The sequence below is a fragment of the Juglans regia genome, chromosome 14 (genome assembly GCF_001411555.2).
Source record: "Juglans regia cultivar Chandler chromosome 14, Walnut 2.0, whole genome shotgun sequence".
Lineage (NCBI taxonomy): Eukaryota > Viridiplantae > Streptophyta > Magnoliopsida > Fagales > Juglandaceae > Juglans > Juglans regia.
Window position 1 is genome coordinate 21,227,897 of NC_049914.1, and position 144,179 is coordinate 21,372,075.

The following is a 144,179-nucleotide window of genomic DNA, read 5'->3' on the forward strand; positions in this document are numbered from 1 at the left end:
TGAGCAAGTCGATGAGCAACACCATTCAAGTTCCTCTTAACATTCTGAATTTTTCATTGAGCAATACACAAAAGCTTAAGGATATCTGTGGTAATGCACTGCAGACTTCCAACAGAAGAATCAAACCTCTGAACTGATGAAAAACTTGAAAAGAATCTCCTCCAAAGATGATAGAATCAAGTCCTAACTCTTGACAAAATAACACAGCAAAGAGTAAGGCAATCGATAAAAGGCATTTCCAAACTAGTGGTAAGAAAAAAAAATTAAAAGTTGCTTATTGAACATTTGAGAATGGGCAAAAATATTTAGATGTTTTTTCTCTCTAAAGTTTTTTCTCTTTCCGAATCTAGCTTGAGGGGGGAGGAGCTTTGCCCTCACCCCCTTCCTACCATTATTTCAGCTTGTGTTTTTGTTTGTTTGTAGCTTCTGTGATTTTCAGGTCTAATAAAGAAGGATTTGGTTGCTCTAGTCTAAAAGATTTTTCCTCTCTGTTTTTTCCTTCTAATCTCTGATCTCCAGCTTTTCCCTCATGGTTATGGATCGCATTGAGCCACAGGTTGGTGGAGAAAGCTGTAGGTGGCCAGTGCTTGTGCGAGGAGGGGAATTTTGAAACCCAAAGGTGGCCGATGGTGGGGAACGGGCGAGAGGGACGGCGATGGGAAGCTGCGCGAGAGGGAAGCTGGACGATGCTCCTCTAGGCGAAACTCATGCGAGAGGGACGGTGGTGGTAGATGGAGGGAGAAGCTGTGAGAGATGGTGGGTTCTGCTGCTCGTGGTAGGTGGCGATTGAGGCCATTGTTTCCTGCGGGTGCACGGGTGAATGAGGTGAAGGAGGAAGGAAAAAAAAAAAGAAAAAAGGAAAACAAGAAAAAGGGTGACAACCTGAAAAGCAAAGAGATGAAACCCTAGCTATCATCCAACTATTTGCAAACATGCTGGATTTTTTTGTTTGGGATGGGCTATGTGATTTCTTCAGCCCATGTGTTCAGGGCTCTGTCAATCCGTTTCTTTAGTGTAAATTTTTTTTTTTTTTTGTTCATTTTGACCCGAGTGTGGTATTTGAGCTGGTAGATTGGACGTAATCTGGGGCAAGAGCTAGTCGAGAATGGCGGGCAATGTCACGGCCGGAGGTCGTATGACCGGACTATGTGATCCGTGCTAGAGCTAGGTGCTCGTACCGTCTGGGCTCGTGAAACCGATGCTTGCGGTGGGTGTGCCATCTGGATTCATGTCGATGCTTGTGGTTCTGTTGGTTTAGTTGTGTTCTGTCTTGTAGTTTTTTTTTTTTTTTTTAGTTATTAAAAAAGATGAAATAGGCTATTGAACTTAGTGTTCGTAACAGCAGTGTCCTATACTCCTCCTCCTTGGGAGGATTGAGGGGACTTTTCAGCTATGTTTTTACAGAGCACTTTCTCTTTTAAGAAAGAGTTATTGAAAAGTTAAGATAATGTCCGTCATAATATGTGCCGGGATGCCCCAGAACAGATGCGTAGTTTGGCTTATAATCTGGATTTTCTTGTATTGATAAGTCACAGTTATAACTTCAGTTTATTGAATGAAATAAAATCTGTTTCCATAAAAATAATTAAAAAAAAAAAAAGAGAGAGAATAGGCAATATTATGGTATGTTTGACTCACATGACTACTTGTACATCATGCTAGGAATGACCCTATTTGATAAATATCAACAAAATTTTATATTTTTATAATTAGTTTTAAAACTTTTGAATTTTTAAAAAGAAAATGACATTTCATTAAAAAAATATCCAATTTATAAAAATTAGAGGAAAGCTTATAGCATATGCACGGTAAGCCTAATTAGACGACTACGCCTAATGCACATTATTATCATATGTAAAATTCTTTTCTATTCTTGAAAAACTGAAATTGAAAAAAAAAATATAAAATTATATTAATTTTTTTATTTAAGAAAAAAAAAATAGAAAAAGACGTTAGAAAATAAGTCTCAGGGCCGTACTGTGGGTTACCAGATCTAGCTACCATGGTGGCCAAACCTACGATCATCGATTGGATAACTGAATCTAGTCACCTTGTGGATGTCAGAGTTGGCGACGCACTAGATCGTGATTGTAATATAAAGATATTTATAATCGTGAATTATATAATTATAATATAATTATTTAAAAAAATAAAAAAAATTATATAAAATAAATTAATTTTTTAATAATGAACTATATTTTTTTTCATAACGATTACATAATATTTATTTACTTCACAGTTATATATAAAATTATTTTTTATTAAATATGATAGATATAATTTGTAAAAAATAGCTTGTGATGCTATATTATTCTTAAAAATAAAATTTCTCAATGGTGAGTCTCAATTTAGCCAAAGCACATGGATTTATTGACAAACATTTCCTACTATATATTATCATCAAAATTGTAGAATATACTACGTACGATACTTTGCCATGCTGTACCAAGTACAACTACACTAGAAATATTGGAACTACGTGAAATATAGTTTATTTCGTACTTGTTTTAATTATAGGAAAATATACTTAACCCATTAACTTAAAGTATATAATAACTAATGGGATATAGTTTAAATGAACAAAAAAAAAACATACCTTTTGGAAAATGTCCATGTAAATATTAAAATCCGAACATAAATCATGGATTGTGTTGAGACCCTTCTGGGTATGATCTTGCTGGAATATTTAGATTGCGTTTGGATGTTAAACTGAGTTTAGTTGAGATAATAAAATATTGTTAGAATATTATTTTTTAATATTATTATTATTTTAAAATTTTAAAAAATTGAATTGTTTATTACACTTTTCAAAAAACTTTTAGTGCGGAACTCTCTATTGGTATGTCTCTTGTCATAATATTATTGGTGGGTCAATCTCTTCTTAACACCACGTCCAGTTTGAAGTTTTTTTTCCTTTTATGAATTTTAAATATTGACATTTTATGTTGTTTGAATGTTGAGGAGTTATTTACGAAAAATGAGTATTTTAGATTTAGTTGAAGAAAACCATTTTTGTAGCTGTGAATTATCCCATAAAGAAATATGATTCCGTGTTTGCGGAAAAATTATTGTAAGTTGAAATATTAATTAATAAGATGATTTTACGCCATCTATTCATACCCAAATTAATTACTAGAAGGAAATTATTTCATATATCATTAATGAAAGTTGAGACAAACAAACGTTATATATGAAAAACAGAGAGAGTAGACCTTAGAAGCTTAATTATTCAAGAAAGAACAAAAAATAAAGAACAATGAAATATCATAAGCCTTGGAAAACAAATGATTAGATGTCATAAAATAGTAGCTTCTACGGGTAATGAATTCCATCCATCCTCAAGGTTTAGGAGCAAGGCCAGCCTTAAGAGCTTGAATGGTGGCAACATTGGTCTTGAAGGATTTAGCCAAGACATTATCGTCAATGCCAGTGATGAACAAGGTGCTGGGAATTGAAACAGTTCCAGCATTTGCACTCCCAAAAGATGAAATTCCTACGGCAGGTGTTTGCGCAGCATTGTACTGGAAGTGCACAAGTCCCTTGGGAAACACAAACATATCACCCGCTTGAAGTGTTTGTGTAAAGAGCTTGTTGGTTGTATCAACAAACCCCACTTGAAGGGAACCCTGAACCAAGAAAAGGAGCTCGGCTGAGCGAGGATGGGTGTGTGGTGGATTGGTTGTGCCATTTGCAAACTCCAACACAGCATAGGAAACACTCTGTCCATTGAGTGCTGGGAATTCAACCATACTTACTTTCAGCACCTTAAAGGTCGTGGGAGGGCCTGACTCGACAAAGGAACGCAAGCCAGAAAATGTGAAGAAATTTCCATCAATCGTGGTGGCATTTTGGGGGACTATAAAGTCGGTGAGGATGTTTGGATCTCCGGCTATTGCCATTCCGATTATAGCAAATAAAGAAACTAGTAGCGAGAAGAATTTCAGGGAGAAAGTTTTAGAGGCCATGGAAGAGATAACTTGAGCTGATCAGATTGAAGTGATGGATTGAGTTGCTTAGACTAGAAAAGATCGAAGGCTGTATTTATAAGGGTTTTGCCCCTATAGATCAATTACTATGGAAGGCGGTACGGTTTGCAATCAATCTGCAGGCCTTTCAGATTACATGGCACGGAAACTACAAAGTAGTGGTTCTTGATCTTGTAGCTGGAATTGTATAGCTTTGTCATTTGGGTTGTACAAGACAACAAGAAAGTATAAATTTTCCTTATGGATTGGGTGTAAGCTACTAGGCTGCTATATATCATGAGTAAACTCAAGGGTAGAATGGTTATTGCTCTTTCGTTTTAACCGTTTAACTTGTTTTAAATTAGAGAATTCTCGTGCAGTACTATACAGCATAATCTTTAAGACTGCATTGGAACTTCCATGAGGTTGTTTGTTTACTTTTGTCAATTACTTCATTAAGGAATAGATTTTTATTTTAAGTTTGTTATTAAGAAGGCATTTGAAACATTGGACGGCACCAGCCTAGCCTTCTCGTTTCTATGGACAAAGCTTTATGAACATATGCTCGTTGCTGCTGGTATTTGTTCATGAATTGGATCCATGAGAACAATGTTGCTGATCAACCAACCAGAGAACCCATACTTATCAAAAGCCTTTTCTTGTACTCAGACTCTCCTCTTTTTCATCAAGAAGTGGCGTAAGCATTGCTAGTATATTGATCTGCTTTTACCCTTCTAGCTGTCTAGCTGTCTTTGCTACTTTTTGGGTAGCAAAAGCAAGTGATCCAAATATCTTATCCGGCTTCATAGCCCCAACGAATTCTACAAATTAACGTCTATGGAAACTATTTTACATGCATCTAGTGGGTTGCGTGGAATATTTTCCCAAAATATCCCACCAAATTTCAAGGTTACACAAGCTAGCTAGCTGCATGCATGGTAGAATTTCCGGCTCTAAATGGCCAAAGTGTTTCCATTAACGTTCTCCACTACCCCTGTAGGTGGTGTTAACCAGCCTCATACCCACCCACTCTCTAATTCAGAGCTTCTGTTTCTAGTGCCAGGCTGTCTTGAGGTTGGTTTCGTAGAAACCAGTACTAACAAGCCTTACAATCAGACTCTCCAAGTTGGGGACATGTTCATATTTCTTGAAGGACTTGTACGTACATGATTTCCAGTACAATGTGGATGCCAACAGAACTCAGAACTAACAGCTATATCATGTGCTTTAGATCGGTGCATGGTGCATATGCCATGGAACCATTTCAATCCCTGGCTAATGTTTTCACTACTGGCATTGATGATGTAATCCTTGCCAAGGCTTTCAAATCCGATACTGCTACCATTTAAAAGATTAAGGCCTAATACTTCATAACTTTAAATGATTTTATAATTTTTTATAACAAATAACAAAAAATAAGTAGTTGGAGTACTATTAATAATACTTTATGTTGTAACAAGTCGATTTAATATAGTACACTAACGAAATGCATTTTCGAGCATTTAGAATTATGTTGTAATTCAATTCCATTTTATTATACTGAGTTGTCAGAAGTTTGATGTAATTGGCGATTTACTCTTCCGTTTTAAATTTTTCATTGTATAATTAAATTACAGCCTAGGGACTTCCTCTGATCATAAGAAATGATTAGTGGAAAGGATACAAATGATCGAGAAATTATATTGATTCATGATCTTAACAAAGTTGTGAAGAACTACTGGTGGGGTCAACAGGTTAATGAGAACAAAATCCATTGGGTGAAGTGGGATCAGATGAGAAAAGCCAAGACACTAGGTGGGCTTGGGTTCAAAGATTTTGAAGATTTTAAGACAATGCTGGAGGATTTTTCAAAATCCTAATTCACTGGCAGCACAGATCCTTAGAGCTAAATATTTTCCAAATGCTTCTTTCTCACAAGCAAAACTTGGCAACAATCCTTCTTATGTTTGGCAAAGTTTGCTGGTTGCTAGACCTCTTTTGGAAGGACTATTTTGGAGAATTGGGAATGGGAAAAAATAGGCATTTGGAATGACAAGTGGATCCCCCAACCAAATTCCTTCAAGCCTCAAAGTACCATTAGATTCCTCCTAGCAGAAAAAGGTTTCAAACCTCATTGATAAAGATACCAATCAGTGGAATCCATCCTTTGTAAATGCTATTTTCTCCAAAGAAGAAGCTGATTTGATTAAAATCATCCCCATCAGCCCTGCAGTAGACCTGACAAGTTGACAATGACCTCTTTTCTGTACAGAGTGCTTATCAGTTGCGAGGAGCTCTGCAAGAGCGCAAAAGAGGTCAACAATCTAGCCTATAGACTATGAATGATAACTGGACAAAACTTTGGCATCTGAATATCCCAAATGCTTGCAAAGATTTTCTATGGAGAGCTTGTTTAGATGCACTGCCCACCAAGTTCAACCTTCTCAGGAAAAAGGTGATAGACAATTCAAACTGCCCTATTTGTGGGTAGGAATCTCAGACAGTAGAGCATGCATTATGGGAGTGTATTTCAACCAGAGATGTTCGGGGACAATGCTCAATCAAACTCCAAAAATTCATGACTCGAAGGCAAGTTGCCTTCAAGGATATTGTGGAGGAAATGTTTGATCTGCTAGATAAAAATGAAGTGGAAGAATTCTCAATGATATCCTGGAAAATATGGGCAAGGAGAAATGACTTTGTGTTAAAAAATGCATTCACTCATCCGAACAAGCTAGTGCAACAATCTGTCCAATTTTTGCAAGAGTTACAACAGGTTGATCGAAGTGCTGGCAACCCAATAGGCAATCATGAGAAAGTAGAGAAAAGCTAGCAAGCTCCTCATCATGGTGTTTATAAGCTTAATTGGTATGCAGTAGTTGGCAGAGCTAATTGTAAGGTTGGTATTGAAGCTCTTATTCGAGACTGGGTAGGATTTGTACTTTCCACTTTGAGGATGAATAGAGACCTATATCTTGATCCACTTCTAGCAGAGTCTTTTGTAGAACTTCAAGCTATCATGTTTTACAAGGATTTGAGGCTAAAGAAGATCATTGTTGAAGGTTATGCTCAAGTTGCTCAAAGGATTCCGAAGAAAGATGAAAATGGAACTTTTATTGGAATGTTCATATCAGAAATCATAGAAATTTTGGCTTCTTTTGATCAATGGTCAGTGAACCATATAGGGTGGGCTTATAATAAGGCTGCTCATGCTGTAAGAAAAGATGCTTTAGGAGTTACTAATGTTCTCATTGATGTTCTTAGTAGAGTTCCTCTAGTTAGTCAGGAGCACATAATGATAAAACTAAGTGACATCTTTTGAGTTGTTGCCAGGTGACAACAAGCTCAGGCAAGACAAAAACACTCTCAGGTCGATGTTGTTGCCTCTCTACAAGCGAAGGTAAAGGACGCTGGGCCACGAATACGCCGGGCGTGGAACTGAACAACACTTCTTACAAAGTCACGCGCACGGTCATTATTTGTTATGTGACGAAGGGAGCCAAAGTATGTAGATGCTCCATAGAGAAGACCATGGTACATACCTTAACAAAATGGACTTTTTCAAAACAAAAACACAATTTTTGGGTTTGTAATGTAGTGTATGAAAGATTTGGTGCATACTTGAGTTTGGTTAATTGTTAAATGTCAAATATTGTATTTCTCTATATTTTTCTTGTATGCATAATTTCTCTTTACCACCTGCATGTATTTTGAGTGTTAGACTTAGTTCCACTTCTCACTATGGTGGTTCCATCTACAATTATTCTCGTCAAAACAGTAGATTTTGATGCAGAGGATGGGTATGAATATGGAGGTCTGGCAACATCTGAAGAGTGAAGATCAGGGTTATCCCCCCTTTGTAATTAAGTGTTGTTTTTGGCGCTTTGTAATTATTGGAGGATTGCAATGCTCTATTGTTATGCATTGAGGCAAGTCACTTGCGTATAGATAAATGATGTAAATTAAATATTTTTTGGTACTGTTAATTAAGTTTTAATAACAATTTTTTTTTTCGCTGCGAATTAACTGTACACATTTATTGAACATGGGAGCACATGTTTTTACCTTATGCGAGGGGTGTATGACCTGAGTAGCCAACATCCCAGCGTCGCAGCTGCTGCCAAACCACAAGCGGGGGTCGGGGGCACCACTTGAAGCAAGTTCTCAATTTCTACTATAAAACTATATGTGCATATAAGAAGGACAATAAGTATGGCCCCTTTTTTGCAAATCAATAAAGGACCTCTAGGACGCATACATTATGGCCCCTTTTTTCCTCTTAACAAGCATGTACTTTATGTTAATTTGGTGTATAGAATGTGACGCCCCCAAATTATGCTTAGGATTTGACGGGACTTGAAACATCGAGACATGTAATACAAGGTTACTTACTCACATTCATGATAATTAAGGATACAATGCACCTAGCATGCATCTAGCAATATGTAATATTTACAGCGAATAATTTTCTTTTTTTAGCAATACTATGTACCAGAAGTAATATATCTCAAAATATAAACATGCTTCATAAAATTCACATGATCACTAATATCTAAAAGGTTACAGTATTTGTCCAACAGGTCTGTAACATAAGGAGTATTAAAGACAGTGCTTCATGACTACAGTCTAAAAATAAAAACTATTGTACTAATTCACTGAGCCGTTCACGTAGCTCAACTATGATATCTAAATTGGCATCCAGAAAATGGTGGTTAGGCTCCATCAACTCTTTAACTGTTCCACATTATATTCGACCTCATCCAATCTCCCATGCGTGAGTTCTCCAGATCCTGACACATCATCTACCATTCCGGGAGAAATGATAGTTAGGACTACCAAGTGAGAATTGATTACAAATTTCAACAAGTTAACAGATAACTTAACATACAGGTTAAATATGCATGCATAGCAGTAAAAGTACGAATGCATACATGATCATAAATAAGCTTGACGTGACTTGACATTTAACAAGACGTGTATTGACATGACTTGAGTAGACATGAGAAGAACTGAGTTGACGTGAACTAAAACATAACATAAAATTGGACGTCAAACTGAACATGATTTGAACTTGGACTAAACCTGAACTAAATTGAGACTGAACATGAACTAAAATGAACCATGGATTGAACTGAATTGGAAATGCTAGCTCGTGTAACTAAAATTATACATTCTGATTTAGAAAATGGGAGTACTCAGGTAGCTCCTACACTTTCACCATGAGTATCCTTTTGTATTACAACATATTAAACTCCTTCACCGTAGTACCAGGCCCCTCGTATATTCCTTGAACGTAGTATAAATTAACTGACAACATGAACTTAAATTGAACCTGAAATTACATTGAATGAAACTGAAACTTGAAATTGACTTGACTGACGTGAAAATATTGTTTTCGAGACATATTTTGTATTCGAGACATAACGTGATATGAAGTGAAATGATAAATGACCTGACGTAACGTAACATGACATGTATATAGATGAATGACATGATACAACATAAAACAAACAAACATTTCCTGACATGACATGACATAACATGTAATAGATAAACATTTTGTGACATGGCATAACATGAAATAGATAAATATTTCGTGACATAGCATAACATATAGCAGACAAATATTTCGTGACATGGCATAACATGTAACAAACAAACATTTCTTGATATGGCATAATATGAAACTAATAAATATATCGTGACATGGCATAACGTTAAATAGATAAACATTTTGTGACATGACATAACATGAAATAGATAAACATTTTGTGACGTGGCATAACGTGTAACAAATAAATATTACATAACAGAATATATTGTGTAACAGATAAACATGTAGTGACATAACATTACATGGCATATATGATAACATAGGTATATAAATCATAGTTCCCTTACCAACATACATACACAGTAATCAAACAGCAAGTTAGAAGCTTTTTTTTTCTTTTTTTCTTTTTTTTTTTTTTAAAGAGCAAAGGCCACATATCCAACAGTGACCCCCTTCAGATTTTATTAAGAAATCATCACTTGTGGCGAAGGAATACCGTGAAAAACAATCAACCACACGTAAAGCATATCAACCTCAGGTGCCAAAACAATTCCAAAGAGCCAAAAAACAATACATCAAAGAAATTATAAACGTAAATAAGGAAGTTCTCAACCATCAGTGCGCAACAATCCTCTAAGCATCCCGCTTCCTATCTCTGTAGTGAACAGCCCACCATTATTATTGGCCCCTTGTTTGGCAAGACGATCCGCAACTATATTTGTTTCCCTTAAAATATGACAAATACTACAATTCAAGGCACTAAACAGCACTTTAATTTCTTCCCAAAAATCTCACAAATACCAAAGCGTACAACTTCCAGACTGGATCCATCCAACTATGACCTCCGAATCCGACTCCACCATAAAATCCCTGAGTCCCATTTGTTGAGCCATTTGTTACCCATCAAGAAGCGCACGACCCTCAACTACTGTATTCGAAACCACACCATAATGCATTGCAAAACCAGCCACGGTTTGGCCCTTATCATCCCAAAAAATGCCTTCCCCTTCAGCCATCCCAAGATTGCCAAAAGAACTACCATCAATATTAAGTTTAACTTCACCCCCTCTCGGTTTCTTCCACGCTACAACCTTTAGCATTTTCTTCTCAACCGGAATAAGAAGGATATTTAATGCCTTAACAACTTTCAAATCTTTAACACTCAACTGTTTGAAGTTCCGATCTGTAGAGAAAATAGCTATCAGGATTGTCTTAACCCACCACAATACCCCTCTCCAATCAGTATCTCTTTCTTCCATCCGTGCATCGCACCTTGCTCTCCGTAGCGCCCAAGTGATTAGGATAGGAATAATTCCACGGCACACACTTGTTTGTGAAGACGTCGATGCAAGTAGCCACCACACATCGAGAATCCCCTACCAAGACCAAGTCTACTGTAAATTAACGCCCACTATGCTAGCAAAATATTTCCAAACTTTAGTTGCTAACTCCCCACCACATAAGACATGATCAGTAGTTTCATATTTAGGAGACACACAACAATTACACTTTGAGACCAATGGAATCCCAAGTTTAGCAATTGTATCATCCACCAGTAAAGCGTCTTTTCTTGCTTGCCAACAAACAAAGGGCATTTTTTTTTTTTTGGAATATACTTATGCCATAGCCATTACAGCGACTGTCGTGTTTTACAAAAAAAAAAAACACAAAACACAAGAAATTGTAAGTAGGGATTCTAAAAGTTAAAAAATTTATCACTAATAACTTAGTTACATGAAAAATGCTAAATTAGAGTAAAATTTTCATTTTTACTCCCAATTACCATTTTACCCCTATGTGTGACAAAATGACCATTTTATCCATAATTTAAGGATTTCACATTCTATCTCCAAAAATACCAAAATTTACATTCCGTATGTAAATTTTATCGTAAACTCAAATATCAATTTGGAAAAAATTAAACCAAACACAACTATTAAAAACATCAAAGGGTCAAAACTTCCAAAGGCCATATCTCTTGATTTTTGTTAAAATTTCTTTTAACTTCAAAACTCATTATCAAACCGAAATATAGCAACAAATATCCTCCTTGAATCTCAAGATTTTGACATTTTTCAAAACTTCTCCAAGAACTTCCAAAAACTCAAAACTTTCTCCTAACATGCTCATAACACATTCCTAATAACTAACATGCTTTGAATTAAAATATAAAAGTCACCAAAATTCACAAAATATCACTTGAAGTGCTCAGCTCCAACACTTGAGAGGTTTAGACTCAGAGATGAGTTGAGATGGGTTGAGATGGTTTGTGAATAGTAGAATAAAAGTTGAATTATTTATTATATTTTGTGTGGGAATTTGGGAAAGTTGTTTTGGGATTTGAAAAAATTGAATTGTTTATTATATTTTGTGTGGAAATTTAAAAAAATTGTAATGATGAGATGAGATGAGTTGAGGTGGGTTGAGGAGGGTTTTGAATCCAAACCTCTCCTTATTCAAAAACAAAAAACAAATTCTCAACATTGATTTGATCAAACACTTGATCCAAGACATACCATGATGAAATCTTCAAACCAACAATATCTTATGGTTTAAAAATATCTCCTAAAGTAGATCCAAGCATTAAACTTAAAATCACATGGCTAAAAATAAACTAAAACATGGACCTAGCCGAAATCATCAAACTTTGGCCTAACCGAGTATTCTCTTGCAAACAAATCATAACTTCACAAATAAACTCCTAAAATCTTCAACCCAACATTCTAACATGTATATACAAGGCTTATTATCATCAAATGAAAATATCAAAGTCATTGGAGTAAGATTATACCACAAAAGATCCAAAATTTCTTAAAACATAAACTATTTTTTATTTTCCAGTTTCTAGATCTGAGAAAATATTTCATCAAAAGTTTTAATCATGCAATGAATCTTAAACAAACATTCATATAAACATGTTGACAACACTTCATAAAAATTTCAGACCAAGATCTATCCATTAGCTTGGTCAAAAGCTCCAAAATACAACAAACTATCCAGTTTATCGCCTAAATTGATCTCTCCATGGTTAAAATATCTTTAACCAATCAAATGACAATGAAATCAAACATAAAAGTTACCCATGAAAACTAGACGCAAATAAGAACAACTTTTATGAAATAATCATCATGCAAAAATACCTACAAGAGTTTCAAAAATGGCAAGCAAAAAGATCCAAAAACTGCCCAAGAGAACTTTTAAGTGTTCTCTCCAAGAACAGAAATGAGGGTGAAATGAGTGAAATGATGACTTGTATACCTAATACATTTCTAAAAAGTGAAGTATGGGCTCGATTGACATCTTGATGGGTGGTGATTAGGTCACAAAAAGGTGCAAATAGTTAGTGATTTTCAGCCAAGGAAACTTCCAAGAGAAGGGTGGTGGTGAGGTGGCATTTTCCTCTCACATCAAGTGACTATTTGAGACTGTCATGGGCAGAGGTTGGTCTGACATGGGTGGGCGGAAACTTTCTCAAGAATTTTTGCAAAGGTGTCCAGAATTCATTGGCCTTAAATAAGTGGGCTTCAATTTGGGATTAAAAGAGGGTTTGGTTAGGGTTTGAGATGTTATGAATTCCAAATTCAATTTTTATTGGCCCAATCAAATTTTCAAGATTTAAAAGGTTGAATAATGACATGATAACATCAATAGCATATGAAGTGATTTAATCAAGTGATTAAACACAATACTAGAAATCAGATCAAATAAGGTTTGGAGGTCAACTTTTGGGTTTGGGGAAACCGCTTAGGGTTTCTCAATTTCAACCAAGATTTTGGTGTTTCAATTGGATTTCAACCAATCAAGATTTTCCTAGGGTTGAAACCCTCTTTAGTTTGGCATAAAATGGATGATTGGATGGAATAGTGTTTTGCTTAGGTTGCATGATCTTAGACCTTGATTTTCTTTACATTTTCATCTCATGGTTCATCTTGATACCAAGTGTCCTATTATTTATCAAGTGTGCCTAAGATCTCTCCATGTGTCCAAATAAAAATTTCCTAATCTAATTTGGGTATTTCACACTATGATTTGAAAACACTGCACTAGGTACTCTATCGAGGTTACTATTCACTACATGAAAAGTGAAAATAAACTTTACACTATAAAATTCTAAATATACACACTAACCTAACTATACTATTCGTTTGTCGAAATTTAATTCCGAAGGACCTTGAAATAAACAAAATGCATTTTCGAACACGCATTTTGTCTGAAAACTGAAAATGGGTTTATTAGGCTAGAAAATCCTAAATATTCCTCTCAGTCTAATGGTGTAGACCATATCGCATTCTGACTCTTCTAACTATCTCAAATAAATAAAATCGCGCTTCTGACACCACAGTGAGTGGTAACACTGACTATGCTGACAGACTAAAATGTATGCAATTGGTCGATTCTTTAAAACTTACAAAGTTTTCACGAGATTCCTAAAGCCTATAGAAATTCTACCATTAATTTTCTAGTGGGCTGTTACATCCTCCCCTCCTAAAAAAAAGATTTTGTCCTCGAAATCAACGAAAGTACTAAAATAACCATACTAGACAAATGAGAAAATGTTGCTCACCAAGCCTAGTGTCCATCACTGGACATATCTTTGCTGGTCAGTTCTGGTGGTGGTGTGTCGATACCCATTGGCATGACATGCTGGGTAAGTAGTAGAACACATAGTCACCCGAATCATACACCAAGTTATGACTTGGGCCGGGGTATTGTTCGACCTCTTCTTCGTCGCTATCTAGTACTTGACCCTCTACTAGAAAACTTCCACGGTCAGTCAATGACATAGGTGGTCCTGACATTGCGTGCTCAGCATTGGAGGCAATGGCTCACTCCTCTACCGCTCGGCTGAACTCAGCTTCATCCCGTGCCATCCTTGCTTTGAAACCATCTCGTTCCATCCATGTGATCAGGTGAGGAGGTGAATAACGTTCTTCGTGAGGTAAAGCCTTCATTGTACTACTAAAGGGCATTATGTTTCTACACCAGTATGAACAATAATAGTCCTAATGCAAATTGTTACTCTTACCACCTGAGTAACTATTCGGCTTGCAAACCGAACTCTCACGCGATGCTAAAGTCACTAAAAATAGTGACTCACTTCAAACCAATAGCATACAAGCTACAAACCATGATGGTTTGGCATTGCCTAATCGTCAGTTATGAAGCAGTACCACTACTAATATAATCAAAATAACCTTAGCTAAGGTTAAAGATAAAAAGGTCTAGAGAGATACCAAGGATGACGGCAGCTCCTTCTATTTCTAGGATGTCAGTAGTTGCTTCTCCCAAAGTGACAACGTACACCCTAACAGGTACATGATTCCTCAGGTTTGGCTTGCTGTCAATGTTGGGGGCAATTCCACTTTTCTGAGCCTAATTGGGACAGTATCTCTTCATATGGCCTAGCTGACCACAAATGAAACAAGCGCCTAAAACAAGTTTGCATTCGCCTCCATGCTTCCTGCCACACTTTCAACAGGTGGGTAGTGGAATGGGCATTTGTCCTCCAATCATGATGCCCTTTACTTTGTCTACTCCAGTCATCACCCTCTTATTATCTGAGCTTCCACTGACAGCAAATGAGTAAGCTCTCTTCTTCTTCGAATTAATGTGGGCAGTTAAGCCCCTATACTCTGCTTCAGTAATAATTGCCACATTAACCAACTTTTGGTATTTCTCGATCTGGAGACAAGCCATTTGGATGCGGATCGACAGTAAAACTGATACTCACAAATCTTTTGAGAGAAAAATCTATTATATTTGGTGATAATCTCTTATGATTCACTTTAGTCTCAATACAACGGTAGAAATGGAGATAAAGAGTGGTTGAAGATGACCCTTTGATTACTTATAACAGAATTTAGAAGAGCGGAGGAAAAATTCTTGTCTTAGTTCTTGATGACCTTGCCTTTTTCCCTATCTCCTTCGTTCCTTTTCAAGTCAAGCGTCACATCTCCCCTTTCCGAATACAGCCCACCTTCTAATTTACGTCACTTTCAGACTTTTATTTGTCAAACCATCAGCCTCTTGCGTTATTCCTCGGCAGGTTTTATGATCCCTTCCTTATTTTATTTGGCAATGAGCCTTTCAATTACTGATGGGTTGGGGCTATATATTACATTTTATCTCCAACATTTACTATTTCTAATTATGATCTTTTTGTATCGAAGCATTTGGCTCGACTTAAATTTTATATTGAAAATTCATTCTTGACTTCTCAAAAGAAGGAAGAAAAAGATAAAAAATAATAAAAATCAAAAGCTTTTAATTTTAGCATGTTATAGGTAGTACGTAGTAGAAAATAGCCACCAACCAAATATTTTAATTCTCACTATGTAAGTACTCTGCTTTTTTTAATTCTCACTATGTACTTTTTACTTACATCCATACATTTTTAGATGTGACTTGGAAAATCTGTACCATGTAATTATTTATAACCATCACAAATATAACAATAAATTGTTGGTGGGCTCATATACGTAGTCCAATGCCCGGCAAAATAAGAATTATTTTGACGATTAATTAATCAACAAAAACTAGAGATTAAGATTGAGAAAAGATACAAAACAAAAAAAAAAAAAAACTTTAAAAAATATTGATTAATGATAAAATTTGAAAATATTTCATGAAGCCCACAAGCTTAGCTCAATTAGCTTCAAAATTCAAAATTATGATAATTTTTTCATAAAGAAAAAATCCAAATTATTGCATGGAAATTAAATACGCAAGTAAACAAGAATCCTGCTAAGAATTTGTCCAAAATCGAAATCAGAATCACTTCCAAAACTTAAAACAAAATATTTCCTAAGAAGACAAAAATAAACATAAATAAAATGTTTTGGAAAAAAAAAAATAATTGATATTGCCTCAATCCAAGGAAGACTGTTTTTCTTGTTATATTTTTGTAGATTCACATTCTTAAGGTAGTTCAGCGCATTCAACATAGAATCTGGAATCGTATTCCCGCTGTAACGCCCCGTTCCCGGAGGTCCGGAGAGTTAGCTTCTATCACTTAAGAACATCTCCAATAATCAATAATAAATAAATAGAAACTCCACAAAATACTTAACTTACTTGTTCGATCCAAAAATATGTGTCCCTCCACAGAAATACTAAACAAAAACCTTGATAAAATAAAATAACATCTCCACAAAGACTCAAATTATTCATAACTTAACATACCAAAATAACCGCTATAGATAAAACTACTACATATGATCCTCCAAAATACTTGTACCCTTAGCACTCATTCATCTACGATCATCACACCTTGCTAAAATTTCCTACCCTTGTTCTTCAACTGAACCATCAAAATTATCTGAAAAATGTTTGGAAATAAGGGGTGAGTTATCAACAACTCAGTAAGCAGATGACATATACTAGTGTATAAACATGAGCATTTACATAGTTCAAAATGCAGAACAAAACACTTTCTTTTAGAATGCAGAATCAGAATATTTGTTTTCAAAATGCAGAGTCAGAACATGTTATCAAAAAGATCAAAGCGAAAATTCGAAAATATTCATAAACAAAATCTCTTTGGCATAACATAAACTAAAACATCATATCTTATCTTATCATATCAGAACAGATGCAACGTTTAATCCACGTGGTAAGGTTGTGCAAACCCCGGCGGCCAACTGAGCAGAAACAAAATGTAAATTTTTCCCTTATTATTCTTGAAGCCCCGAGTGTCATCACAGGAAAGACCACGCAGAAAACCACTTTGTTTCCAAAGTGGGAGTGGGTGCACCAGAAACAGAAAAGTTGGTTCCAACCCGAACAGAGACCTCAGTTTTACACTTGTGGTAAGGTCAGAATGGAACAGAAGCATAAACATCATGTTATGCCAGATGTTTTTAGAAAATACATCATATCATATCAGAGTACTAAACATCTTCAGAACATGATAGAATCAGATCACAAAACATAAATTTATGCACAAAATTTCATATTCGCTCTATTTTGCACAGTTCAAAAACAAAATGCAAAATAGCTCATGTCTACACCAGTCATGCTAGAAAATACTTTATTCTTAAACAGAATCTCATGAGTGATGTAGAATAAATAACTGAGGTAATTCAAATCTCTTTTCATAACAAAACATGCATATTTTCAAAAATCAACCTCAGTCCATTTTATTTTTATACAAAGTCTAGCATAAGAACCCCGCTTACCTGGACATTTTAATTTTTTTGAATTTTCTCACAACAGTGCCAACGGAAAAGAAAATCGATCGTCACCTATAAGATAGTCACGCGTAACTTTTGTAAATTTTCAATTGAACACATATTTCGGAATCAACACTTGAGTTCTACAAAATCTAAATTTTCCTATTGTCTAAAAATCCTCCAAACCATAAAATATCATCACTCTCCAAACTACTTTAAAAACACCTAAAATACCTGCAACTTGCAACTTCCAACATCTAACTTCTAGTCTTATTAAAAAAAATCATTATAAATTACAAATACTGGGTCACTTACTAAGAGGGGCATACATGTAATTTACTTATAAGGGGCTTAACGTCTCCACAAGTGAAGTGGAGGAGAGTGACTTACACACGGGCAGTGTATGTATGCTATGTGCATTGTGGGTTCGGCCATGAATCTCCGATATGGTTGAGTGATAGTGGTTGTCCCGGTCGGCAGAGCGTAAGAGGGGAACTTGGAGGGGTGGAGAACCGGGCATGGTGGTTGGCCCCACGTGCGATGGCTTCTACGTGAAACCTCGTGGCCTGGGTTGTGTCCAGTACAGTGCAGCATGGAGGAGCAAGAAAAATCACTCTGCTTATCTTCCTATAAACAGGGCCATGGTGGCTTCCAGTGGTGGTCACAGGGGAGGTTCTAGGTGGTGAGAGCAACTTGTATCCAATGGTGTCGCTTGGTGGTGCATGGTGACAGAGGGAAGAGGTGTTCGGGATACTCTATTTTTGGTATAGAAAACAGAGTATTCCAAAGGGTTGGGAATGATACATGGCTGGGCTATGGTAGCTTACAGTTTCACAAGGGGCTAGGCAATGGCCAAAGGCTTTCGTCTTGCAGGGGAAACTCGCACAGGGGTGGTTTCCCTTTGGGTCTTGTAGGGGAAACTCGCACAGGGGTGGTTTCCCTTTGGCTGAGTGCACACGAGTGTGGGTTTTTGTGATGGCGAGGTCGTGCAACTAGGCTGCAAGTAAGGTCTAACGCCGTGGGTGTGGAGGTGCAGAGACAGCGACGGTGACTGCATGGAGGTTGTGGAAGGTGGCAGCTTGTGGTGGACGATGGTTTGTGGATAGAGCTACTTCTGTGCGTGCATGGGTGGAGACTACCGTGGGAGTTTTGTGGCAACTATAGGCTTGGTAAACTAACATGCAGGTACGTATGTATATATATATTTATTGGCGATAGAAAAACCCTAGAGAAATGAGGGAGATGTGTGTGGGAGTGGAATCATGTGTGGCAGTGAAAATGATCATAAAACGGATATTTGGTTTTCATGGTTTAAAAACAAACGGGTGTGAGCTTGGGTCTTGGGTTTTTTCTTGAGTCATGGGTCTAGACTCAATTTCTAAAAATAATTCAACTTGTTCTAGAAATTTATCGTCTCAATTCTCACTTTGGCCCTTTAGAAAAACAACCTAATTGTCAAGCTGAATAAAATCATAATCTGCCAAAACAAAGATTTTAGGCCCGTAATCAATTAAAAAAATACTTTAAAAAAAGTAACTAAGCTCTTCATGCGTATAAGTTCAAAAACAAAATTTTTATAGAACGGCTTGTTGCTGGACCCGGGTGTTACACCCGCATCAGTTTGGATTCACATCATCTAGCCAAGGACTATCTTTTATAACTTAATATCCCAATATTAGTTTGTAATTTCACCAAACTTCAAGAACCTATAGTCTAAGTTGAACGGTGGAATTATAATCATACTCGACCTCATCTATTCATACCCCAAAGTTCTGAAAAGGGACTGATTTCTTATTTCATTAATCAAAGATAAGAATTTGAATGGTGGCAACGTACAATTGATGGAAAAAAATAAAATAAAATGATATATCATAAGGAGAGGAAAATAAAATGAGAGGCCATAAAATTGCATCTACCGGTAATGCTCGTCATCCTTAGGGCTTGCCCATGGGAACAAGGCCAGCCTTAAGAGCTTGAATGGTGGAAACATCAGTCTTGAAGGATTTAGCCAACACATTATCGTCAATGCCAGTGATGAACAAGGTATTGGGAATTGAAACAGTTCCAGCATTTGCACTCCCAAAAGCTGAAATTGCTAAAGCAGATGTTTGCGCAACATTGTACTGAAAGTGCACTAGTCCTTTAGGAAACACAAACATATCACCTGCTTGAAGTGTTTGTGTAAAGAGCTTGTTGGTTGTATCAACAAACCCAACCTGAAGAGAACCTTGAAGAAGGAAAAGGAGCTCAGCTGAGCGAGGATGGGTGTGTGGTGGATTGGTTGTGCCATTTGCAAACTGCAATACAGCATAAGAAACACTCTGTCCGTTGAGTGCTGGGAATTCAACCATGCTTGCTTTCAACACTTTAAAGGTCGTGAGAGGGCCTGACTCGATAAAGGAACGCAAGCCAGTAAATGTGAAAAAGCTTCCATCAACGGTAGTGGCATTTGGAGGGGTTATAAAGTCAGTGAGGATGTTTGGATCTCCGGCTACTGCCATTCCAATGATGGCAAATGAAGAAACTAGCAGTGAGAAGAATTTCATGGAGAAAGTTTTAAAGGCCATCGAAAGAGAAGTTGATCAGCTAAGAGCTATTGTCTTTCAATGAAGGTTAATGTCATGGAATGAGCAGCTTTGACTCAGAGAAGGCTATATTTATAGGGGATAATTGGTTACCCGTATAGAATCTCCATGGAAGTCGGCACGGTTTGTAATCATTGACCAATGATCGATCTGCAGGCCTCTTGGGTGAGTATTAGACGGAAACTACAAAGCAATTCTTCTCGTAGTCATGGCAGTAATATTATGATTGTTATGCGATATATAGCTAAATGACATACTAAATTAATTACTACGTATTGCCTTGGGTCTTAGCCTCTTAGGCCGGTCCTATTTTCAGTACTTGGGGTTTTAATGAATGTACGTACTGCATGCATGCAACCTAAAGCGGTTCTCCTACACAACTAATATAAAATAATTACCTTTTTATAAGACTGCATTGGAACTTCCATCTGTCTTTGAAGGAGAACAAGAAAAGAAAACAGCTTTGTTAACATCTACGTACTCCCAGCTGGGATTCGTCTATGATCAACCAATTTATATATATATATACACATAACCAGAGAACCCATACTCACCAAATAAAAGCCGAGTCTTTTTCTTGTATACACAGACTCTCCTTTTTAAGTGTGATCATCAAGAAATGGCCTCGGCATTGCTAAAGTATTCAGTTTTTACCCTTCTAGCTGTCTTTGCTACTTTTTGGGTAGCAAAAGCAAGTGATCCAAATATCTTATCCGACTTTATAGCCCCGGCAAATTCTACAAGCGTGGATGGAAACTACTTCACGTTCAATGGACTGCGTGGGATATTTTCCCAAACCCCACCAAATTTCAAGGTTACAAAAGCTAGCATGGTCGAATTCCCAGCTCTAAATGGCCAAAGTGTCTCCATTGCCGTTCTCCAGTTCCCTACAGGTGGCGTTAACCCGCCTCACACACATCCACGCTCTGCAGAGCTTCTGTTTCTGGTGCAAGGCAGTCTTGAGGTTGGTTTCATAGATACCACCAACAAACTTTACAATCAGACACTCCAAGTTGGGGACATGTTCATATTTCCTAAGGGACTCGTACACTTCCAATACAATGCGGACGCGGCCAACAGAACTGCCACAGCTATATCTGCTTTCGGTAGTGCAAATGCTGGAACCAGTTCAATCCCTGCTACTGTTTTCACTACTGGCATTGATGATGCAATCCTTGCCAAGGCTTTCAAAACTGATACCGCTACAATTCAAAACATCAAGGTCGGCCTTGCTCCCAAGGCCTAATACCTGATCAAAAGTACTCCATATGCTTTTCATTATTTTTTATATAACAGAATAAAATAAGACTTAAATATTGGAATATTATTTGTGATTTCTATTGTAACAAGTTGATTTGATTATATATTACATTGACTAAATGTATGCTCCAGCATATATGCAATTAATTAGCAGTATTTTGAAATTTAATTACATGAATTAATTAAGATGATTTTCAAAGTTACATGGAGCATTTAAAACTATATATATATATATCACTATAGTACGTACAGCTTTGATTCCATTTCAACAAAATATATAAAGATTATAAAACAACTTTGGTCCTCAAACTCAAAATGGTCGTTATAACCATAAGATGATCAGTTCAACCCAATTAATTTAAAAATGACTTAATTTATTCATGTACTTTAATTTCTTAGGGGACAAAAGCATGCAAGTCATGTAGTACTTATATATGTGTACTATAAGCTAATGTCTATTATTTACAAATTTTTCTTATCAAATATCTCAAATATATATAACCCCATTATACCTTTCATTTGGGTTCCCTCCCCAAGATGAAGGCCAAGGATGCACTATTAAATATCTATATAAAAAGCTACAAAACAAACTCCATGCCATACATGCATATAATTTCATCGAAATTATAAATTATCGACCACCAAGCTAGTACAGCGCGCGACAATACTTTATATATTACACATGTCAACTGTCTCTCTCTCCTCTCTCTCTCTCTCTCTCTCTAAAAAATTCCCCCCTACTCTCTAAAACAAAAGCATCACACTACAAGAAATCTGACATTTTTCAGCGATTTTAAAATCGTCGCAAAAAAAAAAAAAAAAAAAAAATCGCTTCAAATTGAAGTTATTTCTGGCAATTTTCAAGTCGCCGCTTAATTTTCGGTGCGAAGTTGGGAAATCATGGAGGAAAAATGTACAAATTACTTTTTGTGGCGACATTTGTACCTTTTGCGGCGATTTATGTCGTCGCAACAATGTTGTATTAACTGTAGCCTCATTAAATTTCCGTCAATTAAATAAAATCGCCACAATATATACTATTTGCGGCGAACATTGTCGCTGTAAAAACAAATACGTCCATTTAAACTTATTAGCGGCGAGTCAAAAGCGCCGGAAAAGCTCATTAAATTTAAAACCCCAGCATTAGGTTTTCGCCTCATTTCATTCCCTCCAGTCGTCTCTCCCCCTTCACCCTTTCTCTACCCAGTCCCTCTTCTCTCTCAAGCCTCCGCCGTGCACAGCCCTTCGCCAACGGCCCCAGCACGCCACCGCGACCTCACCTCGACAGCCACCCCCTCCTTCTCCCCCAGCCCCCATGCCAATCTCTTTCTGGCCTCACCTCTCTCTCTCTCTCTCTCTGATTTCTCTATATCGCCGTCACTGGGGGTGCCGTTCGCAACCACCCACACCTCGACACCGTCGCCAGTTCTCCGTCGAAGCCCCTTCTCCTCTACCCCTAACCCAGCAGCCTGAGGCCCTCCCTTGCTCTGTTTGCAACCCACTGCCACCAAATGAGGAGGAGGCATGGGGAGTAGGGCAGATGAGGCAACTGAGGCTTGCCAATTTTATTGGGTATTGCTGTGATGGAGATGAGAGGCTGCTGGTTGCTGAGCCTAATGATACTCTTGCGGAGCATTTGTTTCACTATATGTACCGTTTCTAGCATGGGTTCTTTTTTTTTTAATTCTTGATTTATTGTTTTAGCTATGGCCTGTGTATCCAAGAAGAAATTCTTATTAGTTCTTAGGTTGCTCTGATTCAGATCGTCTCTTAAGCTTGTCCTTTGTGTTAAGATTTTCTTTGAATCTTAAAACTCATTTGTGAGCTTTCCATATTTGATTGGCTTCAATATTTTTTTCTGTTCGGTTAATGGGATTGTTTGCTGTGGAACTTGGATAGTTTTTATGACATTGATAAGTCTAGTATACCAGTTTCATGTTTTATGAGTTCCACAAGTAGTAAACTCAGATGGCCATCGGTACAGAGGAAATTGTTGTCCACAGAATTCTGAGAGATGATTAACAGGTGAACCTTTTTCAAATTCACCATTTTTAGTGCAACTTTTTGCTATTCTCTATTAATCCTTTATCATTGAGTTGAATGAGCTTTATCATTGGGTTCCTTTGGTAGATTCAAACCTTGTTTATGCTTTACAAATGTGTGTGCATTATTTGTCATGCATTTATTCATGACCTTAGACATTTATATCCATTGTTTCAAGAAGTATATTTCAAGTCTTAAATCTGCTAGAGCTGGCAAAATAGGGCCCCTCATTGATGAATTATTTGTTATTTGGCTTGGTTTCTTACATATCAGTTTTTACATCTCAGATATTTTACTTGCTTGGTGACACTTGTTATTAGTTTTTACATCATTTGTAAGTTTGGTTTTTTGCTTCCCACTTGTGCAATTGCTTTTTTGAGCAAGAACATACAATTTTTGCTTAGAGCTGGTTTTGGTTGAAATTTGAGTTCACTTGATACTTCTCATGTCACCTCTTGAGGTTGAGATGGAGGGATGGAATAAAGGAAGAGAAAATGAAAAATAAGAAGTTGAAATGTTAAGAGAACAGAGAATACTAAAAATTGATTTATTGCTGAATTATTTCCTCTGCTGCAGGCGACATTTATTTTCTACTTTGCTTCAGTTTGGGCTCAGTTATCTAGCTATTGACCAACTTTAATCATGAGCATATGAGGGGATTCAATGGTGGAGTCTTATGTAGGAAGAAATGAAGAAATTCTGAGGAGACCATAAGCAAACAGTAAGAGAATTCACCATAGATTCTGACACTGAGTTGTGTAGATCTTTCTGTTTTCTTACTATTAGGAATACCTAATGACCTTAAAATCTCAATATGTGACATTAGAAAAACCTTCATAGAAACCACGAAAACTATAGTGAAGTCTATAGAAAAAGGAGGAAGCTTGAAGGTTAGAGAAACAACTTAAACTAGTTCAAGTTTGAGGTGAAAAAAACAACTGTCATCTATAGCGACGCTGTTTCTGGTTTGATTTAGTTGCTGTAAATCAGTCCCATTAATGGCTTGGTGCTTTTATGGAGTTGTAGAATCATTTGGAATTACTTGTCTTAATTACTTGTCTCATCATTCCCGTGAATTTCCCAACCACTATATTATTTAGCAAGGTTAGCCATGCCTTAGCCGCCGGCTGCACTATGGTCGTCAAGCCCACTGAGCAAACACCGCTTTCAGCTCTTTACTATGCTCATCTTGCTAAGCTGGTATGTTCCCATTTAGAAGAATCAATCGATGCATGCATGGTTGTAACTAATATGCCATATATTCCTTATTTTTTCTTCATTTTTTCTCCTTATACATTTTGTAATAACTTTCTTAATGGTTAAGGCTGGTATCCCAAATGGAGTTCTAAATGTTGTCACGGGATTTGGACCGACTGTTGGTACTGCCATTAGCTCTCATATGGACATTGATGGGGTAGTTTTTTAGTATTTAATTACTTTGATATATATTTTTTAATTATTAAATATTTTGGAAAAGTCTAGGGCCACTTCTATATTACTTCAGTTGCATCTTCAATATATATTAATCTAGTACTTGTTCTCATTTTTTAGGTCAATTTAACTGGTTGCACGAAAATAGGATGTGAAATAATGCAGGTTGCAGAATCCTTTAATCTTTTTATTTTATCTTCATTTTAGATTTATTGCATTTTAATTGGAAAACTAATAAAGAAATTTCATAAAGAAACTAATTAGAAAACCAAGTTCTGTTCTCACAATCTCATAAAGAAATTTCTCCTTTATTTGGATTGAATGAACATATTTGATTGTATTTGGCTTATTTTGTTATATGTTTCTTATCAAACTTTTTAAATCTTAGGTGAAAAGGCTTCTTTATGATGAAACATTGGTCCTGAATGAGCATCATAAAAGAAAGTTGCAGGATGAATTTGGTAAGGACAAGTAGCATTTGATTTTTTTCTCTTCCTCTGTTCAACTCAAATATACTTAAGCATATGAACTTATATGTTTGTTATTTCAGATTTTGTAATCCCATTGTGTGTTTCTTATAGAACTTTTTTGTTTATTTTTTAAGTAAGAAGATTTTATTAATAAGTGCAATAGTGAACCCCCACACACAAGTTGAGTTTGGTGTGGTAGAGTTTGATGTGCCAACCTATTTGCTTATACAGAATGTGGTACTGTACTGGTCATATTGCCAAAAAATATTCTGAAAAGAAAAATATGTGGAGCATTAAAAAAAAAGGTGTTGCAGCTAAAAGGATTTCTGGAGTGGATCCCATCAAACAAATAACCAAGAGATGCATCCAAATTGTCAAAAACATAGAAGCTGACCTTAGTGGATGTGTATTATGCATGTAAATGATTACTCTCTGTCTTGTTCAGAAATCAATTAGAGCTAATGGGTCATGTCATTCTCTTCATTGTGCTATTTGTGTGTGTGTGTGTGTGTGTGTGTGTGTGTGTATCTTGTAAATCAAGGAGTTAAAACCTTAAGTAAGGCATGTAAGCTTGTTGGGTTTTTGTGCTCCCTTCAGACAAGCATATAGTCCATTATGACTAGTTCTTAGAGATATTCAGATTGAAGAACAACTCAAGTAACCCCAGTAGATAAGCAAATAAAATCAGATGTTAAATACAAAGTAACCATGCCAAAAAGTTTAATATATAAACTGGACTAATAGCTTTGTAATGTCATATTTTCAATGACATTACCATTTACATGTAAACTTGTTGCAAGCTAAATTTGAGACTTCATTTGTCAATGTGTATGTGATAGTTGATGTTATTCAATGCATAAAGTCATATATGCAGTATATTCGTAAGTGATAATTGAACATCACTTATTAAATTCCAATGCAATTCACATTTTCACCCTCACTACCTCCACTTCTTTATGGTTTCTTCCCATATAATTTTTTTTTTTATGTTATTGTCTTGTGTAAATGTTCTTATTTTATTTTTCATGCTTGAATCTTTAACTTAAATCTTCATTTGAGTATTTATTTTCGTTGATAATCCAACTTGGGTATAGTTCATCTCTATTTTTGTGCTTTTTTTTTCTTTTTTGAAAAACCATTTCAAGCGAGTAAATATTGCCGGAAATACTTTTTTTTCGTCAATTTAACTTTTTTCTAGCGAATTTTAATCGCCGGAAATAATATATTTTGGCGACGGGACTACAATATAGCAACGATAATTTTTAATCACTGGGAAAAATAATTAGTCTTTTGCGGCGATTTTATCACCTTTTGCGACGATATATATATCGCTGCAATTATTTTTTCTCAACGATTTAATAAGTGAATGGAATGGCTATTTTCGTCGATTTTTTGGACAAATGCAATGCAGAAAAATCGCTAGAAATAGTAGCTTTGTGACGATTTTTTCCTATAGCTGAAATTAATCAAAAAACTCACTTTAATTTCATCGAATATGCAGCGAATTAAATATCGCCGAAAATGCTCAAATGCAGCGATTAATAGAGGTATTTGCTACAATTTTGAGCGTTGGAAAAAACCTAATTTCTTGTAGTGTCATCTTTCACCACCGGTGGAGTAGCTTAGGCTCCTCCCTGCAGCTTGCCCTCCCCGGCCCCTTCCCCTCTTCTCCTCCCCTTATCCCTTTCTTGTCCATAAATTATCTATGGCTTTTTCTCTTATTTTCTCTTTCATCTAGGTCGAAAATGATCATAAGTCTATGGCATTAGGTACCATGCATCAAATTAACGACAATATGCTCCCATTAATCCCTAAGCTCCCATGCCGTCTATCCTCAAGATCAAGATGTTAATTAGATACATCCCTCTAGTGCCCCTTGATCATCTCGTACCTCTATTTTAGTTGAGTTAGTTTATTATTGAGCCGGTGTATCCAACACACCACTCATATTACTTAAAATTTTAAATTTTATTTTTTAAATTAAATTATATGATATAAACACGTTATTAAATATGCTATACATACCAGTATAATAATAGGATTTTTTATTTTAGTTCAGTTAAAGTTTTTTGTTTAAAAAGAAAACTCGGGAAGCCCATCTTTATAAACCCATATCTTCATGCAATATCATTAAGGAGGTCACCGTCAGCCCATAGCTTATTAATTACATGATCATGAGCTGCTAAAGCTTATTGTGCCAAAAAATAGAGGCTATTGTTTTTTTATCAATCTTCTTTGATCATAAAGAAAAGTAATCAAATAGTACAAGTCAATACTGATTAAAATAAATGCAAAATATGTATTTATAGCGGCAAAAGAAATAGAAAAAATCAACAAAGACCAGAAAAAATGAAACAGATCAACAGAAATGAAAGCCAAAACCAGCTCGTTAACATGATTAACTCATGATATCATCGATCGCATCACGAGAAGGATAGGGATTGTTAATTAATAACACTGCATGATTTTCTTATTTCTCCTTCTGTGCCAGTAAGGACTTGGATTGCTCCCATCTTGATCATGGCTTCCCCGAATTTACTGCCGAAGTCAGAAGCACGACCACTGGCTATCGTTGTCACTATGTCCCTGGTTCTTGGGTCCAACGCTAGCCGTTGATCGATTTGGAGAACCCCCCTTTTCCTTAAGATTTCCTGGTAGAATGAGTTATCAACGATGAAGGAGCTCAAAAAGTTCTGGTCGAGACTGACAATGTTGTTGCCTGTCGACTTCTGGGGACACCTGGACCTTAGGGATCTCACTAACTCCAGATCCATGGTTGGGTCAGGTCTTCCAGTATTCTGGAAATTATAAAGTCGATCTTGGAAAAAGAAACAATGTGCAACACCAACGGTATGGCCACCTGTGCATAGATGTCAATGAAACATGCATGAAATATTATATATTAATGCATATTGCTAAGACTGAATAAAAATATATACAATGCTCTACTAATTTTTATCTTAAATTTATCGTCTTCCGTCACGTCAATTGAGTAGCATATATAGTTTAAAATGACTTTTCAATTAAGCATTTGTATGATTGAAGATAACAAAAATTATAATATCAAAGCGAAAATCATTTTCTTAAATAAAAATTTTATGTGCAGTCACTTTTACGTATTTATTTACACACTCTATTAATGTGATTGGTTGCGTTAAATATAAATTAATTGTTTTGATCAATCACATCAGTAGAATATACAAAAAATACATAAAAATAACTGTATAAATCAGAATTCTTCCTAAAGCGATAGAGCGGAGAATTGCAAATATTTAGTACCCAGAAGATAAACCATATCAGTAACATTAAGTCCTTTTCTTGCAAAAGCAGCAATGGATTCTGATACAGGTATTTGAGGACCAGGAAGATCAACATTTTCAGCAAGGGATTCAAAGCCATCCCTTCTCCCTGTTTCTACTCGGTATCGCCCTCCTCCGCTCTGCATCCATCATCAAATCTCACAGATCATGAACTTGTCATTATCATTTCCATTATTTTATCTCAGGTCGATCTTTTTAACTTCATTCTATTTGTCTATTTTTTAAACCTACAAATAATATTAAAATTATTCTATTTTCAACTCGGTACGTGCAACACACTAATATTTACCTTATTTAAAAATTAAGTTTTGATTTATAAAATTTAAATTTTAAAATTTATCTTTTAAATTTAGTTATGTCATATAGATATTTTATTAAGTGTCTTCTAATAAAGACACACCGACTTGAAAATAAGATTTTTTATAATATTAAAAATAGGAAATCACAGTACGTAGTACGTAGAATTAATACCAGGGAAATGGCGTCCCTCGTAGCGATGGCGATGATATCAGCACAAGAGACCAGTCCAGGGCAGAAGCTCTCCACGGCATCTTTCACCTCGTCAATAAATTCATAGCCCCTTACACTCAGATTTGGAGAAGCAAATCTCTCGCTGGAGCCCCCATTTAGAAGAAGCGATGCATCACATCCCTTAAATTTTCATGGTAGTAGTACTGTCAGTCGTTGGACAGAAAAAAAATAAAATTAATCATAGCTAATAACTAATGATATATTATATATCTCCAAGAAAATATAAGAAAATGAACAAATGTTGTATTACGTGCGTGCTAAGAAAAAAAAATCTTGTATTCATCGATCTAATTAAACATTAAGAATATAATATATCTACATAATTAAATTAAATCTGTCTCTTTTAGTCAGATTAAGTTTTTGAGATACTTGGTATGAGAGATAGATAGATTAAGTGAATTCTACAAAACATATTGAACAATATCTAAGAGCACTGCATGGCATTGTCTTAACCAAAGCCAGTTCATCTTCAAAAATTGAAGAAATAGATATAGAATCATCTATATTGGAGTAGTCAAATAGTGGCTTCAATTATGAGCTACAGTATTTTAAAGTATTTTTTCGTATTTAAAGATGTATTATTTATTTTCAAAAGTAATATTTTATTCTATAGTATCAGACTCAACTATTTTAATATTTTTCACATTTTATTCTAAAATATGTTTGTTGAATTATTAGATTGAGGAAAAAAAATTAATTGAAAAATAATAATTTAAGTAAAACTGAAATTAGTAATTAACATATGGTTAGTGTAGGAAAAAATTTTAAAATAATATTATTAAAAAATTAATATTATATTATTATTTTGACTAATCAAATGTGAGGTTATGATTTGAATGATTTTAAATTTATAAAAATATTTATTTTTAGTTAAATTTTAAAAATAATTTTGATAAAATTAATACTAATGCTCTAGAATTATCTTAAAAAATGCACTCCGACAATTATAATTATAGTAAAACTCACTTTATTTCTTTCTTTAAAAGATGGAAACCGAAAATGTAAAACAACAATATATATAGTAATCTAAGGTGAAATTCAAGAGGTCAGTACTTACGCTGACAAAGCAATCGTGGAATTGCATGCGAATGAGCGCTGGCGCAATTGTAGGGTCCTTGAAAAACTTAGCCTTGACAAGACCAGCTACAATGCTCTCAACATCGAAGATCCCACATTTTCCCTTGTAAAATCCTACCTCAAGTGCTGCACTGCTGCCGGCGTAAGATTGGCGGCCTGCCAAGCTCACAAAGATGAGGCCAAGGGCTAGTGCCATTGCAGTACCTGTGCTTGTCATTTTTGTCTTCACCACTTTATTTGGAAATATTAGACCTGAAAACAAACGACATGTTTCTTTCCTATTTATATTCACGAGGATCGATGCCTGATCTACTATTATGCTTTGCACGACTGCCTTTAACGTCGTGTACAATATTCTATTTAAGCTGTAAACCCGGTGCATAAGCACTCATACCATGCCAGCAAATATTATTTCTTTCCATTTGCAAGCCAAGACACATCTTCCATGCCACTTGTTAAGAAGTTAGATTTTTAAACTTCTAGATCTCTTTAATCAAATGTAAATAGAATTATATATATATATATATATATTAATTGAGAAATACCTTTATAACTATAAAGAGATTATATAAAACTAATCTTACAAATTAACGTGACTTGATCATGTAGTTTATCAGATTATAAAATTACTTTTATTATAAAATAGCCACCAGATCACATGAAGACATATTGTCAGTTTGTAAGTTTACTTTTATGGAATCTCTTTATATCTCATGTAGCATTATAATTGATTCGAAGGTTTTGTATTTGTTAAATCAGAATAACTTAGAACTAGTCCGTCTGTCTTATTATAAAAAACAGTCCACCAATAAGAGATCGCCGCGTAGGCAGTCCATTGAAAAACATATGGGACTGCATGGTAGGAGTTTCATTCGCTCAAACCCCTCATCTCCTTCGCTCAAACCCGTCGAAGCCTCCAGCGTCGTAGCCTATCAAAGCTTCCAGCGTCACAGCCCCTCGAAGCCTCCAGCTCGTCAAAGCCCCTCGAAGCCTCCAACCCTGTCAAAGCCCCTCGACGCCTCCAACCCTTCGCAGCCCCCTTATTGAAGCCTCCAGCCCGTTGCAACCCCTCGAAGCCTCCAGTCGATTGTTTGTGGTGTCGTATGTCGCCTCCCATTCCAAGACGTCGACGTCTTGATAACCATCAAAAGCAATTCTATCCTCTAATTCAATTTTCCTTGAGACATATATTTCTATGTCCATTGATTCCCTTTCAATTCAATTCAATCCCTATCCTCTATCCTTTAAGACTCAAGTTCGTGTGAATCTCATATGCTCTACTCATTCAAGAGTCATGTTCTCCTAATCGTGCCACTTTTATTCTTTGTATAATGTATGTGATTATTGTTTCAACTTCTTTTCTATGGCTGCGATCAAACCTTGCTCTTCGAGTTGCTAGTTGTTCATGATTTAATTATCTATTGTGTAATTTTTTATTATCTAGGTGAAACTTAATACTTGGGTTCTCTGCCATTGGAGGGGAGGGGAATCTATGAAATTTTATATTATCATACATTGGGAAACCACTTAATAGAGTAGTGGTGGGCGAAAGAGATGGTGGGCGGATGGTGGGCGATGGAGATGTTGGATGCGACGGAGATGGTGGGGCAAAACTGTTGGATCGTTTGATGGCACTGGGGTGTTTGACAATGACTGGCTGACGACACTGGACTAGGGCGTTCGACAAATCTAAAGTTTGTGAAGGGGGCGTTCCTTGTACTGGGTTGAGTTTCAAGAGATGTTTTGGCAGGGGCGTTCGACTGGGACATTCGGAAATGTGATAATCCTCATGTTAATTGTGTTTAATAAATGACGTGGTGGCTTACAATTGGTGGCTAGTATTCCCTTAAAAACAGTCAGACCGCTCCAAAGCAATTCTGTTGTTAAATATACAGGAGCTACCCACATGATATGGTTCTTTTAGTGCATTACTATCGCCAAAATGATGATCCCTAAAGTCAAAGAAAAACATGATGGAGGAGAAAAATTTTGCATCATCAGATCGAGTTTGCATGTTTGAAAAATATAAGGAAATTATAGGAAGGGCAAAAAAAAAACCCAAAACTTTAAAACAATAACAACTTGGCAACGAGGATGGGGGTTCTCATGCATGCGTTGTCTTTCGTGCCCACACGTCATGTTTTCGTGGACATCTAGAAAATAGGTGTGACATTGACTCGATCGTTAATTTGGTAGATTTTTAATTTGTTGTATACAAAATGGCCTCGAAGGGATGCATATAATGCCCGGGCAAATCATAATGTAGTGAGGTTTAAATTAAAATAAATTTAATGAGATTTGATGCAGCTTGGACTCAAGATAATACTGTCTGTCAATTTATTATTTTAAAAGAAAAGATCCAGTATTTGCAGTCGATCCCATATATGCATGCATTTATTAGAGCATTGGCACTAGATTAGTCATTTTAATCTTTAAAATTTGATTAATATGAAACTTTTTTACTTTTAGCTAATCACTCAAAACTTGAAATCTATATTGGATTAACCATCACACTCTCTATAATAATAAAATATTATTAATTTTTCTCTAATTAAATTATATAGATGAACATTACTTATATTATAATTTGTTATAAGATATGATTATTGCATTATTTTATACTTTATAAATAATTAATAAAAATTTTATTCATATTTTCTTATATTATTATAATTTTTGCATGATTATTATAGATAGATGCAAAAAATAATTTCTTAATTCTTTTTATATTTTAAAAAATATTAAAAGAAAGATGATTAAAATTATTTTATAAAAATATAATTAATAATAGAAAAATCCATCGTAATTCTAGGAAAACTTTGAATAAGTTTTGGGTGTTGAAATTCTGGTAAAAGTTGGGCTCCATTTTTCTCTTGTTGCTTGTTCCTTTTTCAACACAGGTTTGCTATCTTGATTCTTTGTGCAGAGTTGGAACTGAAACTGAACGAGATTTTGATTGTTCAATTAACCTTAACAGGTTTATGCGACACAATTAGTGGAATACGGATGAGAAAAAAGGTCCCCATATTTCGTTGTGAGCAGTTGCACTGATCCCAGCCTTTCTACTACTAGTTTCTCCGTCCAAAACGGAATCCCACATCGATTAGAAGCAAGACAATTCGGCACTTTATAATGCTACAATGAGATTGGGTTGTTGGCCGGGCTTGGTAACGCGAGCCTTTAACCCACGTGGGGGCATGAATTTGTTGGGACGCTGGCATATTCTATCCGGGCTGGGCCTCCGTCGGCTTATTACCGGCCCGCCCGTTCCAAGTCGAGAGTCTGAGGCATGTGGCTTGGGCGAAGGCTCTTGGGTCACGTGTTTCCTAGAGGATGGGGGCAAAGCGTCAGGCTGGTTTCACAGAGCAGCGACTACCCCCCGCTCCTGACAGTGGAAGGATAACGGGTCATTGTCTCCCGGACCCGATAAAGGCCCGATGGATTTGTCCAAGCCGAACCATCATTTTTTTTATTTTTTTCAAATCATTTTTTATTCTGCAACTGTAAGTTAATTACCGCATGAATCCTCTGCCATACACCTTAACCGTATTGCAGAAAAAAGCAAAAAAGTTGACAAGAGAAGAGAAACCCTCAGTATAAACTAGAATACAAACTTATAATATAAAATTAATATAACATAAATTTTAATCTTAAGCATAAATATTAATATAAATATATATATCAATAATATATACAATTTTTGGCATAATAAATTATAATATATATTTTTTTGTAAATATATTTTTACACATTTAATTATATATGCTTATAAGAAATTTGAAGTTTCAATTTTAGAACCGATCCGGTATTGGTTTATAATTTTCAAAATCGGTGTATACTGATTTTGTTCTAAAAAATGTACAAAATCTAAAAAATGTACAAAACCGCACCGATTACAGCTTTAGAACCATTCTCCATTTTTGTATCATTCTCCATTTTAGTATAAGAGTGAACAAAAGAAGCAATGATGAACCTAATTTTATCCCTTAAAAAAATGACCACTAGCATGAATATTTTAGTTTCCATGAGAGGGGAGGAGGCTACAAAATAGTAAGAGAATTAAGCCCAAACTTCATTAGCCAGAGGATGAGTAAAATAGATGTGCTTCGCTTTTAGCATCTTTTTTACAACAGTCATAGGCTTTGTTTGGATATACAGTACAAATGAAATATTTTAAATAATAGTAAAATTTTTTAGTTAAGATGAGATGAAATAATTTATAAAAAAATATATATATATTTAGATAGTAAGATGGGATGAGATAGTTTTTAATTTTTGAGATTTGAAAAAGGTGTGGATCCCACTATTTTATAGAGTACCTAAATTGCGTATTGTTCACATAAGTTTTTACTGTTCATGCACTGTTTACGTTAGTTTTGACACTGTTCACACAATGCTCATGTCAATTTTTACTGTTTATTTACTATTTATTTAAGTGGATGTTTTCAAAACTTAAGAGATGAAATATTATGTTTGGATAGCCAAAAATACTATACAGTACAACTCTAAATGAGATGTTTTCATCTGTATTAGCTAACCAAACCGCACCTAAGGTACTTAGGGAATGCCATAACTTTATATTTTCAAGTCTGATACCCCCTCCACCTTGTCACAACTTTCATATAAACAAATTAATTTTCAGAGGTAACAAAGAGTTTCATATGTATTTAGCCCAAACAAATTCTAGATGGCATTGTCTGATGATATTCCACGCCGACTGTTGTGAAAGAACCATCAAAGGGTGTCAACATTTCTCTGCCAATGAAAGCAACTTTGTATCATTCCCACCCAAGCTTGAATATGTCTTTTTAACTTTTAGGTTATTGAGAAATACTTTCAATCCATCTCCTCTAATCTCATCTCATCCTTATAATTTATAAATAAATTTTTACATAAAATATAATAAATAATTTAATTTTTTAAAATAATAATAATATTTTATTTAACTTTCATATCAACTCATGATCCAAACCTAACCTTAAAAGGGAAAACAATAAAGAACTTATTTGCTAGGGAAAATGTTCCTATCTAATCTTTATACCGGAAGTTAATTAACCCATCTTTCACCAACCATTAGCTTTCTTGAATAATGATAGGGAGAAGACAACAAATAGACTTTCAGATAAGAATCTTAGGAATCTTAGGCTTCGTTTTGAACCTAAATTCATCTCAACTTATCATTACAATTTTTTCAAATTCTAATACAAAATATATTAAACAATTCAATTTTTTTAAATATTAAAATAATAATAATAATAAACAATAATATTTTAATAATATTTTACCATCTCAACTCAACTCAACTCAATTCAATTTAACATCCAAACGCACTTAAAAGTTTTGGCACCACATTTTCAATAGATAATCACCAACAATATTTTTTCATGCTTGTTCAAATTGAAGAGTATTAAAAAGGTTTCGAATATCAGCACTGCTTTTCTGAAAAGGTCGGATTGTTTTCTTCTTCCAATAAATCTAGTACTTTTTCTTTACATGACGCTCGTAACCATCCCAGAAAATTTCTGAAAAAGCTCTATGAATAACCTTAATAAACTTTTTTGGAGGAGTTCACATATGAAAACATCATTGATTTGATTATGTCTTCTACAAAATCAGTGGGGAAAGCTATTAGCTGATTTCTAATTCTGAGATTTATAAATAATTTAGAAAAATGATAGATATATAATTTTTTTTATAATCTTTTATATAACTATATTTTAAATAAGATATATTTTTATAAAATAACTTATAAAAATAACATTAATTTATATAAATATTCTCATTTTAAAACATGATTATAAAAAAATTCTAAAAAAAAAGAGTTATATACGTATTCATTGAATAATGAGAGCCTTACTACTCTATTAATACCCTTCTATTATTCTTTTTAATTTTTTAAAAAATTTTCTTTTATTGACTAGTTAAGAAAGTAATTATTAGTGAAATTGTATATTTTTAAAAATTTTTTTTAATGATTAAAGATATTAAAAAACACTTGAAAGAAAATAAAAATAAATAAATAGACTAAGAGTAATAAAGTTGTGGTAAAAATATTGTAAAAAAATATTATGGAGATGAGTTGAGATGGTTTGTGAATAGTAAAATAAAATATTATTATTATTATATTTAAAAAATTAAATTATTTATTATATTTTATATAAAATTTTAAAAAATTTGTAATAATAAAATAAAATAAATTGAAGTGAGTTAGGTTATGTTTGGATGTTGAAGTGAGTTGAGTTGAGTTGAGTTGAGTTGAGATGATAAAATATTGTTAGAATATTATTTTTTAATATTATTATTATTTTGAGATTTGAAAAAGTTGAATTGTTTATTATATTTTGTGTTGTAATTTGAAAAAATTGTAATGATGAGTTGAGATGAATTGAGAGGAATTAATCAACCAAACGAAACCTTATAGTTGCGAATCCAAAGTTGAGATTCAACCTCAGAAAATGATTTTTTTTATTTTTCTAATTTTTTATAACAGAGAATTTCGGTTTTGCCCTAAAAAGTGTGCTGGACACTTTTCAAGTAGCACTCAAAGAAATTAGAAAGGAAAAATGCTATAGACAACCGTCCTGAGGAATCTTTGAGAAACCGTAGCCCACGTGGAGATGAAACATCCCGTTTCATTTGATAACTCAAAACGCACTCACCGTTGGGCTTCTCCGCGAAGCCAACCCCTTTCCTTCCCTTCGTCTTCTCCACTCCAACACACCTCTCCTCTTTCTCTCGCCCTCTCTGCCAAACCCAAAAAGCCATGGAGATCCGGGAAAAGCTTCTCGAGCACAAGTTCCCCATCATCTTTGCTCTCACTCTCTCTCTCACCATCGTCCTCGTAGCACCCAGTTTCATCACCATCTTGGCTTACTTCTAGCCCCTCTTTTTCTCCTCTGCACTCTTCCTCTTCGCTGTGATCTTCTTAGGGCATACTTTCGTAAAGGGCACATATGTCCATGGCGACGACAAGGCTGGAGAGGGACTCCTCGATTACGTCGCTGGGCAACCTGAACATTCGCTAGAGAGCTTCAAGTCTTAGTAGCAGCACGAAACAACAAAGCTCTTTCGTTCTCTAGTACCCACAAAGCAGACAACAGCTCATATCCAAGAATTACAGGAGAAATTAGTAAATGGAAGAAAAAAAGAGGAATAAAAATCTAGAAAAATTCATGAAAAAGAGGAATGAAAAATCCTCGTCGAAGAGCAACCACATGGGATTGGAAGAAGAAAAAGGAGTAGAATGGTCAGTTTCTTCTTTCCAATCTAAATGCTCTGCAGTCGAAATGGGATTGGGCATTTTTCAGTCAGTGATCTTCTTCTTTTCACTCGAAATGCTCTGCAAAAATGAGTTTGGGCGGTAAAAATACAACATTTCCCCCCATTTCCTGACACTTACGAGGCCCCGGTTGATTTCTGGATGCAAATGAACTTTCAAATAGAGCAACAAGAAATGGCCAAAATCCAGCGCCCTATTCTCTATAATTAACTAGTATATATCTGATGAAAACCCAAGCCAACTTGGAAGTGATAGGGTCAAAGAAAGAGATCGAGCAAAAAGACAAAAAAAAAAGCCCATGTTATCGTACTAGTAAAAGTTGTTAAAGAAATTCAAGAAATGGTGGAAGGGAGAGAAAAGGAAATGACTTTTCAAAGGACGCCCATTGTTGACCAGTTCCAAGCAAAATGATATTGTAAGTGTGGCTAATATTGAAAATAACGCTCCAAAGGACAGCCATTGCTGGGAAGATACAGACAAAATGATCTTGAGTGTTTATCTTCCAAAATCAATACTTTATCTTCCAAAACCAAGACTTCTTTCTTTTCATTTCCTCTGTGTTGTTTTTTATTTTTTTAATATATTTACTGACATGGCAAGTGTCGATTCCCCTACGGTTGCAACCGGCAGTTGTACGTAGAAGAACTGATTAGAAAGTACGCTCGGCCTCGGCCTCGACTTTCAGACCGCGAGTACAGACGTTCTTTCCATTCGAGGGCATTATTGTCATTACGCTTGACCATCAAAATCCCTTGAAGCCCACGACCAGAGTAACAAGTCTATCTGTAACGCGAAGAACAAGACGACGACGCCGACGGTAATTTACTCCAAAGACAATGGGCAAAAAGGTAAAATGGAGCTGGAGCTCGGCTGTGGTCGGAGCGTCGTCGGCGGTAGCAGCGACGGCTCTTCTGTCGGCGAAGCCCAAGGATCCAACATTCCATTTGGTATCGATTAACCTCACCACCTTCAAGCTCAACCTCCCTGTCCTCGACGCCGAGCTCGTCCGCACTGTCCACGTCACCAACCCCAACATCCTATCGAGTTTGCATGTCTGAAAAATATAAGGAAATTATAGGAAGTGCTAAAAAAAAAACCAAAACTTCAAAACAATAACAACTTGGCAACGAGGATGGGGGTTCTCAATTTCTCATGCATGCGTTGTCTTTCGTGCCCACAAGTCATGTTTTCGTGGACATCTAGAAAATAGGTGTGGCATTGACTCGATCGTTAATTTGGTAGATTTTTAATTTGTTGTATACAAAATGGCCTCAAAGGAATGCATATCATGCCCGGGCAAATCATAATGTAATGGGGTTTAAATTAAAATAAATTTAATGAGATTTGATGCAGCTTGGACTCAAGATAATACTGTCTGTCAATTTATTATTTTTAAAGAAAAGATCTAGTGTTTGCAGTCGATCCCATATATGCATGCATTTATTAGAACATTGGCACTAGATTATAAGTCATCTCAATCTTTAAAATTTGATTAATATGAAACTTTTTTACTTTTAACTAATTATTCAAAATTTAAAATTTACATTAGATTAATTATCACACTCTCTATAATAATTAAATATTATTAATTTTTCTTTAATTAAATTATATAGATGAACATTACTTATATTATAATTTGTTATAAGATATGATTATTGCATTATTTTGTACTTTATAAATAATTAATAAAAAGTTTACTCATATTTTCTCATATTATTATAATTTTTGCATGATTATATATAGATGCTAAAAATAATTTCTTATTTTTATATTTTAAAAAATCTTAAAAGAAAGATGATTAAAATTATTTTATAAAAATATAATTAATAACAGATTTGCCATCTTGATTCTTTTTGCAGAGTGATTTCAAGTTTCGTATAGAGTTGGAACTGAAATTGAACGAGATTTTGATTGTTCAATTGACCTTAACAGAATTAGTGGAAGACAGATGAGAAAAAAAGGTCCCCATATTTCGTTGTGAGCAGTAGCACTGATCCCAGCCTTTCTACTTCTAGTTTCTCCGTCCAAAACTGAATCCCACATCGATTAGAGGCAAGAAAATTTGGCATTTTATAATGCTACAAGGAGATTTGGTTGTTGGCCTGGCTTGGTAACGCGAGCCTTTAACCCACGTGGGGGCATCAATTTGTTGGGACGCTGGCATATTCTATCCGGGTTGGGCCTCCGTCGGCTTATTACCGGCCCGCCCGTTCCAAGTCGAGAGTGTGAGGCATGTGGCTTGGGCGAAGGCTCTTGGGTCACGTGTTTCCTAGAGGATGGGGGCAATGCGTCAGGCTGGTTTCACAGAGCAGCGACTACCCCCCGCTCCTGACAGTGGAAGGATAACGGGTCAGTGTCTCTCGGACCCGATAAAGGCCCGATGGATTTGTCCAAGCCGAACCATCTTTTTTTTTTTATTTTTTTCAAATCATTTTAATCCTCTTGCACAGTTGTGCAACAAAGTATAGAGTGAACAAAAGAAGCAATGATGAACCTAATTTTATCCCTTAAAAAAATGACCACTAGCATGAATATTTTAGTTTCCATGAGAGGGGAGGAGGCTACAAAATAGTAAGAGAATTAAGCCCAAGCTTCATTAGCCAGAGGATGAGTAAAATAGATGTGCTTCGCTTTAAGCATCTTTTTTACAACAGTCATAGGCTTTGTTTGGATATACAGTGCAAATGAAATATTTTGAATAATAGTAAAATTTTTGAGCTAAGATGAAATAAAATAGTTTATAAAAAAAATATGTATTTGGATAGTGAGATGAGATGAGATAATTTTTAATTTTTGAGATTTGAAAAAGGTGTGGATCCCACTATTTTATAGAGTACCTGAAATGCGCATTGTTCACATAAGTTTTTACTGTTTACGCACTGTTTACGTTAGTTTTGACACTGTTCACACAATGTTCATGTCAATTATCACTGTTTATTTACTGTTTATTTAAGTGAATGTTTTCAAAATTTAAGAGATAAAATATTGTATTTAGATAGTCAAAACTACTGTACGATACAACTCCAAATGAGATGTTTTTATCTGTATTAACTAACCAAACCGCGCCTAAGGTACTTAAGGAATGCCATAACTTTATATTTTCAAGTCTGATACCCCTCCACCTTGTCACAACTTCCATATAAACAAATTAATATTTAGAGGTAACGAAAAGTTCCATATGTATTTAGCCTATACAAATTTAAGCTCAATTTGAATTGAGAAATATTTTCAATATATCTTATCTAATCTAATCTCATCATTATAATTTTCATAAATTTTCACATAAAATATAATAAATAATTTAATTTTTTAAAATTTTAAAATAATAATAATATTTTATTTAACTTTCATATAACTCATTATCCAAACCTAATAAAAGGAAAACGGTAAAGGACTTATTTGCTAGAGGAAATTTTTTTTAATGATTAAAGATATTAAAAAAACACTTAAAAGAAAATAAAAATAAATAAATACATTAAGAGTAATAAATTTGTGGTAAAAAGATTGTAAAAAAATATTATTAAGATGAATTGAGATGGTTTGTAAATAATAAAATAAAATATTAGTTTTTTTAATATTATTATTATTTTAAAATTTTAAAAAATTGAGTTATTTATTATATTTTATATAAAATTTTTAAAAATTTATAATAATAAAATAAAATAAGTTGTGGTGAGTTATAGTTGCGAATCCAAAGTTGAGATTCAACAAAATAATTTTTTTTATTTTTCCACTTTTTTGTAACAGAAAATTTCGGTTTTGCCCTAAAAAGTGTGCTGGACACTTTTCAAGTAGCACTCAAAGAAATTAGAAAGTACGCTCGGCCTCGACTTTCAGACCGCGAGTACGGACGTTCTTTCCATTCGAGGGCATTACTGTCGTTACGCTTGACTATCAAAATCCCTTGAAGCCCACCACCAGAGTAACAAGTCTATCTGGTAACGCGAAGAACAAGACGACGACGCCGACGGTAATTTACTCCAAAGACAATGGGCAAAAAGGTAAAATGGAGCTGGAGCTCGGCTGTGGTTGGAGCGGCGTCGGCGGTAGCAGCGACGGCTCTTCTGTCGGCGAAGCCCAAGGATCCAACATTCCATTTGGTATCGATTAACCTCACCACCTTCAAGCTCAACCTCCCTGTCCTCGACGCCGAGCTCGTCCTCACCGTCCACGTTACCAACCCCAACATCGTCCCCATCCACTACTCCTCCACCACCATGTCCATCTTCTACGACGGCTCCTTGCTCGGCTCCGCCCAGGTCGAAGCCGGCTCCCAGTCGCCCCAATCCTGCCAGCTGCTCCGCCTCCCGGCCCGCCTCGACGGACTTCAGCTGGCTCACCACGCCGCTCGCTTCGTCGCCGACTTGGCCAGACGCGAGATGCTGCTCGATGCCGCGGTGGATATCGGTGGTTCGGCGAAGGTGCTATGGTGGGACCACAAGTTCAAGGTCCACGTGGAGAGCCGCGTCACCATTGATCCAGTTTCTTTCGATGTGATTGATCAGGAGAACATGTCTGAGCTGGAACTTCTCCATGCTTGATCACAGTGTATGCTGTTCTCTGGAAATGTAATAGATTGTACTGGTAATCAACTTTCTTTTCTCTCTTTGTGAAAACCAAATCCGGTGACAATAAACGCAGCTTTCCGAACAAAAAAAAAAAAAAACATTGCGGCCGACATTTTTGAACCTGCAAATTTGATATGAATATGTCACAAAACAAGAAGAAGATTAAGGTTAAAATTTCCCATTTTGGTACTCATACATGTAAATGTTCCCAACTCTCATCTGTGTTGAAAGGAGCAAAAGAATTTAGATTGTGGGAAAATCTAACAGTTGTGCATAATAGTTAATATTCCTGTAAAAACCAGATTATGACCAAATTCAAAGACAGCATTATTATTATGTTTTGGTGATTATTATACTTTTGTTATTTCAATTGCACACCCCTCATTCACCAACCAACAACAGCTGAAAGTTATGCACAACAAAGATAAAAAGTCTTGACAATCTTTTTAGTATACATACCAGTTCCTACAAATTTTGTTTCCCAAACATGATTTTAGAACAGCAATATAGGGTTTAGTGTTATTATATATGTTGTAATTGTATTGGTTGGGACCTTACCATATAAATGATAGAGTGACAAAGCATCCAATATTTGGATTTGTTTTTCAATATTTGTTTCTTCATGTTATAAACTTATAAGTGATGGAAAATCTTAGATACAATCTTAAGGTGTGTAAACTCTGCGTACTCCTTTTAAAAAAAGGTGGAGTTCATCATTTAAAAATGATTTTTTTTATGTGAATTTTAAATTTATCTATTTTTTTTCTTTAAAGAAAGTGTGCGAGACTTTCACTTCCTAAGACTACATATATGATTTCTCTGTAAACGACATATTTTTCAAATATTTTGACATGGTGAATTTTAGATATGGTCTTAGGGTATGCAAGTTTCGCACACTCTTATTGAAAATGAGTGGAGTCACCATTAAAATTTTTTTTTTCATGCGAGTTCCATATTTATTTATTTATTTCAAAAGAGTGTACGGAATTTGTATACCCTAAGAGCATTAGTAGTGGCCTAGTTATTTTTTAACCAAATTTTGACTAGGAAATTTATTTTTTCTAATTTAGCTAGCCACTTTTCAATAACACTAAATAACACACTCTCTAAAATGTATCAATATTTTAATAAAATATTTATTTTGACTTTTTCATTTATTATAATTCAAATGGTAGTTGAAATATTTATTTCATAAAAATATCATTATTATTTAGAAGATTTGTGAAGCAGCATCTAGGTAAGTTCTTGAATCCATACCTATTAGAGATGTGAAGTAGGCAAGCTGAAAATTTAAGAAAAATCTCTAATTCAAAACTCTATTAACATTTGTGATACATCATTACGTCTTTTAATTATCAAAAAAGTATATTTAACTCAATTTGAAAAATTCTCACATTAATGAAGAATATGGTACTTGAAGCAGCCAACTTTTTTATTCAACTTTTGGAAACAAAAATTAGCCAAAAAAATTGAATCCTATACTGTAGATATAGCCAGCTAATTACTTGCTCTATTTTGGAGGAAATAGCCAAATTTAGGCTAAAATTTAACTTTAGCCAACCCACTACTGATGTTCTAAGACCATAAATATTATATATATATATATATATATTTATTTATTATTTTTACATATATTTTATATATAAGTGATGGAGGAAAGGATGACATGTTTTACGAAGAAAATGTTAATGATATGATAAAGCAAAACCGATTAGATGTATCTGTGGAAAGAAAGGAAAAGTTTGGAGCATAAGAGGATCACCCGTATGTTTGAGTCTTTTTAGATTCCTCCAATTGTGTTGGACCAAAGACCCAAGCCCAAATGCATTAAAGTTAGGGTTTTTTATTTTTTTTATTTTTTAACTAGGTAATAGTTGAGGAGATTGATGCTTCGTTTTGGTTCCTCAAATACTCTCAACTCATCTCAACTCATAATTACAACTTTTTCAAATCCCAATACAAAATATAATAAACAATTCAATTTTTTCAAATCTCAAAATAATAATAATATTAAAAAATAATATTCTAACAATATTTTATCATCTCAACTCAACTCAACTCACTTCAACATCCAAACACAACCTGAGTCTTGCTCCATGTTCCCTCATAATATCGACATTGGATTTATCAAAGTCATCTTTAAAATTTAATGAAAAGTACATATTTTCTAAAAATAAAAAATCCCCCTATCCATAACCACACATTTTGATTAGTAATTAGATTTATCAAAATAATAATATAATATTATTTTTTAATAATAATATTTTTAATTTTTTTTCATCTTTTACAATTACAGTAACTATATGTACATTAATTATTTAATTTGATAATTAAATTATTCTTTCCCAACTAATTATTTTCCTCAACCGAATTACCCACATCATACTTCTATGGCCTCATCATCTATTACTTCTTTACTATAATTATTGCTTGCCAAATTCAATGACTCTCATTCCATCACTAGCTATATGCCAAGTACTTGTTTATTTGTATTGGTACCAGCACACGAAAAATAAAAAGACGGTTGTGGGATTTTACATTTGGCTAAAAATAAAATACATTTGTGTTTGGAAAAAATAAGCTATATTTTACATTTTGTTAGGTTTTTTTACGAAGCCAATACCAATGCTCTAAGTACCCGGAGGTGGGGCCATTCAGCTTAAGGCCAAGGGATACTCTTGGTCCTTCAAAAGAAGGATTCTTTGTGAATAGTACCTTTAGTTTGTAAAGTTGAGGGTGGAAGATTTTGGGACTTTAGATTGAGTAGGCCACTTGGTACAACACAATAGTGCAATCAAAGGGATTAATGTACACTGATTGGAATGGAATATGGTCAAACACTTTCCGAGCGTGGCCGGCAAAGTTGAAATCTGTTATGACCCGAGATTTGCTAGAGAATAAGATCAAATTTGTGATTTTGAGCAATTAATGCAATAAAGGGTTCGATTTTAGTCATTAATAGTCATAAAAGTTAAATAATTTTCATGTACAGCACTTAGGTTATCTATCATAAGAAGTTGTGGGTAGTCTGATGTGTCCTAAGACTCAAAGAAAAAAAGAAAAGATAGCTTGTGTCCCTTATGCTAATGCTGTGGGTAGTTTGATGTATGCAATAATGTGTACTCAGCCTGACATATGCTATGCAGTTGACTTAGTGAGTAGATTTCAATCTAACTCCGAGCTGGCTCACTGGAAAGCGGTCAAAAGGATTATGCGATATCTCAAGAGAACTGCGGACTATGTGATGTGCTATCAGGGTTCAAATTTGCAGTTAAGAGGTTATAGTGATACCGATTGGGGCAGTGACCTAGATGAGGGCAAATCAACCACTGGGTATGTCGTTCTACTCAACAAAGGCGCCATTACATGGAGCATCAAGAAACAACTCTATATAGCTTTATCCACCATGGAGGCAGAATATATAGCTTGTTCTGCAGCAGTTCAAGAAGTTGTTTGGTTACGGAGGTTCCTCAAGAATTTAGACATTGGCACGAATACTTCAGATCCGGTGACGATATTCTACGATAGCATGGCAGCTCTTGCATATGCTAAGGACTCAAAATATCTTGGAAGAACCAAACACATAAATATCAGATATCACTATATCAGAGACATGGTAGCGCAAAAGGAAGTGGTTCTAAAACACCTTTCTACGAGTTGCATGGTTGTTGATCCCTTAATGAAGCCTATTGCAAGATATGCCTTTGAGGCTCATGTTAGGAATCTAGGACTGCGTAGACTGTAAATGTAATTTGTGTTTCAAATGACATTGATATGTAACATTTCCTTTGGGATATTAATACAATATAATTCAGTTCTTGTTTTTATCATATTATTTTTTCTAATACACACACAAAAGATATTTCAACAAGCTTAGATCGACTCACTCACACGAGCGATCGTCTCTAGCGCTTGAGCAGCGAGTAGAGATAAGACTTTGTGTCCCTAAGTACTTGTCCAAAGAAATAAGTTGGTTGACACAAAGTTATATCGCCTTAATGGGAGCTAAGATGAGGTCCATTGATAGGACTATGCATGGGTTACCCCACCATCTATGTAGCCTGTAGTTAGCTAGATGCAAGATCTTCTTTGACGCCTTGGAGGCATGCAAATAGAGGAATTCGGGTTGGATGCTTAAGGAGCGACTAGACTAATATCTGTACGGTGTTGATATAGACATATGCTCTTTGAGAAAGAGAACTCCACCGTAACATGTGTTTCATACTACATGTCTTATATGACCATATGAGTAAGTGAGTAAAAGGTTCCCCTCTTTCTTACTGTGTGAGTCTTTTAAAATGTCATTTACTTTTGATTATGTCACGAGATGAAGGTTGTGATGTCTGCTACTTTGGCATGCTGTTTATGACCATGATTGATATGGTCTAAAAAGACATTGTTGAGAAAGCAGTTCAACCAAAATTGAGTGATATGAGTGCAAAGGGAAGACTCTTCGATATCGTATCTTCAATAGTGTTTACTGACATCAAACTATGACGCTACATTTTGGTAGCAGCTAAAGGTTGTGAACAAATTGAAATGATTTGGAGGTGGTCATGCATTGTTCTGAGTTTTTTTAACTCAAGAGGGTTCGAAAATGTTTAATCTTGATACGATCGAATTAGTCTAAGACATGACCAGACACTTTATGGATGTTACTATGCTAGTTTTCTCTGGGAAAGATTTGGTGTATGTACTCCCACCTTTCTACAGATGTGCTTGGTGGTCGCACGGCCTATTTACTTGAATGAACAAGATTGAGAACATTAGAAAGATGCATACTTGGGGTCATACCCACTGTGTATGAGTAGAAGATGTTAGCAAGATGGAAGGAGGGGCGCCCACGTGGGCTGACCCCCTCCCTTCATGACTAGAGTAACGTATGGCATTAAGCCATACGTTATTTGACTTATCCGTTACATGTTGTTGCAGCTTGCAATGGTTGCAATTTGATTGCAGTGTATTGGCTGGCCTTCAAGGCCAGCCGTGTGTTGGTAGATCATATATAGTCCACCTCAATTTGGTTTTGGCATCATCTGAAATACATAAAAACTCTATCTCTTTTTGTTCTCTCTTGATAAGATATTTAAGCTGTGAATTTGTTAAGTGTTATTCTAATTTTAAACTACGTAATACACTTTACCACTAAGAAGAAACACTTGAGATTTGTAAATTTAGAGAAATTTATGAAGCAATTTTATAAATTTAGCTTGAAATATTTTTTCCGCTGTACTTTCTTATAATACTATTACTAGTTTTGGGGCTTATTGCATAACAACAAATAAGCTGCTTCTTCCACGAAGGATCGAGCATATTGGGGGTGAAAGGGGTAGGCCCTCAGAATTTGGTATGGTACAGTACCATTGTAGTCATTCACCAACCATACATCATTAATCATAAAAGGTGTAGGAAGCCTCTTATGGAGTATTTTTTCCTTTTCCTTTTTTTTTTTTTTTTCTCAGCTCCCAAGTTTCCTCCAAAATTCACAATTTTGTAAGCATCTGTGTCTGAAAGAGAGGGAAGGAATTGATGATGTATAAAGTGAACAAATAGTCTAATGCTCTTATCATTATTACCCTCATGACCATTAACTCAGCAACAGCAATTGCATTTGTCTAATGTCTGGGCCCTCCTCTCTACCTTTTATTATTATTATGTTCAGAAACATGATCAAAGCTTGTTTCTTTGACAGTAAAGCAAAGAAAAGAGTTAATAGAAAAAAAAAAAAAAAAGATTGCATGCAAAGAAACAGCAATAATAATTATTTCAAAATCTGATCCTAATCATTCTTATCACTGAAACATAACCCCAGCCCAGATTCTTCTTGTAGCACGCGTCAAGCCAAGCCAATGATGTGAGTGCCAACGATAGATGGTCAGGATTCTTCAGCCTCTCCCTTTGCCCTTTTGCACCAGTGGAATGACCTTTGCTGTAATTCTACTGTACGTCTCATATAAGTATATATACGATAAATTTTTAAGTCAGAGATGGATTTATCATTTTTGTTTTTTTTTTATATTAATGCTTAAATATATATATATATATTTAAATAAAAATAATAAATTATATATTAATTTAGTGAAAGTGTACAATATAAAATTTTCTTATAGTATTTCTGTACTTGGCATTCATTTAATGGTGTTTTGTATTTGTAAGTTTCGATTACGGCTAGGGCTGCAAACGGGCCGGTCCGGTCCGGCGATGGACCGAAAATTTTCGGTCCATCATTTTTAAAATTTTAATAGTATATTTAAAATTTTATATTGTTAATAGTGATAGGTTAAATGAAGATATATATAAAATATTGTTAATTTATAGAATATTAACAAGTATTAATAATATATTTAAAAATTTATATTGTTAATTGTACAATTATTATATATAAAATATATATAAAATTTTTTTTTTTTTTAATTTTTCATTCGGTCCGAAAAAACTGTGGACCGTGGACCGGACCGAATGATTTCGGTCCTCTAAAATATAGACCGGACCGGACCAGTCTAAGTCTCGGTCTGGTCCGGTCCGGACCGAAACGGTCGGTCCGTTCGGTCCGACCGGACCGTTAATCACCCCTAATTACGGCAATGATAAGTAGTGGATAGAACCTTATTATCAAGAATAAAATTCAAAGTTACCGTTCGGATATTTTAAATTTTTTTTTAATGATTAAAAAAGTGATTATTAATAAAATTATATTTTTTCTTAATAGTTAAGGATGTTAAAAAAATATTTGAAAGAAAAAAAATCAGATGTATTAAGGAAGTTGTCCAAAGTTAAAGAAGTTGATGCAATACAAACATAAAAGTGACATAAGGGAAATCTATTTATTGGCTTCCATTTCCATAATTCTTTTTATATGCTTTTATACAGAATCACGTAAATTTTTGTGCTTCTCTTTATTTATATTGTATATATTTTATTTATCATTTATTTCATATATGAGAACCCGACAATCGTATAATCAACACTTAAGCCATCGTCATGGACCATTCAATCGTATTGTTGAGCTCCGTCCATCTCAGAGAAATGCATCAACAACCAGTCTATTAAATTATCACCTTTCCTTTTAAAATGTGAAATTCTCATATGATCTATAAAGCATATATAATTTTCAAATCAAGAATTTTGTTGATATTCAATTACCTTGTCTACTTCTATATTAAATAACTCTGAATTTGATCGTTTAGATTTAAAATAATTTTAAAAATCATGTCATTAATATTAGACAATTTAAAACATTTATATTTAAGAACACTTCGTATTATTAATTTCTTTATAATGCTTCCTCTTTTTACCTGTATATTTAATTTCATACGATTAATAATTGAAAAATCCCACATTCAAAAAAGTACTCCAAATCATGTTATAATATAGAATTAATAATTAATAATTTTTTTATGCATCTCACATTCTTCTAATTAGAATAAAAGAGTTAGCCAAGAAAAGAAAAAGAATAAAAGAGATACCTAACGTATTATTAATATATGAAAAAAAAAGGAATAAGTCATTTTCCTTTGTTTCCATTATATTAATATACCTAACATATATATATATATATATATATATATATGAAAGAGATCGTATCATACACGAATCTTTACCAAAATAAACGGTAGAAAATAAACGACAATAGAAAAGGAGATGGAAAAGAGAGACTTTGAGGGTTAGATCTTAGTTATTCTCATTTTTTTAATACATAACATATATTCCTATTTATAAATGAATGGAGCTAGAGAAAGAATGAAAATACAATAAATCAATAATATTAATTGATATTGATTGATTTCATAATAAACTAAATATGGTAAAAGATAAGTCATATTACCATACATACTAAAATATTATGAATATATTTTATAATGAGGATGATAATATTCTAACATCCCTTCAAACTCAAGATGACAATGGAGATCAAGTTGTCGGCCAGGTGAATGAGACTTGGAGATCTAATTGGCGACCTGACAAAATGTATCTCTGTGGCGCAAGTGGATGGCGAACAAAAACAAATCAATATACGAGATTGATGATGAAAATGAGGATAGCGATTTGTTAAGTGCATATATAGGAAGCTTTTGAAGGATGTGCGGTGAATAAAAAAGAATACCGAATAACACGTTGAATATGAGACTTATCACAAACTGAAAAATGATGCCAGAGACACTAGGAAATCTGTGGCTCTTATTCCAAAATGTCAATGAAAACTCGTGCAATTAATTGGTGGTTTTGATACGAGAAAAATCAAATTAAAAAAGGGATGTAGCTGAGAAATTTTTTTGAAACGTAAACCTAGCAGAATAACTTTAAAAGAAATAGTCTATAGAATCGAGTCTGGTGTTAGCCAAGGGGTCTGATACATGTAGAAAATAAAATATAATAGAAAATGAGATGGATAAGAGAATGAGAGAGAGAGAGAGAGACTTTGAGGGCTACATTTTTACCATTCTCAATTATTTTTTAATACATAACATATGACATGCCCTATTTGTAGGTGCATGACGCTAGAAAAATAATGAAAATACAATAAATAATTGATATTGATTGATTTACATAATAAATTAAATATGGTAGAGAAAAGTCATATGACATACATATTAAATTATGAATATATTCTATAATAAGTATGGTAATGTCTCATGCTGGAATTCAATCTGAAAAATGATCTGAAAAATTAATTAAGCTGTAATTAATTATCTTAAATGCAACGCAATCATATAGTACGTGTTGTTGGAATTTGTCAAGTCCGTGTATGATCACTATTTGAGGAGTGAAGCAAAGGAATCCAGTCGTGGACCCATGTCTACACTCATGTTGAATCATATTTTAATTAAATATAATTTTCATTGAATCTTATTTTAATTAAAAAAAGTTGCTAACATTAATTATTTAAACAAATTTTCAACAATATTCTACTTCAAAGAAAAGATTGCAATGAGAATCCTCGTAGATGTAATTATAACAAGAATTATTCTACTCATCATCCTTATATCATATACTTATTAAAAAAAATAAAAAGATAAAAAATAAAAATAGACAATGGTCGCTGTAGAATAACAATGGTCGCTGTAATAAAGTTATGAGAGATACCAGACGATAATGGTGATGGTGATGATAATAAGGCAATGACAACAATAGCAAATGATAGCAAGTACACCCTAATATTGACAATATTAGTGATATTGGTGATAATGTCGATATAATTTATGCAATAGAAAACATGATTTCCCATGATCTAGCTTAAAATTTACGACATTTATGCTTGAAAATACAAAGTTGCTTCATATGCTTTTCATAATTATTCTAGTGTTAGCTCAATAGAGAAAAATAAAATTAAAAATTTCAGGTAGATGCATAATTCTGTATATAAGAAATGTTTTGATTTACAAAGAAATCTCATAAAATAAAACTCATAAATTGATTGAGGAGCTTATTGTGGTACATTAGATTATGAAACTAATTTTATTATAAAGTAGATCTAATATATCGCATTTAATCGCATTCGTTTATGGACTTTATTTTGTAAGATTTATTTATAAACCTAATAGGTATATATATAAATATATTGAATAATATGGAAAGCAGGTAAATTACAAACCTACTTTGGAATATAAATTTGATTGAAAATAGTACTTTTCTTGAATACATGACTTGAATTTTCAACTTAAATTCAAACGAATAGAGATACATGAGAAAAAAAATAAAGGAGGGATCTCTTTCTATTTTTTTTTCTTTACAACTCGCTCTTGGTTATTAATGTTTTCTCACCGTGCCTTTTTTATGCAGTTATTCTTCTTTTTATATAGCCGGGAATGATTGAGGATTCCTCTAGCTATGATATTTTATTTTTCCTTTTTCTTCTACCAAATTATTTTCTTTTTAATTTGACAACATGTGAGTACTCTGAAGATTACTGCAGCTGTCGTTTTGATTTTTCTTCTGCCTAATTGTTTTCTTTTCGACTTGCTAACACTAAAAGTTTATTGTCTTGTAGCAATCTCTAGCACCCAAAACTTCTACAAACTTTAGGCGAATTTGATCACAAGATGACACACTGTCCATAAGAGGATCTCAGTGCCTCAACCAAATAGAAAATTACCAAAACACATCAAGCCAAGAAATCTATGCATCATAGGACCTCTATGCTTTAAATATACGCGTTAGAGATCCAAGGCTGCCTCTTCAAAGACTAGAAAAAGAGACGAGAAGAAGGCAAAAGAAAGGAGAAATGAGAAGGATAAAACAAAAGGGAAGGAGAGTAAGAGGAAAGAAGAAAAGGGAAGAGGTTGAAATCGATGTACGTATATATATATACGAGTATATAGGGTATGTTAGAATTGGGTAGCCCTTGCCTGCCTAAACATGTTTCTAACATAACCATGCATATCCGATCTGAGCTAATTGGTGCTCACTTATTCCCTACAGGCTTAGTGGGTTGGGCAGATCTCTTGCATGATAACGATCCCTTGCTACCTAGCCCTACTTCTAGTCATAAACGCTAGCACTATTCTCTCACCTATTAGATGCTTAGACCCAGTTTATTTCATGTTCAACATCTATCAATTTAATAAGAGTTAGTCTACATACAATCTCTAAATAGAGAGTACTCATACAAGTCCATACAGTTATGCTTAAAAAAATTTTAAATTATAATAATATTATTTTTAAAGTGATATATTTTTTTTTTTACCCTTATTCATTAATGTGACTGTATATGTAGTCTCTCTTTCAAGACTACAAATAAAATTTCTAATCTAATAATAATGAGAGTTTGCCTCAACAATAAGATGTCACGTTTCAATTTTTTTTTATTGACTGACATGATATATTGATGTTAAGTATCGGCCAATCTAAAAGTGACATGGCATTATGCAATCCTTCGTTAATTCTCAAACAGCCGATTGATCAAGGTACTTAATCATAAAATTTGAAATTCAGGTATTAGCTTTGTAAAATGTTAAAAATCTAGATCATGATTGATAAAAACTAAAATCCCAATTTTACAATTAATCCCTAAAACCAAGAAAAAATATATACAAACACATGGACAGGAGTTGAAGGCAAAAAGATATACAAACACTTAACATAGATGCTATTTCAGTTGCAATACACTTTTCATGGAAAAATGCTGGAAAGATGAATGGGAGAGGTTCTTCAGATTCAAGTTGAGTCATCTCTAAAACCTACCAATACGTAGCCGTCTAACTGAAGCAAACTCCAAAATTATAATCTTTAATATATAATTACTCCCTACACCTCAATGCCACTCTGTAATTTCTCTGTTAATTTCCCACCAATTCTCTCTCTTGCTGTCTCTCTCTATCTCTCTTCTTGTTCAATGTTGAGCTCTCCACAACTCCAAGGAAGCCCGAAATATGACTATTGAGATAATGATACTCACGTCCCACATTCTTCAGTCCCTTTGCTTCGACCCAACTCCACCACCCCAAATGCCGTCCGTGAAAATTTTCTTTCCTTCTCAGAATCTTTTTTAGTATTTGTTTTTTTTTTTTTTTTCCCATTGTTTTTTAAACCAGCAAGAAAACATTTTTCTTTTCTACTTCAAGAATAGGCCTTTTTCATTGCCAGCCATGACTGATGTCCTCAACCTCAACCATTCCCCATCCCATTTCTCCGATTCTTCTTCTTCTCCTACAAGAGTCTCTTCCCCTACTTCTTCCTTATCCTGCGTACCCCCTCAAAATGAGGACATCGATCACTCTGACTGTGACTCACCCTCTTCCTCTGTAGCTGAGGGCAGCGATTTTACAGCGACTGGCTGTGAGGCAGAGGAGGAACGTGACAAACGGAGAAGGGATCAGTTGTCTTTGTTGGCATTGCTGGTGGCCATTTTCAGGAAATCTTTGATTGCTTGTAAGAATACTGACAGGAGGGAGCTCTGTGCCATGGAGATCGGGTGGCCCACTGAGGTGCGCCATGTCGCGCATGTTACCTTTGATAGGTTTAATGGATTCTTGGGATTGCCTGTGGAATTTGAACCTGAGGTGCCCAGGAGGTCTCCCAGTGCCAGGTACATTTTGGGATTTTGTAAATTCTGGTTGTTTGTTATTTTTGGTTGGAATGTGTGGGTGTAATTTTCTTGATTCGATTATTATTAGTTGCTCATTTAGTATTAAATCGGTAAAATTGGTTGATTTTGATTGATGGGTTTTGCTATTCAATTTCTAGATTTGTGAATTTGCTCCTTTTGCTGTGTGTCATAGTTTGTGGAATTTGGCATTCTTTTCTTTTTGTTGTTGGGTGGGTTGTGGTGGGGGAAGGTTGGGTTACGATGCTTACTTGTCGTGGAATACAAGCTTGAGATTATGAATTCGGTGTGCGTAATTGGAGGGTTTTTTCCTTTTCAGATACTGTAGTGGTTTTTGATCGGAGATACTGTAGTGATTTATGGCATCAATTCTTCAGATTGTGAGGTTGTGTTCAATTGCCGAATTCCCTTTTTTTTACCTGTATGTTTGTGGCCTACTTTTTAGTTTTTTATAATCGATTTCCAACTTGTAAAATCGAGAATTGTAAAACTTTTTGGTTGCAATTTACAGAAGCCATTCGTTATTTTTTTTTTATAAGTAATTTACAGAACCCCATTCTTTTTTATTGTGATTTACAGAACACATTCTTTTTTTTTTTGTAACAAAAAATTTTTTATGTTTATTTGTTATTTAACGCCCTTTTTGGTAATTTTGGTGAATGCAATCTAATATATGCGAAAAAATAAAATTGCTGGGAGGCCAAACAAAGTAAAACCCAAATCATGATATCAGGAGTTTATCTATCAACAACTTACCATTAGGAAGTTGCCACATACCACATGATATTTGCTATATCAATTTCTTCTCCAGCTTTAATTCCCCAGCTACTAAGTGTATGCTCTTTTTAGTATTAGACAAATATAGGAAGCCTCTTTTTTCCTCTCCGTATGTAAAATCCTAAGGAAACCACCGCCGCCACCCTTGCCGGCGAGTGACCTCTCACCGATGTCACAGACAAAGCCGATGGGCCCCGGCGACTTCTCTAAGGGCCGTCCGGCGTCGGTCCTGAGGAGAGAGAAACCACCACGAAGTGTGAAACTCTTAGAAACCAGATCTGCCGCCACCCATCACTGCCGGCAAGAGACAGCGCACCGTTGTCACAGATAAAGCCGACGGACCTCGGCGAGGGCCGGTTTGGCGTCGGTCCAATCTTCGGCGACCTAGATCTCACTATATTGTCTCTCAGAGTACTCAGGCGATCCTCTCGAAAGCTCCGTTGGTCATGCTGTCAACTCAGAAGGCTCCAATGTCTCCTGTGAGCACGACCTAGAGTCCAAGACAAGTCCAACGGATTTCTGATCTAGTTTCTCAGAGATGACGAATGGTTGTTGAAGAAGGGGAGTGGGTCCGTATGGGTTCTTCTATGGAGTTGGTCATAGAATCTAAATCCTTTACAATGGTGAAGGAGGGGAGCATGTTGGTCATTACTGAAAGGAGTAGAAGGGAGATATCTAAGTTAGTTCTGAGCTTAACAACAGTACAATGGTTGGCCAAGGCTATGGAAGCGTGCACTAAGGATGTGAAACAAGATTTTTTCTCCACTGTCTAGAAAGGTAGACACGGCTTCACGGCGCATCGCTGCTTGAATGCTCGAGGACGTTATATGGCAGTGGAGGAGTATGGTGGTGGTGGGAGGAAGAATTTTATTTTCATTCCTGAAGAGGGGGTAGTGGCTAGAAAAGGATGGGGGGGTGCTGCGTGATTTTTCCTTTGGCAAGAGAGGGAGTGACAGCTTAGAAGGACAAGGTGGTGCAGAGAAGGAGAACTTGGAGGTGCATAAAGACCCAAGTACATCCTCGGTGGCGAGGCAATCCTATGCGGCAGCTCTAAAGAAAGGTCATGCTTCGGGGATTCAGAGTGTGGGGGGTCCTCAGGACTAGCTTGTCGAGATGCACAATTCTTTAAAGCATATGGAAACCCAACTTGTCGAGTTGAAGGCAGCGATAGCTTTCTTGTTTACGAAAATAGACCCGTTTTCAGCTGGAGGCAACAGGGTGGTAAGAAACAAGATAGGCCTGAATCCTTTAAACTCAGTAAAAGGAAAACGGAAGATCGGATTTGGCCCTGTCGCTATAACTAGATCTAGGAGAATATGGCGGGTCAAAAGAAAATCTGGGTTATGCGAAGCGGGGTCTACATCAGGTATTAGCGTAAAGACATCAGTAATGGAATGTCATTCGCCTCGTGTAACACAGGATAGTCCAATAGTCGGTATTACACTTTTGGTCCCCGAAGAAACTATGGCTCCCTCTGCAAAGTTTAAGGAAAAGGGTGTACTGTCAAGGTCTGAAGGAGATGTAGGATCTGCTATCACCCCAGAGGTGAAGGGACTTGCTGCCACCCCAGAATCTCTAGTGGGGACCCCGATACCATGGGAGAGAACCGATGGAGTTACTGGAGAACTAATGGATTTGGCGCTGGTGCCATGTGTAGAGGAATGTCTAGAGTCGGGAGTGCAGTTAGATACTGTGTCTGGGGATATTGTGGCTCCTCTGGTCTCTCTTCCTCCAATAGCGGATTTGATTCTGTCTAAAGTTAACGAGATTCAACAGTTCGTGAGAATTTCTCATAGAGGATGTGAAGACCAATTTAAAGAACTAATTACTGCAATCGAGGCAAGCCATGCGCTTGAGACCAAATCAAGTTTCAAGAAAAGCAGGGAGTTATAGCCTCTTTTTTCGACTATCAACTACGACGCTAAGAGTGGTAGCTCTAATAGAGGGAAGTCTAAAGGGATGGCATTGTGAAGACGGGAATCAAGGTGTTGGGGTTGGTGTTCGGATAGAGTTTTAGTTCTACGAGAAACAAGGGGTTGGGGTCGGGTCTGATGTATTTTGGGTTTTTTTATATGGGCTCGGGTCATTTTGGGCAAGGTGTTTTCTTGTATACATTCAGTATATTTAGTTTCTCCTTTTGATATATACAATATTTTTACTTATAAAAAAAAAAGTGTATGCTCTTTTTACTATTTGTTATCTCAAATTGGTCTGCCTTCACAATGGGATAGAGAGTTGAGTTTCCCAATTAGGGAAACAGGTGCATATGTGGTAGTATCCCTTCCCGAGGGTAGCTAAGTTAGCCTTAGTTGCAATTGCTTGGATTGTGTTTCTTATTTGAAGTCGTTTAATGGAATGTTTACTAATTCTTTGTTGATTAATAATTTTCCCTTTGCATTGTTTAAATCAGCTTTGACAAACAAGGACCCCTATCTATCTTATTCTTGTAGTTATTTTACACACATTAATTATCAGAGCATTAGGGCTCGTTTGGATACAGAAATCATTTCATCTCATCTCATCATATAACTTTCTCAAATTTCCACAAAAAATACAATAAACAATTCAACTTTTTCAAATCTCAAAACAATAATAATATTAAAAAATAATATTCTAACAATATTTTGTTCAACTCATCTCAAACTATCTCATCTCACTATCCAACGAGCCCTTAATATACACTCAGACACACTAATATATACACACAAATTAAGTAGAGTAATGATACATGCAGTCGTGGAGTGCGCAAGCGCCGTTCAATCGCTTTAAAAAAGAGTGGGGTCTACTATTAAAAAATTATTATTTTTTCATGTGAGTCCCGTATTTATTCATTTTTTTCAAAGTGATTGCACGGCGTTTGCACACTTACGACTGAAACTATCATTTCTCAATTAAGTAAAAGGGTTTTCCCAACTTGCCATTGTACATGTCTAATGGACTCCACATGTTTGTTTCTTCATATATCAAGATCTAGAGAATTTGAAGCTTCCCTAGAATCACTTATAAAGCCAGCTTCACCTAGTAAGTAGCCAATGTGGAACTTAACACCCATGACTTTTATAACCTAACCACTTTATGCGGGTCATTCATACTCCCAATGTGGAATTGGGATGTCATAAACTCCCCCGCTTAAATTTCTGATGTCTCAAGGCAATATCATGCAGTGCTCCCGTTTCACACAGCCAGCCTCACTAGATGGCTTTGATAACGTATATAAGGGCCCAAGGAAAGCACTTACTACATTTGCACTATAATCCAAAAAATTTAGTCAATTTAAAGCTTCCCAAGAATCACATATATAACTCAGCTTCACCTAATAAGTAGTAAATATGAGAAAAGGCTTCATTTAGTTCTTAAACCCATCACAACTCATCATTACAATTTTTTCAAATTTCAATACAAAATATAATAAACAATTCAGTTTTTTCAAATCCCAAAATAATAATAATATTAAAAAAATAATATTCTAACAATATTTTATCATCTCAACTCAACTCAACTCAGTTCAATATCCAAACGTAGCCCAAGACTACCTTTATAACCTACCCACACTATGTAGGTTATTCATATTCCCAAAGTAGGAATTTGGGTTACATAATATACAGTTTACCGATTTATATCCATTTAGGAGCATCCCTTGTGATTGGTGTTTTCATTAAAACACATGCATTTCAGATTGTTAAATGTTTTTGTTGAGAAAGAGGATGTTACCCCACAATTTTATTAGTAGCCTTCCCTTTTGGCGGAGTAATACCGTAGTTACATTCATACACCTTGGGGGTTACATCATATACACCCAAAACCAAAGGTACCCAAAAAAAAAAAAAGAATTATCAAATATTTTATTCCTATACAATTTAAAATCATTTACAGCGAATGTATGGAAGTCCAGCCCTATCCAGTACCAAAGCACATTGCATGTTCCATGTCAATTCATCCCAATTATTGAAAATACAACTCTTCCAATGCTCCTAAGTTGGCCAAGTTGTCTGCAACATGATCAACTTCTCAAAAAATATGTTTAACTGATAAATTTCATAACCTTTGATTGTCATCAATCTGGTCCTACAGCTCTCTGAAATACCAGGGGCAGCAACCTTTTCCTTCCAGCCATCCAACCACCACCTGAGAGTCTAACTCCACTTCAACCTCCCAGAGGTTTTGTTGAATGCACAGCTTAAGACTGTCTAGGATGGCTCTTATCTTAGCCACAGTATTAGTACCTTCCCCATGGTATGAAGAAAAGCCACCAGAATCTATCCTCTTTCTACCTCACCATGCCTCCACCACCACTCAAACCTGGATTTCCAAAGCAGCAACCATCCATATTGTGCCAAAATCTATCCTTCGGCATTTTTTTGGCACCAAAATAGGGTTTGAACCTTCCGCCTTTTAACCTTTACAATATGTTTTACCTGGTTTATTTTGGAAACAATATCAGCCATCATCATCTTGATTTTCAATACAAGCACTCTCCACTAGTCTTTCATCTCAGAAAGATTTCATATTTCTCTTAAATTGTAGAATCTTCATGTAACTCTCTGATGACATCTGCATCACATTAGATAGTATAACTTTTTTCCTTCAAAGCTTTAAAGCATGTTAATTTTTAACCTTTTTCGATGAGTTTCTGCTTAATTGTTTAACTGGTACGACCTCTATTATGCTTATCCTTTGACTTGTTTTTTTTCAAATGTAGTACTACCGTCTTCGGAGTTTCCACAGAATCCATGCAGTTGTCATTTGATTCTAGAGGGAATAGCGTGCCATCCATTCTCTTGCTAATGCAAAAAAACTTGTATGCACTAGGTGGCCTGGAGGTATTTCACCTTGTTCTTCCCCTTTTCCTCCATCTTGATTCTTCTTTAACGTCATGATGCCGACTCTAAATTCAGGACATGATTTGTCTGACCACATGCAATAATTGGAAGAAAAGTTCTATTCTCAAGCAGTAAAGCACACCTAGTAAAGTACTTACACGGTATATTTTGATTTGGAAGATAAATTTTAAAATTTGAATCTTACAAATCCAATATTACCATTTAAGTGATGTGGATGGTATACTCTACACACCAGCTTGAGAATTGAATAACTTGAGTTGGAAATTGAAAGAAGTTTGTAAATTCAGTGGTTTGACTTCTGCGTGACTTGGCCTTTTGTTATTTATGCTATTGCATGTCGAGTTGTGTTTTGTGGACACTTCCTCAAACTATTATGTTTACAAGTTTAGGCGGAAGGCGTTTTCAGAATCACTGCAGAAAATAGTCAAGAGGAGTTTGCCAGGGATCAACTGAATAGAGGAGTGGTACCAGAAGGCATTGATGTACATTGTTTGGCGGGACTTATCAAGGTATACCATTTTTATTCTACTAGCGTTCATTAAAGATGCCATTTGTAGGTGCATGCCGTATAGTTCTTTATGAGTATGCTGAAGCGAGTTGATCAAAATAAGAGCTATTTTAAAAAATTGCAACTCCTAGCAATAGGCAGATTAAGAGCTCGTTTGGATAGTGAGATGAGATGAGAAGAGATGGTTTTAGATGAATTGAATAAAATATTATTAGAATATTATTTTTTAATATTATTATTATTTTGGAATTTGAAAAAGTTGAATTATTTATTATATTTTGTGTTGGAACTTGGGAAAGTTGTAATGATGAGATGAGATGGTTTCTGTATCCAAACGAGCCCTAAGTTTTTCTTTTAAAAAAAGAAATGCAATATAATATACAAATGCTTGTAAAACGGTTGTCCTTGTTTGTTTGGTTACTAAACAAAGCAACATAATTCCATGGTTGAATACCTCTTTTCGTTGCATTTGAGAGGCAAAAAGTGATTTAGATAAATATGAATTTTTGTAAAAGTAAATTTTTTTCAAAACCTAAAATTCCTGTTGGGATCCATTTTTGTAATTGTTTAGAAAAAGCTACTTTTTTATAACATCTGTTGGCTTTCTTAGTTATTTTGGATATTGTTAACTGTTAAGTTTAGGATTTGTCTGTCATAAGTTATGCAGTTTAACCAAAAATAGCAATTTAGTGTATAGAAATAAAATCAGTTCTTTTAAGGCTTCTAAAATTTAATTTCGAAGGATGAGTTTCTTGATTAAATATGATATTAGTTTGAATTTAATAATTTTCAATCAGTTGTGTATAAATTTCTCAAGAAAACACCAACATTAGAGAAAGCATCACTTGCCCAACAAACTTATCGTTGAAATATAAAAAGAAAATTGTTCATGATAATATATGGTCGAAATTGACTTTAAAAATCTTCTTGCAGTTACCAGGCTGTTGATTGGAATTTTAGATTACCTTCCAGGTGCTTGAGAAACTGTAAAAAGCATATCTGTGAAAGGCTCATTGTCCACCTAATATACATTCAGTATTCACCAAGAAATATAAGAAACAAAAACAATATCAACCAGTCTTTCTACTGCCACTGGTTGTTTTTTTATGCCACAATTTCTGTCCTTTCACTTTCTGTGTTGGATAGATAGAGGCCCTCCTATGGAATACAACAAGAAAAGCATAAAAGGTAGGAGAATATTATTAACATATATACATGTGGGGTAAGTTTGGACCAATTAAGGAGGATGTCTTCTTCCTTGACATGTATGGACCTAAACAATGGATTGGGGCCCCTGAAATTATAATTAACGGGGGGAGAGAAGTTTGATCATACTTGTTTTACTCATGTTTGATCAGTCTTGCTATCAAACTTAATCTAACGGATGTTAAGTTCAAAGCAAATATATGTCAAGTGCAGTCAACAGTCACTGTGGAAATAGTATTTGGCCTATTCCAGATTGATTGTAATGTCGATGCATGGCCCTATGATAACCGGGTTAAGGATGAAGGCCTGTAACTACTAAAGATGTATTTACTGACTTATATTTATCTTTCAGGCTTGGTTTCGGGAACTCCCAACTGGGGTTTTGGATTCCCTATCACCCGAGCAGGTCATGCAATGCCAGACAGAAGAGGATTCTGCTGAACTTGTGAGGCTTCTACCCCCAACTGAAGCTGCTTTACTGGATTGGACCATCAACTTGATGGCTGATGTTGTGCAAGAGGAACATCTGAACAAGATGGATGCACGCAACATTGCTATGGTTTTTGCACCAAACATGACTAAGGTGAGTTTAATAATCTCACTTCTTAAACTCCAGAAAATTTGCACAAGCTCATAACAACGACTATAAATTTCTTTCTTTCTAAGAAGGCATTTGAGCTTCCCTCTAAATCAAATCAGCTTCTTGTGCTCCATGGGACCTAATCTAGAAGCATGTTTCCAATTGCATTTAAATGCATCCATATTCGGACCATTTATTTTTTGAGTATTTTAGGATTACAAAAGAGGTCTCACCCTTTCACTTCCATGTTAGTGATGTCATGTTACCCGCTAACTATCAAGTCATGTGCCGAAATGATATGTAAATGATAAAAGTTTGAGGGGGATTGGCAATTTAGAGCTACAATCTATCCCTACATCAGCTCCTAAGAATTCATCCTTTTATTTTCATTTCCCTATAAACTGAAACGTATCATGGGAATGCGGAGGTCTGATTTATCCAATGTTTGGTGGAATGACAGGTATTTTTTACTTCTTTTTGTTGCAGATGGCAGATCCTTTGACTGCCTTGATGTATGCAGTCCAGGTGATGAACTTCCTCAAGACCCTGATCTTAAAAACGTTAAGAGAAAGAAAAGATTCTATGGTGGAGCCTTATTCTGCTAGCCCTTTAGATCCTTCTGATGAGAATGGACACTGGGGCGCTTCACAAACCTGCCTGGAAGATATTAACTTAGAGAATGATGAGATAGAGCAAGCATTCATTGCTGAAGAACCTGCTTCTGAAATTTCCCTCAACTCTAATAAAAACAATAACACGATTGACCGAGCCGCTGAAAGTTTATTGACTTCTTCTGAGAAACTAAACTCTGATGGAAATGGCTTTTTTGATACTCCAGCCCAAGTTGAAACTTCCATTACCAAAACCGAAGGTGGCGAAATCAATGGTGCAATAGCTGTAGTTCAAGATAATGCAGGAAAGGTAAAGACTGGTCAATCAAGTAATTCGATTTTTGGAAAGGGGCCAAGGAAAAAATGTGGTCTGCAACCTGTAGTTCCTGGAACCACGTCTGTTGAGAAGACCAGGGGAATTAGCAATCTGAGTCGCATAGACTCAAGGATAGAGCGGTTCGAAGCCTGGAGGTGAAGGAAACTCAACAGCAGTTGGGCTACAATTGATTCTATTGTAGTTCAGTGTAAGTCTGGTTGATTTGGAATTTAGGGAAAGTTTGTGAATTGCTCATTGTATGTTGTTTGTATTGTTGGGTGGTTTGCTTGACCTGTTCTGATTTCATGGAGAAAACTTACTTATTCTCATACTAACACTGTTACTGTTGTTTCATTTATGTGGTTTCTTGGGTTTGTTTACCTTCCTGTGAATGACCGATCTCTTAATTATGTTAGTCTTCTTTTTTTGCAAAATTTCCTGTTTCTTTGGTTCTTCCAAGTTCATGGAAAGAGTCAAACTTTAGGCCACTCATTTCCCTTTACTATATTATAATAATTAGGACTATACAAATAAATGAGACTATCCAACAAGTAGTTCAAACTCGAATTCCACTTAATTCATCTATTAAATGAGTTGTCTGTGAATACAAAATTATAATCGATTATCAAACAATACAATTCATACAAACCTAATTTCATTTGTTTCTTGGGCAATATTAAATAAATAAATTTTATGAGATCTATTTCATTTGTTTATCTTTCTCCCGCTTTAGGCTCTAGAGTTCAGTTCTTTATTTTTTCTCACTCTAGGCCCAAGTACTCTAGGGAATCTTTATTTCTCAATTCGAATAAAATCAAATAATTTACATGTTATTATCTTTTATAGTGTTATCTTTTAACTTTATAATGAAAATAACTTAAATATTTAAAACAATAAGAAAAAATTGATTTTTCTAATACTAAACATTGCTTAGATCCTTATAAATACAATCATTAATATGTTTTAAGATATTTACAAAACTTTAGGTTTATGAAAATTTGTAAATGAAATTATGAAATAGAATATAATACGATATTTTGTAAAAGAGTAGTGCTACATGTATTTACAGTTTTACTTATATTTTTATTTATAAGACTCATTTTGTTAATTTTTTTTTAAAATTTAAATTTTATAATTTTTATCGTATTAATAACTGATATGTAGAAAAATATATTTTTTTTTTAAAATTTTTTTTGAAGTACATTTAACATTTTTCTTTATAAAAATTAAGTAGTTTGTGAAAAAGTCGGAACTGGCACAAGTAATAAATTAGCTCTTCGTGAACATAAAAGGCTCAACTCAAATTCAAATAAATATTAAAAAAAAAAACAAAAGATTTTGGCCTTCCTTCAGATTTGTGGGAAGTTTGGGACCACGAAATGCAGATAAAGAAAATGACTACCAGTGCTCTGGAAAAGTAAAATGAAATACGATAATCAGAAGTAGGCAAAACTCAGGAATCAAGAGGCCGTGGTAGGGAACGGTAGAAAAAAAGTAAGCGGTTTGGATTTAAAAAGTATTTCATTTCATCTCATCTCATCTCATCTCATTATTATAATTTTTTTAAAATATTATATAAAATATAATAATAATTTAATTTTTTAAATTTTAAAATAATAATAATATTAAAAAATAATATTTTAATAATATTTTTTTTAATTTTTATCTTTTATCTAAAATTATATCATCTCATACTCATATTTAAATTCAAATCCGCCAAATCGAAATCGATGCTTGTTTTCGCACGAAGAAATAGACATTTTTCTCAGATTAGGAGTGAACGTGTTAAAAGAATCGGCTCGAATATTCCTTCGTGCTTCTGGAAATGAAAATTACAGCCGAAAGTGGCGGCATACTCGACAATGTCAATATTATACAAACACTTGGCTGCAGCTCACCACGAGTACTCAATATACGACAAGTGCTGTGTCGATATTTTATAAAATTAAATTTATAAATTAATATAGACTACGAAATCGATATTATAAAATAAATTTAATTTATCATATAAAATTATATTAATTTATTTATTTTTTTGTATTTTTGTATTTTTTATAATTAAAATATTTATCTAAATTTATATATGTATTTTAAAAAAATAAATTTATAAATTGACATGTCTTCATATAAATACGTCTAATCTATTTTACAATAAAAATTGAATTTAAAATTTAACATATTTTATCAGGTTGTATTAAATTGTAAATTTATCTTCCTTATAATATTTATATTAATAAATCTTCACAACTTCTTCATACTTTATATTTTATATTTTTTTATTATTTTTTTTATCAAATATTTATTATATAAATAATAAATAAATAATTTGAAATAATTTAACAAAAATAAACTCAAAAAAAATTTAAAAAAAATTAAAAATTTAAAAGAATATAAAATGTGATGAAAATTGTATAGTAAAATTCTATGTAAAAGTAAATTATACCTATATTTGAATTGCTAAGATACTCAAAATCTAAAGTTTTTGGAAGTTGGGACCTGCCACCGCCAATCATCTGTGAACAAGTGGGGATAAGTAACAGGATGGTTTCAATGAATTGAAGGACAAGGTTTATCAACCAAGATTCCATAAGCCAGGGTGAGCTGCTATCCAAGAGATGGAAAACACAGAGATAATTAAATAAACTCATTATTTTAATTTTTATCGTCTTATATTATGATATTAAATAATTAAAAATTATTTATTTTATCTCATTTATAAATTTATTATCTAATATTATATTATAAAATAATAAAAAAATAGATGATAAATAGATTTTTTTAAAATAATATATATATTTATATGTTGGGCTATGGCTGTGTATTTTCTAACCAATCATATCAACACACTGGATAACACTAGAGCAGACTGAAATGGCAATATGTGATTTGAAATTTCAAAAAGTTTCTTTGTTCTTATTACATTTTTTTTTTTTTAATAAAAGGCATTCTGAAAGGAAAAACATGATAGGGAATTTCTAGCAACAAATGGGCAATTTATCTCACTCTTATGATTATGCATGATTTATGGGTTTTTTTTTTCTAAGAAAATAATATGAGATTGTAATATCCTTTTTTGATAAATTATGGCCACATCAATTTAAAGATTTTTATTTCTGTAAAAAAAAAAAAATTATATCCACAATTCTCTTAATTATTATCCATTAATATTCTCTTACGTGGCATCTAATGATTGGATGATACGTAATGAATGATAAATAATCTCTTAATTATTTAGAGCGGTGCTACTCTGCCGCCTGTAAGTGCCCACTCATTATGCTGCTTAGTGTAAATTGTACTAGTACTTTTCTTTTCTTTTTGTGTTTTTTATTTCAAACATTTTTTAAACATATTTAAATATTTTTAAAAAATAAAAAAAATACAAATATACTAATAGTCACTTCTTTAATCATTAAAAAAAATTTTAAAAATTAAATGCATAAACGGTCAAAATAAGAAGACAAATTGAAGAGACATAATAGTATTATTTAATTATTTAATGTAACATTAGAGGACCGTGAAAGGATGATGGAAAAAAAATGGAGTTGGAACATTTCTCTTTCTCCCTAAATCTTAAAGAACCTCTCTTTTGATGTATAACGTGGGGGATCTCCACTCAATGGTTTAGGTGTTCTGTGAATGAAAACCAACCACTCATTGAATAGGAAGTTATAAATCTAGCTGAATTTACTTAAAATTTATAACCACCAAAATCCGGACCAACATCCATAGCCACGCATCTTTGTTCTACACCAACAACAAAAAGATATGCAAAATCCAATAGCCCTTGGTTTAATAGCAGCACCCTTTCCTTGATCTTTTTCAACCCATCATAGTCTTCTCCTCTCTTCCCCCCCTCCCTCTTGTCTTCACCGTCAAAAAGCTCTCACCACCTTTTCTCTGATCTTTTCTCTTCTCACAAACATCCTACAAAGTCGATAACCAAGGAGCCAAGCCATGGCTGCATGTGGAAGTCTCCAACACATCTTTGAAAACCCATTGCCAGAAAACCCAACACTGCTTGAATCACTCTCTTCTTGGAACCAGATTAAACCTGTTAAACCTATTGAACAGCCATCGTTCACAGAGATCTTTGGTGAACTTCATTTCAAAGAGAATTCTGATTCATCCCTATCATGCCTTCCCACTCCATTATTGTCACCATCTTCGTCTTCGTCTTTGGTAGGCTTAACTTTGGGAAGAACCGGGGCCGAAAAGCTCAATACCAGTGATGGTTCAGCTGAGAGGGATGAAAACAAGAGCCTGTCAAGGGACTCTTTCTTAGACTCCTCCTCGACCAAGTACTCCAGTCATCATAAAAGCAGTGACAGCTTCTCATCAATGAACTCTGACAGCCTGCAGCTGTGCACCGAGGGTCTTGGGTTTGAAAGCTCAGATGATGTTGAGGAGTTGAGGAGTGAGATGAGCGAGGATAATCGGCAACACCCAGAGGAGAAAATAAGTATAACAAAGCATCAGTTTGCATCAAAGAATCAAGGAGGTGAATTCAGGAGGTCGAAGACAAGGGGTGGGGCATTCCCTCCTCCAATTTCTTCAATCAGCAAGAGTGGGAAGCCTTGGGTTTGCTTCAAGTCTTTCAGGCAAGACGGTAGGTTTGTTCTCAAGGAGATGAGGATTCCCACCCATGAGTTCCTGCATGCATGTAGAGAAGATGGGCGCCTCAAGTTGCAGTTTGTTCAGCGGAAGGATGAGATTCTTGAAGAAGAAGAAGAAGAAGAAGAAGATGATGAGGATGAAGAAGAAGAAGAAGAAGAAGAAGAAGAAGAAGAGGATGAAGATGAAGAAGGTCAAGAAGAGGCGGGCTTGGAGGAGGATGAAGAAGATGACATTGGTGAAAACGACAAAGATGGCAAGGAAGACGATAATGGAGTAAGAAATGGGGAAGAGGGAAAAAAGGTTGAAGGCAACACAACGTGAGGTCTGACGCATGAGTTTCGTCATAGGTAGGAAGCCTCTTTGGCTGATGCCAGTGGCACAGCCATGCAGTTGTGCATTCTACAGTTGTATTTTTCTTCCCCAAACTGTTATTCTCCAATAAAGTGATGAAAGAAAAGATAATCTGGCGTTGCCTTTTCGAGAGTAAATTTTCTTTTCTTCAGCCTATTTCTTAAATTCTTGCTGCTAGATTTTTTTTTCAACAGTAATTCAGGTGTTACCATTCCAAAAAAACAAGGGTAATTCCCGGGGGCGTTTTCTTTTGCATCTCGCAATCGCTGGCCACTAATCATATTATGACATAAAGATTCTTGCATTATAGGCCATTTTATTAACCATGCTAGGCTGCTAGCTATAAGATCTTAGAATGCTGATCAATTGTATCCATGCATATCAGAGAGCATACGTGCCGATGTAACAATTTCTTACGCCACGATGTTGATACACCATATCAAATCCTTCATAGATTCATTGCATCCTTCAGAAATGAAAGATCAAAAGAACAGTGAGGATATGTAGAAGTATAAACAACTACAGTGAGGATATGTAGAAATAAAGTATTCTTTTTTTCTTTTTCCTTTTTTTAACCAATATACACTGTTCATTTTGTAATAAGAGAATACAAACCAGAACAAATATAGCATAAATTACACAACATGATAACAAAGCAAAAAAAAAGCGAAGGAACTGCAGAAAGCAGCATTGATGTTGCTGGCAGGGCTCACGTATGATGGTACTGAGACTGCAAAAGAAATTATATATACAGGTAAGGTAAACTTGAGCATCCAAATCCTCCGAAGATCCAGATGGAAATATTGCTAACAAAACATACAAAAACTTGCTTTGAAATTGGCATCTAGGGAGATGGAGCAATGCGGATGGGAACAGGTAGGCATGACCATCTAGGACGGGACAAGGTAAACTAGACCATGACGAAGCCACCACTAACTATTCACTAAGGAAGGTAAGCTGCACCAAGGAAAGCAAGCTGATCTGCAGAGCCATCGCTGAAAGGAGCGGCTCATGGGAACACGCACTGAAAAGATGCCCAGTGCATATGTTGCACGTGCCAGAAGAGGGGGCAACTCATGGGTGGTGGAGCAAAATCCAGGGAGAAGGCTGGTGTGGCACGCATGGTAGAGAAACGGCCCAAAAAGTACAGATATAGTGGTCAGTCCATAAAAATGGAGAAGGAAAAAAAATTGAATAGGGAGGGGAGATTGAAATAGAAGAGGGGAGAGAGTAGAGAGGGGAGAGCTGGTTAGCACAAGATTGACCAAAAATGCTGCAGGACATGCTTTATGCGCACGTTGCTGTGGTGTGTGTAGCACACACACTAAGGATGTGGCGGTTGGAATGGTGTAGGCCAGGGCAAAGGAGGCCGGGGAAGATTTTCAGATTTTGCATGCTGGTCTGAGGGGTCCCGAAATCAGCAGATATTGTGATCAACAACAAATAGGAGGGAGAGAAAAAGATGAAAAGAAGAATGAAAGGGAAAGGAAGATGAAAGTGATGGAGGACCGGGGAGGGGGCAGGAAAAGAAAAATATGGCCTCCCCCTTCTTGGAGGGGAGGCAGCAGTGTTGGAGAAGAATTCCACTGATCAAATATGGGGTAATGAAGGCATTTCGGTAGAGAGAAAAACAGGTATTACTTTACATGGGCCAATGGCATAGGAAACTCTGCAAAATATGCTCTTTTGAGTGCATCAAAGAAAGATCTCGCATGTGACCAGAACGTTGTCCACCAGATACGGGACAAGAAATATGTCCCATTTCTTTGGAAGGTTACAAAATCTACACCTTTCTTGATGAGATATATGGATTTCATGATCCAGTTAAGAGAACAACATTAATGCTGCCCGACAAAGGGTTCTGGGCAACATGAACCTCATACAAGCATTTAATATTGTGTATTTCTCTCTCCTAATCGACCCTTGTGGGTTCAAAGGATTCTATTCCCACGGGTTCATATCACAATCACCCGAGTATCATTGCAACTAAACTCGTCTATTAGCTACGAAGAATGCATCTTTAAATTTATTCAATACCTTATGGTACAGCTAATATTGACGATTTCCTTTTGTTAGAGCATGCAATGACTCATGCAAAGACTCAGTCAAATATCAGTTGAGAGAATCAAGGGAGAAGTTGAAGGAATCAAATCAGCTCAGCAACAGTGCAGCAAACAATGACTCAGTCGAATATCAGTTGAAGAAATCAAATCAGTTCAGCAACAATGCAGCAAACAAATCACCTCCGAATTTTTCTCATGCTGTTTTTGATTAAAACAACATATTAATGTTAGCTGTAAATTCTTTATTTGTACTCCTTGATTTTCTATAGTTTGTTATATGTAATACTCTATAAATACGTTGAGTGAAAAGCAAATGGTATGAAAACAAAACAGTTCAAACACTTTCAGCTTTGACTATTCTCCTCTGTTTATTTGTCTTACATGGTATCAGAAATAAATCCATATTTCAGGCTATCTCTCTTGATTTTATCGGTTCTTAAATTATTTTGCTGAAGGAGTAGAACTATATATATCCAGCATGGATGGACTAAGCTTGGAGTTAGTCCGGCGTTTCAGATCTTACCAACATATATAAACACCAAAAATGCCTTATATCATCAATGAACAGAACTAATAGATACTAGAACAATTGTATGATTTGCATATCTGACATACTAATAACACTAATAATAACAGTGTTCAATAAAGCATATTACATGTGAGGTTCAAATGCAAGGCAACCAAACAATTTTACTTGTTTTCATTTGATATATTTATCTAGTTGTTTGTGTTGTCCTCCGCCCTCTGCGGTGGATATCACAGTCTAGGGTTGTTGCCATCTAACGTCAGAAGCACCTTGTATAAATCCGGTCGCCGATCACGAAATATTCCCCAACTATGTCTCTTGGACTTGATTTTATCCAGATCAAATTCTGCAACAAGAACAGCTTCCTCTTTATCATCAGCAGCCGTGACAATTTCTCCAGTAGGCCCTGCAGTCAAATTTCAGAATATACCAATTCACATACAATTGTATGGAATACACATCAATGCAAAAGGTCATGTTACGCGAACATACTCTCAACTTCGATAATGCCAACAGATGAATGAATAGAGTACCTGCTATGAAAGAATTCCCATAGAATGTGATCTCACTTTCTCCATGCTGTCTCTCAATTACCTCCTTTCCTATGCGATTTGAAGCTACTATAGGTACCTGAATTTGTCCAAAATAGATTAGTCCCCCTTGCATGGAAGTGTTTTGATAACAAACACCACATTGTTGCAAAGTTAATAAAAAAATACGAAGTCCTTGACAGAGGCACAAAATGATAATAACAAAAAATTTCATTTGCTATGAAACGTAACATAGTTCTTCAAATTTATGTTTGATGGGCACTTGTTTAGACGATTTGAAGTTGCTGGAACAAGAATTATACGCAGGCTGCCTAGAGCCAACTACTGTACTTCTGCAGCTGATCATTTACAAGTTAAAGAATTTACCATATTCGCCCCTGCATGCCCTTGCATTACTCGCCTCCAGTGATCACGAGAATCAAGCTCTTCGTCTTGAGGTTCAGAACCAATAGCAGTAGGATAAAACAATATCTCTGCACCCTGAAGAACCATAGCTCTGGCTGCCTCGGGAAACCACTGATCCCAACAGATGGCTGTCATAAAATATGTCCTAATAGCTCAATTCTGGCAAGATGAAACGATTACTAAAAGAAAAATGCATGTTTGCCGTTAACATGGTTATATTGCACATCTGATGCCCAGTAAAAGTTACTAAAGATACACCATCTTTGCATTGCGCAAATGGTAGATGAAAAAATATAAGCACACCCAAATATTAAAAAAAAGTTAAATCACAAATCAAAAAATTAATTACTCTAAACTTCTTACCGATTCCAATCTTTGCAAATTTAGTCTGGAATACCTGTCACCAACAGTATCAGGATTATTATAAGTTTCACTATCAATCACAAATGGCCACCAGAATTATATATATCGAGGCAGTATTACATATCAACTAAGCTTATAGTAAGCATCCACCTTAAAGCCAGTGTCACCAGGATTAAAGTAGAATTTTTCTTGGTAGCCTGTAGGAGAAAATTATTATCATTTTATTGTTAGAAAAACGTGATTCAAGAGGAGGAATAATCCTGCATCTACATACCTGGACTATCTGGGATATGAGACTTTCTATAAAGTCCAAGATCTGTACCATCAGCATCAATTATGGCTACTGCATTGTAATGAGCATTGTTAGCCTCTTCAAAGAAGCTAACTGGTATCACCACCCCCAACTCTTTTGCAAGTTTCCGCATCCTACACAGCATGCACATAAACATATAAAATAAGCTTAACTGCAATAAATGCTTTTGAAGTTGAGATTAAGGCATGGAGAGCGAAAGGAAAATAACATGGTGCCAACTGGATATGGCATGAGAGCCTTCAGCTGGTAAAGCAAATAACAGATGCCCTTTTTTCAGAATTTACCTCAGGATTGTTGGGTGACCCTTATAAGGCTTAGCTTGCTGAAAGAAGTCCTCCCTTTGTGCCTGACAAAAGTAGTACCCCTCAAAAAGTTCCTGAAATAAAAATTTCTCTCGCATCAAACATATCCAGTTCAATTTCTTATACACTACAAAAGCTTATACACTAACTTTGACAATGAAAAATACTTGGTCCAAGAATTTGAGGCAGGCGCCACCACATGGCACACATTTTTTTTACAAGTTATTTGCATGCCACACATTAGCTACATGCAATACTCATGTCAAACATTTCTCTTTGATGTTATCAAAGCTGTAAATACTAAAAAAGGTAGTGGAGTGACTTCTTCAGTCAGGGATTGACTTGGGTCATTCTCAAAAGGATTGACGAGCTATTTTATTCTTGGAGAAAACTAGGTGGCAGCATGCAAATTGCAGCCATGTGGAAGATAGTCCCCATCTGACTCATTTGGCATATTTGGAACGAAAGAAATATAGAACCTTTGAGGACGACATGCTACCAATGGAGAAATTTATGAATTTCTTCGGCACTCTTTTTCTTTGGATTTTATCTATAGAATTGAACGGACTCAATTTGCATGAATTTTTAGTATCTTTTTTATCTTCTAGATAGGAGTCTCTCTTGTATACTCCCAGTATACTTGAGTTGCACCTTTTGCACTTATCAATAAAGCTTTTTTACTTGCCAAAAAATAATAAAAGACTCCATGTGCCTTAAGTTCAGAGGAAAAAGAACCCATTCAAAAACGTTGTTTAGAACTTTTTATATAATTGTCATCAATGGCGGTGATAGATATTAGTGTCCAATGATGAATCCACTAGGGGCCAAGGGGAGCTCCCTAGCTTCATCTCTAGGTTTAGCTACTAATGGACAGATAATTTTTTTTAAGCATGGTTTAGCACAAGATTTTAAGCATGATTAACAAAACACGGCACAATGTCATCTTTGCCAAAAAAAAAAAAAAAAAGGTGATATACCCAATTTAATAACGGATATAACACATTTTTTTTTATAAATAATAACGGATATGATACATGATTTGAAATTGTTGATGTCAATGATTTTTCAAAAATCATGTCAAAAAGTTGCTGTAACAAAGATTTACTAATCTCAATAAAACAGGGCATGTGGGTGCTGGTCCAACTCCTTAGTAATGTTTCTCAAAGTAACATAAATCCCTCCCCCTATGTTTCAGTTATTTACCAACAGAAATTAACAGACATTGACATAGCATATAACCCAAGTTTTTACATTACAATTTCTTTCTTGATGTCTTGGACATTGTCAATTCAAACACAATTTAACTTCTCACTAAGAATTTAAACTAGAGCCATGCTAAGAAGTTGCCTTGGGAATTAGGCATTATAGAAGACCTTAAAGTCGTACCATATTTATAAAAATTTCACAAGGCTATGTGCTACTGAATCGGATCCTTCCATCTAACCCCAGAAACCATAGCCACAATCAGGCCATATACCCAAGTTCCCTTCAGATCCCAATTCCAATATTAGCCCCATGCCTCATTTGCCCATACAACTCCCGAAAGAATACCTATGGTTAAAGAGGTAAAACCTATACCAAGAATACAATAACTCCAATGATCCAATTACTAGATAAATTGAGACCTATAGTAGTTCCTAGAAGAAATTAAGAAAGTGCTCCATAAAAAAATGTTTCTTTCATTCATGTAGCAAGCAATCCAACTCTTTTATATGCATCATTATTATCAACAGCTCTGATAGCCATTACATTTCACAAAGTCACAAGTACTTTTAGTTTCTACATGCATGTGATCATATGCTTTTCCACATTTACTCTACACATTGTGCTTCAATTATCAACCAACGGTATACATATCATCCAAGATCAAGCCACCACAATGTAATGCACAAAAAATATTAGGAATATGGTAAGGAAGAACTAATTTTGACCTTTAAACTATTTGTGAAAGTCATTGACACCCATAGATTCAAGCCACCTTATAAAGTCCTTGATGTCAAGATGCCCCTCCTAGAACCGATAAAAAAAAATGATGCCCCTCCTAGACAGTCTTCATAATGACCAAAACTCAATTTGATTGACATGAAGAGGACCCAATAGATGCTCATATGCTAGTAGCCTAAGCAAAAACTGTAGTCATCATCAGGAAAGCTAAATCAGACTCCATCAAGCCATACATTCCTTAGACACAAAGTATGAATAAATCAGATCGTTTTGATAGGTTTTTAAACCAACACCATGTCCTCTGATCTCATGAATATGAGTATTTTCAACTTTTTGTGTCAATGTTTCCACATTTGCTAAAGGGAGAAAGGATTTTGGAGTTGAAGAAGAAAATATATTTCCATGAATCATAAAGAAATCCTGAGAACAAAGAAACAGAAATCAGAGTATGATTCCAATGATGTGTTTGATAGATAATTTCTTAAAGAAATGTTTCTAAGGAGCTGTACACTACAAAAGCTGAATCACAGGTTCCAACTGCACATACCTGTATTAGAATGATGTTTGCACCCTTTCCATGAGCAGCTCTAACCAGTCTGCATAAAAGAAGATTGATCGTGGTCGATAAAGCAAAAGTAACTCACATACGATGAAAAGGTGAGAATAAGAAACGGAACGAACAAATAAATATACTATGACTTAAGTCAACAACAAAGGAAAATTGGGTGGAAGAACAGCTCCTTTCATGAAAAACAAAATATATCATAGGAGTAACCCCCCCGGGTTTCAACAAAAACCAAGTCCACTCGGGTAAAACCTTCACAATGAGCGGGCATAATTTTTTTTTATATTTTTTATAAAAAGAAAAATAAAACTTGAGCTGCAAAAAGCATGAAAAAAAAAAAGGAAAGAAAAGAACAGAAAAAAACAAATTAATAAATCGGAGTAAAACATTTGTCATTGCGGGTGCTCGACTAAGGGTGTGAATTTGATGGGTTTGTAAGTAAACAGCGAGATTAAAAAGAAAATTTTGCTTCTAAGACCCTATATACTTTGAAATGGATAATCTTTTTTTTTTTTTTTGAGCTGAGAAATGGATAATCAAGCCAAAGGAAGAAGAAGAAAAAGAGACCTTTCGGCGGTGGCGACATTAGTGGAGACGTCATCGGTGCAAGCGAACTGCAGAGCTGAGACCACCACTCTTCTCCCCTTTTCCATTCCTTCGCCCTCTCTCTCTCTCTCTCTCTCTTCTCTACACGTCAAGGAGGAGGCTTCATCAGAACACGTGGGATAAAGTGATAATTGTTGCGCGGCAATGCAAATGAGTGCGGCCTCGGCTTGTTTGGAGTCTGCGTCATTTTGGAGCGAAACTTCGTTGGGCAAACCGCTTAAAACTGGATAATCCAAACAGCGTACTAGGAAAGAATGTCTCGAAAGGTGGACCGTGGTTCCTCGTACGGTCCAAGATTATGTTCCCGGTTCTCCACACAAATTACCTTTTCATCATGGATTTTCTTATTATATCAGTTTATTTAAAGTGTTCATTAGACTATTCACCAATAAAAAATAGACAAAGATATGAAAAATTTTAAACATAAATATCACACTTCTATACATTACTTATATATTTTTTAAATGATATGCAGAGCGTAGAGCTTTTGTGTAGCACATCTCAACTATCTTATCTTGTTCATGATATCTCTAGGTTGTATTCTTGGGCCTGTTTGGTTTCAGAGATGATCTCATCTCTTATTGCACAGAGAAACTATCTTCTATCCAAACACCCTAGGGTGATGAATGATGATTTTGTTTCTGTAATGGATGTGGATGAAAAGTTGAGACTCAGAAATGTGTTTTGGATTGACACACGAAGTCAAGCGACGTATGAGCATTTTAAAGATGTTATCACTTTCGATACAATATACCTAACAAATAGATACGGTATGCCTTTTGCTCTCTTTGTTGGGGTCAACCATCATGGACAGTTTATACTATTAAGGGCTGGCTTGATTTCAAGCGAGGACACAACTATTTTTGTTTGGTTGTTTCGAGCATAGTTGCAATGCATGAATAGTCGAGCTCCAAAAGCAATCATAACAGATCAAGACCGAGTAATGAAGAGTGCTATTGCATTGTGTAACACCCCGCCTATTTACTCTTATAGATTAACTCTTAGATAAACTAGAATTTGGAAGATTAACTCATTAGAGTAGTCCACGACCCTAAGAGCTTTATAAAGAATTAAATTAAGTTTAGAACCTTAGTTAAGAGCATTGATCGATCACCTCACGATTAGTGATCTTGAAACTATATTTTAAACTTGATTTTTATTCTTATCATTTCTCATCCTTTTGTTCTAAGATTTCATTATTTGGTTATCCATTTCTATTACTCATAGATTATATTAGAATTTTAGATAAACATTTACACTTGTCATTTAGGATAATGACATGGCAAACCCTAAAACCTTACCAATCGACACCCATGTATACTTTTGTGAGCAATGGACTAATGTGCCCCTAGCTCAAATATTTTTATATCATTTTTATCAAGGACATTTATGTCATTGGCCCCTTATTTATTCATGAAATTCCCGATCAAGCTTGATTTTCGCAAACCCTAGCTAAAACCCCAAATTTTGTCCAATCCGAAACTACCCTTGAATTTTTAGCTACCACCCATGAAAATTCTCCATTTATTTGATTTGATTTTATCATCACTTCACCACCCAATCCCAACCGTCTACCACCTATAGAGGATACTCAAGTATGCCTTTAACTAGCCACAAATTTCCAAGAGGATAATCCAAATGAATAAGACAAAAAAGTTTTGTCTTGTGAATTACCCCATACTCGGCGGCACCATTAACCCTTAAGTATGCACTAATTGCACCACCCTTTCACCACTACCACACAGCAAACCCCTCTCTCCATAGCCATTTTAGCCTATTCTATGGTGCAATGATCACCAAGCTAGCCAACCACCCAAGGAAGATCTATGCTAGGTGGCATCATCACAACCACCCAAATCCCCCAATGGGAGGCCACCTTGCCAACGCCATACACACTCCTTGGATCTTATATAAACTTCACTTTATCCTCACTACACTTTCTCAAACTCCCTTGAGTGTTCTTGAGAGTTCTCATCCTCTAATTCTTTGAAGTTCTTAAGTGTTCTAAGTAAGTTATTGAGTTGTGAGCTTTGAGCTATGAATGGGAAGCTTCAAAGGATACATAATCTTTGTAAGTTTTCTCTCTAGATCTTAATTTATATATTAAGTTGTGTTTTTTAGTGTCAACATTAATTTTGGGTGATTATAGCATGAGATACTATGTTTAGCTAGAAGCCAAAATATTGGTGGATATGTTTATTGTTGAAATTATGTTGGTGGAAATATTAGTTATGGCATGCCTTGATAATTCATGACATGATTTGAGTATGTCTTAGAGTAATTTTTTAAGGTTTAGTTTGAGGTTAGAAACATGTCATAATAGGTTTTAATCTTTATCTTGTGTTTATCATCAAAGCATGTATGATTTGACTTTTAATCAAGCTTCATTTGAGGAAATTGACTTATTTTACTTAGGTTTGAAATATGAGCATTTAGAAAAACTTTTTGATCAAGATAAGAAGAATGCATGCTTTAATTCTAGGATGTCATATCATGCATCACTTGAGGTTTAGTTAGAATTTAAGAATTTTATTAGGCATGATTAAGTGTTGGGATGAACTTGCTTAAAGTTAAGCTTTTACTTCGTCATTGAAGATTTATAGTGATCATCTTTTTATTGGAAAAATTTGTCATGCATGCATTCATGAGAATCAATAGTAAAAATTTCATATAGGCATCAACTAGAGAGCATGCCACTAATTGAGAATGAATAGGTTAAGATCAATTTATTTTTTTAAGGCATAGATGGTCTTAGAATGTGCAAGATATGAGGATTATGAATTTTAGTTCATATTGGAGAGCATTTGCATTAGTAGCAATATTTGAAGTTTAGGGGTATTTTCAAAATTTTCCCTTTATCTAGAAAAATTTATTTTTCCTTAAACTAGTATAGATTCTAACTTAGTACAATTTTTACCATAGCCATTATCTCACTTCCAACTTCAACAATCTGTAAGTTGGCCTCTAACTTACACTTTGATGATTATTTATGATTTATTGATAAATGCCTCATTCATTTTATAAATGTCATTTTGAGCACGAAATATCATATATTATGTTCCATATTTTTCATTTTGCATGCAACTATCATTTTTGAAATATGCCACATACATGCATATCGTGAAAATCTTTTTTTTTTTAAAAAAAGGATTGCATGAAAAATTAGTTTATCACAATCCCAAATGCTAGGATGAGGAAGTATCCTGGTGCAACTCCTTTGTCCACTCTAGAATAATTAAATATGGAGTGGTAATCCCTGGATTGATGAAGAACATTCAACAAGCTTCAAATTGATTTTTTTTAAAGAATCAAAGCGAAGTCATATGTTACGACACCTAATGCTGGTAGGTGTACATGTTATGATTTTTACAATATTATGTTATGTTATGTTACTAATGTATTGAGAACAAATCTGTAGACAACGTAGTCTCAACGTGAGTTGTACTACAGTCACCAGCAGGTACTCACAGTGCATATGGAGAACAGTGATGATACCATACGTTATGTTAATTCTATGATTTTATATGATTCGTGATGAAAGACTAAGTTTTTAACAACGGAAGTGAAATTATGTTCTCTGTAAGAAAATGTGCATAAAAAATCTATTTTCTTGAGAAATCTGAATGGGAAACAAATACAATTTTTCTACATTGCATGCATTTCATGTTTATTATTCTTCATGCATAGTCTATTTTTGTGCACGTTAGTCGTCTAAATTACTGAGATTTCAAATAAATATCACCTTTTTCTGGACCCTTCATGCCATAGAGCGCATGAAGCAATTGGTTCAAATTTTGTTTTTTGGAAACTTGGTATTTTGTACTAAGATTAAGTTATCCAATGATTTGAACTTATGGTTTAATTAGTATTATTGGGATGATTTTAATTATTCTGGCATAAGTTCAATTTTACCCTTACTTTCTGTTGCAATTATTGTATATTGTTAGTTGCATTTCTAGGTTGCATTGCATATTAATTGTCAGGTACGAGGGTATGTAACCTTGTGTTGCATGTCCCGATGCTCTAAGTCTCCGTTACATCCCAAGTAGAGATTGGGGGTGTCACAAAGTGGTATCAGAGCAATTACGTCTTTGGGTAAACCCACGTGTCCTTAGGTATATACTAGAATATAGGTTTTGATCTTTAGATCGAGTAGGCTTGAATCATGAAGCAAAGATTGGATCTGACACACGTACCTGGCAGGATGGCACGAGAAAGAAGGGAAAGGAACCCCGAAGGATCCAATACTCGTCATGAGTAGGATCATTATTTGGATGGAGGGCACGATTTGGCAGACGCAATTAGTTAGATGACGGAGACCCTGAAGCAATGACAGGAATTAATTCTGAGACAGAACCCTCAGTTTAAGAGGCAGGAGAATCGAGGTTGTTCGTATGAGAAATTCTAGATTTATCGATACCCTAGTTTTATGGGTGTCGAGGGACCCCTAAAAGCCAACAAATGACTACTAGATCTCGATAAGACCTTCAAGATCATCAGCTGAATGGAAGAGCAGAGAGTACAGTACGTAGAGCATCTGATTCAAGGAGAAGTTGGCATCTGGTGGGACACCAAAAGGCAATTACTGGTAAAGAAATTGGGTCATATCACTACTTTGACCTGAGATAGATTCAAAGAGGAGTTCAATAATCGATTCTTCCCTGAATCGATGAAGACCCAAAAGGCCAAAGAATTTGCCACTTTGGTACAAGACAATCTGACTGTCGAACAGTATGCAGCAAAATTTATGGAATTAGGAAGGTTCGCTCCCCACTTAATTGCTACGAAAAAAAGGCCCAAAAATTTTAAGGAGGACTACAACCCCGAATTTGCAATTACGTGGCTGGATTTCGTATCAATAATTTCTAAGAATTAGTTAATGTGGCCACGATAACTGAAGCAAAATAGGGAAACGTGATAGCTCAAATTAACTTAGAATGAAAAATGGCTTCTTTTTTCCTATGTAGGAGAAAATAACGCTAAGAGAATGATTATTCAAAGTACCAACAAGGGCAAAGGCGTTATGACGGCCCCACCTACCACTTGTAAGAAATGTGGAAGAAATCACTGTGGAGAATGCCGAGTAGTATTAGAAGTGTATTACCGATGCAGTCAATCTAGGCATACGATACGCAAATGCCTCAGAGTATGCAAATTGAAAATGCTCCTTGCAACCGGCCTAATTAGAGGCCATTTGCCCAAACCCATGTGTACGCTATCAACCCTGGAGAAATTAACGAGGAAATCCCCGGTGATGAAGAATCAGGAGTCATCACCGGTATTTTTCCTTAAGTGTCCATCTTTAGTAAGTAGTTTACTTATTATAACTGCTAAGTAGTTGGTAGTGATTACGCATTAGGTAAAGTTGTGCTATACGAGTATACAACCTACGCTTTGTTTGACTTTGGCGCTACGAGGTCTTTTGTGTCCTCAACGTTTGCACACATGTGTAACCTGCCGACCAAGACATTACCTCAAGTTATAGTAGTGTCATTTCCTGATGGACGCTTGATCATTTGTAATCGCGTAATGAGAAGCTACCTGCTGAACTTAGGAGGAGTACTAATGGAAGCCGACTTAGTCGTTTTCGACTTATTAGGATTCGACGTTATCTCAGGAATGGACTGGTTGTCCAAGCATTTCGCTATGACAGATTCTAGAAATAAGGGGATCATCTTTGAATCGCCTGTAGATGGGCAGATTTGTTATAGTTAAGGGTCAGTGAAAGCTGCCCCTTATTAATTTCGATTTTGCAAGCAAGAAAATGCATCGTTGAGGGAGCCACTGCTTATTTAGCTTTCTTACCAGAAGAAAGCTATCTCCAAGTATGAATGCTTTCTTCGATGGATTTGCCCATTCTAGTATAATATTGAAAGAATTCGCGATCAATTTGACATGCTCTGAGGAAGAAGGTGGAGGTCGAGACTACAACGGATTTCAATTCCTGCAACCAAACCATCCCATGTATATCCCCATTATGCACTAAGAAGTAGTTTCAAGCGTTGTATACAAATGTGAAGTTTAAAGAGGTTCAAAGAGAGTTGTGGGGGAAGATTTTATGTAATTGCATACTTGTCAGCAAGTAAGGTTGCATTTCCACATTCAATGTTTTGGATGAAATTACCATTGAGGATGACCATGTCAAAATCGTCAAGTACTCAGTTTATTATAACGAGAAGGAGTGTGAACTGAAATGCATGTGTGTGTTGTTTGAGATGAGAGGGATCTTTTGTAGGCATGCATTAAAAGTTTGTCAGATGAAGAAGATTTACGTGTTGCCAGAGAAGTATGTCTTGGATCGATGGAGGAATGACTTAAAAAAGGAGATACAGACTGGTAAAAAGTATCTATGATGACTTGCAACACAATACAAACGCACGGAGGTATGAGCTTGTGGTGAAATGATGTTTAAAATTAGCAACTCGTGTATCCCCAAGTGATGACCATGTCAATACATTCATGCCCATTTTGGATGAGTTTGAGAATAATTTTAAAGGATTAGCACTTAAGTCTGATTCAACCAAGGTCAAAGAAAATATGGCTATAGACAAGGCTAAAAAAATATTAAGTCCACATGTTGTTCGATGGAAAGGGAGGCCTCAATCGAAAAGGAAGGTTTTGCCTATGGAGAAGGTTGCAACCAAAAGAAAAAAGAAACAAGTAGTAAATTTTTTTCCTATGGTGTTTTGTATCTATTAGACTATATGCATATTACTTTATAATGGATGTGTACTTTTTGTTTGAAATTTATACTTGTAAAAAAATATTTGATGATAAATCACATCATGGTGAAGTATCGAAAGCTCAAGTTGGTGCTAACGTCAAACAACTTGATGCCTATATTGATGATTTTGTTGTTGAAACACAATGTAGTACTGTCGCACAACCAACACCATCGGGCAATGACGAGGTGTGAGGTTGTGGTTCTAACTTAGTAATTTGCAAGTTGTAGCTTATTGTGATTTGTAATATGTAGTTTAAAGAAATGAGAAGGTCGTTGAGGATTTCTGTTATGCTTTGTAATATGTAGGGGGCCTCTTAAAATCATGGTGACAGCCTTCTTTGTGTTGTGCCACTTGAGTTCAGTTCTGTTCTCAAGAAGTTTAGTAATTTGTTGAATTTTGGGGGTTGTGATGAAATGTGTAGCTTGTTGTGAGACTTTTTAATGTAAAGTGCAAAATTTATTGTAAAGAATGTAATTTGCAAATTGTAGTTTATTGTGATTTGTAATATGTAGTTTAAAGAAATGAGAATGTCGTTGATGATTTCTATTTGCTTTGTAATATGCAGGGGGCTTTTTAAATTAATGGGGACAGCTTACTTGGTGTAATATGCATGTGGCTTTTTGCTTCTATACTAATATTCTAAAGTTATTATATGAACATGGATGATAAAATGCAGGGGGCTTTTTGCATGTGATGAAGTTGTCATATGAACTTGGTGTAATATGCATAGGACTTTTTGCTTCTATACTGTCATGAAGAAGTTATCATATAAACGTGGTCAATAAAATAGAAATTGCATATAGAGAGACCATTACGATATGCATGATTGAGAACCTCAGTCTACCTCTTTTGGTTAAATACACACATTGTGTCATTTCAATCTTATATATATCAATAAGAGCTTCAAAAGTTCAGCATACAAGATGGAACCACTGGTTGCAAATACATAGTTCGTTACATAATCAAATTAACAATATCTATCATATACATAGTCCGAGCCATCAATTTACAATTAACATTAACATAATACATCTATAGTCCAAACCAATCAAAAACTATTACAATCTATAACACCCAATACATACACAATAATATACATGCACATCTATTCTTTACAATCTGTTTTCTAGTTTTCTCCTCTTGCTTGTGAAGAACATTTTCTCTCTCCATTAATTTATCTTTCTTTTTTTGAACTTCATACTCACACAACAATAAATCATGCTCCATTTTCCGAACTACATTCTCTATTGTCAAAATTTTCTCCTTAACCAGTTGAAGTATATATGTCCATATGAAGAATTGACATATTGCTTCTTCATGCATACAATTTGAGAATTTCAAACATTAAATCTGACAAGTTAAAAAGCAATACAAAAAAATGCTTTACTGTGTTATACTTGAGCATGCAAAAAATTTTCTTACAGGATTTTTGTTAGTTTGAGAGGTCTTTAATGGGGTTTTCAAACCATACCAACAGGTTGATGATTTCACTTGAAATGCATCAACTACACATGATGATTGACTCGATACCATAGGTGATCTAAATGAGACAGTGGGTGTATTTAATGTCAAAGTTAACAAAATTGTAATAAATAACGTACTCATGTATAGTGGCGTTTCTCTTTCGGATAAGAATGTTACTTTTTAAATGTTTATGACCCCTTGTTGAAAAGAAATGTAACCATAAATGAAAAAAAAATGCAACGAACTGGCAAGAATGCCTTTCAAAATTGAAACCTACAAGCATTCGAATATGCATAAAATTAAGTACACAAGAGCACAAACCATGAAGTAACCTTGCCACATGATTTCAGCGGCCATTGGATCTATAGAAAAATGAAAGGACATTATTCTCTAGGTGATTGGTTGGAACTTAGACCTCCATTTCTGTTTTCAATCAAAATATAATTTAAGGGTCTTGTTGCCTAATCTCTTTAACAAGTTTTAGGCCCCTTACATCTTTGTATAAGACTCTTTATTTGAAAATCTTAGGAATTTGAATAAAGACTATTGATTTGAAAATGCCCAACTCAAACATGATTTTAACATACACACAGTCCCATCTTTCATTTGGCTCAGATCATAGTTCTTCTAGCAAAGACTTAACATGGTTTTAACATGCACACAATTCATGCATGAGGTGGAAGAGGAAGCCCAAAACCAACATAGATCCTCCATCTCATTCATGAAGACCACATAAGAGGATGATATAACAAATCAAAATAATCTCTTCTTCCCATTATCTTTGGTTTCTTCTATTTTTTTCATCATAATAGGTTTCTAAAACAAAACACAGACATGGACACACAATGTGAAACATGCACTAATCACATTTTTTAGAACATTAACAACATAACAATATGAAAAATGCATATCATTGAAAGAAATTGAAAGGAAAACAAAAGTGACAATTTGAATGGGCAACTAAACATACGCAAACTAATAGCTTAAAGCAATGTTGTATATTAGTATGGAAGTTAGCTTTTACTTTGATGGGCACAAACATGGACACACGCATTGTCCATTTGTAATTCCTTCAAACAATTGACTGGCACAACAAAAAAAATTGAAACATTTGACCAACGATTTAGAGAAAAAAATTTCCATACAAAAAAACTAAACATAACAGAAAAACACAACTCAATGTAGAAAACCCACACAACGTCACTGTACTGGGGAAGCAAAAAGAAGGGTTCGGTCGAAAACTTACCGTGATGGAGGTAACTGATCATGTCTTCGACTCAGAGATCTGTATGCAGTACTTTCCTCTAGCTTACCATCAACTCACATATTAGGGATGCAGGCATAGATCGAGGCTACGAGAGGGAAGTTCTTGTAGTGAGGGAGGGATGGCTACGAATATGGGTGTAAACTGATGGTATCGGTGCGATTTCGGTTCAAAACTAAAACTGCATCGATAGCTACTACACACTGATTGAACCAGTCGAAACCGTAAAGGGGGAGAAAATCGGCGACGTCAGTTTCGACATAATCTCGGTCGGTCTTCGGTCTCCCTTGGGCATCGCGAATGGCTGGAAACTAGAAATGGAGGTGTGAGTCGGCGGAGTCGTGACAGTGCAATGAGAGAGGGAGATGGCTCGGCATCGCAATGTGAGAGAGAGAGAGAGAGAGAGAGAGAGAGAGAGAGAGAGAGAGAGAAGTGAAGAATAAGAGAATGAGGGATTAAACCTAAACTAAAACGACGCCATTTGATGTATTAAACCAAACAACGTCGTTTCCGTTTAATTTTTTTTTCTTAAACGGTTTGTATAAAACAACGCCGTTTTACTTAATATATATATATATATATATTATATCGGCAGGTTCGCCGGTTTGAACCATGTTCAAATTGAGACCAAATCGGCTAGTGTCGATTTCTTCAAATTCCCATCGACTACCGACTAATTCTCCACCGATTCTGGTCGGTTCCATCAGTTCCTGTACACCCCTAGCTATGGAAGTAAGAGAAGGAGAGAGGGTGGTCAGACGGTAGGGAAGTAACAAAGCAACAAGGGTTTTCCTAGGAGAAGAGACTGAACATTTTCTTTGCGTGTAGGAGAGGACAAGGGAGAAGACAAGAGAGACCTTTCTCTATGTGTAGGGGAAGACGAAGGAGAAGATGAGAGAGAGACCTATCTTTGCGTGTAGGAGAAGAGTTTGCATTTATGAGGGAAAGAGATTGGGCAACGATGGAGTTGGGTGTAAAACCGTGATGTGGCGACCAGATTGGATTCGCCATGTCAGGTGTGTGGTGTTGGATTAAAAAACCGACCTAGGAGTAGATTTACATTTTTCTCCAAGAAACTTTTTTCTCATCAGTCACTATTTATTACCCCACACCCCACACTTTATGAAAAGAGCAGTGCTACTCTGTCGCTCAGAGTAGCTCGCTCATTTTGACCGCTAAGCCAAAATGTTCTTTTCATTTTTTTAAAATTTTTTTATTCATATTTTTTTTTATCATTTTAAAACATTTTTAAAAATATATAAAAAAAAATCAATACACACTTCCTTAACTATTAAATAAAAAAAATTAAAATACATAAATTGTTAAAATGAGAGGGCAATTTGAGTGGGCAAAGCAGTATTTTTCTTATGAAAAATACCACACATCCGATAAAAAAAATTTATAAATATGAGATATGAAAGTAAATAGTAACTGATGCATATAATTTCTCTTTCTCCAAACATACTGGATGTTTCTTTCCGACGTGGCAAAACTCCACGGGTCACACCAACGTGGAGCTATACGGACAGCTGCAGCTATCGTGCGCTGCGAAATTCCGGTTTTCTAACCTACACCGTCCGTCCAATTTTCCTCTTCCAGTTTGTTTCGCGAGAAAGCAAAAGAAAAGGAAAGGAAACGCACTGACCGAGAGAGAGAGAGGGATCATCTCTTTCTCAACTATGGCTGTCAGAGCCACGCTCTCACGATTCCCAATCGATCCGGACGCACATGAAGGGTCGGGCCTGCCCTGGGGTGTGACGGTCACGCCCTTCGCGGTCAAGGACGAGAACGGTCAGCCTCCAGCCTACGGATCTGATGGCCATCTCTTACCGAGGTGCGAGAATTGCTGGGCCTACTTCAACACCTACTGCGAGCTCGAGCAATGGTCCTGGACTTGCTCGCTCTGTGGGACCCTCAATGGGCTGTCCTCCGAGGTCATTGCTCGTTATTCTCGCCCCCAGTCTTGCCCAGAGATGATGTCCTCCTTTATAGATCTTGAGCTTCCCGGTTAGTTGTTTTCTTTGTTTGACAGCCGAGAAAATTTCGGGGAAAGGAAAAGAAAATTTCGGGGAAAGGAAAAGAAAATGAAGTAAATTTTTTTGTAGTTCTTTAGTTGATATCCTTGGACGCATTGGAGCTTAAATAGACCCTGAGATTTCAGAATTTATAATTTTTTTCTCTTTAAATTGACCACTTTTTTCGGGTGTTATGCCTTCAAATATACACATGTATGCATATACATACAAACACATATAATTAGTTCGGTTTCATGTCATAGTAGTGGTCATTGTTTCTATTTGCAGCGGGAGGGCCTGAGGAGGAGGCCACACAAGCTCGTCCGGTCTATGTTGCAGCTGTAGATTTGTCATGTAAGATTATAATTTAATTGTTTTACGTTCTTGATTTAATTACTTGAGTTAAAGAGAATGACACTTCATTACTTTGTTAAATGGTTCAAATTGCGCTGTATCCTTGCATGTACAAATAGGAACGCTTTAGTTCAAATGTTGTTTGGGGACACTGCATTTTCTGTAACTAGTTGGGATGGTTGAGCTATCGATAAAGTGGGGTTTTGTTTACTCTGGCTTATGTGTCCAGCTTTTTTTTTTTTTTTTGAGATAATGCTTGTTCTGTCAATATTGAAATCTGGCATACCGTTTGTTTTAAAAATTTGTACTAGAAACTAATGTGCTTTGTTTCAGCTCCCCATCCCCCAACACCCCCACCCCCAACACTAACTAGTGTAGGTGTGATCATCCTCTGGTGCTTTTGTCAGTAGCATGAATTAAGGTAATTTGAGTTGCTGTTATAAGAGTGGCCTGAACTCATTGAAAAGTAATTGAAGGATTGAAGATGTTAAGAAAGAAGCATTTGTTGTTTTAATTTAATAAAACTTTGATAATTAATATGATGTTTTTTTTTTTTTTTTTCTATAAATTTATTGTAGGTTTTATTTGAAAAACTAAAACAATGAGTTGAGTTGACAGAGAAGGGATGGCCATAACCCCTGAACTTATTGAAAAAGTAATTGAAGGATTTAAGACATTAAGAAAGAAGCATTGTTAATTTAATTTTATAAAACTTTGGATAATTAATAAGATCTTGCTGTTTTAATTTACTAAAATTTTATTTTAGTTTTTTATTTCTTAAAATTGAAAAACTAAAACAATGATAGAAGAGTTGAGTTGAGCCGTGTAGCTCAAGTTTTATTGAGTCTCAAACTAAACTTGAGCTTTGTTTCAGTATAGCAACCACAACTTGCATGAATTTGGTTCGATTACAGTCCTTTTAGGGAGTAACTGTCAATTTGGTGCTAGTTTATGGGGGAAAGTGAATTTATACAAAGTTGAAACAAATGTAGACACTTTTAAGAGTGAAGATTTAGGCCTCCGTTTGGATGTTGAGATGAGATAATCTAATTTCAACATCCAAACAACACTCAAACACAAACACTTTTCAATTTCAACTTTTTCATCTAATTATTACAACTTTTCCAAACTCCCAAACAAAACACAAAAATCAATTCAACTTTTTCAAATCCCAAAATAAAAATTATATTAAAAAATTATATTCTAACAATATTTTAACTTTAAAATATTTTTATTCACTCTTTCATTTGTGGATGTTAATTTAGCCATGTGTGGTTGAGCTTTCCCTCGGAATGATCTGGAAGTTCCCCAGTAGTGCTCCAATTGTTTCAAAACAAGTTTCCCCAATCTGGTGTTGTATGTGTAAGCAATCTGGTTGAGATGGGTCCTGTAACATGAACTTTTTGCGTCTTTTAACGTTTCTCCTCGTTAATGTTGCTATGATTTCTGGATTTTGAGTTATTGTGGTGATTAAGATGGGTTGTCCTATAGAGGTGGTGATTGAATCCAAATGTTTTATTCTGTCAAAGGCTGGTGGTGGACTGCTGCAAGTCATTGAGAGAAACTGGAAGACAGAATATGCGGTAATGCTGGGGCCATCTTCAACGCAGTGGCTTGGGAAGGTGTTAGAGGAGAGCATGAGAGGAGGAAAAAAAGAGGTGTATTCTGCAACTAGAGAAGGATATTGTAGTTTTATTACTCAACGATGCTCAAATTGCAGAGGGAGATACCTTAAGGTTTCAGAGTATAACCAAGGGGGAGGAGGAATGTCTTATGCATTCCAGAAGGAGAGAATGGATGGGGGTGGAGGAAGATGCGGGAGGTGCTGTTAGAGCCGAGTAAGGAGGATCCTGGTGGAGGTCAGTCGAGTAATGTTAAGGGGGCGATGAGGCACCAGTCCCGATCGTATAAGGAGGTACTCTCTACGACGATGCCGAATGTTATAAGGGAAGGTGATGGTGGTGTGAGGGGCTCTGTCAGGGGACATTGGCATCGCGAAGCTCCGTCAAAGCCTTACAGTGCGTTGAGCCACTCCCATGGTAGAAGTTTTGCGTCATGTCAGGAGGCATGGGAGGTCCGTAGGATGCTGTTGGAGGTGCAGGGGCAGTTACAGTTTCTGCAGAAGGATATGGCTGAAATCCTTGATTTTGTCGGTTTGTTTAAGGAAAGGGACGAAAAGGGGGCCTTAAAAGGAAAACAGAAGGCTACGGATGATGGGCTTAGCAAAGCCCAGAATGAGGCCCAGCAGAAAGATAAATTGGTAAGGGCCGGGCTGTTTGGCGGAAGGGGGGTGGGTCTTCTCAGACTAAGGCTAGGCAGACGGTTTCAATGGGTTCGGGTCCTTGTGATGGGGCTGGGCCATCTCAGCCCAGGGCCCATTGTAATGGGCTTGGGCTTGGGCTTAGGGCGAGCAACTCTTAGCCCAAGGCAGTTTCACACAACATGGAGAGCCCTAGCGCAGTTTGTCCCACTGAGTTGCACAGCCTCGGCTTCGTGCCGGATAGCTTGCCGTCAGCGGAGGCTTAGGTGGAGGCTGTACAAACAATGCCGACGGAGGTGATGGAGGCCGCCGATGATGTACCGCTGGTGTACTGTGCACAAAAGGCGTTGGTGGAGTTTGGATCTCGCTTCTCTCCCTCGAAGGGAGCTTAGATGTCGCCGAAGATTGGTGGTGATGTGGTTTTGGCTCCGGCAAACTTGTCTGTCAAACTTTATGAGGATTTTGAGTTGGCTGAGGAGGATGAAGATTCGGTCAACCTTATGCAATCGGTGGAGGACAAATTTTTCCTCCCTGAGGCTTGCGATCAGGTGGGTTTGGATGAGATTTTGATGGGTGATGATTTTTCGAATTTTCAGATTAACAGGAGGGGGAATCCTATCTCATAAACTACTTTTTTCCAGACCAAGCTTCAGATTAGGTTTTAAATAAAGTGAAAGAGTTCCAACATTATGTGGGGATTGAGTGTGAGGGGTATGAAGAGCAGTTCATAGCCTTGTTAACTGCTATGGAAGCCGGACATCAACAAAAAAGGAAGGGGGACTCGAAGAAAATTCAGGAGCTTAAAAAATTGTCGTGGTCGATGAATTCGGAGGGTAGCTCCAGTAAGAATAGGGTAAAAGGGAAGGGGCTGGCTGTTCCCAAATGAAACCCAAGATTGTGTCTTGGAACGTTCGTGGTCTCAACGAGGTAGATAAGCGCCATCGGATTTGGCACTTGCTTTGTGAGTGGAAAGCGAACATCGTATGTTTACTAGAGACGAAGCTGAAGATGATCAATAGGAAGATTGTGCGAAGTTTATGGAACGGTAATCATGTGGATTGGGTATACTTGGCCTCTATAGGCGCGTCGGGAGGAATTGTGGTGATGTGGGATAGGCGGACAGTGGAGAAAGTGGAGGACTATATAGGGAGATATATGATAGCGTGCTCTTTTAAAAGTGTGTCCGATGATTTCTTATGGACTTTTGCAGGTGTGTACGGACCAAATCTAGACGTTGACCGAAGATTATTATGGGATGAACTAGCCGGAGTACATAGTTGGTAGGATCTTCTTTGGTGTATTGGGGGTGATTTCAATATTGTGAGATTTCATAGTGAAAGCTTTGGAAGTAGAAAATTGAGGTCTGCAAGCTTGGAGTTCTCTGAGTGTATCTTTGACTTGAACTTGATAGACCTTCCACTCGCAGGGGACCCAGCCACTTGGTCAAATAACTAGACCTGGTCTCGCTTGGATTGCTTTTTAATTTCACCTGAGTGGGAAAGCCATTTTCCGGACGTATGGCAAAAGCTCTTGGTATGCTTAGTTTCAGATCATTGGCCTGTTTTGCTTGATTGCGGAGGCATTCATAGCGGTAGACGATACTTTAAATTCGAGAATATGATGCTGAAATCAGAAGGTTTTGTGGAGAGGGTCAAACAATGGTGGATTTCTTATCAGTTCGATGGTACACCCAGCTTCATTTTTGCGAACAAACTGAAAACCTTAAAAAGAGACTTGAAGGAGTGGAATAATTAGTCTTTCGAAAACGTAAGGGAGAACAAAAAGATCAAGTGGATGGAAATTCAAAAATTAGAAAGACTCCAAGAAGGGAGGCCACTTACTGAGAAAGAGCAAACACAGAAAACTTTGCTGGTCGCAGATCTTGAGAGGATTATTTTGCAAGAAGAAATGTCATGGCGACAAAATTCAAGGGCTCTATGGTTAAGGGAATGGGATCGGAGTACGAAGTTCTTCCATAAAATTGCAAACTTGTATAGAAGAGATAATAATATTGAGGTAGTGAAAATTGAGGGGGTGGAGTGTAGAGAAGAGGAGGTTATTAAAGATCATGTTGTTGATTTCTTTGAGAAGCTCCTTATTGAGCAGGTGGGGTGGAGGCCTACTCTTGATGGGTTAGTATTTGACACTATTGAGCCGGGGGATGTAGCTAGGATGGAAAGGGCTTTTGAGGAGGAAGAGGCGTATGATGTAGTAAGGAATATGGTAAAAGATAAGGCTCCTGGACCTGATGGTTTCTCTATGGGCTTCTTCTAAGAATGTTGGGAGGTGATAAAAGAAGATCTGTTGAAGGTGTTTCAGGAGTTGTTATCTGTTGAAAATTTTGAGAAAAGTCTTAACACCACCTGCATTGCATTAATACCTAAAAAGGTGGGGGCTATTGAGATCATGGATTATCGGCCTATTAGTTTAGTGAATGGAGTCTACAAGATTATTTCAAAAGTACTTGCTAATTGGTTAAGTGTGGTGTTGGGGAAGATTGTAATTTAGCCTTAAAATGCATTTGTAAAGGGTAGATAGATTCTTGATGCAGTTCTAATTGCCAATGAATGTCTGGACAGTAGATTGAAGGCTGGCAACTCAGGGATTATGTGCAAGTTAGATATGGAAAAGGCTTATAATCATGAATTGGGATTTTCTTCTATATCTACTGGGTAGGTGTGGTTTTGGGGAAAGGTGGAGGTCTTGGATCAGCTGGTGTATTTCCACGGCAAGATTCTCTGTGTTGATCAATGGCAGCCCAGAAGGTTATTTTCCGAGCTCTTGTGGTTTGAGACAAGGGGATTTGTTATCTTCTTTACTTTTTGTTATTGTTATGGAGGCACTAAGTAGGATGATCTCGGCTCCGTTGGCTAATGGTTTTGTAAGTGGTTTTCAGATTGGATCTCTTAGTAGGGGTAGTACTACTATTTCTCATTTGTTGTTTGCAGATGATATGCTTATTATGTGCAAGGCCAATCAAGATTAGTTGCGTGCTGTGAAGGCGTTACTTCTTTGTTTTGAAGTAGTGTCTGGCTTGAAAGTGAATTATGGTAAATCCGAGTTGATGCTGATTGGGGGAGTGCAGAATGTCCGAGAGTTGGCTGGTACTTTGGGTTGCTAGATAGCGTCTCTTCCTATGAAGTACCGGGGACTCCCGTTGGGTATAAATTTGAGGGCGTGCTCGATTTGGGATACGGTGATCGAAAAAATAGAGAGGAGACTGGCAGGATGAAAGATAATGTACTTGTCAAAAGGGGGCCGGATTATATTGATCAAAAGTACACTTTCTAATCTACCCACATATTTCTTATCCTTGTTCCCTATACTGGCAAGTGTGGCTGGTCGACTTGAGAAGCTACAGAGAGATTTTCTGTGGGGTGGTTTAGGAGAAGAATTTAAATTTCATTTAGTCAAGTGGGAGATGGTCTGCCGTCCTATCTCTAGTGGTGGGTTGGGTATCAGGAATTTGAGGTTGTTTAATCGAATGTTACTTGAAAAATGGCTATGGGCGATATACCATGGAACCAGAAGCCTTATGGAAAACTGTGATCGAGAATAAATATGGTGGTTTAGGGGAGGGTTAGTGTACTAGAGAAGTTAGAGGCGCCTATGAAGTGGGTCTATGGAAACATATAAGAAGAGGGTGAGAGACCTTCCATCATCATACTAGGTTTCAGTTGAGTGCAGGGTCTAGGATCAGATTTTGGAATGATGTTTGGTGTGGAAACAATGCTCTTCAAGATTTGTTTCCTATACTTTTCTAGATCGCAAGTGACAAAGATGCCATAGTGGCGGAGGTTATGGGAATCTTGGGTGGGAGTACTTACTGGAATATCAATTTCAATTGGGCGGCACAAGACTGGGAGGTGGGGAGTTTTGTAGATTTGTAAAGTCTGTTGTATTCTTGTCGTCCGAATATCCAGCACGAAGATGGTTTGTGGTGGATTCCTGCAGGGAGAGGGGTGTTCACTGTTCGTTCCTTTTATAAGGTCCTCACACAAGAACCTGAGATACAGTTTCCTTGGAGAAGGCTTTGGAGGAACAAGGCTCCTCCCAAAGCTTCTTTCTTTGTGTGGACAACTTCCTTAGGCAAGATACTCACTACGGATAATCTGAGAAAGATGAGGATAATCAATACAAACTGGTGCTGTATGTGTAAAAGTGAGGGTGAGTCGGTGAATCATTTACTTCTACATTGTAAGGTAGCTAGGTCTCTCTGGCGTGAGGTGTATAAAATGGACCTAGTGTGGGTTATGCCAGAAACTGTGGTGGAAATATTGGCTTGCTGGACCTCCAATCGAGGTGTGCAACAGATCAAAGCGGTTTGGAAGATGATCCCTATTTGTATCATGTGGTGCTTGTGGCAGGAGAGCAATGAGCGGACGTTTGAAGACAGAGAGATCTATGGCGGAGCTAAAAGTTTGCTTTTTTAGGACTCTTTGTACTTGAGCTATTGCGGTGGACTTTAATGGCATGGACCTTCATGATTTCTTAGTTTCTAATGCGCTTACGTAGGTAGGGCATAATGACTTCTGTAATTGGTAGTTGTTGCCCATTCTTGAATTAATAATACTTGTTTACTTATAAAAAAAAAATATTTTTATTCAATTTTTTCTCTCTCCTTTCTCAAAAGTCCATCAAACATCTTAACTCAAACCATTTAACTACTATTCATAAATTTCTCATCTCATCTCAACATTCAAATGAGGCCTCAAGAGATACATAATCCTTTTTTTTGACAAGTAAGATTAAGATACATAATCCTAATCTATTGTTTGAGAGAACAATTGCCAAGAAGATTGAATAAGTGGAAAATGGAGCAGAGAAAATAGAAGGGATGGAAAGCATGTGGGAAAGAAGGATGTGCTAGTGTCATCATACTTCTCACCAACAAAGAAAAGTCGTAAAACCCAATCTTTTTATCTAATGTCAATGATGCCACTCAAAAAGTGAGTAATTTTAGTACTTCAACCAATAATGTAGGCAGCAAGAAGCAGAAGTCAAAACCTGGAATTGTTTGAATTATGGTCTGATGTGGGCATTGTTCCTGCACAAACTCATAGTCTATCGAGTTTTAGTCTTATTCTTGTATTTATTTACATTAGGAAGTCGGTGGTTTAGTTTTCATAATTTTAACATTTCAGAGGTAATCTGGTAATTTCTTGTTTTGATCGAATGGGCTGCTCCAGTCTTCATACTTGTCTTTTCTCGATTTCACTCTTTTAATACGTAGTATTTTTTTATTATCAAAATGACCTAAAATGCCCCAGGTCCTTAAACGTCAAACCCCTTCTAAGAAGCATTCAAGAACTTATCAAAAACCTAATCTTGTGCAAAATTTCTGAAGATCCTTCATATCAAAGTGGACTATTCCCGTTTCAAAAGCAGGAGATTAATATGCTAGACTTGATGCTAAGTGGACCAAATCAAAGCCGACAAATGGGCCAACATGGCCTTGGAATGCTTATTGGATCTGCTTGCTCCATCATTGCACAGGGTTGAAAATTTAAAGTGTGTGCATACGTGGTTTTTCTTTCTTATTTTCATTTTCCTCTGTCTATGCCTCTTACCAGTCATATTTTTTTTATCGGATGCTCCCAGTCAAATTTTAAACATGTATAGAATGGCTGAAATATTTTCATTAATGAAGTTGTAAATCCTTTCATAAAGTTATTTTGAGGCTTTTATACCATAAATGCTTTTGTGGTTATTGTGAAAGACAACTTATCATTTAATTCTACCAAATTTAACTGCAGCGTCTGAGGAATTTCTGGAACTGACAAAAAGTGCACTGCTGGCAGCTTTGGAAGGTTGATAATGGCTGAATAAAAATAATTTTTGATGTCTTTCCTGCTTGAACTCTGTTCTTTGAAGGCGGAATTTTGTCTCTTATTTTGTATTGCAGCTCTTGGACCTGGTTCATTGTTTGGGCTTGCTACCTTCAGCCACAAACTAGGGTTGTATGATGTTCAAGGACCTATACCAGTTGTAAAGAATGTTCTAATTCCACCTGATTCGGAGGGAACCCTGCCAATTGAGCTTGAAGATGTCATGCCTTTGCTACAATTCTTGGCTCCAGTATGCCTGTTACGGGGTTTATCACTTATTTTTTATTTGTGTCTGTGTGCATGATTTTCTCAGTTACCAAAATCGTGTCTAGGTAATAACTTAAATTTAGTTATTCTTTAAAATGAGCAACTTTGGTCCAGGTTGAAACCTGCAAGGACCGTATTGCATCTGCGCTTGAAACACTTAGACCTACAACTTCATGGGAGAGAACCACAGCAGCAGGTCAAGGAATGGATGGTGTTTTGATGGGTGGACGAGGTTTTGGGGTGGCAATGGAAGCCCTTTTCAATTATCTTGGATCAGAATATGGAAGCACATTTGCACTAGGTATGTGGGATTGTTGAATTTTTTATTAGATTATTAAATACATCTTTTCCTATTATCTTAAATTTTTTGGACAATTGGTGAATTAATATAGTAACAGAGGAGTGATCATAATTCAAACCCTGACTCTACCTTTTACCTTTTGGTTAAAAATGTTCAACATGTTGGATCCATTAATTAAGGGGAGAGTTTGACCCTCACTAAGGGCATGTTTGGGAAGTGAGATGAGATGAAAATTCTATGAATAGTAGTGACTAGTGAAATAAGTTGTGAATAGTAGTGAAATAGTTTGAATTAAGATTTTTTATTGGGTTTTGGGAAAGGAGAGAAAAAATTGAATAAAAATATTATGAAGTTAAAAAATTGTTCGAATATAATTTTTTAATATAATTTTTGTTTTGAAATTTGAAAAAGTTATATTATTTTTTGTGTTTTGTTTGGAAATTTGGGAAAGTTGTAAATATTAATTAATGATTAGATGAAATAGTTGAAGATTTGAAATTGAAAGTGTTTTGTGTTTGAGTGATGTTTGGGGGAAATTATGAGAAGTTTTGAGATGAGATGAGATGTTCTCAACTCATTTCACTTCCCAAATATGGCCTAAGAGAGTGTTGAAATGTTAACTAATTGGTTAAAGACACCTCTTTCGATTAGTTTAAAATATTGGGCATTGGTGAGTTAGCAGTGATGGTATCAAACCTCATCTTGCTTTAATTTTTTTAAGATTTTATAGAACACAAAGCTCTTGCTTAAGCACACCATGTACTTTCAAAGATAATTAATTCAATGTAGTTCTAAAAAAGATAATTCATTACATATGCACTGTCTATTTATGCATTGTAACAATTGAACATAATTGCAGCTAGAATCTTTGCCTTTCTTTCTGGCCCTCCGGATTATGGAGCCGGGACGCTGGACACAAGGCGGTATGGCGAGCAATACGCTAGTAAAGGAGAGGATGCAGACCGTGCTTTACTTCCTGAGCAGACACCTTTCTACAAAGATCTGGTAATGTGGCTGAACTTTTTGTTGTAATCTTCCAGCCTATACTTTTGGGTAATGTAAGTGTTGACATATCTTTTACAGGCTGCTGTTGCTGTTCAAGCAGGTGTTTGTGTGGACATATTTGCTGTCACAAATGAGTATACAGATTTAGCATCCCTGAAGTTCCTTAGTATTGAAAGTGGTGGCTCATTGTTTTTATATTCAAATAGTGATGATTCCACCCTTCCTCAAGACATGTGAGTATTGAACGCTAGAATTTAATGTTGGGTTTTGTATGTGTTTTAAAAATGCTGTTAAATGCCCAACCTCATTAGAAAGGATCTTTTGATAATTCTAAATTGCAGGAGCAATGAGATGGATGCGCTAACACCTATATTACACATACTGCACATGTTTTCTTGGGAAAATTAATGTACTGGCATTGTTTTCAATCTTTATAGGATAATGAAATGATAGGATGGATGCATGTTTCCATAATTCAAATTTTAATTAATAGGCCTAAAATGATTTGAATGGATCATACATGATAATATTGTGACATGTTCATTGTCCAGGTACCGTATGCTAAGTCGACCATATGCATTTGGTTGTATACTGCGACTGAGGACATCTTCTGAATTCAAACCTGGCAATTCTGTAAGTATGCCATGTATTTTAAAATGCAATGAAACTTTTTACAATTTGCTTAGCTTTTATTATTATTATTATTATTGCAATTATCATCATCATTTGTTGTTGTTGATGCTGTTGCTGTTGTTTTTATTGTTATTATTTTTTGCAGTATGGTCATTTCTTTCCAGATCCACAGTATGAAAATGTTCAGCACATTATTTGCTGTGATTCTTATGCCACATATGCTTATGACTTCGAATTTGCCAATAATGTTGGATTTTCAAGGTACATATTTACTTTTCAGTATGTATCATTACTTCTATTTTCTGTGCTGATATTAATTATTATGTTATAATTAGTAGGCATGGCAATTGAAAGAGGTGGGAAGCCATATTGACAATTGAAATGATTCTTCTCATCATCCAAGCATTGAAGTCTGTCAGTTCATGTAGATATTAGCATGTTGCCATTACTTTTTTGGTGTAAAATGTTGCACTATATGTAGACACATGCCACACCCACACACAGGTACACATACACACATAGAGATGCTTGTACAGGGACAGACATGACCCTGCATCCAAACAAACACCTACAAGAACTAATCACAAAATGTTGTAGTCACCAATTAAAGTTTTAGATAGCAACATCTCACCGACCAATCGTTCCTATATCAACATCATAAATTTTAATCTCAAAATGCGATGATCGAAAATAAAACTCAATTTCCTGTAACGATCCAAGAAAGGCCTAAACTTCTTCTGTCAAGGTGATGTGGGATCCCATTTCATCATATAGGTGTCATGGTTCAAATCCAGCACTTCTGGTTGTGTTTAGTTCTGATAGCATTTGTAACTACCCAAGAAACGCCCAAGCCACATTTGGGCCCATACTTTAAAAGGACTTGTCAATATTATAATAGTCCCTTGGAATAATTTATTAAAGGCTTGAACTTCTTTTTCAAACAATGTGGGATCCCATTCATTACCTTCATACACACAATTAAGGGTATTACACTTCCATTTCTTTAACATTAACTCCGTCTAGGAGAAACTTTTTTTTTTTTTTTTTAAATTTTACGGTCTTCTTAATCTCGTCTCCCTTTGTGCAAATTCAGATTCTTAAATTCTTACGTTACTAATATAGTACACTTTGTTGAGTATTTTTAACTCTTTTATTCTGAAATCACCCATTAATGTCCTAGCCGATTTAGAAATTCAGATGGAGAAAAATAAGGGGTGGCAGTTATAGTGATCAATTATTTTTTGGGTGCTTTAAGATGAGAGCACAAGTGTGACAATAGGCTGGAATTTTTGAATGCCCCCCACCAAAAACAAATTGGTATATCATACTCTTGGTCATATGAGATTGTAGGGTCCTGAATAAGAGTTGCTTCTGTAATGCATTGGAAAGCTGTCGGTAAAATTGTTGCTTCATTCATGATACGGTTCTTTCCATTATGGCTCAAATTTTATTATTTTGCAGACACGGATCAGAAATGCCTACGCTACAGATTGCATTTCAATACACAGTTGTTGTGCCCCCTGAAGAACTTTCAAATTCAGAATTGAGTTCTGCAACTAGGTAAGATTGGTCCTACCTAGTGGGTCCTCAGCAACTAAATGGAATGTATTTTAATAAGAATGTTGTTTTTTCTCTCTCTTTAATGTTTTCTCTCCGTACACTTTTTCTCCTTCACTTTCACGATTGGTGATCTGCCGGTGACCATTGCTGGAATTAATTTTCTGTAGCTGTTTTTTGAGTTATTCAGCAGTGATGATGGGCTTGATTAAACATTTATTAATAGAGATGAGTGTTTTTTTTTTAATCATTGGAAGGGGGATACTATCTTTGTATCACTGAGAAGAACAAGTAGTTTACTGAGGAGTTGGTCCTCATTTGCCAGCGCTCGTTGGCTTTTGAATACAATGGTAGAATGCTCATTCTCGCAGGGAAAGAAAGAGAGTTTTGCAAGACGTATTGCAATGGTGCTAAGGCATTGTTTGCTCACCAGCATTCTGATGATTTTGGAAGATTCCTAGAAGTTATAGACTATGGTGGTAGTGGGTGGCTAGGTCTTCTAGCGATCCCAACAGGCATGGAAGGAAGGGGATGGACGAGCGTTTCCACAGAGATGAAGCACGTTCTGTCCATGCATATCTCGGCTAACCAGACACCAACGTTGGCTCCAAAACTGGACATAATGACAAGGGGAAGGAGATGGGGAAGCAAGTTTAGCCTTATGCAGAGGCTATGATGGGTGGCGCAGGGAAATGGGCGGCAGTGATTGGTGGTATGGGTCATTACTTGGTGCTATAGGTAAAAGCAAATGACAAAAAGGGACATGCAGAGAGCACCACTGTTGTAGAGAAGGTTGGTCGAGGAACTATACCAGAAACATGTATCTTGAAATGGGTTGGTTAGAAATGGGTTGATTTGGAATGGGCCTAAATCCCTCAAGCCCGATAGAGGAAAAGGAATTAAAGGCAAAAAGAAGGTGGGTATGGGCCGGACGCGTCTAACTTGCTCAACCAAAATGAAATGGAGGCTAAAACATGGGCCTGTTTTTGAAAAGGGCTCTATGTCCAATCTTGGGCCACTAGCAACGCCGATACAACACCGGCCAGGGTTTGTTGTGCTGGTGATGTTTGGGCATTTTTTGGCAATATTTGCGATGGAGAACTTGCGTCGCCAATAGCTGCGACTGAGGATTTTACAAAGATGGGGCTATCGACGTGACACTGTGAACCACCGGGAGAGCCTGGCACAAACTTGTGTGCCAGAGGTTTCTGGGTTGTTCTTGCCACCATGGCAGCAACTGTGATGTCCCTAGCGTCGGAAACCTTACTCTATTCCGAGATGACAAAGGGGTGGATCTATTGCTAAGAGGTCTTGAACACTGTGGGATGCCACAAAAGTTGTGCAGGAGACTTCAATGTTGACGGTTGACCTCCGCATCGTGCAGGTCACTATACCGTCTCCGGGAAACGTCACAGTAACTGAAAAAGAGTTGTCTGATGAATTTGAGAGGGCGGATTTAGTGGGGGAGGATGAAACGGATGGAACTTTGGAGTTATATGAGCCTAGTAAGGGAGGGGAGAACGCAGGGAGGGTCAAGACTTTTGTTGAGGAGGAAGAACCTATTCCTTCAAACTCGTTTCACCGTAGTGTATCAGATTGGGTCACTCATAAAGCTATGGAAATTAAGCATTGTATAGAAATTACATGTGAGGGTTTTGAAGATGAATTTATGACACTACTCAAAACTATTGAGGTTGGATATGCACAATCCAAATATGATCCATCCCTTAACTTGGCTAAAAAAAGAGAGAGAACTCAAGCAACTTATGTGGGCCATGAAATATGAAGGTGGGGAAAAGAGCTCGAACCGGAGGCGTCTCAAGGGGAAGATGGTTGCTTTATAAAGCCAAAAATAATATCAGAAACTTACTTCGTCAATGGAATGGTGATATTATTTGCTTGCAAGAGACCAAATTGGAATTCATCACGAGGGAATTAGTTCGGATTTTATGGAGATCTCAACATGTAGGGTGGTCGTACTTTCCATTCAAAGGTGCATCCGGTGGTGTCCTAATTATGTTTGATAAAAGGATGGTGGAAAGGGTGGAGAAATGTGTGGGTGAGTTCACTCTGGCTTACTCTTTTATGAATGTAGAAGACGGTTTCCAGTGGGCATTCGCTGGAATTTATTGCCCTAATGTTGATTCGGAGAGGTCATTGTGTGAAGAATTGGCGGGACTTCTTAGCTGGTGGGAGTTACCAAGCTGCATAGGGTGTGACTTCAATGTAACTCACTTCTCGAGTGAAAGATTGGGTGGGTCTCACATCACTCCCGCCATGAGGGAGTTATCTGATTTCATTTCAGAATAGGAGCTTATGGATATTCCATTAATTGGATGTACTTTCACTAGGTCCAACAATCGATAATTCCCATCTGGGTCAAAGGAGATTACCCAGGTTATGCTTTGATCACTTCCCCATCATCCTAGACTGTGGAGGGATCCAAGGGGGTAGAAGGTATTTTAAATTTGAGAATATTTTTTTTGATAAGTACAAAAAAATATCAAAATATGTGGCTTATCTGATGGTTTTGTAGACATGGTTAGACAATGGTGGTCTTCCTACAATTTCCAAGGCTCTCCAAGCTTCATAATGGCAAGAAAGTTAAAAGCATTGAAATAGGATTTGAAGCAATGGAATGAAAACAAGTTTTTGGTAATGTGATGCAACATAGGCGCTCTCTTTTGGAAGAGCTACAGGGTTTGGAGGGGGAGGGGGATGCAAGAACTCTCTTTGAATTTGACAGAACCCACAACAGGTAGTCACAGAACTTGAAAGAGCAACATTCCTGGAGGAGATCTCTTGGCGACAAAAATCAAGGGCGCTACGGCTCAAGGAGGGAGATAAGTGCACGAAGTTCTTCAATAGGGTGGCTAATTCTTATAGAAGGAATAATGCTATTGATATGTTGATGGTAGATGGTGCAGTGTCCTCGGATCAACTAGTCATCAAGAATTACATCGCGTAGTATTACCAACTCCTCCTATTTGAACAACACACTTGGCGACCGAAAGTGGATGGTTTGACTTTTTCAGCATTAGATCAGCAGTGAGCAAGGTGGCTAGAGAGGCCTTTTGAGGAGAATGAAGTGGGTAAAGTAATCCTTGGCATAGCTAGTGACAAGGCTCTAGGCCCTGACGGTTTTACCATGGGTTTCTTCCAAACTTGTTGGGAAGCCATCAAAGGCAACCTTATGCGGGTTTTCAAGATTTTCTTACTAATGCCAATTTTGAAACAAGCCTTAATGCTACTTTCCTAGCACTCATTTCCAAAAAGGTGGGGTCTATGGATGTTAGAGACTACTGTCCCATTAGCCTTGTGAATGAGATTTACAAGATCCTTTCTAAAGTGTTACTGAATCGATTGAGTACAACGATTGAAAAGGTAATTTTGAAGCCTCAAAACACATTTTTCAAAGGTAGAAAAATCCTAGCTTTGGTCTTAATTGCAAATGAAGTTTTGGATGGACGACTCAAATCTAGAGAACCCGGATTACTTTGCAAATTAGATATAGAGAAAGCCTATGATCATGTCAACTGGAAGTTCATACTTTATTTACTTGAAATATGTGGCTTTGGGGAGAAATAACAGAAATGGGTAGAGTTTTGCATCTCTACAGTTCGATTATTTACCTTGGTGAATGGCTCTCCGGTGGGTTTCTTTGACTCCTCCCGTGGTTTGAGAAAGGGAGATCCGCTCTCTCTTTTACTTTTTTTATTTGTCATGGAGGCTCTCAGTAAGATGATTGTGGGTCTTGTGAAAGGCGACTTTTGCTATGGGTTTCTGGTAGGGAATGGTGATTATGGTTCCATGGATATTTCTCACCTGCTTTTTGCTGACTATACTCTTATCTTCTGTGGAGCAAATTTCGAGCATATCCAATCTTTGAGGGCTCTACTTCCTAGTTTTGAAGTTGTCTTGGGCTTGAGAGTAAAGTCTGAATTGGTGTCGGTGGGGGTTGTTCTTGACGCAGAGAATTTAGCCTCTCTATTGGAATGTAAGGTATCATCTTTACTACTGAAGTATCTTGGCTTACCATTGGGTGTTCCCAATCAGAGAGGATTTGGAATGGTGTGGTTGAAAATGTGGAGCGCAGATTGTTTTCTTGGAAGAGATTGTATTTGTTTAAAGGTGGTAGACTCATTTTGATTAAAAGCTGTCTTTCTAACTTACCCACTTATTTTATGTCCTTGTTCTCGCTCCCCACAAAGGTTGCCAACTGCATAGAGAAGCTACAACTGGACTTCTTGTAGAGTGGATTGGGGGAGGAGTTCAAATTTCACTTGGTTAATTGGTCACTAACCAAACCCTGTTGGGTAAATGGTTGTGGAGGTACCAAAATAAAAAGGAGGCCCTATGGAAGTCCGTTATTGATTCACAATTTGGGGAGGATGGTGCTCGAATGAGGCAGGTGGCACATATGGGGTGAGTTTGTGGAAATACAGTAGTGTTTGGAGATCTTCCAAAGACATGAACATATTGTGGTGGGTGATGGCTCTCGTGTCAAATTTTGGTATGACAACTGGTGGGGTGAATGTAGCCTCCAAGACACCTTTCCTGCCATTTTTGAGATTGCAAGAGAAAAAGGATGTAGTGATGGCCTCTTTTCTAGTGGCTGCCCTCAATGGAATGTAGAACTCATTAGGCAGCCCAAGACTGGGAGATGGAGACTATCACAGAATTCTATGAGGCATTGTACTCCCTAAGCATGATAGAGGGTACCATAGATAAGATGAGCTGGAGCCCTTCCAAGAAAGGTAAATTCACAGTCAGATCATTTTACCAAAATCTAATGAGCCCTGAAATGACCAAGTTCCCATGGAAGAGTATATGGCAGACAAAAGCTCATTCAAAAGCAGTTTTTTTTTTTTTTTCGTATGGACAACATCTCTGGACAAGATCCTCACCACAAATAATTTAAGGAAACTTCGGGTAATGATGTTGGATTGGTGTTGTATGCGTAAGAAGAATGGTGAATTAGTAGATCATTTGTTTCTACATTGTGAGGTTGCAAAGTGGTCAGGACCGTGTGGGATGATTTTTTTCGTGAGAATTGGATTGTTATGGGTCATGCCTCTTAGTCTGGTGGATTTCCTTGCAAGTTGGAGAGACCTCCGTGGCAACTCACAAGTGGCAACGATCTAGAGAATGATTCCTATATGTATGTGTTGGTGCATTTGGCGGAAGAGAAATGATAAAAGTTTTGAAGACCGCGAGAGAACAATGGATGAGCTTAAAGGTTTTTTTTTTTTTTCCTGTATCTCTTACTTATATAAAAAAAAAAAAAAAAAAGTTCTTTTTTTAAAACTTTGTTTTTATGGGCGGGGTTTATTGTTTGTAATGGGCTAAATGTCTATGGTATGGTCTTCTACTTTCGATTGTAAACTCTAATTAGGTTATTCTCATGTATACTCTCTGTGTACTCTGGCTTTGCCTACTTCTATGAATAAAACTTCTTGATTACCTATATATATATAAAAAAAAAAAAGATTGGTCCTAGTGAGCAGATGTTGAACAATTGATATTTTTTTTTTGATCAGTAATGTTGAACAATTGATATACTTGTGTGTCTTGTTGTTTTGGATGAATGAACCAAACATCTAACCTATTTACTGATGCTTATCAGTTTTAGTTAATGCAGTGTGCTTCCATTTACTTATATAAAAACAGTTAATGCTAATTAGATAAATTACTTAATTTCGTAGGTAGGCATCTACCACCTGCAAACCTTATCTTTGATTGTGATCCATGTTTCTGCTGTCAGCTGAGCCTCGATGGTGTTTCTTCTTGATCTTGTGGTGCATGCCTTTAGCAAATCCCTCTTGAATACCAAGTTGCAGAACCCTAAGGCTGCATGTTAACTTTTTTGATGATTTACAAGAAATTCTGACATGTAGAGGGGGCAAGATGGCAAAGCTAGTTATCTCATGATCATCCTTAATAAAGCATTACTTTGCCTCTTCATTTTTACGTTCATCTTTTTCTACACTGCCTAGTTGGACTAAAAGTTGAAATTGCTGGGTGGCTTCAGACTAGTCCTATTATTTTTCATTGCTTCCCTTGATATTAGTCAATATTGATTATTACATTATGCTGGGAAGACACGTTGGAGCACGAGGAGATTTGTGATTGGATTTGAGGGAAGTATCCAATTCTTTTTTTTTTTTTTTTTTTTTTGTAAACAAGATTTTATTGATCATATGAATAGACAATAGCCCAAGTATACGGGACTTGTACAACTGCAGCGCCCATGCCTGCTACTTAAGGGATACAAGAAATTCGTGAAAGTTCATGCCTCTAGTTTTTTTTTTTTACGAGTAAAGGTTAAACTTTATTGATAGGAAAAGACATAGCCCAAGTACACAGGGAGTATACACAGAATATGCCTAAGTACTACTGAGCACTAGTGAGAGATAAGCAAATTATGAGAACTGTCCTCATTACAAATAATGACTGAAGCCCAAGAAAATAATGTATTATAAAAGAATCTCTTCAGCTCATCTAAGGAATGCTCCCGATCTTCAAAATACCTCATATTTCTCTCCATCCACACATACCACATAATACAGTGGTAATGTAAACATTTCCCCTAATACCTGTCCAGCACTTAATAATATCCATAACTCTTCCAGGTCCAGTTAAGGATCTCATTCCACAAAAACCGAGCCATCTCACAATGTAACAATAGATGATCCATGGAATCCCCATTTTTCTTTACACAAGAAGCACCAATCCATAATGATATGACCACGTTTCCTCAAAATGTCAATGGTGAGGATTCTCCCAAGGGATGCAGTCCATATTAAGAAAGCAATCTTAATAGGGTCCTTACAATTCCAAATAGCCTTCTAAGGAAAACAATGATCATTAGAGAATCCTGAGAGGCCCTTATAATAGGAACGAACCGAGAACCTCTTACTCCCATCAGGAGTGCAAATCATCCTATCCTCCATCACATTGCCAAACGACATAGCATACAATGAGTCAAAAAATTCAGCAAACGTTCCAAGTTTCCAATCATGAGCCACTCTAAAAAAACTGACATTCCAATGGAAAGAACCATTGGAAGACACCAAGAAGTCAGCCACCACGGCATCTTTGTCACTAGAAATCTGGTTAAGAGTGGGAAAAACATCCTTAAGAGCCCTTGCACCACATCAAATATCATGCCAAAAATAAACACTATAACCTCTTCCAGCCGCAAATCTGAAAAAGTCGGAGAACCACTCCCATCCAGAACAACTATTTTTCCACAACCCCACACCATATGCCCCCTGACTTCATTAGAACACCAAGCCCTCTAATACTCCCATATTTTGAATCTACTCTCCACAAATCTTCCCCTTCCCTGTTATATCTCCACAACATTTCCCCAAAAGTGTTTTATTGATGATCCTCAAGTTACGGCACCCCCAAACCACCACAAGGTATCGGAGAACAAACTTTATCCTAACCTACAAGATGAAACTTGGCTTCCTCCCCAAAGAAAATTACGTAAAGTTTTCTCAATACGAGAGGCCACACCTGCAGGTAACGGAAATAAAGAAGGAAAGTATGTAGGGAGGTTAGATAAAGTACTTTTGATAAAAGTTCTACCACCCTTGACAGATAAATTCTTTTCCAAGCTGCCAACCTATCAATTTTTTCTAACACACCCTCCCAAATAGATTTTGTCTTGAAAGAAAACCCTAACGAAAGACCAAGATATTTCAAGGGAAGCAAAGAAACCTTATAGGCCAAAATGTTTCCCTAGCCATAAACATTATTCACTATACCCGCAGGAACCATTTCAGACTTCAAAAGATTCACCTTCAGGCCTGAAATAGCTTCAAAACAAAGCAATAGAGCCCTCAAATATTGAATATGACCACGGTCCAGCTCACAAAAAAGTAAAGTATCATCAGCAAAGAGAAGGTGTGAAATATTAACACCTCCCACTAAACAACCAGAAAGAAAACCTCCATTAACAGCTGCTCTCAACATATGACTGAGTGTACAAGAACCTTAGAGAGTATCTTCCACACCCCATTAACGAGACTAATGGGTCGAAATCCGTCACCTTCATTGCACCAACTCTCCTAGGATAAGAGCAATAAAAATTGCATTAAGACTTTTTTCTAGAATTTTCCAAAAGAATAAGTTCATGAAAAACCTTCATAATATCCTCACCAACCCCATCCCAACAATCACGGTAGAAAGCCATAGAGAACCCATCCGGACCCGGGGGTTTATCCTTAGCCATCCCACGAATCACTTGAAAAACCTCATCTGCCTTAAAAGGTCTTTCCAACCAAATAGAGCTTAACTGATGGATAGTCTCGAAGGGCAAGCCATCAAGTTTGGGTCTCCAAGGGAATTTTTCTATAAGAAGGTCTGCATAGAAGTTGACAATATGGCTCGTAATAGCATCATGATCCAAGCAAACCTATCCATCAACCTGAAGTATCTCAATAGCATTGTTCCTACAATGAGAATTAGCCACCCTATGGAAGAATTAGTATATCTATCCCGTTCTTTCAATCAAAGGGCCTGCGATTTTTGTCTCCACGAGATTTCTTCCATTAAAAGCACATTTTGAAGCTCCATAGCGATAGATAGTTTCCTGCAAGATTCCTCCACAGATAGAGGAGCGCACACCTCCCTACCCTCCAAACCTGTAAATCCTAAAAAATTTACTGTTTTTTACTATCAATATGTCCAAAGACATTTGCATTCCACATCTTCAAATCCTTCTTCAATGCTTTGATTTTCTCAACTAGAATAAAACTTGGTGAGCCCTCTATGAGATACAAGGACCACCACAACCTTACTTTCTCCACAAAACCTTCAAATTTCAGCCGCATATTTTCAAACTTGAAATATCTATTACCCTCATGAATGCCCCACAATCTAGTATGATAGGGAAATGGTCCGAACAAACCCTAGCTAATCTCTTTTGAAGCTAAGTAGAGTAGTGAGCCTCCCATGAGGGAGACATAAAAAATCTGTCCAAACGACCAAGCTTGATTATTGGATCATGTGTGCATACCACCGACAAGTGGTAGATCCACCAAATCCATATCGAAGATAAATTCAGAAAACTCATTCATTGCAAGACTTTGCCGAACTTCTCCCGATCTTTCACTAGGGAATTGAGTGATATTAAAGTTACCACCAATACACCAAGGTAAGTTCCACTAACTGCCCAAACCAGCAAGCTCATCCCATAAATCCTTCCTATTATTGTCCACATTTGACCCATACACACCAACAAAAGCTCAACTAAACCATCCACCACATTCTTAAAACAAACCACTGTATAATTTCCAATACACTCCTCAATAGACTCAACCAACCTCGTATCCTGCATAAAAAGAATACCCCCGGACACTCCATTGGAAGCAAGGTACGCCCAACCCACAAACGGACAGCCCCAAAGACTAGTAATGATGCTTCAATCAATGAAGTTAAGCTTGGTTTCCTGCAAACAAACAATATCCATTTTCCAATGATGTAAAAGATCCTTGACCCGAAGACACCTATTGGGATCATTAAGACCCCAAATATTCCAAGAAAGGATTTTAGGCTTCATGGGAAGATACAACCTTTCCCTTAGATCTTCGTAAGGGAATAATGGAATAAAGTATTGAAAAAGAAAGTTCCTAAGCTCATCAATTGGCTACTCTTGATTTTCAAAAATTCTTTCGTTCCTCTCCCTCCAAATACATTACCAAAGGCATATTGGGACCATTCACATTGCTGCAATTTGAGAGTTTCCCTAAAAGCCTCTCCAGGAAGCTAGAAGATCGATCAACTTTCTTGGCATCGCCCAAGCTAATCCCACCCGAGCAAAGAATTCATTCCACAAGCTCATGGTAATCTCACAATGAAGTAGTAGATGTTCAATGGACTCCCTACTCTTTGCATATGCAAGACTAATCTATGACAATGATTTGACGTTTCCTTAAATTGTCTAGTGTGAGGATCTTCCCCAAGGAAGCTGTCCATATAAAGAAGATTTCCTTTATGGGTGCTTTGTCTTCCAAATACTCTTTCATGGAAATGGGTTTGCATTATGCGTATTTGTTGCTTGGTAGAAAGAGTGGATGGTGAACTTCCCTTTCTTAGAGAAGCGCCAATGAATCTTATCTTCAAATCCTCCCCTCATACAAGTAGAGTACACTCAATCATAGAATTCTGACAAAGTATCAACTTCCCAATCTTGGGCATCTCTAAACAATGTAACATTCCATAGGGGAGTACGGTTGGATAGAACTAAGAGGTCTGCAATCGAGGCTTCTTTCATTCTTGCTATACCATAGAATTTTGGATAACCTTCATTGAGTGCCCTATTGCCACACTATAGGTTGTGCCAGAATTTGATTTTGGATCCATCACCCACCTCAAAGTGGGTGTTTCTAAAATATGTATCACATCCTCTTCTTATATGCTTCCAAAGCCCATCCCATATGACCCACTCACCTCATTCGAATACCATCCTTCCCCGTTCTTGGTGGTATCTCGAAAGCCATTTACCTAACAAAGCCTTGTTAAAATCTTGGATATTCCGGATACCCAATTCTCCATATTAAATAGGGGAGAATACCGTGGCCCATTTGACCAAGTGAAACTTAAACTCATCATTCATCCCACCCCATAGGAAATACTATTGAAGTTTCTCCATGTGATGGGCCACCTTGGTGGGGAACGGAATTAAGGATAAGAAGTAGGTCGGCAAGTTGGAGAGGGTATGTTTAATTAAAGTGAGCCTACTACCGTTGGGTAAATACGTCCTCTTCCAACTAGCCAATTGCCAATTTCCGCTCCATTTTTCCTAGCACATCATCCCAAATTGATTCTAATTTGAACGGAGCACCCAAGGGGAGACCAAGATATTTCATAGGCAAGTGAGATATCTTGCATCTCAAAATGGAACTCATACTCCACATTATGAACATCAGGAACTACTTCTAATTTGGCCAAGTTCACCTTCAATTCTGAAACGGCTTCAAAGCATAGAAGAAGAGCCTTTAAGACTCGATATTATCATGGCGAGCCCCAGAAAAGATTAGTATCATTGGAAAATAAGAGATGGTATATGTTGAGTGAACTGATACCTGAGAATCGGGAATTGGGATAGAAAACCACCCTCCACGATACCTGAGATCATCTTACTCAAAGCTTCCATCATAAAAAAAAATGTTAGGAGGGATAAAGGGTCGCCTAGTCTCAAGCCTTGGGAACTTTTGAAGAAACCCATTTGTGTGCCATTCACCAAGATAGTGAAGCAATGTTTGATCCATGAACCCATTTTGTACCAAAGCCACATCTCTTGAGCATGTAAATCAAGAATCTCCAATTGGCTAGGTCATGAGCCTTTTTCATATCAAGGTTGCACAGAAGCCCCGATACTCGCGACTTGAGTCTGCTATCCAAGCATTCATTGGCAATAAGCACCGAATCAATAATTTGCCTAACTCTAACAAAGGCGTTTTGGGGCTTTGATATTAACTTCTTCACCACCAAGCTCAATCTATTCACCAAGACTTTCAAAAGGATCTTGTACGCAAGGAAGAATCCAATTCTTAATAGCATTCTCTACAATTTGTTATGTTATTTACTCTTTAGACTGTTAAAATTTGGCTCCACTCAATATAATTGTTGCCTTATATGGTCACCACATCATTTGTTCCTGTTGTTCTCATATTTATTTCTTGTTATCCAATATTTCTTCCAAAGGCTTGCTTGTTAGGGCTGCTACCTGCCCTAAACGGGCTTATAGTGTCTTCACCCGTCCCCCACCCCCGCTTGGGGGGGTGATAGTTTTTGCCCCCACACTCGTCCTCCTCACCTCCGCCTCCGTCAATACCCCATCCGCCCTCTTGGCGGGCAAGTAGCACATCCTACTATCCGACCACCCGCTGCACATCCATGTTGTCGATCTTCAGACGGAGAAAAAGAAGAGAGGTGGAAAAGCATATAGACGGAGAAGAAGAAGAAGAAGACAGACGGTGAAGAAGAAGAAAACAAACGGAGAAGAAGTAGACAGACAAAGATGGAGAAGAAGAAGAAGACACACGGAGAAGTAGACTGACTAAGAAAAAGAAGATAGACTAGTAGGCAGCTGGGACTTAGGGAGGACTCGAGGAGAAGAAAGTGATGGGCTAGGTTTAGGGTTTTTTGTTTTTTAGTATATATATATTTAATAAAGCAAGCAGGTGGGTAGAACACAGGCGGGCTAAAGCCCAATCCCCACCCCCACCTGCTTGTTTTAATTTTTTTATATAATCCGCCCGCTCGCCCTGGGTAATGGGCGGAATTTCTGCTTGTTACCCCTAGGGGCTGGGAGGGCCGGATTCTGGGGGTCTGCCACCCAGCCCTATTGCTTATAATGATATCTCTCTAAGACATTTGCTTCATGCAATGAGTGTTAATGCAGATCCAAGCATTCCCTTAAGCGACGACTAAGGATTCGAACTTTGCAATATGGAACCGCACAAAATATCAATGAAGTTTATGACAGTGTTGACCCTGAAGTAGTTCTATCATTACTAGTTCACAAGGTAAATTTCTTAATCCTCTCCCCTACCCCTGGATAACATTTTTTCCAAACTTCCATTTCATATTATTGCAGGACGAAAATATGAAGGACAGTTTATCCTACCCACTTGTGCTGTTGCTTTCAAGTAATTAAATGAACATCAATGCTCGAGTATATGATATTTTTGGTTCTTTTAACAAGAATGATTTGTTCATAAATTGCGTTAACTTTAGATGGTTTATTGAATACAGAAATATTTTTCAATAGGAAATAACAGCAAGCTATGTTCCCTTTAACTGGTTGATATCCTTTATATCCTTCTATAATGCTCAGAGTACGGATTTGGAGACACTTCTGAAAAAAAATATGGTTTTGGTGATGTTTTCTATCTTTATTTTTTTCTTTTTCTTTCTGTCTTCTTTATTTTCTTCCCCCTTTATTCAGTTTGTGTGTGTGTTTTGGGCTGGTGGCTTAAATGCAAGAAAGCATTTGGGAATGTTGCTTTTATTTCTATCAGTGCCAGTCAAGGAAAAGCTGAAATTCTTGCTGTGGTTGATCAGTAGACACCACTCCTAAGTGGATGCATTTCTGACAACTTCCTGTCGTTTAGTCTTTAGTTTTATGCCATCTCACCTAAGGTTGCAACATGTTTATCCACCTTTTGCCTTAAAGCATTGGAATGTACTTTGAAGAGAACAAGTTACCCACTACAGGAAAATCATTATCGGCTGGAATCAATTGATAAATCGGGGGCTATTGGAGTCAATGAGCATTTTGGATTTATTTCTAGTAATTGGCTCAACCTACTTAAATTTTATAAAACAAGTTGAAGGAAATCTGAAATTCTTGAAAGATAACACATTATCCCAACGTTTTGGTGGACTATGGTTACCAGTTGTATATGACCACGTCCCTCAAACCTTTTTTTTTTCTCTGGTATGTAAACTTTCCTCGGTTCTGTTTGTTTTAGCAGCATTACAAATATTTTGAGAATTACTATAAGACTGCCAAAGAGTTTTTTGGGTCCTCTTTTTCCCCCATCCTCTCTTTTCATTCAACATTCTCGGCAGTTGTTGACTGACACATATTATTTGCCCTGTAGGTTATATTGGCCTCTTTGGAGCAAGGAGTTCGGGAGGGCAGGATGTTGCTCCACGATTGGCTAGTAATCCTCACAGCTCAATATAATGATGCTTATAAGCTCGTTCAGTACAAGAATGGAAATTCAGTCAAAGGTCAGATGGATTTTACATTCTCACAATGCCCACAACTGCAGCCTTTACCGCGATTAGTTTTTGCTTTGCTTCGAAATCCACTTCTACGCTTTCATGAAGAAGGTGTTCACCCCGACTACCGGATCTATTTGCAATGCCTTTTCAGGTAATTGATGCTCATATTGAATTGGTACAGCTATTTGTAAATTTGGGTATTTGAAGAACTGCTTAGTATCTCTATGTTCTACCAAAGTTGGGAATGGCAGGATGATTGGCATTAAATTGAATTTTGACGAGTTCTTGGTTTAGTATCTATGTGGGGGAAGAGCAAGTGAATAGTCCTGCCTTGCCTGTCCGTGTCCACTTAGATGTCTTACAATATTTTTATTTAGTGTGACCAGAGCTCTATATTGAAGTTAGGAATATGTTGGAACTTTTTTTTATTTCTGCTGCTCAATTTGTAATTGTGAATGTTGCAACTCCTACCTTTGAGAATTAGATGTGCAATTTTCTGTCCCTTAATTCAATTCGTTTTCTAAAATTCGCGTTGCAGTGCATTGGAACCAAGTTCCCTTCACCGTGCTGTGTATCCGGTGCTGGTTTCATATTCTACTCCAGATAAACAAGCATATCCACGGCACTCATTGAATCGTGCTGCACTGATTACCAGTGGTAGTCCTATATTTTTCCTTGATGCATTCACAACTCTTATTGTGTTTTATTCTTCAACGGCAGACCCTGCACTTCCTTTTCCTCCACCTCATGACTGTAAGTCCATTATTTTATTTTGTTGCTGCTTTCCTAGCAAGGTGATAGCTGCTCAGGATTCAATTGTCATCGTGCTTCACTTTTTCAATACAAAATATGTGTCAGGTTTGTTGCGGACGTCCATTAACAAATTGAAGCAAGACAGATGTATCACTCCCAAACTCATATTTATAAGGGGAGGGCAGGAAGATGCCACAGTTTTTGAGAACTATCTTATTGAGGAACAGGACGTTGATGGAAGTGGCCACACAAGTGTCATGGGTTTTGTTTCCTTCCTAGAAGATATTACCCACAGCGTGTTGGAATACATGAAGTAGAAGACAAGTACCTGAAACCGAATCACAAAATAACCAGCATAGGAAAAAGGTACAACTTATACAATCTTGCAGGGCTCTAATATCTGACAAGGAATTGATTGAATCTCGATTTGAACCGCTGTCTGGTGAATCGAGACTCGCAAGTTTTATACTTATCATGGAGACTAGCGGTGGTGAATATCATTCACTCTTTCTACCAATTGGAAGCTCTCCTTGTTCAAATTTTGTAGCACATTACAACGAGCCACATACTGACTTTTGTAAAGCAAAGTGGCAGCATTGAGATTTGTCTGCTTTTTTTAAAAAAAATATATAAATACTAGTTGAATCAAACAAGCCAAGACTAATTGCTTTTCATCGGTCGTCTGTTTTCTTTTTCGCAAATGCTTGGGAATAATCAGTCATTTCGTTGATGGCTGTACGCAACACATTCTCATGCATGTAACCCTAATCCCACGTGAACTCTCTCTACCTTTGATTTATGCTAATATGCCATGATACGCTTGTGGGTTTTAGTACATATAATGAAGCAAATGATCACTATTTACCTAAGGCAAATCACCATTTACCTAAGGAAGGTAGAGACCAAGGGAGTTAGGGTTTTGAAGCCCTAATTTTGTGTGGCTTGAAAACTGGTTAAGGGCGCCGTCGGACCGACTCTAACTTTTACTCCAATTCATTGCTTTGACTTCTGACTCTAACTCGGACTCCGATATTATACATATATTATAAAATTATATGTATTTATCTCTATATTGATCATATATACTAGTATAGTTATATAATTATATAACTAAAACTTATATAGTTAAAATCAATAATATTCTAGTACTATAATATACTTATACTATAATAAAAATAAACTAAATTGACTAATAATAATTTAATATATGTAAACAATGAACATCATATACTACAATGTAATACTAATGTATAACAACACTAGTATAATGTATATGTAATACTAAGTCTAGTATATAATTAAGTTAAAAATAAGTTAGACACTATTATAATAACATGTAATTAAATCCTATAGTACAAGTCTATAGACTATAATAGAAATAAGTTAGAAACTAGTATAATGAGTTAATAATATGTAATACTATAGTATAATAATATGTAATTATTCTTGCTCTAATGACAAGAGAGTTGACATTTTAATTTGGTGGAGTTGACAAATATCTTATTCTTGCTCTAATGACAAGAGATATCTTGGTCATTCTGATCACCGCCGTAGCATCTAAGTCAGCATTTAGCAGAGGAAGTCATGTTCTGGATCCGTTTCGGACTTCTTTGGTTCCTAGAACTATAGAGACTCGTGTATGCAAAACTGGTTAAAGTCCACTCCTATATGCTTAAGTCAAAATTATTCAAATACAATTGATATGCGGAAGTGTATAAATTAGACTTGAGTAATATATTTAGAGATATGTTTTTAGTTTTTTTTATATATCTTGATTTTTTGTCATTTTTTATACTAATATTTTATATTTTAATATCTTAATATATAATTGACCACTAATATGACGAGTATACTACATGAAAATGATTGAGATTTGAGGTACATTTGTGAAATTGTGTAACTTGTTATTTGTTCAATTTTGTTTCCTTTGTTTATATTAATTTATGTGGACCTATCTTATTTCCTCACTAATCTTGCCCTATTTTCTTCAGGCACAACTTGAAATAGTACTTGGAGTTTTGTTCTTTTGTTGATAGAAATTTGGAATGGGAACATTTAATTTGGTTTGCACTAGATATTTGTTTTGTTGTTGGAATAAGAAGTTGTTGGTTGGATAATTTTGGAGGATAAATGATGGATGAGTTGGATGGATGGCAAATGATGGATGTTGTTGGATTTGTTTGGTTTTATTTGTTGTTGGAATGAGACAATAACATGATTTTAATTTGTGGTGTTGGTTGTTGTAGTTGGGAAAAAGTAACAATATTTGATGGCTTATAAGTTTTTAGTTTTTAGTTTTTTTTTTTTTTGGTAAGTTTTATTAAATCAGTAGCGAGTAGTGATTAGTTGTAGATTTGGTTATGCTTTTTCAACTTGTAGTGAATGATTTAGTTTTTTAATTTTTGTTATTTTTTCAACTTGTAGTGAATGATTTATTTTTGTAATTTTGGTTATGTAACTTATGTTTTTAGTAAAATTGAAGTAAATAGCAGTGAATGATTTAGTTTTACATGTTAAATAAATTTTTGAAAAAATTGAAATTTGAAAGCTCACAATTTTTTTTTTTTTTTTAAAAAAAATGGGCTAAATATGAAGTTAAGAAAAAGACCTAATCAAAATTCCCAATCAAAAAACCCAAATTCAACTCCGCTCCGACAAGTTGAAGTCAAAGTTGAAGCAGAGGATATAGAAGGCGAAGGCGGAGTTGGAGTTGGAGGTAGGGCTTTCCGACTCCAACATAGTCGGTGCTTGGCCCTAGGTGTAGAGAATAGTTTGGAGAAGAAGGGTTGTGACACAAATCCTAGGGTTTTTATATCCAACCAAGTTAGGTGAAGAGGGAAAATAGGTCTAAGGTTTCCCAAAACAGGTTGAGCTTTTCTTGGGTTAATGGGTACGGTTTAAACCTAATTCTTGAGCCCTAGGTTACTCTCTTGGTCTTAATTTCCTTTTCCATGAATTTTAAGCCTTAAGATTCAAAAACATGAACAATACTCTCAACCGAAACCTTAATGTTTTCTATTCACCTCAATTAAATATTTAAGTCTAGTGATTTACCCAATCCTGGCTAGGTTCTAATCAAATATACCCTGCTACTTAACTGGTATAAGATAACGAGTTTAGGTTTATGCATGAAGTGATAGCTATAAAGAAATACCTAGAACATGTCGAGCGTTACAATAAAGCTTACTAAAAATGTAGCAGTAATAATTATTTCATAGAGAACAAATAGTGAAAATATATCCATCCAGTGGAAAATACATGAAAAGACAATTGCATTTGTTGTGATCACCAATTTTGCTCTAAACTATTTTCAATTTGATACCATTAGTGTATGGGTAAGGTCTGATTATGTCTTATCAACCAGTTCGGGACTTAAAGATTTACACTCATACTTACATGTGTATATTTTAACATTATATACACAATGCATTTTCATATTTTTTACCCAATTCTTCAATTTGATAATTACCAATTTCTCCTTGTAATAATGCATTATATACACAAATTTTTACCCATATTTTCATATTTCGATGTTACTTTCTTCAACTGGTCCTCCAACTCTGCTATTATGCCTTCCATGTTAACCGATGTGGCTTCCTGATCCCTTGTTGCTTGAGATCATGTGGTGGCAGGCATACGAGAACCATGTTATTTTAAAAATGTATCCCACAGACAGCTCCAACTGTTATGGACTTGTTTCGCAGCACCTCCCACGCAATTACCTACAACCAAAGAGAGACAAGTCTTGGGTGGTTTAGGGGAATGCCTCTGATGCCTAAGTCAGTATATTAGTGAAGATTTATCTAGTATGCAGAAGATGAGTCTCATTGTCATACCTGGGTGGTATAAATAGGGCATTTGGGGTCTTCTGTTTAATGTGATAACTGCTTGCTCGCTTATTTGAAATTCAAGTTGTGAGATATACTAGCTTCACTTGCTAAGGAAAAACTGATAACCTCACTCCCAAGATTCTTGGATAGTTATCATTTTGGTGATAATCGTTTATATCCTTCCAGTGGGTCGATAAGCCTTGATTTAAGGAGCGGAGAGCTTGGTTCTCCCCCTCAACTGCTTCTTCGTCGTCCACAATAAAGGCGGCTAGTCGGGATGCACCTTCTCGCCAACGAAAACAAGTAGAAAATGGTCAGTACAAGGTAATTGATAAAAAAGAAGAAAATACAAACAGGCGCAAAAGACCTCAGAAAAGAGCTCCATCAAGGATTTGGTCACCAATTCCAAAGACTCTGCCTGACTTCTTCCTCCTTCAAATCGAGTGGAGAGAGGAATGACCTCCATTAGGCTCTCTTCGAGAGATGGCCAAATAGCGGCCTCCACATCCTCACCTATGCCTATGACCCTTTCTTCAGGGGTGATGGCAGGCTGGGAAAGAAGATTGCCTTCAATGACATGAGGAAGCTCCTCGCCAAAAACTCTATGGCCTTCCTCTCTCACTAGGGCCATGCGGACTCTCTCCCCTGGTCCTCAACTCAACGACCATCTCACTTCCAGCAACAGGCGATCTCGCAACAGGTGAGGGAGAGAGGGGAGCAGGAGCCATAATAAGCCCGACAACAGCATTAGCAGAAGCAGGGTCTTCTTCTGATGGTTGGACGACAGGGGACTCAAGGGAAGATACCCTCTCCACATCTGAGTCAGGGCTTCCTGTGTGATCTTCTGTAGCGGCCTCAAAGATCTAACCCCCGACAGCGGAGTGCGCTGTGGACAGGGAGGAGGGGATCATCTCCACATTCACCTCGGGAAGAGGCTCCATCAAAGTTGACCGACAAGGGGCCGATTCTAGGATGGCCCCATAGAAATGCATCAAGAGTATCTCGGCTCCCCGAGACATCCTACATGGGTCGGCCGACAGGGCTGTCACTGCAGGGATCGCAACCGTGACAGGCTCTATGATTACAGAGGCTACAGAAGGAGGAACCACCAGCTCTTCAGGAATGGTAGTGCTCCCGTCCCCCTGCTTCCTCGGTGGCTTCGACGGACGACTAGTTGGGATTAACAGTGGAGCAGCCACGGATGGGGGCGGGACCAAGGATTGCCCCCAAAGGAATCAGGAGGGGACATTGAGCTGCTGTCGGCCCTAGCAACCTCCACGTGGGGTTTCTTCCCCTTGCCTGCAGGAGGAGGGTTGGGGGAACACTTCCGAGCCGAGGTGGCTTCTGACCGCAGAGGTATAGTGCGGCCGTTGAAAACAATGTGTCTTAAGGGAGGTAAAAATGCCCTTATGTTTTCCTCCCCAAGAAGAGCCTCTAAGAGAACGTCGGATGAGTGATTCTTCACCCATTCTCTGACAAGGGTGATACGACATAACTCCTCAGAAGAAGCCTTCAGTTGTATCGTCTTATCATCAGGAACCACCCCCCATATGGCCCGGACGGGGAACTCACGACGATTTTCCTATTTGACCAAAAATTCCCACCCTCAGCCAGACACAAAGAAAGATTTGGAGGTCCAGTCTTTGACCTTGCGATAACGCTGCTCCAAGGAGAAGAAGGTGTGCATTGCCCTGAAACTGCAAATTTTTCCCTCACGTTTTATTAGGTTATGGGTCAGAAGAAACTCATAGCTACTGAGGTCAGCATGCTCTAGGTCAAATTCTAACAGAGCTTGCCGCCAGAGGATGCAACAGCTCATCAAGATCTTGCAAGCTTTTGGGTGGAGTTGAGTGGGGACCAATCCGAGGCGGTCTTGTAGGTCATGGACAGGGTGAGGGAATGGTAGCCTCAGCTCGCAAGAGAGCATGCTAGGGAAGAGGGCGACCTCCAAGGCATAACCATCGTTGTCGATAGCCCCTTCGCGCGGTCCAAGAGGCATAAAAACCACCATGTCGAGGACGTGAAAGGTGGAAGCCAGTGACAACAAGAACCCAGGGATGACATCTGAGCACCAGTTGTACCCAATGAAGAATTGCTCTGCGGTGCGAACCTCTGGCAAGTTCAGGTCTCTAAAAATTTTGGATTGAACAGCCTTCTTGAGAGCCATTGAGATTGAGAAAAGTGACGGAGAATGAAGGGAGTCGAGCAAAGAGAATGAAAGCCTATAACACGGAGAGAAAACGTTTTGGTAAAAATGAGAAAAGAGGGCAAAACCTCGTTTATATAATGGAGAAGTGACGGTTGGCCTTCTGCACCAATGTGTCAGAGGGGGATACAGAAAGGTTTGGATCCCATGGAACACACAACGGAGCAACGTGGGAAAGCCAAATGATGCACCAAGTCGGGTCTGAGGAGTCGAGTCGTTGGGCTATAAGGGGTAAAAGCTTAAAAGAGGGAATGAGAGGAGAAAAGAAGAGGAAAAATTAAATTCTCACCAAACCAGTTCCATGAGAATTAGTGGGGTAATGGAGAGGGTAAAAAGGCCCGGCCCAAGAGCCCAAAGCCCCATGGGCCATAGGAGGCCCATCGATCTGGCAAAGCAAAGATAACGGCTTGTGAGAGGCCCATTCAACCCAGCCCAAGAGTAATAAGACATTGATAGAAATGGTCAGGGGTGACGTGCGCTGACCTATCAGCCGCCTTAGATCATCACTATCACGTAGCAACCAGAAGGCGTGTGTAGGAGAAGCTATAGCCACCATCCCCTGGAAAAAGGAAGGTGGGCGCATGTCATGAAGTAGGAAGCGTGTGGGAGAGGCAACCATGACCTATACTCTAAGGAAAGAAAAGTGGGCGCCGCTGTAGCAGGCTGAGAAGCAATTGAAATGATGGTCATGAAGTAGCAGTTGTGGGGATGTGTGCCTAAAGAGCAACCATGGTTCACTCCATAGAGAGAGAGAGAGAGAGAGAGAGAGAGAGATGGGACTTGTCGGCCCTGGCTGAGAGGGCGTCGAGATGTAAGTCAGAGCTCAACGCTGCATTAATTATTTCCTTCAAGGTACCACGCCCCCTAACTGATTCACGTGCTTGAAGTGTGGGGCACAATGGGACAGCTCCTCAGAAATAGAAGCTAGTGAAACCCCAAACCTAATGTAAAAGTCAACTAAAAGTATATTCAAACTCATGGAGTTTGAGGGCAAAGAAGGCACTTCTTAAAAATGAAACTAATTTAAGCATCGAAGAGTCTCTTGACCACCCCCGGAACTCCTTTCTATATATATATATATATATATATGTTTACAAGTTCAGTGATCCACCCCTCAACTGTCCGAAGAGACTTTACGGTACGTACGTAATACGTCAAAAACAATATTATATTTAACTCGAATCCTATTATTATACGTCAGATTTGTATCACATTAATTTGCAGGTCATGTCAAAATTGGCTACAATCAAAATAAAAATGATGAAAATAAAGAAAGATGGGCTAAAGACAAATAACATGTGTTTATATAAATATATATATATATATATATTTATATGAGAAAGAGAGAGAATTAAATCTGAAAACGAAAAAAGATGGGTCAAAGAAGAAGAGCTTTTCTATCTTTATATAATAATAATAATAATAATAATAATAATAATTTTATCATTTTTGTGATGGAAATATACTAATTTAAATACCCCTAAAACAGAAAAAGATAGTAAAATCGAAGTAAAGATCATATGTGAATACACTTGTCTTGTGATATATATATATATATATATATATATATATATATATATTTTAAGTTTGTGATATATTCTATTCGATACGTAACAAACGTATTATATATGTAAAATTATGCTAATTATCGGCTACTATAATCCTATAGGCTATCGCATATAATGAATATTAAATAGTGATGCATGATTTACTAGCTTTAGAGTTTGCATTTTTATTTAACGGTGCTATAAGTTTCTTGCAATCCATTTAAGAAAATCATTTTTTTAGATGGGTTCCAATTTTTTTTTTTTTTTTTTTTTGTTTTTCTAAATAATTGTATGAGAATTACACATCCTAAATTTATATCTACCATTACTCAAATAAAAAGGAGAGCAATGCCATAGACACCAAAGATGTACTTTGTAATGCATAAGCTCTGCAAATAATTGATATATCACAAATAAAAATACACACTAATAACATCAACTCTTTTTTTCTTTTTCATTTTTTTAATATTTAAAAAAAACGCTATCGGTCCGATATATTGGTCAGATGCCTCGGTGATTTTTCACTAAACAATATTCATTTTGCATGACTTTTACATCAAACTTGTAGTGTGTTTAGAAACAATAAATTAGATTTTTACACCACAAACTATTTATATGGTATAATTTATTTTTTAAGATTCAAATTTAAAAATTTATTTTTCAATTAATTAAATTATATTACGTAGGTGATGTGTGGTGTAAAGGCTTTCAAATAGAATTATTCTTTTAAATATTCTATATTATTATTACATATTTGTTGGGAGTATTTAAATTTTCTTTCTAAAAATATAGTTTGAGATAAGGTTGCGTTTGGATGTTGAAGTGAGTTGAGTTGAGTTGAGTTGAGCTGATAAAATATTGTTAGAATATTATTTTTTAATATTATTATTATTTTAGGATTTGAAAAAGTTGAATTGTTTATTATATTTTATGTTGGGATTTGAAAAAGTTGTAATGATGAGTTAAGATGAATTGAGAGATATTTGTCATCCAAACGTTAGTTTTAATGAGTAAAATTATGTTCGAGTCTGAATTTAAGTCCCACATTGTAAATTAAAAAATTATCACATCAAGTATGAAATACCCATTATTCTTAGAAGAGATCAGATTCGGGTCTTGATCATCCGAGTTGAATTTTAAATGAAAAAAAAAAAAAAAAACCGTTGCTTGTTGACGAATGCCATCCCCTTTCAATTTTAAAAATAAATACGATAATACTGTTTCATTGCTGCAACGGTAAAAAAAACAAAATTTCCACCAATTTATATACAGATAGCCATTTAGAGGAGAGATTTGAGCGAGTGAGCGAGCAAGAGAGAATTGAGAGAGACAGATGTAGGAGTTTTCTTCTCTCTTTTCATCACTTAGTGGGAAACTTTCGTAAGGTCCCTGAATCAATTATTTCCCGACATTTTCTTTAGTTTTCTATAATCTAAACATTGTAACTATCTTTTATGTGTGTTCCTTCCAAGTTGAAAAGAATTTGAGGAAAGCAGCTACTAAAACACATAGATGGCGATCAAAGGCATTCGATCAAGGTACTTTCTATTTTTCATTTTATGGATTGTTTATGAATTTGACATCGTTAGTATCAACTGTTATTCAGTGGTTTTGTTTTATTATGATTGTTTTTTTTTTCATTGTTTTATTTGGTTTCAGAAACCGAGATGACGAATTCAATATCAAACCCGTGGCTGGAAAGGTGTAATTATCTTCCTATCTCTATCTCTCATTTTTTAATTGACTGGAAAATCCCAAATATAGTGTTTGGCTGCCGAGAAAACTTCGTTGAAGAAAAGCAAAGTTGTTCCTTGCTTGGTTGTCTTAATTGAAAGGAAAATCAAAGAGAAAATTTGAATAAGTTTGTTTAATTTTATAGCATATACTCAAATCCTGATTGCTGCACTAATATTTGTTGTTCTTTCAAATTCTTAGCGAATTAAAGCAACTTTGTTCAAACTACTTCAGCTATAGGTGGAACGGGTTCATGAAGATTTCCAAAGAAACATTTCTCTAATCCTTTAAAACATCCAGCATATGCACTTTATGCCTTAAAATGACCTTTTCTTTTCTTTGTTCCCCCTTTTTATGCCTTAAAACATGAGAGATGCAGTCACTGAATGAGAGAAACGTAGAGAAAATAAAATATAGATTTATTAAATTGTGTGGTAAGAAATAAACCTCTTTCACATTGTTTTCATTTTTACGTGAAAGAGACTGATTTTCATTTATCACATATTTGAAGGAATGGACCAATTCTTCTAGATGTCCAATTTGTTTATTGTAACGGTCTCATAGTTTCTTCAAAAAACTGTTTCATTAGTTAACTTTTTGCCGCATAAATTGTTATGTGGCACTTGTGGGAACTCCCCATACATGAGATTCCACGTGCATGCTGGGATCTGGATCATTGGCTATATGAACCTGGAATCTGGCACCATATTTTTAGTAACTTCAGGAATTATGACAACTAAGTTTTAGTGTGTGGGATATTATGTTAAACCCCTAAGAATAAGGTTTTTGTGAATTTTTAGGCTTAATTTTTTTGTTTGGCCTTGTCCACTCTATCCAAAAATCTATTGAAAGTTGAATCAATTATGTGTTTGTCAGTATGCATGGTGTTTCTTTATAGATGTTGGATTCATAGACACCCTTATTATCTACAGATGAGCTAAAGAGAATTTGATTAAGATGGTTCAGAATAAAATGGAAAAAATAGTTTATATTTCATTATATGAAGTGTTTAATACATCATCAAACTCAATATATAATTCCTATTTACATGTTAATGCTATGTGCATCTAAAGTAACATAGCATTCCTTTGCCGAATCGGAATATTTGATGCATTCTCATTTGTTAAGAATAAAATGAGAAGAAGCTAGCTATTGGCTATGCTAAACATACCAAGTTCTATCAAAAACAAAATAGAGAACTCGAATTTCCTGGAGACTTCAAACATGCCCTAAACCTGTAATAAAGGTGTGATATATATATATATATATATATATATATATATATTAATTTATCACCAAGAGTTCCTGTTTAGGGGCTGTTCAAATTTCTTCTCAATGCCTCGTGTAGTTGTTCAATGAGCCAGTGTTGGGGACTGGTTAAAGTTCTGCAATATGTAAAAGATCAGGAACTTTGCAAACAAAATTGGATTCAAGCTTGAGTTCATGATCTGTTTTGTATTACTTGACATAACTTACTTGCAGGTTTGATGAAGCTGCAGCATAGCTTTCTTGAAAGGGGTTTTGAAAGTGGTCTTGTAACTTGCTGCAGTAAGTGCATTCCTTTCACTTAGATCAAATTGCTATACGGTGTTTATTTCTTCCCAAGTTGCATTTTTGTTTAGCTTTATTTCAAATGAAGCTAAACAAATCCATGGTTTTGAGAGAGAAAAGGGTGAAAATAATTTATATGTATATTAAAGTTTTTATTGAATAAGAAATTAATTTATTTCGGACTCATTTAAGTAAGATTTCTAATGTGTGGGGGATGTTATGATACATTTTATAGCCTTAAGAATATGATTTCTAATGTGTGACTTAAGGATATATATTTGATCAGTGCATTGTATTTCTTTGTAGATGTTGAAATGCTTCACAGACGCTCTTATGCTTAGAAGTTCAGAAGAGACTACATGATCCCAGGAAGGTAAGGATTATAAAACACATTTGTCAGCTCTATTACTTTGATAATTTTATATTTCATTATCTACAGTTTAAAATTGCCTGACTGAACTCTTTGTTAGAGAACTGAACTGATTCCATTTATACATGTTTCTGCCATGTGAATAAATTAGAAAGATCAATACATATACAAACTTATGCTTAGCCATGTGATGAAATGGGTAAAACTCTTTAGTATGAACTTGAGAATATGGACTTGCATGGTGCACACTCGCACATGAATTTTTCCAAACTGATCCCGAGGTTGAAAATGTTTCGAAAAGATGCTTGAGTTAACTGCCGTATATCAAACAAATTGATCTCTCCCTCCAAATTCCTTTATTTCATCAACACAAACTTAGAAAGTGGCAATTTTTTATCATGTTACGACGAGTTACAGACAGACGTGTCACCTGCACTACAGTTTTAGAAAGTCTAAAATCATAGTCAACATATCGCATCAACCTAGAGTATTAAAATATTAAATATAAAATAAAATAAAGTGTACAAAATAACTAAATTTAAAATAATCAAATTCATTAGAAAATGAAAAAAAATACTTAAAAGCTATATAATAAATCATAAATTTGTCTTTTTTAAAAAACAAACTAGTTAAATTATAAACTAAAAGATTGAAAAAAATTTAAAAATTAAATAATCGAAACTTAATATTAGAAAAAATCTGAGCGAATGATAATTTTGATATGAAAAATTCTACTCATCATCCCTAAATAATTTTTATGTGTTGTGTGCGGAAGATGAGTAGAAAAACTCAATTAATTTAAAAAGAATAAAACTAATTCCTTACAAACACAACATTAGCAGACAAGGACATTTGTAGATGTAAAACTCTAGTCCATTACTGAGAAAGTAATCGCTATAAACAATGTGAAAGAAGGTGAGAAATACTTCAAGAGCATTGGATGGCCTTATGCATATTCATGTTCATATTCATATTCATATTTATATTCATATTCATATTCATATCCATATTTGCATAATATCTCCTCAAATTGGTCTGTATTGGATTATGCATCTTTAAAATTTTGCATATGAACATATTTCTTCAAATTTGAAAAAAAACTATTCAATCTCCAAACATTATTTTACTATTTTTTCTCTCTCCTACCCTTTGATCTCTCTCTCTCTCTCAACAACAACTCAAACAAAGAAACCAAAGAGGATCGAACGAGATTGATAATTGCTTATTTGAAGCATATCAAGAAAAAATAAATTTAGGAAAAAAATAATATTTTATTATTATTTGGTTCAAAGATGCATATAATCCAATGTGAGAGTTTTTCTTGGTATGCAAAATTAATCTCTTAAAAATATGATTTTGCATATGCATATAGAGAAACCAATGCTAATGCTTACTAGCATATGCAAAAATCGGAGGAAGCTCCTCAAATAATTTTTTATTACATACACATACATATACATATATACATGCATACATATGTGTGCAAGAGTGGTTGTGGGTTTTAAAAAGTGGAGATTGGAGTGATGGTGATGCACTGATGATATTGAAGGCCTAGTTAAAAAAATTGAGTGTTTTTATCTTTTTATTCGTTTTCCAATTACTAAAATATTTATAACTTCAATGAAATTTATAAGTACTATCCACACAGTTAAAACTATAAAAAAAAATTAGTTATACTATCTTATACTAAACATTTAATATAAATAGATGTTATAATTTTCAAGGTATTTGGGAATTTTTTTGCAACAACCTTGTATGACAAACAAAAGTACTTGTTTCGTTAATTATTGCAGTATTCTGCATTGGTTAGTGATTTGCTCTATCTTATTTTTTAATTTTTTGCATCACATATCATGTGGTACTCTCAGCTAATTCTTTTTTTTAAGCTTGCTAACGATTTTAGAGATGAATAAGAAGAAATTACTGTACAACAAAAGCATGATTGATTGCTACAAAAGAGAAGTTTCACGCAAAGGTCAATTATTTAATTGAATATATATATCTCTCTCTCTATTTCTCTATTTGTTAAACTCTATTGGTTATCGTATTCTAGGGTAAAATTGTGCACTAGAGGCAAGGAAAAGTTGTGGGGCGACTAAAGTGCATACATGCATGCAAACTAACATATGTACATCCATCCATCCATCCATCCATCCATACATACATGCATGCATGCATGCATGCATCCATCCGTCCATACATACATACATACATACATACATACATACATGCATGCATACATACATACATACATACATACATACATACAAACATACATACATACATACATATGCGTTCGACAGTCGTTGTGGGTTAAAAAATATAAGATATGGTGATCATACTGATGGTTAAGTGTTTTTTCAAACTCAAGGCAAATAGTCGAAACTTTTTGGTTTTTATCAGTCATATTATTCATTTTGGTTATCTGGTTGTCTCATGCCATCATCCCTTGTGGACTACTACTTCTCAAAGTATCTCTTTTATCCTTGTTGAATTATTTACCATTGTCTTTTGATATATTTTATTTAAAATTTATCAATATAAAAAATGGAGTGTTTTTGTCTTTTTATTCACTTACAATTATTAAAATATAAAATATTTGTAACTATAATGAAATTTACAATACTATCCATATCGTTAAAAATATAATAGTTCTTTCACTTACAATAAAATCACTTTTATATTTTATCTTATTTCAATATTTAGAATTAATAGATATTATTTTATACCGAGCATTTTATATTAATAAATGCTATCATTTTCAAGTTGTTAGGAAATTCTTTTGTAACCGTAGGCAACTTGCAAGGAAGTTGGTGGGCTCAATCTTGGATGACAGAACAAAAGGGGTATGTACTACTTGTTTGGTTAAATATTGTAATATATCTTTAATAATCAACTCCTGTAGGAGAGGGAGAGGGTACTCTTATCTAATTATTTTTTAAAATTTGCTAATGATTTTCGAGATGAATTAGAAAAAATTAAAGTATGTTGTACAACAGAAGCATTATTGATTGTTGCGGAAGGGAAGTTTCATGTAAGGTAAATAATTTAATTAAATATTTCTCTATCTCTCACTCTCTATTTCTCTATTTGCCTTAACTTTCTTGGTTATCATATTATAGGGTAAAATTATGTAATAAAGGCGAAAAAAAGTCATGGAATGACTAAAGGTGTGACCTTGAAGTTGAAATGAAAGTAAATAAGAAATTGTAAAGGTTAAACACACAATTTGACAAGTTCATTCCTCTAATTTTGACAGACAGGTAAAAGTTTCAATATTTCTTTAGCTAGATGAATTGAGGTGCTTATTCAGATTTTTGTAAAGTACATACATTACATACATACATACATACATACAATGCATACATACATACATACATACATACATACATATAATCATGCATGCATGCATGCAAACATGATTAATACATATAATCATGCATGCATACGTATCATACATACATACATACATACATCCATGCATGCATGCATGCAAACATACATACATACATACATACGTACGTACATACATGCATGCAATGCATATACATGCATGAAGACATACATACATTTATGCATGCATGCTAGCATATATGCATACATACATAAATACATACATGGTCAAGACTTATTTTGGTTCTATAGCCATCTCATGCCAGCCTCCGTTATGGACTGCTACTTCTTTAGGTACATTTTTCATCCTAATCAAATTATTTATCATTTTCTTTTGATCTATTTTATTTAAAATTTTGTAGTTAAAAAAATGGAGTGTTTTATATTTTTATTTGTTTAACGCTGTTATTTCTTATTTTTATTTGTTTAACGCTGTTAAAAATAAGAAATATTTTAGTTATTTCACTTACAATAGAAATCATTTTTATATTTTATCTTATTACAAATATTTAGAATTTATAGATACTAGCTTATACCGAACATTTTATATTAATAGATGTGTTATCATTTTCAAGGCGTTAGGAAATTCTTTTGCAGTATTTTGTTTGATTAAATATTGTGATATATATCTATAAGAATCACCTCTCCTAGTATTCTTCATTGGAGGGTTAATGATTTGCTATACTTTTTTTTTTTTTTTTCCATTTTTGCATCTCATATCTTGTGGTACTCTCATTTAATTATTTTTTCAAACTTGCTAATGATTTTAGGAATGAATTAGAAGAAACTAACGTATAACAGAAGCATGATTGATTGCTGTGGAATGGAAGCTCCACGCAAAGTCAATAATTTAATTGAATATCTTTCTCGTTCTCTTTTTTCTCTTTTTGCTTGAACTCTCTTGATTGAGAAATGATAGTTGCAGTCGTGAATGCGCAAGTGCCGTACAATTATTTTGAAAAAAAAAATGAATAAATACAGGGCCCACATGACAAAATAACAATTTTTTAATAGTAAACTTCACTCTTTTTCAAAACGACTGCACGGCACTTATGCACTCCACGAGTATATATAGCATTACTCTCCTTGGTTATCGTATTCTAGAATAAAATTGTACACTAGAGGCGAAGAAAAGTCGTGGAACGACTAAATGTGTGTATTTGGTGGGTGAGGTAGAGATAAAAGTGAGTAAGAAATCATTATAAAGGTTAATTAAACACACAATTTGAAAAGTTCATTATTCTAATTTTGACAGATAGGTAAAAAGCTTCAATATTTCTTAAGTGAGATGATTTGAGGTGCATCTTTGGATTTTTGTAAGATATACATATGTATATACATACATACAATGCATAAATACATACATACATAAATATACACATGCATGCATACACACACACACATACATACATACATCCATGCATGCATGTACTAACACATACATACATACATACATACATACATACATACATACATACATACATACATACATACATACATACATACATACATACATACATGCATGCATGCAAACTAACTAACATACATAGATACATAAATACATATATACATTTATGCATGCATGCATACATACATAAATACATATATGGTCGAGGTAGAAGGTCGAGGTTTTTGGTTCTTTAGTTTTCTTTACTTTAGTTATTTGGCTGTCTCATATCATCCTTCGTTATGGACTATTACTTCTTTAGGTATGTTTTTCATCCCAATCGAATTATTTACCATTTTATTTTGATCTATTTTAATTAAAATTTATCAGCATAGTTAAAATGTTTTATCTTTTTATTCATTTACAATAACTAAAATATTTGTAACTATAATGAAATTTATAGTACAACCCACGCTGTTAAAAATAAAAAAATATTTTAGTTATTTCACTTACAATAGAAATTACTTTTATATTTTATCTTATTTGAAATATTTGGAATTTATAAATACTAATCTTCTTATACCGAAAATTTTATATTATGCTATCATTTTCAAGGTGTTAGGAAGTTTTTTTTCAGCAATCTTAGATGGACAAAACAAAAAGGGGTATGTAATTTGTTTGGTTAAATACTGTAATATATATTTATAAAAATCAATTCTCCTAGTATTCTTCATTGGTGGATTAGTGATTTGCTATATTTTTTGTTTCATTTTTTTGCATCTCATATCTTGTGGTACTTTCATTTAATTATTTTTTAAAACTTGCTAATGATTTTAGGGTTGAATTATAAGAAATTAAACGTACAATAGAAGCATGATTGATTGTTGCGGAATAAAAGCTCCACGCAAGGTCAATAATTTACTTGAATATCTCGCTCTCTATTTCTCTCTTTGCGAAGAAAAGTCATGGAATGACTAAAGTTGTGTATATGTGGGTGAGGAAAGTAAGTAAGAAATAATTATAAAGGTTAAACTACAATTTGTCAAGTTCATTCCTCTAATTTTGACATATAAGTAAAAGCTTCAATATTTTCTAAGCAAGATGATTTGGGTGCTCCTTCGGATTTTTGTAAGGTATACATGTGTATATATATGCACATACAATGCATAAATACATACGTATATACATACATATGCACATGCATGCATGCAAACATACATACATACATACATCCTATCTACCTACATACATACATACATACATACATACATACATACATACATACATACATACATACATACATACATACATACATACATCCATCCATCCATCCATCCATACATGCATGCAAAATAACATACATACATACTTGCATCCATACATACATACATGCATGCATGCAAACTAACATGCATACATACATGCACGCATGCAAACAAACTAAAAGACGCTTACATACATACATACACATAAACGCATACATTTACGCATGCATGCTAACATACATGCATACATACATAAATACATACATGGTTGAGGCAAAAGGTTTAGGCTTTTCGGTTCCTTAGTTTTCTTTATTTTGGCTTTTTGGCCATCTCATGTCATCCGCCATTATGGACTACTACTTCTTTAGGTATGTTTTTCATCCCAATTGAATTATTTACCATTTTCTTTTGATCTATTTTATTTGAAATTTATCAACATAGTTTAAAGAAAAATGGAGTGTTTTATCTTTTTATTCGTTTATAATAACTAAAATATTTGTAACTATAATGAAATTTATAGTACTATCCATGTTGTTAAAAATAAAAAAATATTTAAGTTATTTTACTTAAAATAGAAATCACTTTTATATTTTATCATATAACAAATATTTAGAATTTATAGATACTATGTTATATTGAACATTTTATATTAATAAATGCTATCAATTTCAAGGTGTTAGGAAATTCTTTTGCAGCAATCAAGGATGGACAGACCAAAAGGGGGTATATATTTGTTTGGTTAAATATTGTAATATATATCTATAAGAATCAACTCTCCTAGTATTCTTCATTGGAGGGTTAGTGATTTGCTATATTTTCATTTTTTTTCATTTTTTGCATCTCATATCTTGTGGTACTCGCATTTAATTATTTTTTTAAACTTGCTAATGATTTTAGAGATGACTTAGAAGAAGTTAACATACAACAGAAGCATGATTGGTTGCTACAGAATGAAAGCTCCACGCAAGGTCAATAATTTAATTGTATCTCTCTTTCTCTCTCACTCTCTCTCTCTCCTTATTTCTCTATTTGCCTGAACTCTCTTGATTATCGTATTTTAGGATAAAATTATGCACTAGAGGCGAATAAAAGTCGGGGAATGACTAAAGGTGTGTATGTGGGTGAGGTCGAGATAAAGTAAGTAAGTTGACAAGTTTCATTCCTTTTATTTTTATAGATAGGTAAAAGCTTCAATATTTCTTAAGCGAGATTATTTGAGGTGCTTCTTCGGAGTTTTACATACATTATACATTATATATGTACATACATATATAATGTACATACAAAATCAATATTTCTTAAGTAAGTTGTACATACATTATATATGTACATACAATGCATAAATACATACATACATATACACATGCATGCTTGCAAACATACATACATACATACATACAAAACCTACCTACATACATACATACAAAACCTACCTACCTACATACATACATACATACATACATACATACATACATACATACATACATACATTCATACATACATACATTCATCCATGCATGCAAACTAACATACATATATCCATACATGCATGCATTCATGCATACATACATACATGCATACATGCATGCATACATACATACATATATATATATATATATACATACATACATGCAAACTAACATATACATACATACATACATCTGAACACACATAAATACATACATTTATGCATGCATGCTAACATACATGCATATAGACATAAATACATACATGGTCGAAGCAAAAAGTCGAGGTTTTTTGGTTGCTTAGTGTTTTTTATTTTTGGTTCTTTGGCCATCTCATGTCATCCTTCGTTATGGAGTACTACTTTTTTAGGTATCTTTTTAATTTCAATCGAATTATTTACCATTTTCTTTTGATTTATTTTATTTAGAATTTATCAACGTAGTTAAAAAAATGGGGTGTTTTTATCTTTTTATTCATTTACAATAACTAAAATATATGTAACTATAATGAATTTTATAGTACTGACCACGTTGTTAAAAAAAAATATTTTAGCTATTTCACTTACAATAGAAATCACTTTTATATTTTATCTTATTACAAATATTTAAAATTTATATATTATCTTATACCAAACATTTTATATTAATAGATGTTATCATTTTCAAAGTAGTAGGAAATTCTTTTACTCTTGGATGGACATAACATAAAGTGATATTTATTTGTTTGGTTAAATATTGTAATATATATATCTATAAGAATCAACTCTCCTAGTATTCTTCATTGGAGGATTAGTGATCTGCTATATTTTCTTTTTTTCATTTTTTGCATCTCATATCTTGTGGTACTCTCATTTAATTATTTTTTAAAACTTGCTAATGATTTTAGAGATGAATTTAACGCACAATAGAAGCATGATTGATTACTGTGGAATGGAAGCTCAACGCAAGGTCAATAATTTAATTGAATATCTCTCTCTCTCTCTCTCTCTCTCTCTCTCTATATATATATATATATATATATCTCTATTTGCCTAAACTTTCTTAATTATTGTATTCTAGGATAAAATTATGTACTATAGGCAAAGAAAAGTGGTGGAATGACTAAATATGTGCATGTGGGTGATGTCGAGATGAAAGTAAGCAAGAAATAATTATAAAGATTAAACACACAACTTGACAAGTTCTTTCCTCTAATTTTGACAGACAGGTAAAAACTTCAATATTTCTTAAGCGAGATGTTTTGAGGTGTTTCTTCTGATTTTTGTAAGGTATACATACGTATAAACATACATACAATGCATAAATACATACATACATATACGCATGCATGCATTCAAATATACATACATAGATACATATCTACCTACATGCATGCATGCATCCATACATACACACATGCATGCAAACCAACTGACACATACATACATACATGCATATATGCATACATTCTTGCATCTAAACATACATGCATGGTCGTGGCAAAAAGTCGAGGCATTTTGGTTCTTCTGTTTTCTTTATTTTGGTTCTTTGGCCGTCTTATGTCATCCTCTCTTATGGACTACTACTTCTTTAGGTATTTTTTTCATCCTTATCGAATTATTTACAATTTTCTTTTGATCTATTTTATTTAAAATTTAATAGAGTAGTTAAAAACAAATGGAGTGCTTTATGTTTTTATTCGTTTACAATAACTAAATATTTGTAACTATAATGACATTTATAGTACTACCCATGCTATTAAAACTAAAAAAATATTTTAGTTCTTTCACTTACAATAGAAATCACTTTTATATTTTATCTTATTACAAATATTTGGAATTTATAGATACTATCTTATACCGAACATTTTATATTAGTAGATGCTATCATTTTCAAGGTGTTAGGAAATTCTTTTGCAGCAATCTTAGATGGACAGAACAAAAGGGGGTTTTGATGTTGTGTTTCATAGCCCGAGCAGTACAACGATAACCAAGCTCCACGCCACCTGCAACTAAGAGGGAGAAGAGGCTCCGGGGACTTTCGGGGTCACTCTGATGCCAAAGTCAATGAATAATCTTGTAGGGACGAGTAAAGCTCAAGAGATAAGAGAGAATAGTAAAAAGTTATCAAAGAGTCTCCTCGTATAAGGGATGACTGCTATTTATAACTGATTCGGGCTCCACTGTCGAGAGAGATCGTGGCGTGTCAAGACGTACCTAAGTCAGATCTGCTACCACTCATTCTCTGCTACAAGCGTGTCAGTCCGCGGCTTAGGCTGCCATGGGAGATCGTGGCGTGTCAAGGCTAGGTCAAACCTACTGCCACCTTCCTACCAGGATTGGGTGTCTGGTCGTGGTCGAGCCGTCCTACACACATTCAATGCAATGTGCCTTGGGTCTGACAAGACCACAATTGGGCACGTCCAATCGTCCGCATAAAGTAGGGCATCCTTCCTAGTGCCATACGATAGGACTTGGTAGGTTTTCGAGTCTCGAGACGCTCTCCTTGTGTCCGAGCTCGGTGTCTAAAGACCTTCCCATGTTGGTTTACGGTTACAGGCTTGGCATGGGATCCTCTGGCCGGAGCTCACAACCCACAGCTGGGTTTCATCTTTGGGCCTGGGGTTTCGTAACCTGACCTCCTTGGGCCTGGGCCCATCCCAAAAGGGTCCTTCCTCTTATGGTACCCCGCGAATTCCTATCACGGGCACGTGGTGGGAATTCATAACACTTTTAATTATGGGGTCACCCATTTGGCTTCCATCGCTTCAAGTTTCTCGAGGTCACCCGTTCGATTCCTGCTAATTTAGCTTCTCGAGTCCACTTGCTCGTTCAAGGAATAAAACTTCTCCCCATTTCCTGTGATAGTCCCGTTTCCTGATGATTGATGGGAAGTGCCAGTTGTCCTTCTTCACGTCCCGGGATCTCATTGGTCTGTGCTGCCCACTTTCCTAACCCGACAGCTACCATGCGCGCTGTCGTTTTGGCTTATGGTGTCGCGTGGCATTTACTGACATCATTGTCGTCAGTACCACTTCGTTTCCCGCGCTCCCTCCAGCCTTCCTTTCTTATATAAAGTGCTCCTCTCCTTCTTCTTCCCCCATTTCTTCCTTCGACTGTTCTGCGTGTTTTAGTCGCTCCACTCTATTTCTTTCTCTAGCCACCGTGTTCCCAGCATTTCTCTCGTCCTCTCTCCAATCGTCACGCTTTTCTCCCCTTTGTTTCTCCAACCACCGTGTTCCAAGCCGTTGCACTTTTCCTGTCCCTTCCTACCACTGTCATGGTACCTAAAGTCGATCTTGTTCCTCCGTATTTTGTGGGGAAACGCTGGGTTTCCTCCATTTCCGGTGACTACCTCAGGGCATTTTACTCCAAGTATAGGATTCCTCCCTCCGTTGTTCTGGAGATTCCTCGGAGTGGCGAACATACGGTGAATCCTGACTGCACGGCGACGAGGGTGGCTCTTTTCCAGTTAATGCCGCCTCCTGTTCTGTGGTCCGGTTCGTGAGGTTCTAAATTATCTGAGGTTGGCCCCGGCGTAGCTCCATCCCAACGCATGGCGACTCCTGGTATAGAAATACTCAGATCTAACAGCTCAGCAGTTCTTGTACGTATACCGCCTTAACTACTGGTCGGGTAGCATTTGTAGTTTCCAAGCCCAGTCTTCGGGCCAGAAGATCGCATCGCTCGAGCCGTGCCACTCAAGCATAAATGAGTGGTCCCGAAAGTTTTTCTTCATGTAGGGGCCGGACCAGGAGTACCCCGAGGGGGAGGTTGCCCACAAGGAGTATCCTATTCAGGCGTGTTAGGGATTCCCCCTTCCGCGAAGATCCTGGAACTTACCCTCAATCGGAGGGAAGAGACTCAGTTGGAGTTGTTAACAACTTAGGTGCGGGCCCATCCTAACGAGTCACAGACGGATGTGGTCCTCTCAGATGAGAACATCTGCAATTACTTGTCTATGCCTGATCTCCTGTATGCCATTGGGAGAAATTTCTTGGGTGGTATCCCTTCTCCCCAGACCCGGTCCTCTCCCCGGACCTGGAAGTAGGGCTGCAAATGGTCCGGTCAAGTCCGGTCCGGTTCGGCGATGGACTGGATCGGACAGAACACCCAAAGGGACCGGACTGATACGATATCGGTCCGGTCCAGTCCAGTCGGTCAGGCCTTTTTTTTTTTTTAATTTTTTAAATAATTAATAAAAAATTTATTTAAAATACTAAATTAAATTAAATGACTTATTAATGTGGATTATGTAACAAACTCAATAAAAAAATATTTTATATAGTCAATGATAATAAATTAGATGAAAATTATATTATTAATTTATATAATTACTATATAATTAACTAATTGATATTATATATTTATTAATTCATAGAATATTAACAAGTGTTAATAGTATATTTAAAATTTTATATTGTTAATAGTGATAGGTTAAATGAAGATATATATAAAATATTGTTAATTTATAGAATATTAACAAGTATTAATAATATATTTAAAAATTTATATTATTAATTGTACAATTATTATATATAAAATATATATAATTTTTTTTTTTTTTAAATTTTCATTCGGTCCTGGTTTGAAACTGACGTGCGGTGGAAATTTAAAGAAACTGACGTTCAGCGGTTCGGTCCCGGTTTGAAGTTGGACCGGACCGCTGAACCGACCGATATAATAAAACCTTTATTTTTTTTAATATACCCTTATCGAAACGACGCCGTTCCACTTAAACTTAAGTGTAACGATGTCGTTTTAGTTAATAAGTACTACAACAAATAATGAAACGACGTCGTTTGACATTAAACAAAACGGCGCGTTTTATTAAGGACGTAAGAAAAAATAAATAAGTCTAAAACGACGCCGTTCCACTTAAGTTTAAGTGGAACTGCAACTGCGTCGTTTCAAGACGAGTCTTCTTCTTTCCCGACTTTTTCTTCCCGAATCCCATCTCTGCAACTCTCTCTCTCTCTCTCTCTCTCTCTCTCTCTCTCTCTCCCTTTTGTAACTCTCTCTCTCTCTCTCCTATGCAACTCTCTCTCTCTTTCTCAGTCTCTCTTATTATTCTCTTAGTAAAACTGCCAGAGAACTGACACCGACTGAAAATCGCGTCGATCGGTGTCCTCCTCCCCATCGACTGGTTACAGTCGGTGCCTCCCCCATTTTTTCAGACGTCGGTCGGCGTTGGTTTTGCCTAAAAATTGCATCAACGACATCGGTTTTCACCCCTACTCGTGGGCCTAGCTCGTTCGAGCCCTTCACTTTTTTCAAGGATACACTTCGGGAGGAGATGGTCTGCGAGGTCCCCCAAGTAGGGTCGGCAGCCGGGCCCTGAGACGTAGAGCAGACTCTTTCCTAGGACACAAGCCATGAAGATGCTGAGGGCGATGAAGACGAGACGACCCAGGGGCTCGGGTCACGGGAGGCCGATCCAAGCCCCTACTGTGCCACAAGCCAAGAAGGGATGGGGCAGAATTCGTCTTCCAAGAAGGGGAATAAAAAGATGAAGAATAAGGAGAAGGAGTCGGTGGAGAAGGAGAAGGGCTGAGACCCGAAGCTCCTCATGCTACAACTCGGAGCTCAGAGGAGGCCACTAGACCTACCTTTCCAGTCGTGGGGGTTGTTTCCCGTTTAGTATACCGGGCTGAGTGGGACCGATCGTTGCCCAGATTTCTAAGAGCCTCCCGTTTTCATAGATTTGAGTGACGATGATGACTTTGAGGCTTTATCTCCCGTGGCGCCCGAGCCATGCAGCGAGACTTGGGGACCCCTTCCGAATTTTTCTTGGCAGCTAGCGGTCATCGGCCCCTCATCTTCCTTCGTGGCAGAAGGGACGCAGACCCCAGCCTCAACCCTGGACGAGGCTTGTGCCACTGCCCCCAAGCGTGTGGTGACTCCTATTCGCCCAAGTAGGCTCTTCCTTCGTTTGACATATTCTGTCGAGCCTTCTCCAGCCTTTTGCTTCTTACTTATATTATATATATATATATATATTTTTTTTTTTTGCAGGCCGCAGATCAGTTGGCCAAGACAATCGGTGGGGAATTGGGAAAGCTGGAGGAGGCCAACTGGGAGCTCGAGAATTTGTCGCGCTTTGGATATTTCAAGTTGAAGCTGACAACCTGAAGAATAAAGAGCCTCAAGACTGAGTGGAAGGAGTTGTTCAGCGAGGTGGTGTATGTGAAGGAACAAAACCAAAACCTGGAGGCGGTCGCAGCGAGGCATAAAGAGAAGAAGAAGGCCCTTAAGGGTTTATTGCGCAATGCTGACCGGGACATCCTTCCGTTGACGTCGACGAAGAGGCGCACCGAAGAGGCTCGCCAAACTTCTGAACGGAGTTTGGTCGCTCAAGAAGCAGAGTTGGAGGCCGCTCAAGAGCAGTTGGAGTCAATTCAAAAGGAACTACGAGAGTCTAGGGAGGAGACGGAGTCCGCCCTAGACTCTAGCCGTCGGACAACATTCACAACTATTATTTAGGCATTTTAGGCATTCTCATGAGGCCCCACACTTAAGAAAACATTGACCTCCTATCCCGCAACATGGAGATTGCCGGCCTAAGGCCTCACCTGGATGACGTCGCCAAATGTTCCAGGGAGATCCGATCTCGGATTGCAAATGCAAATGCCATCTGGGACGCGGCCTGGTCTCACGACTATCGAGATGGCCTCGATTAGATGCGCAAGCACTTCCTGCAGAACCCCAAGTTGGACTTGCACACTTTGTCTCTATCCTCCCTTTTTCCAAGTTCCGAGGCGCAAGCTTACATTAAAAGCTTTGGGAAGCCAGGGTATCCCATGTTCCCCCTGAGCGCTCCCCTGCCTCCTTCACCCCAATAATGGGCTCGGCGCCCTTCCCTTTCCCTTTTTTTTTGTAGTACTTTGTATAACACTCCCCAGTCTTTTATTGTAACTGTGCATGTTGAATGAAATGAAAACCTGTTTCTCACAACTGCTGTGTTCTTTTGTCTCTCTTTCCTCTTTTCCTCCTTTCTTTTTTCTTTTTGCAGTTCTTACGGGGGCTTGGCTTTGTTGGACGGGGGGTCGGGACCCAAGGACTTGGGACCTTAAGCCATAGCAAGTCAAGGGACTCGTCTTCATAAAGACTCGGCTTAGCGAGTTAAGGGACCGTCTTCTTGCGAGTGTAAAGACTTGGCTTTGTTGGACGAGGGGTCGGTACCAAGTCCAAAGACTTGGGATCTTACCCCGCAGCTAGTCAAGAGACCCTCGTCTTCTTACAAGTGTAAGGACTCGGCATTTGTTAGACTCGGAGTCGGGACCTAGTCTTGAGACTTAGGACCTTACTCTGCAGTGAGTCAAGGGACTTGTTTTCTTGTGAGTGTAAGGACTCGACTTTGTTGGACTGGGGGGTCAGGAACAAATCCTAAGACTTGCCCTTACCCCGCAGGGAGTTAAGGGCCTCGTCTTCTTGCGAGTGTAAGGACTCAGCTTTGTTGGATTGGGGGTCGGGACCTAGTCCTGAGACTTAGGACCTTACCCCACTCGAGTCAAGAGACTCGTCTTCTTGCAAGTGTAAGGACTTGGCTTTGCTGAACGGGGGTCGAGACCAGGTCCTAAGACTTGCCCATACCCGGTAGTGAGTCAAGGAACTTGTATTCTTATGAGTGTAAGGACTCGGCTTTGTTGGACGGGAGGTCGGGACCAAGTCCTGAGACTTGCCCTTACCCCGCAGCGAGTCAAGGGACTCGTCTTCTTGCGAGTGTAAGGACTCGACTTTGTTAGACCAGGGATCAGGACCTAGTCCTGAGATTTGTTACCCCGCAGCGAGTCTAGGGACTCGTCTTCTGGCGAGTGTAAGGACTCAGCTTTGTTGGACGGGGGGTCACAACTCATTTGTTTTCAGAAAAAGTTGAATTGTTTATTTTATTTTGTATTGGAAGTTGAGAAAGTTGTAATGATTAGATCAGATCATATGAGATGTTTTCTGAAAACAAACGAGGCCTAAGTGTTCGGCTTTCCAGGGGTGTGGTAGCTAATGTCCCTGGCTGTTTTTGAGTCGATAGGAACCGGGTCGATTGCTCGCAGTTACTACATACGAGCCCTCCCATCGTGGTCCCAGCTTCCCTTCTTCCGAGGTAGTTATCCCAGACTGTTGCAGCACTAAGTCGCTTACCTTGAAGAAGCGCGGCTTGACTCTTTTGTTGAAGTATTGCTCCGCCTTTCGCTTGTTATTTGTCATTCGCACCGCTGCTTCTTCCCTTCTCTCCTCTAGGACATCCAAGCTCTCAGCTAGCCTTTCACTATTGGCGTCCGGGTTGAAGTGTTGGACATGAAATGTGGGATTTCGACTTATACGAGAATTACCGCTTCGCTGCCATACTTGAGGACGAAGGGTCTCCCCAGTGGGGGTTCAAACAGTGGTCTGGTATGCCCATAACACGCTTGGGAGCTCTTCGGCCCAAGCCCCTTTGTGAGCCCCGATCTTTTTCTTTGGCGTGGAGAGTAGAGGTTTTATTGGTTGCTTCGGCCTATCCGTTGGCTAGTGGGTGTCCTGGCAATGAGTATTTCACCTTAATTCCGAGCTTCGTGCACCATTCCCAATAATGTATGCAGTTGAACTGTCTTCCGTTGTTTGATTTGAAGCTCTGAGGTATGCCAAATCGGCAAACCACTGACTTTCACAAGAATTTCGTGATGGTTTTGGAGGTGATGCTCACGAGAGACTTCGCTTCGACCCATTTCTTGAAGTAGTCGACTGTCACAATAACGAACTTGGCTCCCCCCTTGCTACTGGGAATGGGCCAATGAGGTCCAGACCCCATTGGGCGAAAGGCCACAGTGCCGTGATTGATGTTAGCTCCTCTACCGGGTAGTGCGAAATCGGCTCGTACTCCTGACACTTCAGGCATTTCTTGGCAAAGTCTTCCACATCCTTGAGGGGACGGGGCCAATAGTATCTAGCCCGGGTTACTCTCGAGGCCAGAGCCCTCCCTTCCAAGTGGCTTCCACAAATTCCTTCATGAATCTCGGCTAGCATGTATTAAGCTTCGTCCGGTGAAAGGCATCTGAGGATCGGCTCGGAGAAACCTCTTTTGTACAAAATTCCTTCCAACAGGGTGAACCGGGCCTCCCTGTTCCTAACCATATGTGATTCTTCCGGGTCACTGGTAGCTGGCCCTTTTGAGGAAACTTCTGGATGTCTGTTGCCCACTCGGAAGGTGCGGGGTTGTGATAGACACTTCCTCTCCGATGGAGGGGCATCGACCGCTCTAATTACGGTGTGTTCTGGAAGGGGAGTTCTTCCTGCCCCAATGTAGCCCTTGCCAAACGATCTGCATTCTAGTTTTCTCTTTTCGGCACTTGTTGAAGGCTGAAGTAGCGGAAGTGGTTGCGCTCATTGCAGATCAGCTGGAGATACCTCTTCAACCTTTCCCCTTTTGTGGCGAACTACCCCAGTACATGGCTAACTACCACTTGGGAACTTCTATTTCTTCAGCTCCTAGTAACCGGGCGACTGTCATTACGGTTAAGAGCACTTCATACTTGGCTTCATTATTAGTCGTTTTGAAAGCCAGCTTGACTGTATAGTTGTGCTCCTCTCCCTGTTTGGTGATAATGTGCACTCTCATTATCCCACCAGCCCAATAGGACGACAGGACGAGCCATCCACATAGACTTGCCAAGGCTTTCCTTGGGGTGCGCTCAGAACTTCTTTCGGGAAGTTAGTGAACTCAGCAACGAAATCTGCCAACATTTGTCCTTTGACTGCGGTCCGGGCCTGGTACTCCATATCGAATTCGTTGAGTTCGATCGCCCATTTTGCGAGCCATCCCGAGGTGTCTAGCTTATGCAACACTTTCTTAGGGGGAGATCAGTAAGCACCTTCATCGGGTGGGCTTGGAAATACGGCTTAATCTCCTGGCCGCGATGACTAGGGCAAATACTAACATTTTCGTCCGGAGGTACCTTGACTCTGCTCCGTGGAAGGCCTGACTCATGTAGTAGATGGGCCGCTACCCTTCTTCCGTTTCCCGGACAAGTATGGCTGATACGGCATGCGGCGACACCGTTAAGGTCTCCCTGGTCGTTGTCTGGCTTAGTAGTGGGGGGCAACTCAGATACAACTTCAAATCGAAAAAAGCTTTTTCCCAGGTCTCATCCCACTCCTGGGCCTTCTTCATGACTTTGAAGAAGGGTAGGCACTGGTCGGTTGATCGAGCGATGAAGCGGTTCAAGGCTGCTACCCTCCCGGCCAGCTTTTGGACTTAATGAAGGTTGCGAAGGGGAAGGCATTCCTATCACTGCTTCCACCTTTTCAGAGTTTGCCTTAATCCCTCTATCGGAGACCATGAACCCCAGAAACTTACCTGTCTCCACTTCGAATATGCACTTCAACGGGTTTAGCTTCATCCGATACCACCGGAGTGTGGAAAATGCTTCTCATAGATCTACCAAATGTTGTCCGGGTTCTTTGCTCTTCACCAACAGGTCATCTACGTACACTTCCATATTTCGGTCGATCTGTTATTTGAACATTCAATTGACTAGCCTTTGGTAGGTAGCCCCCGCATTCTTGAGACCGAACGACATTGCTTTGTAGCAGTAGAGGCCTCGGTCCGTTACGAACGTTGTCTTTTCTTCGTCCTGGTTCATCCTGATCTGGTTATACTTGGAATAGGCATCCATAAAGCTAAAGAGAGGATGCCTCGCCATCAAATCCACGATCAGGTCAATGCGGGGTAGGGGAAGCTGTCTTTCGAGCAAGCTTTATTCAAGTCTGTGAAGTCGACACACATCTGCCACTTTCCACTAGCCTTCTTCACTAAAACTACATTAGATAGTCATTCCTGGTAATGGACCTCCCGGATGAACCCTACCGTTAGGAGACGGTCTACCTTCTCAGCAATCACCCCATACTTCTCGGCGCTGAAGCTCTGCCATTTCTGTTTGACTTTTTGAGCTGCTGGATCGACGTAAAGCCAGTGCTCCATGATGGAGTTGTCGATCCCAGGCATATCCTCATGGCTCAAGGCGAACACGTCTAGGTGTTTGATAAGGAGAGATATCAATGTCATTCTCATCCCCGGGTTCAGCTTAGTCCCAACTCGGACCTTTCGTTATGGTCTCTACGGATCAACTGTAACTAGCTTCAAGGGCTCAGTGGGTTCTGCTTGCCGAAGAGCCTGTTCATCACAGATTTCTTCATCCCATTCAGTCAGGGATGAAGGTGAGCCCGGCTTGGGCACTTCTTCTGTCCTTTTGACAATCGTGACTACCTTGACTTTGTGTCTCAGCTATCAGTCGTAGCATTCCCCAGCCAGGACTAGCTCACCGAGGCCCCCGAGTTCGTGAGGAACTTCATTTTGAGGTGGTAAGTGGATGTCACTGCCCTCAAGCTGTTCAGGGTGGGGCGCCCCAGTATGGCCTTGACTAAGAAGTTAATCATGGTGGCTACGGTCCTCCCGCCAAGACTAAAAGAGTGATGGCTCTCATTGGTTGAACAACGTCTCCCATGAAGCTTTCAAAACCCCATGTTTTGTGGCCTACGACCAAGCTGCCAACCATGCCATGACAAGCCTTGATAGGCCTATGGCTA

At 36.6% G+C, this 144,179-nt stretch overlaps 9 protein-coding genes across 9 annotated transcripts; 5 read left to right on the top strand and 4 right to left on the bottom strand.

Annotated features, from left to right (window-relative positions):
* Nucleotides 1-3,338: 3,338 nt before the first annotated feature.
* LOC108998944 (germin-like protein 9-3) lies at nucleotides 3,339-3,991 on the bottom strand. Its single transcript, XM_018975714.2, has one exon. The coding sequence runs from the start codon at nucleotides 3,963-3,965 to the stop codon at nucleotides 3,339-3,341; it is 627 nt and encodes a 208-aa protein (XP_018831259.1). The 5' UTR covers nucleotides 3,966-3,991.
* Nucleotides 3,992-19,603: 15,612 nt separating this feature from the next.
* Nucleotides 19,604-20,236, bottom strand: LOC108998934 (germin-like protein 9-3). The gene has a single exon (XM_018975705.1). It carries the CDS (start codon nucleotides 20,234-20,236, stop codon nucleotides 19,604-19,606), a length of 633 nt encoding a protein of 210 aa, XP_018831250.1.
* Nucleotides 20,237-20,873: 637 nt separating this feature from the next.
* Nucleotides 20,874-21,500, top strand: LOC108998942 (germin-like protein 9-3). Its single transcript, XM_018975712.1, has one exon. It carries the CDS (start codon nucleotides 20,874-20,876, stop codon nucleotides 21,498-21,500), a length of 627 nt encoding a protein of 208 aa, XP_018831257.1.
* Nucleotides 21,501-27,902: 6,402 nt separating this feature from the next.
* Nucleotides 27,903-30,603, bottom strand: LOC108998935 (peroxidase 60). The gene is made up of 4 exons (XM_018975707.1): nucleotides 30,367-30,603; nucleotides 29,250-29,429; nucleotides 28,738-28,897; nucleotides 27,903-28,318 (listed from the first exon to the last, which is right to left on the bottom strand). The coding sequence occupies exons 1-4, from the start codon at nucleotides 30,601-30,603 to the stop codon at nucleotides 27,903-27,905; spliced, it is 993 nt and encodes a 330-aa protein (XP_018831252.1).
* Nucleotides 30,604-41,487: 10,884 nt separating this feature from the next.
* Nucleotides 41,488-42,343, top strand: LOC108998922. The gene has a single exon (XM_018975695.2). The coding sequence runs from the start codon at nucleotides 41,655-41,657 to the stop codon at nucleotides 42,204-42,206; it is 552 nt and encodes a 183-aa protein (XP_018831240.1). The 5' UTR covers nucleotides 41,488-41,654; the 3' UTR covers nucleotides 42,207-42,343.
* An 11,159-nt stretch (nucleotides 42,344-53,502) lies between these two features.
* On the top strand, nucleotides 53,503-63,495 carry LOC108998947 (rho GTPase-activating protein 1). The gene is made up of 5 exons (XM_018975717.2): nucleotides 53,503-54,258; nucleotides 59,753-59,873; nucleotides 60,284-60,403; nucleotides 61,961-62,191; nucleotides 62,675-63,495. Exons 1-5 carry the CDS (start codon nucleotides 53,819-53,821, stop codon nucleotides 63,272-63,274), a joined length of 1,512 nt encoding a protein of 503 aa, XP_018831262.1. The 5' UTR covers nucleotides 53,503-53,818; the 3' UTR covers nucleotides 63,275-63,495.
* A 3,351-nt stretch (nucleotides 63,496-66,846) lies between these two features.
* Nucleotides 66,847-68,228, top strand: LOC118344499 (histone H3.v1-like). Its single transcript, XM_035685252.1, has one exon. It carries the CDS (start codon nucleotides 67,070-67,072, stop codon nucleotides 68,048-68,050), a length of 981 nt encoding a protein of 326 aa, XP_035541145.1. The 5' UTR covers nucleotides 66,847-67,069; the 3' UTR covers nucleotides 68,051-68,228.
* A 2,450-nt stretch (nucleotides 68,229-70,678) lies between these two features.
* Nucleotides 70,679-75,832, bottom strand: LOC108998948 (N-carbamoylputrescine amidase-like). The gene is made up of 9 exons (XM_018975719.2): nucleotides 75,680-75,832; nucleotides 75,095-75,143; nucleotides 72,586-72,677; nucleotides 72,263-72,414; nucleotides 72,139-72,185; nucleotides 71,989-72,022; nucleotides 71,587-71,753; nucleotides 71,203-71,299; nucleotides 70,679-71,075 (listed from the first exon to the last, which is right to left on the bottom strand). Exons 1-9 carry the CDS (start codon nucleotides 75,763-75,765, stop codon nucleotides 70,900-70,902), a joined length of 900 nt encoding a protein of 299 aa, XP_018831264.1. The 5' UTR covers nucleotides 75,766-75,832; the 3' UTR covers nucleotides 70,679-70,899.
* Nucleotides 75,833-86,753: 10,921 nt separating this feature from the next.
* Nucleotides 86,754-114,562, top strand: LOC109020880 (protein transport protein SEC24). Its single transcript, XM_019003405.2, has 14 exons — nucleotides 86,754-87,178; nucleotides 87,475-87,540; nucleotides 95,557-95,610; nucleotides 95,706-95,878; nucleotides 96,010-96,196; nucleotides 97,056-97,201; nucleotides 97,280-97,434; nucleotides 97,753-97,834; nucleotides 97,980-98,095; nucleotides 99,296-99,394; nucleotides 111,810-111,933; nucleotides 113,014-113,291; nucleotides 113,679-113,893; nucleotides 113,999-114,562. Exons 1-14 carry the CDS (start codon nucleotides 86,851-86,853, stop codon nucleotides 114,208-114,210), a joined length of 2,235 nt encoding a protein of 744 aa, XP_018858950.1. The 5' UTR covers nucleotides 86,754-86,850; the 3' UTR covers nucleotides 114,211-114,562.
* Nucleotides 114,563-144,179: the final 29,617 nt, after the last annotated feature.

Bases quoted from the DNA above. Each gene is read 5' to 3' on its own strand.
- LOC108998944 (XM_018975714.2), bottom strand. From the start codon at position 3,965: ATGGCCTCTAAAACTTTCTCCCTGAAATTCTTCTCGCTACTAGTTTCT.
- LOC108998934 (XM_018975705.1), bottom strand. From the start codon at position 20,236: ATGGCCTTTAAAACTTTCTCCATGAAATTCTTCTCACTGCTAGTTTCT.
- LOC108998942 (XM_018975712.1), top strand. From the start codon at position 20,874: ATGGCCTCGGCATTGCTAAAGTATTCAGTTTTTACCCTTCTAGCTGTC.
- LOC108998935 (XM_018975707.1), bottom strand. From the start codon at position 30,603: ATGACAAGCACAGGTACTGCAATGGCACTAGCCCTTGGCCTCATCTTT. The intron at 29,430-30,366 runs GTAAGTACTGAC...TGAAAATTTAAG, and splicing joins TCCACGATTGCTTTGTCAGC to GGATGTGATGCATCGCTTCT. The intron at 28,319-28,737 runs GTACTAAATATT...ATCTATGCACAG, and splicing joins TGATATGGTTTATCTTCTGG to GTGGCCATACCGTTGGTGTT.
- LOC108998922 (XM_018975695.2), top strand. From the start codon at position 41,655: ATGGGCAAAAAGGTAAAATGGAGCTGGAGCTCGGCTGTGGTTGGAGCG.
- LOC108998947 (XM_018975717.2), top strand. From the start codon at position 53,819: ATGACTGATGTCCTCAACCTCAACCATTCCCCATCCCATTTCTCCGAT. The intron at 54,259-59,752 runs GTACATTTTGGG...TTTCAAATGTAG, and splicing joins AGGAGGTCTCCCAGTGCCAG to TACTACCGTCTTCGGAGTTT. The intron at 60,404-61,960 runs GTATACCATTTT...TTTATCTTTCAG, and splicing joins GTTTGGCGGGACTTATCAAG to GCTTGGTTTCGGGAACTCCC.
- LOC118344499 (XM_035685252.1), top strand. From the start codon at position 67,070: ATGGCTGCATGTGGAAGTCTCCAACACATCTTTGAAAACCCATTGCCA.
- LOC108998948 (XM_018975719.2), bottom strand. From the start codon at position 75,765: ATGGAAAAGGGGAGAAGAGTGGTGGTCTCAGCTCTGCAGTTCGCTTGC. The intron at 72,023-72,138 runs GTGGATGCTTAC...TGTTGGTGACAG, and splicing joins CTGGTGACACTGGCTTTAAG to GTATTCCAGACTAAATTTGC. The intron at 71,076-71,202 runs GTACTCTATTCA...ATTTGACTGCAG, and splicing joins TGGGAATTCTTTCATAGCAG to GGCCTACTGGAGAAATTGTC.
- LOC109020880 (XM_019003405.2), top strand. From the start codon at position 86,851: ATGGCTGTCAGAGCCACGCTCTCACGATTCCCAATCGATCCGGACGCA. The intron at 111,934-113,013 runs GTAAATTTCTTA...TTTGCCCTGTAG, and splicing joins TATCATTACTAGTTCACAAG to GTTATATTGGCCTCTTTGGA. The intron at 113,894-113,998 runs GTAAGTCCATTA...AATATGTGTCAG, and splicing joins TTTTCCTCCACCTCATGACT to GTTTGTTGCGGACGTCCATT.